The sequence below is a fragment of the Salvelinus namaycush genome, chromosome 17, assembly GCF_016432855.1.
Source record: "Salvelinus namaycush isolate Seneca chromosome 17, SaNama_1.0, whole genome shotgun sequence".
In the NCBI taxonomy this organism is placed as follows: domain Eukaryota; kingdom Metazoa; phylum Chordata; class Actinopteri; order Salmoniformes; family Salmonidae; genus Salvelinus; species Salvelinus namaycush.
Window position 1 is genome coordinate 390,338 of NC_052323.1, and position 144,179 is coordinate 534,516.

Here is a 144,179-nt window from a genome sequence, read left to right on the forward strand (position 1 = left end):
ATAAGGCTGTAACGTAACAAAATGTGGAAAAAGTCAAGGGGTCTGAATGCTTTCCGAATGCACTGTATATAATCTATTGTCATATGTAGTTTAAACAACATATCATCATCACCTCATTTAAATCCAGAAATATCAAATACCCCAATCCCTCCCTCACACCCCATTTGTTTGGCATTGTAAAGTTGTAAAAAAGCCTTTTAATATTTTTTTTACATTCATTCAAAGATGCGTTGATTGGTAAAATTCAAGTCAGAAGTATCCATCCAGCCATGACTAATATTCCCTTGTGGTATCTGCCTTTAGCCATAGTTCATAGTTCAGGCAGAAGTTAAAAGACTAGCATTATTATGTTTCTGCTGTAATCCAGTCAAAACAAGATGACTAAAATAAAAGAATGCAATAACAAACAGCACTCGAACACCAGTTTAAATTCACAGCTTCACTTTCTTTTCATACACACTTTCTCTGAAATCCTGAAGACGCACCTGAGCACAGAGTTTTTAGCATCAATGGCAACTGTTGCGAAGCGTATGCCTCTGAAACACTTTTAATGTAGATCTGATAGGCAGTTTTGGTTGAAAGAAGAAGAAAAAAAAAGAAAAGTAGCATGTAACAATTAGAAGTCGTGGGGAGTAGAGCAGAAAGTCTAAAGTCTAACCAATTTTACAAATTTGCGTGGATGTCCTCGTGTCGCAGCACTTTGTAGGTAATCCAGTAGAAAATGTTGAAGAAGAGGAAGCTCAGAGGGAAGACTGCGCGGGATATCGTGTCGATGCGCTTGGCCCGGTCCACAAAGCGCTTGCGGACCGCCTCGCCATCGTACACGGTGGACACCGGCGGGGCGAAGATTGTGGCCCCTTCCACCGCCGTTCCGTCCTTGGTCTGCAGGTAGTGACCCAGTCCGTAGCCGCGGAAGTAAAACCCACGGCTGTCTCTCACCAGTTCCTCTTCCTGGGGAATGAAGCAAAAAGAAAGCACAAATTGGCTTCTAACGGGCAACTGGCATTAACTCATATTTCTTCCCAGTGGGTAATTTTCAGATGCAGGCATTTGGGGTGTAACGTAGCAAAAGGGCAACAGGGTGAGGGCATTACTTACTCAACTTAAAATGAAAACACCAAGCATGTCTGGACTTAAAGTGCAACTGCCCCTAAAACAACTTCTCATTTAGAAAACAGCCTATGTGGCATCAATATGAGTCATAACCATGTATTCTACTGTCAAAGTTTACTATAAAGTGTAATTTTGGTCATAAAGTCAGTCTCGTCCAAAACTGAGTTTTAAGTGAAGGTTGTTTTTTTTCCAATCCTGCCAACAGCTTGGCAGCTGCATGCGACCCAATCGTAATTCCGTGGTCAATTTGCATTGACTTTGGATATCCCCGTGGGGCTTGTTAGGGACCGTTGTTAAATTACACAATGTAATTTGTAAAAAAAATATATATATATTTTAGCAGATGCTCTTATCCAGAGCGACTTACAGTTAGTGCATTTATCTTAAGATAGCTATGTGAGTCAACCACATATTACAGTCGTAGTAAGAACAGTTTTGACTGGGCTGAGCGGGAGCTGACCTCCCCTAGGGGTAGGATGGTCAACAGACAAGAGGTGGCAGACGCAAGCACCTGGGCAAGCATCATGGTCTTGTAGTGGATGCGAGCTTCGACTGGAAGTGAGTGGAGTGTGCGGAGGAGCGGGGTGGCATGAGAGAACTTGGGAAGGTTGAACACCAGGTTGGCTGCTGCGTTCTGGATAAATTCCAGGGTTTGATGGCACAAGCAGGGAGCCCAGCCAACAGAGAGCTGCAGTAGTCCAGAACGGGAGATGACAAGTGCCTGAATTAGGAGGTGTGCCGCTTCTTGTGTGAGGAAACGTTGTACTCCAGGGATATTGTAGATCATGAACCTGAGTTGTCCACCGTGATGGAGAGGTCTTGGAGTGGGCAGGCCTTACCCGGAAGGAAGTGCAGCTTTGTCTTGTTGAGGGTTAAGCTACTTGGGACAATATGTTAAAATTGGCTCCACATTTCAATGACTTAAAAACCTCAAACCAACTATAAATAGTAGAAATTAATATACAAATATTGAAAGCGTTTAATGAGAAAACTAAAAGGTGTACAACATGAAAATATTGTCTAATTTACATTGTGTAATTTATTGACGGTTCCTAACTAGCCCCGGAGATAGGCTATCCAAAGTCTAACCAATTTTGCCAGCCGGCTGAAGCAAATTGGCAAAATAATTTGTCTAACTCTTCCCACCTGCGAACACACAAAAGAGACATCCGCATCAAACCACACCCTGAAACCAACACCTGTTTCAATTCAATCATGGCCACTAGCGTTTCTTAATGAACCAAATCTAAAACGAAGCCAAATCCCGAAGTGCAGTCAGGCTTTAAGGGGAGAGTTATTTCCAGTATACTATGTTGTAATTTGCCTCGTGGCATGGATGATTTGTGAGAGATGGTGTTTATTCAATCCAGCGGTCTAAGTTCAAGTTTGTTCAGTCATCTGCCTTTCCGGAGTCTCTACACAGAGGGAGGGCAGCTGGAGAGGAACAGTACCATTAACGTGAAAAAAAAATGTACCTCCATTTTGTCTTTGTAGGCTAAGGACACAGACTTTTTTTTATCTAAACTTCTGAAATAATAGACTTATCAAGGTGCCGGATTGAAAAGTCAGGGTCCCGATAAAAACTCACAATGGGCATTATCAATGATGGATGGCGGGGCACTCTTTCCATGCAGAGTGAGATGCCATATTCCCCATCTTTGTGGAGAATATCAACGGACATGTAGCTTAATGTTGACAGTCCTCTCACACCTTTAGAGATGCGCTTTGGCAGGGGAAGGTGGGATGTGGGATCTAAATTTTGTTATTAGTAGTCAGTGTTAAAGCAGTGAGTGAATTGACCCTCCCGGGTGTCTCTCTCCCTGACCCTTGGCAGGTCTTTTTGTAGTGATACAGCCTGAATTGAAAATGGATTAAATATGGCTTTTTTTTTGTCACTGGCCTATACACAATACCCCATAATATCAAAATGGAATGATGTTTTTCGAAATGTTTGCAAATGAATTCCCAATTAAGAGCTGAAGAGTCTTTAGTCAAAAAGTATTCAACTGACTTGTTATGGCACGCCTACATGAGTAAACATTTGCTTAACAAGTCACATAATAAGTTGCATGGACTCACTATATGTGAAATAATAGTATTTAACATTATTTTTAATGACTACCTCACAAACAATTGTCTATAAGGTCCCTCAGGCGAGCAGTGTATTTCAAACAGAGATTCAACCACAAAGACCAGGGAGGTTTTCCAATGCATCACAAAGAAGGGCACCTATTAGTAGATGGATTAAAAAATAAAATAAACAGACATTGAATATCCCTTTTGATCATGGTGAAGTTATTAATTACACTTTTGATGGTTTATCAATAAACCCAGTAAAATTCAGTACAACACATTACTGAATAAAACTCTCCATATTTTCATGCACAGTGGTGGCTGCATCATTTCATGGGTATGCTTGTAATCGTTAAGGACTGGGTAGTTTTTCAGGGTAAAAAAGAAATGGAGTGGAGCGAAGGACAGGGAAAATCCTAGAGGAAAACCTGGTTCAGTCTGCTTTCCACCAGACACTGGGAGATTAATTCACCTATCAGCAGGACAAGAACATAAAACACAAGGCCAAATCTACACTGGAGTTGCTTACCAAGAAGAAAGTGAATGTTCCTGACTGTCCGAGTTACAGTTTTGACTTAAATCTACTTGGAAATCAATGGCAAGACCTGAAAATGGTTGTCTAGCAATGATCAACAACCATTTTTTCAGAGCTTGAATAATTTTGAAAAGAGTAATGGGCAAATGAAAGCTCCTAGAGACTTACCCAGAAAGACTCACAGCTGTAATCGCTGCCAAAGGTGCTTCTACAAAGTATTGACTCAGGGGTATGAATACTTATGGAAATGAGCTATTTCAGTATTTTATTTTCAAATTCAAATTTTCAATTTGCTAAAATTAGTTTTCACTATGTCATTGGGTGAGAAAAAATACCTATTTAATCAATTTTGAATTCAGGCTGTAACACGACAATATGTGGAATATGTCAAGTGGTATGGATACTTTCTGAAGGAGGTATATTTTTAACTCAACAAAAAATACCTCCAAGTACTAAGCGATCAGTACATGCCAACACCCTCAGAGCAGAGGATGTCCTGAAAAAGAGGAGTCTGTGCTTTCTTGAGAAGACAGGGAAGGTGACCCCCCCCCCCCCCCCCCCCCCCCCCGCCCGACGAGTACACACCTGGAGCCGATGACACAGAATTACATCAGACTTTAATTTAACGTTTAAAATTAGGATGGCGTGAAGGGCAGGAGCAGACCAGGGGGGAGGAGAGTGAGAAAGGTCAAAAGGGGCTTGTTTCAGTGCAAGACTTGCACTTGGTGGGGCAAGGGCAGAACATATTCGCTTTGGGGATCAGATGTGGTGGAGGACATTCGGTTTTGGGGGTCAACAGATTCAGTTTGAGTGGACAGAGGTGATGGAACATTCACTTTGGTGTCAGAGGTGATACAGTGGGTCAGTTTACCCTGGCACAGGCCCTGCAGTGCTGATTCAGGTTTCCGTGGTAGCTGGTGCTGATAGTGTTGTTGCCAGGCAGGTCGTTCACTTTCCTCTCTGACTCTACACTCGGCGGTTGATTGGCCAAGGCCATGGCCTCCGCAGGGAAAGGAGCAATACATAGATTGGAAAAATGTCATTTGATACCATGCTATTCTCTCTTTTAATACCAATCAGAAATTAGCTGCACATTGGATTGTGTACCTTTTTTCTCAGCGTTTGTCTATAATACAAGGGTCCTGAAAGAATGATGTGCTCAGGTGCTGCAAAACTTAATTCCTAAGAAATGCTAATCTGCTTGTTGCTGAGTGCAGGAAATGCTATCTGCTTCATTCCAAATTCAGCAAAAGTACAGTACTTTCTTTGAGCCAAAAATAGACAAAAGATGTGGACATACAGTAGAAGTCAAATGTTTGGACACACCTACTCATTCAAGGTTTTGTCTTTATTTTTACTATTTTCTACATTGCAGAATAATAGTGAAGACATCAAAACGATGAAATAACACACATGGAATCATGTAGTAACCCAAAAAGTGTTAAACAAATCAAAATATATTTTATATTCGAGATTCTTCAAAGTAGCCATCCTTTGCCTTGATAACAGCTTTGCACACTCTTGGCATTCTCTCAACCAGCCTCACGAGGAATGCTTTTCCAACAGTCTTGAAGGAGTTCCCACATATGCTGAGCACTTGTTAGCTGCTTTTTCTTCACTCTGCGGTCCAACTCATCCCATGCCATCTCAATTGAGTTGAGGTCGGGTGATTGTGGAGGCCAGGTCATCTGATGCAGCATTCCATAACTATCCTTGGTGAAATAGCCCTTACACAGCCTGGAGGTGTGTTTTGGGTCACTGTCCTGTTGAAAATTAAATGATAGTCCCACTAAGCGCAAACCAGATGTGATGGCGTATCACTGCAGAATGCTGTGGTAGGCATGCTGGTTAAGTGTGTCTTGAATTGTAAATAAATCACTGACAGTGTCACCAGCAAAGCACACCCACACCATCACACCTCCTCCTCCGTGATTCACGGTGGGAACCACACATGCGGAGATCATTTGTTGACCTACTCTGCGTCTCACAAAGACACAGAGGTTGGAACCAAAAATCTCAAATTTGGACTCATCAAACCAAAGGACAAATTTCACCCAGTCTAATGTCCATTGCTTGTGTTTCTTGGCCCAAGCAAGTCTCTTCTTATTATTGGTGTCCTTTAGTAGTGGTGTCTTTGCAGCAATTCAACTATGAAGGCCTGATTCACCCAGTCTCCTCTGAACAGTTGATGTTGAGATGTGTCTGTTACTTGAACTCTGTGAAGCATTTATTTTGGCTGCACTCTTCGGTGCAGTTAAATCTAATGAACTTATCCTCTGCAGCAGACGTAACTCTGGGTCTTCCTATCCTGTGGCGGTCCTCATGAGAACCAGTTTCATCATAGCGCTTGATGGTTTTTGCGACCGCACTTGAAGAAACTTCCAAAGTTCTTGAAATGTTCCGCATTGACTGACCTTCTGTCTTAAAGTAACGATGGACTGTGTTTCTCTTTGCTTATTTGAGCTGTTCTTGCCATAATAGGGATTTGGTCTTTTACCAAATAGAGCTATCTTCTGTATACCACCCCTACCCTGTCACAACACAATTGACTGGCTCAAACGCATTAAGACGGAAAGAAATTCCACAAATTAACTTTTAACAAGGCACAACTGTTAATGTGAAATGCATTCTAGCTGACTACCTCATGAAGCTGGTTGAGAGAATGCCAATAATGTGCAAAGCTGTCATCAAGGCAAAGGGTGTCAACTTTGAAGAATCTCAAATATAAAACATACAACACGTTTTTGGATATACATGATTCCATATGTGTTATTTCATAGTTTTGATGTCTTCACTATTATTCTACAATGTAGAAAATAGTCAAAATAAAGAAAAACCCTTGAATGAGTAGGTGTGTCCAAACGTTTGACTGCTACTGTATAATATATCAAACATGGTGGTGCGGAACTAAATGTAAAACAAGCTATGCAGTTTAACCTTTAAATCAGAGAAGCACGCAAGGAAAACGTTAAAAGTACGATTCATCATCCACGGCTTTAACCAAGGGAATTACTGTAGCTCAGGAGGCTGAGGAAAATATCCTCGGGGAACTAAAGTAAGTTGGCTTTGCAAACACCGCAACTCATTTTCTTATACAGTAGATATAAAGTAGTTTTATTTCCATCATGACGTAAGCTGTAGTGTATACAGTACACGTACATGGGAGTTTGGGTGTCAGGGTCTGACTGCCCTCTGTTGTTTTTCAACGCCAAGCTGAAGACCATGGAGGTACACTAGGTACTGATTAACCCTGGTCAGTCAGTGATGGTAGCTAGGTGTGCTCCATCAGCCCAAGGCCACGCTTCAATACCACCCTAGATGGATAATTCAGAAGCCAAATATCTTGACGGGAGTAATTGCCCTACTGATGTGGAGTTACTTCTTGCTCTCATGGAAAATCATTTCCACTCCTTTTATTGTATTCGAGTCCAGTAGACAGTCCACTAAATCTGTGAGATTTGTCTGCCCTTAGACAGTGGGAGCTTTAATAGTCTAGGAAAACAGCCCACCTATTTTGGACCACCGTTTAATGCGTTTTTTCAGACTCTGTTGTCTCTGCCCTTGAGAGTCAATTTTCTGTTTCGCTAAAGGGTCTCCCATCTGGTAATTTGTGCTCAGTAGCATTACCGCTCTCCATTCTCTACAAGTGGCTACATGGTGGATTGGTTAGTTTGGCTGGATAGTAGTACTTCAGATCAGCAATATTTTACTCCTCCTAAGCTCTTGTTCAGCCATAAAACCCCCTATTTTACTCTCCCAGAGTTCCAGTGATGCGAGGCTGGAGGACAGGTTTAGCCTGTGTTACAGACCAGGTTAATGGTGTGACGAGGGGAGCAGGGAGCACATGGACATCTGTGCAGGTCAGTCCTCACCGTGGAAATGAGCTGAGCCTGAAACGAGCTGCATCTTCCTCATGTAAAGTGACGGCCAGCTGTAGTGTGCTGCTGTTGTCAGTCTCTGAATATACAGCGGCGCACAATAACAAGGTCTGTAAGTCAGTGTGGTAGAAAGTGACAGGTGTGTTTGTCCAGTGTGTGTCGGGCGATTTACACTCACTATTCTTTGCCGCCGCCGCTTCTTCCTCAGCCTGATAAACTCCTTGTGTTGCCGCGAGACAAAGTTGACTGCCGCATACTCGAGCAGCGCAGCGAACACAAACAGCAGGCACACGGCCATCCAGATGTCAATGGCCTTCACGTAGGACACCTGGCGGGGAGGGGCACACAAGGTCACCGGGTCATCAATAGCGAATCAATGGAGGCGTTGGTGGGCATAATTAGGGGGAAATGGCATACTGACACTGCCCTAAACATGCAGACTACATTTTAGTCATTTAGCAGACGCTCTCATCCAGAGAGACTTATAATAGTGAGTGCATACATTTTTTAAATAGTTTTTTCATACTGGTCCCCTGTGGGAATCGATCTCACAACCCTGGAGCTGCTCTACCAACTGAGCAACACAGGACTAGTGAGACTAATGAGCCTTGTCTTCAGAATGGCCCAAAATGTAAACGGGAGTCAATAAGATGCAGGCAGATGCATCAGATTCACATAGACTCATACATCAGCCAGGGAATGTCAACTCTGCTCTGTTCGTGAACACGTCAAGGTCAAAACATGTCAAACTCAAGTTTGAAATTCCAGTTAAGTTCACTCCATAGTAATATTTTGCCAGCTACCTGTCTAGACATGGCCTAACTACTGTATCTATATTGGCTATTCCAGTCTAACAAACCTAGAGGCCTAGCATGTGAGGCAGCAGCTACTTATCCAGTTAAGGTACATGCACATGTGCGTCATGCCAAGCATTGCAGATGCTAGAAGTAATTGGTTATGAACTGGACCATTACATTGCATTCCGTTGATCTGGCAGGTGACAATAACCAGGTGCCAGCCCATTAAAGTGACATCTGAAATAGCCAATCAGCATTGGGAGAGGAGTCATATGATTAAATTGAAACAATTTGAAACATTCTGATACATATCCACCAATGCTAACAGTTCCTACAAGCTTTGCGTTGACAGTCACGCTTCATGTGAATAGTGTTTCCACGCCTTGCAAAATTAGCACTTACTAGACTCGCTATCCATCATCCTGCTTACTTGCCTTACTTTTTAACACTACATACCTGGTGTTGGTAGAGCGTTATCTATGCTCACCTTGGGTAGAGAGGCCCGAGACCCAGAGCTCTGGGTGGTCATGGTGAGCACGGTGGTGATGCCCAGGCCCACTCTAGCCGGGGCAGCATCCATGTTGATCCAGAAGGAGACCCAGGACAGGATGACGATGAGCAGGCTAGGGATGTACATCTGGATCAGGTAGTAGCCCATCTGTCTCTCCAGGTGGAACTTAACCTCGATGCAGGTGAATTTACCTGCCACCATAACCGATAGAATTGGCAAATACTTATGTCAGTCTTTTGGCAACTTCTGTAGAATTTACGTGTTTTTTGTGTGTAGGTTGGAAAAGTTGCCACTGGTCCATGGAGTTCAGATCATATGTTGAGAAGGAGTTGCTGCTACTCCATTGAGCACTTAATTTGCTTTTTCTCATGTACATTTATCAATGATTCTGCAGCATCTAGCACTTTTAATCATTCTGCAGAAAGCACCAGCTTTCTCATCAAGTTATGCTCTGAACTCTTTTCTTAAACATGGATTCAATCCCCAAACCCCAAAGCTCCATACTGTCATTTATGTTCCATTCAGAAAAACAATGTGCTCTTCCACTGAAGTTCCACCAAGGTCCCACCTGTGTTGTAGTGCTTGGTACAGTAGCCCAGATCCTGCTCATCTTTCAGCACGAACTGAGGGAGTGTCAGATCATCAGCCACCTGCACCGGGTTCTCTGCCAACCACTCGAAGATCAGATCATTCATGGTATACCCAACTACAGAGAGAGAAAGAGATAAGATTAGGGTGGGAGAGACACAGGAGGGAGGGTGAAAGAGAAAGAGAGAGCGAGAGAGTGGGGGAGAGAAGATGAGAAACTGAGAGAGAGGTCCAAAGGGAAAGATATGGAGAGAGGGATAGAGTTGAGAAAGGGAGAGACGGGGAGTGCTGGAGAGAGAAAGACAGGTGTAAAGGAAGAGAGGGTGAGAGATGGCGAGGGAGAGAGTGAGTGATGGGGAGTAAACAGGGTGACTTCCCTCAGTCCAGCTGCCATTCCCATCTCCCTCCCCGCCTGTTTGTCATGATAAAGGTCATAAGCCAAAGTGGCAGACCAGTGGCTTGAAGATCAAACATGAAGGGTGAATGTGAGGTGCATGCCTCAACAACAGCGGGAGCTGATGGCTTAATTAATGGATGCAGGGTTGCCCTTGCATTCACTTACACGTGTTTGCGCCACCAAAGACCCGCAAAGCCTGTCAGCTGTGTAAGGACACATACATCACAGTAGACCAAGCAGCCATACGTGACTACTGAAGACTAGACTGTAATTGCTTTGAGTACCAGTCAAAAAGTTTTAACACACCTCATTCCGTTTTTCTTGAGTTTTCTATTTTCTACATAGTAGAATAATAGTGAAGACATCAAAACTATAAAACAATGCATATGGAATCATGTAGAAACCAAAAAAGTGTTAAACAAATCATAATATATTTTATTTTTGAGAGTCTTCTGGAATGGATTTCAATGAACAGGTGTGCCTTGTTAAAAGTTAATTTTAATGTGTTTGAACCAATCAGTTGTGTCGTGACAAGGTAGGGGTGGTATACAGAACATAGCCCTATTTGGTAAAAGACCAAGTCCATATTATGGCAAGAACAGCTCAAATAAGTAAAGAGAAACGACAGTCCATCATTACTTTAAGACATGAAGGTCAGTCAAGTTTCTTCAAGTGCAGTCGCAAAAACCATCAAACACTATGATGAAACGGAATGTCATGAGGACCGCCACAGGAAAGGTTGACCCAGATTTACCTCTGCTGCAGAAAATAAGTTCATTAGAGTTACCAACCTCAGAAATTGCAGCCCACATAAATGTTTCACAGAGTTCAAGTGACTGACACATCTCAACATCAACTGTTCAGAGGAGAAAAAAAAGGGGGAGAAAAAAACCCACTACTAAATGAAACCAATAAGAACAATAGCCTTTTTAAAAATATTTTATTTTGTATTATTTTTTAATTTTTTGAACCCTAAAGGTGACTACTTTGAAGAATCTAAAATGTAAAATATACACTTTTTTGGTTACTACATGATTCCAAATGTGTTATTTCATAGTTTTGATGTCTTCGGAGGACAAATATATTTAGTTTTTTTTACAGCTTTTGTGCTACATATGCATACATTTTACATACACATTTTACACCAACATTTAAGTCTGATGAGTGCAAATTTGAGATTTTTGGTTCCAACCGCCGTGTCTTTGTGAGATGCAGAGTAGATGAACGGATGATCTCTGCATGTCTGCAGGAGGTGTGATGGTGTGGTTGTGCTTTGCTGGTGACACTGTCTGTGATTTATTTAGAATTCAAGGCACCCTTAACCAGCATGGCTACCACAGCATTCTGCAGTGATACGCCATCACATCTGGTTTGCGCTTAGTGGGACTATCATTTAATTTTCAACAGGACAGTGACCTAACGCACCTCCAGGCTGTGTAAGGGCTATTTGACCAAGACGGAGAGTGATGGAGTGCTGCATCAGATGACCTGGCCTCCATAATCACCTGACCTCAACCCAATTGAGATGGTTTGGGATGAGTTGGACCACAGAGGGAAGGAAAGCAGCCAAGCAGTGCTCAGCATATGTGGGAACTCCTTCAAAACAGTTGGAAAAACATTCCAGGTGAAGCTGATTGAGAGTATGCTAAGAGTGTGCAAAGCTGTCATCAAGGCAAAAGGTGACTACTTTGAAGAATCTAAAATGTAAAATATACACTTTTTGGTTACTACATGATTCCAAATGTGTTATTTCATAGTTTTGATGTCTTCACTATTATTCTACAATGTAGAAAATAGTAAAAATAAAGAAAAACCCTTGAATGAGTAGGTGTGTCTAAACTTTTGACTGGTACTGTATGTAAGGCCTGTCATGCCAAATAGTGTCCCCCTGTGTCACGCCCTGACCATAGAGAGCCTTTTTATTCTCTATTTTGGTTAGGTCGGAGTGTGACTAGGGTGAGTAATCTAGGTTGTTTTATTTCTATGTTGGCCTGGTACTGTTTAGCGTTGTCTCTGATTGGGAATCATATTTAGGCAGCCATTTCCCCACTGGTTTTTGTGGGATCTTGTTTATGTGTAGTTGCCTGTGAGCACTCCATAGCTTAACGTATTGTTTTTGCTTTTTTAAATATTTTGTTTTTGTTTTGTGCGTTTCACGTCAATAAATATGTGGAACCCATATCACGCTGCGCCTGGGTCCGAATGTTATTTTGACGATCGTGACACCCTGCCAAAAAGTGTCCCCCCCTCTGCGTCACAATGGGATTCGATGAGTTCTAGCTTCTGTTGCTAGGGCTATTCCTAGAATTCGCAAAATTCTGACCGGATTAAATAATGAACCAAAGCGTCCCTTGCTATGCTGGTTGCTTGGCTCTATTTTACCTCGTAGCGGTCACTAAGGACTAGAGGTTGACCGATTTAATCGGAATGGCCGATTAATTAGGGCCGATTTCAAGTTTTCATAACAATCGGAAATCGGTAATTTTGGATGCCGATTTGGCCGTTTTTTTTTTTACACCTTTATTTAACTAGGCAAGTCAGTTAAGAACACATTCTGATTTTCAATGACGGCCTAGGAACGGTGGGTTAACTGCCTTGTTCAGGGGCAGAACGACAGATTTTTACCTTGTCAGCTCAGGGATTCAATCTTGCAACCTTACGGTTAACTAGTCCAACGCTCTAACCACCTGCCTCACGAGGAGCCCGCCTGTTTCGCAAATGCAGTAAGAAGCCAAGGTACGTTGCTAGCTAGCATTAAACTTATCTTATAAAAATCAATCAATCATAATCACTAGTTATAACTACACATGGTTGATGATATTACTAGTTTATCTAGCGTGTCCTGCGTTGCATATAATCAATGCAGTGCTCATTCGCGAAAAAGGACTGTCGTTGATCCAACGTGTACCTAACCATAAACATCAATGCCTTTCTTAAAATCAATACACAGAAGTATATATTTTTAAACCTGCATATTTAGCTAAAAGAAATCCAGGTTAGCAGGCAATATTAACCAGGTGAAATTGTGTCACTTCTCTTGCGTTCATTGCACGCAGAGTCAGGGTATATGCAACAGTTTGGGCCGCCTGGCTCATTGCGAACTAATTTGCCAGAATTTTACGTAATTATGACATAACATTGAAGGTTGTGCAATGTAACAGGAATATTTAGACTGATGAATGCCACCCATTAGATAAAATACGTAACGGTTCCGTATTTCACTGAAATAATAACTGTTTTGTTTTCGAGATGATAGTTTCCGGAATTGACCATATTAATGACCTAAGGCTCGTATTTCTGTGTGTTATTATGTTATAACTAAGTCTATAATTTGATAGAGCAGTCTGACTGAGCGATGGTGGGCACCAGCAGGCTCGTAAGCATTCATTCAAACAGCACTTTCATGCGTTTTGCCAGCAGCTCTGCTGTTTATGAATTCAAGCCTATCAACTCCCGAGATTAGGCTGGTGTAACCGATGTGAAATGCCTAGCTAGTTAGCGGGGTGCGCGCTAATAGCGTTTCAAATGTCACTCGCTCTGAGACTTGGAGTAGTTGTTCCCCTTGCTCTGCATGGGTAACGCTGCTTCGAGGGTGGCTGTTGTCGATGTGTTCCTGGTTCGAGCCCAGGTAGCGGCGAGGAGAGGGATGGAAGCTATACTGTTCCACTGGCAATACTAAAGTGCCTATAAGAACATCCAATAGTCAAAGGTATATGAAATACAAATCGTATAGAGAGAAATAGTCCTATAATTCCTATAATAACTACAACCTAAAACTTCTTACCTGGGAATATTGAAGACTCATGTTAAAAGAACCACCAGCTTTCATATTTTCTCATGTTCTGAGCAAGGAACTTAAACGTTAGCTTTCTTACATGGCACATATTGCACTTTTACTTTCTTCTCCAACACTTTGTTTTTGCATTATTTAAACCAAATTGAACATGTTTCATTATTTATTTGAGGCTAAATTGATTTTATTGATGTATTATATTAAGTTAAAATAAGTGTTCATTCAGTATTGTTGTAATTGTCATTATTACAAATAAAATAAAATAAATCGTCCGATTAATCGGTATCGTCTTTTTTTGGTCGTCCAATAATCGGTATCGGTATCTGCGTTGAAAAATCAAAATCGGTCGACCGCTACTAAGGACGGATGACGCAGCCAGTTCTAGTTCTATTTCACCTCATAAGCGCTCGCTCAGTCCATGCAAAATTATTAACGTTACCTCAGAATTGCTCTCCAAGAACAGTGTTTTTGACGGTGACAACCTGCTGACTACCTGCTGCATTAAAGGACCGAAAAGACTGGAAAGAGGACACTCTTTCTTTACCATATATGTCTTATATAAGAAAATATTGTTAAATAGGAAGAAATAATTTAATCTGTTTTTATATTGATTTTACATTGACATTGCTAGCAAGTTATTTACCTCAGCCTGCCTAGTCAGCTAGCTAGCCAGACAGTTTTATTTAGCTAACGTTATCTAGCTAGCTAACTGTAGTTGTAGCTTTCTGTTTGTATGTAGCTTGCACTTTAATGGCATCCCTCAGAGATTTTCTTTTATCTTTCCAACCAGGAAAAGTCCTATGAATTCACCACTGATCTCAACAAGAGGCGCAACACTCGTATGGGGGCAGAGAAATTCACAATTCAGTGTAACGTTAAGCAGTTAATTGCTATTAGATAACTGGAAGGATTTATGTACAACCAACCATTTATAACCCTTTCCCATCTATCTAGTTGGTCATCTACATGTCGCTAATAATACATTTAGTTGTATGTCTGTCATATTGAGGTACCTAGCTATAAGTTAACCCTGGTCAATCAAATGGATAGGTGTAAGCAATTATGGTAACTCAAACTACCCTTAACTAGGTGTCTTCACTAGACAGAGAGAGACCCATACAGAGAGAGAGGAAGAGAGTGAAAGACAGAGAGAGATGGAGAGACAGAGAAACAGCAGTGCAAATTTACTTAGACTTTAGTATTTCATCAACTCGACAATCGACTGTCCGAGCCACCCAGGAAGTATCCCATCCACCAGAGCCAGTGAGTTCGGATCAGTCTGATTCTCTGTGCTCTGAGTCGTAAGGCGACCAACTTGAGGTAGGCTATACTTTCAAAAACGGTTGAAAAGTTAATATCTCCCCTTTTGCACTGCACTGCGCTAATCCATCACATTTTCTCACTTGTGGCTTGTGTCGGACTGGAGGAACAGGGGCAGGTAAGTCCAGTCACTGGACTAGAAGACACTAGTGAGGTTCTCATCACTAGTGTCTAACAGGGGCAGGTAAGGCCAGCTGCTCTCTGTGGCCAGATGGAGGACCTTCGGGGGGGTCATTCTTCCGTCGTACTCCTGGTTAGACAATTTTAGAATTGATCACGCTCAAGCTCTTTTGCAGGTGCAACGTCCAGAAGTAGGAGACCTCTGCATCGCAGTGCTAGCTGTGCCACCAAAGATTCTGGGTTCGAGCCAAGGCTCTGTCGCAGCCAGCCGCGACTGGGAGGTCCATGGGGCGACGCACAATTGGGCCAGCGTCGTCCAGGTTAGGGAGGGTTTGGTCGACAGGGATATCCTTGTCTCATCGCGCACTAGCGACTCCTGTGGCGGGCCGGGTGCTGTGCACGCTGACCAAGTCGCCAGGTGTACGGTGTTTCCTCCGACACATTGGTGCGGCTGGCTTCCGGGTTGGATGTGCATTGTGTCAAGAAGCAGTGCGGCTAGGTTGGGTTTTGTTTCGGAGGACGCATGGCTCTTGACCTTCGCCTCTCCCGAGTCCGTACGGGAGTTGCAGTGATGAGACAAGACTACCAATTGGATACCACGAAATTGGTGGAAAAAAACATTGCCATGCTGTCAGCAGTACCAACACTGGCCCAGGGGTTTGTCCAGATAGTCAATCTCAAGGCTAACCACTGGATCACGGTAAGTAACCTCCGCTGCCAGGTAGGTACTGTTAAGGTGTATGACTCCAATGGTCATGACACTACCCACCTCATCTTTTCCAGGGACTTCTGTGACTGTGGAGTGGCCGGCAGTCCAGCAGCAGAAAGGGGGCACATATTGTGGGCTGTTTGCTATTGCAAACAGTCTTACTCTCTGCAGAGATGAGGAACGTTCCATGGCACGATACCATCAGAAATCCATGAGAAATCATATATTCTCTTGTTTTCAGGCAGGGCGCCTGGAACCATTTCCCAGTCCCGATTCCAGTCCCCATCCTGGGTCCAGGACTCCCAAGGTGTCCACGCCCTACACAACAGAGGTCAGCGTCCACTGCTTCTGCTGGAAATACGTGAGAGAAGGTAAGGAGGTGGCGCGGTGTAGGAAGCATTGTCATGTGGCTTGTTTGTTTCATGTCGTCAATGTGCGTGAATTTGTCTGTCCATCGACATCATCCATCATGTTTCGTCTCATGTTTCCCCCACCCTTGTTTTCACTGCTTGGCTGGTTCCCCACCTCAAGACAGTTGGTATTTTATTACATTACATCTTGTTGTAAATTGTATGTTATTGTAAGTAACCTTAATCATGTTGTAATATTGTTTTTAATTAGTAGAAAGATATGTTTTCTTGCAGACATTGGCTGTGAAGATGGTAAGTTGGTTGGTACTGTAAGTATATAGCACATATACAGTTGAAGTCGGAAGTTGACATACACCTTAGCCAAATACATTTAAACTCAGTTTTTCACAATTCCTGATTTAATCCTAGTAAAAATGTTACTTTACTTTAAGAATGTGAAATGTGAGAATAATAGTAGAGAGAATGCTTTATTTCATCTTTTATTTCTTTCATCACATTCCCAGTGGGTCAGAAGTTTACATACACTCAATTAGTATTTGGTAGCATTGCCTTTAAATTGTTTAACTTGGGTCAAAAGTTTTGGCTATTTTAGCCAGTAAAGGCTACTATTCTTGGGTAGCGGAATTACTTTTGCTTCACTCCAGGCCTGAAGGCACATACTTTCTAGTAGGCTTAGATTGAAGATATGGCTTATAGGAGTGGCAATATCATCTGCTATTATCCTCAGTTGTTATTGTTGATAGACAACAATATTTTTTTCACTTCTTCCACACCAGTGGTGGAAAAAGTACTAAACTTGAGTAAAAGTCACGCAGTAAAACCCTACTTGAGAAAAATTCTAAAAGTATTTGGTTTAAAATATACTTAAGTATCAAAAGTAAATGTAATTGCTAAAACATACTTACGTATCATAAGTAAAAGTAAAATCATAAATCATTTCAAATTCCTTATATTAAGCAAACCAGATGACACCATTTTCTTTTTTTTCTCTTTTTTTCGGAAAGCAATGGGCATACTCCAACATTCAGATATAATTTACAAAAAAAGCATGCGTGTTTAGTGAGTCCGCCATATCAGTGGCGATAGGGATGACCAGGGATGTTCGGTTGATAAGCCCGTGAATTTCACTATTTTCTTGTACTTTTGGGTGTGAAGGAAAATGTATGGAGTAAAAAGTACAATCTAGTCTTCAGGAATGTAGTGAAGTAAATGTAAAATTTGTCAAAAATATAAATAGAAAGTAAAGTACAGATAACCCCCAAAAACTACTTAAATAGTACTTTAAAGTATTTTTTACTTAAGTACTTTACACCACTGTTCCACATTCACTTTACGGAATTCAAAATTACAATGCTTGTCTTTCATATTTTGATCAGTTATATTTGGATGTGCAGTGTCAGCGTTTGTTTGTCACGACTTCCGCCGAAGTTGACTCCCCTACCTGTTCGGGCGGTGCTCGGCGGTCGTCGTCACCGTCCTACTAGCCGCCACCGATCCCTTTTTCGTTTGTCTGTTTGTTTTGTCTTATTAGTTGCACCTGTTGTTTTTGTTTCGTAATGAGCTTCCCTATAATTAGGAGTTTGACCCGCCCTTGTTTTGTGCGGGATTGTTTTTTGTTACGTGTGTGTATTTTGGGTTGTTGGCAAGTGTTTCTCTGCGCCCTGGATGTTCGGGCTTATTCAGTTTTGGTTAAGAGTAAAAAAGGAATATTTTTCCCAAGCGGCTCTCTCTCTCTGCGTCTGGTTCTTTCGCCCACCTAGTCCCGCGTGACAGAATCCCGCACCACTGAAAATGGAATCAGCAGGAGCAGCCGCGTCTCCTCTCCCATCGATGGAGGAAAGGGTCCTCCATCACACCAGTGTTCTCCACAGAATTGGGTCAGCTATGGACCAAATGATGGAGAGGATGGATCGATGGGAGAGGAGTGGCCTTCCCACCTCATCTCCAGCACCCCCTCCTCCAACACCTCCTGTTCCTGTTACAGCATCCGGCTCCGGGGATCTTCGGCTGGCGCTCCCACGGGAGTATGATGGAACGGCGGCCGGGTGTCAGGGGTTTCTTCTCCAGCTGGAGCTTTACCTGGCGACCGTTCGTCCTACTCCCTCCGGAGAGGAGAGCGTGAGCGCCCTCGTCTCCTGTTTGACTGGACGAGCTCTCGAATGGGCCAACGCAGTGTGGAATGGCCCAGACTCGGCGAGGGATCATTACCCTGAGTTCACCCGCCGATTCCGAGCTGTGTTTGACCACCCACCAGAGGGTCGTGCGGCGGGTGAACGGCTGTTCCACCTGCGTCAGGAGACGAGGAGCGTACAGGACTTTGCCCTGGAGTTCAGGACCTTGGCTGCAGGAGCAGGGTGGAACGACAGGGCCTTAATAGACCATTTCCGATGTAGCCTTAGGGAGGACGTCCGCAGGGAGCTAGCGTGTCGGGACACCACACTCACGCTGGACGAACTTATTGACATGGCCATCCGTCTCGACAACCTGCTGGCTGCCCGCGGACGTTCGGAACAGGTCCTGTCGTTTCCACCTCCCAGCCCTCCTGCTCCTATCCCTATGGAGTTAGGGGGGGCAGCGTCAAGGGGGACCGGAGGAGGAGTGTCCTCCTGCACCAGTTGTGGTCGGCGAGGGCACACGGCCGACCGGTGCTGGAGGAACTCTTCTGGGAGTCGGGAGGGCAGGCGGAACACTACTCGATCACCCCAGGTGAGTCAGCACCAGACTTACCCAGAGCTTCCTGTCAGTCATATGTATGTGTTAACCTATTTCCCCGGGTTTTCTCCCTCTCTACAGCATAAGGCGCTAGTCGATTCAGGCGCAGCTGGGAATTTCATTGATCGGGGGCTCGCATTAAGGCTAGGGATTCCCCTTGTGTCGTTAGACCTACCTTTCCCCGTGCACTCCTTAGATAGCCGACCATTAGGGTCAGGAATGGTCAGGGAGGCCACGGTACCACTGGACATGGTAACGCAGGGTAGTCATAAGGAGCAGATTAGTCTGTTCCTTATCGAATCACCTGCGTTTCCAGTGGTGTTGGGAATTCCCTGGCTAGCTCAGCACAACCCGGTGATTTCCTGGCAACAGGGGGCTCTTAAGGGGTGGTCAGAGGAGTGTTCAGGCAGGTGTATAGGAGTTGCCGTTGGTGCGACTACGGTGGAGAGTCCAGACCAGGTTTCCACCGTGCGCATTCCCTCTGAATATGCCGATTTGGCTATCGCCTTCAGTAAAAAGAAGGCGACCCAATTACCACCCCATCGACGAGGGGACTGCGCGATAAACCTCCTGGAGAACGCTGCACTTCCTAGGAGTCACGTGTATCCTTTGTCCCAGGAGGAGACAGCGGCTATGGAGACATATGTTACTGAATCACTGGGACAGGGATACATTCGGCCCTCCGCATCACCTGTCTCCTCGAGCTTCTTTTTTGTGAAGAAGAAGGATGGCGGTTTACGCCCGTGCATTGATTATCGAGGTCTAAATTCCATCACAGTGGGGTTTAGTTACCCACTACCTCTCATCGCTACGGCGGTGGAATCATTTCACGGGGCACGCTTCTTCACAAAATTGGACCTGAGGAGTGCGTATAATCTGGTGCGTATCCGGGGAGGAGATGAGTGGAAAACCGCATTTAGTACTACATCTGGCCATTATGAGTACCGCGTCATGCCATATGGGTTGAAAAATGCTCCAGCTGTCTTTCAATCCTTCGTAGATGAGATTCTCCGAGACCTGCTCGGGCAGGGAGTGGTAGTGTACATTGATGACATCTTGATCTACTCTGCCACACGCGCGGCGCATGTGTCTCTGGTGCGTAAGGTACTTGGGCGACTGCTGGAGCATGACCTGTATTGCAAGGCGGAGAAATGTGAGTTCTTCAAACAGGCCGTTTCCTTCCTGGGTTATCGTATTTCCACCTACGGGGTGGTGATGGAGGATGACCGCGTTACAGCCGTGCGTAATTGGCCGACTCCGACCACGGTGAAAGAGGTGCAGCGGTTTTTAGGGTTTGCCAATTACTACCGGAGGTTTATCCGGGGTTTTGGTCAGGTGGCTGCTCCCATTACCTCACTGCTGAAGGGAGGACCGGTGCGCTTGCGTTGGTCAGCAGAGGCGGACAGAGCTTTCAGTCGTCTGAAGGAGCTGTTTACCAATGCGCCTGTGTTGGCGCATCCGGACCCCTCTTTAGCGTTCATAGTGGAGGTGGACGCGTCCGAGGCGGGGGTCGGGGCCGTGCTGTCCCAGCGCTCGGGCGTACCACCCAAGCTCCGCCCTTGTGCCTTCTTTTCGAGGAAGCTCGGTCCGGCGGAGCGAAACTATGATGTGGGGGACCGGGAGTTGTTAGCTGTAGTCAAGGCTCTGAAGGTGTGGAGACATTGGCTTGAGGGGGCGAAACACCCTTTTCTCATCTGGACTGACCATCGTAATCTCGAGTACATCCGGGAAGCGAGGAGACTAAATCCGCGTCAGGCTAGATGGGCCATGTTTTTCACCCGGTTTCAGTTCACCATCTCGTACCGACCAGGCTCCCAAAACACCAAGGCCGACGCGCTGTCCCGTCTCTATGATACCGAGGAGCGGTCCGTTGAGCCAACTCCCATCGTTCCACCTTCATGTCTCGTGGCACCGGTGGTATGGGAGGTGGACGCGGAGATAGAGAGAGCCTCACGGTTAGAGCAGACCCCTCCTAACTGTCCAGCGGGGGTTCAGTACGTGCCGGGAGGGGTCCGGGATAAGCTAATCCGTTGGGCTCATACTCTCCCCTCCTCGGGTCATCCTGGCATCGAGAGGACAGTGCGGAGTCTTAGAGGGAGATACTGGTGGCCCACGTTGGCTAAGGACGTGAGATTTTATGTCTCCTCCTGCTCGGTGTGCGCTCAGAGCAAGGCTCCTCGGCACTTGCCTAGAGGGAAGTTACAGCCCTTCCCCGTTCCACAACGGCCGTGGACACACTTATCGGTGGACTTTCTTACCGATCTTCCCCCGTCCCAGGGAAGTACTACGATTTTGGTCGTTGTGGATCGGTTTTCTAAGTCCTGCCGTCTCATCCCGTTGCCCGGTCTCCCTACGGCCCTGCAGACTGCGGAGGCCTTGTTTACCCATGTCTTCCGGCACTATGGGGTGCCTGAGGACATCGTTTCTGATCGGGGCCCCCAATTCACGTCCAGAGTTTGGAGGGCGTTTATGGAAAGACTGGGGGTCTCGGTCAGCTTGACCTCGGGTTTTCACCCCGAGAGTAATGGGCAGGTGGAGCGCGTAAACCAGGATGTGGGCAGGTTTCTGCGGTCATATTGCCGGGACCGGCCTGGTGAGTGGGCGAGGTATGTTCCTTGGGCTGAGCTCGCTCAGAACTCCCTCCGCCACTCCTCAACGAACATGTCCCCGTTTGAGTGTGTGTTAGGTTACCCGCCGGTCCTGGCCCCATGGCACCAGAGTCAGACCGAGGCTCCTGCGGTAGAGGAATGGGTACAGCGCTCCAAGGACACCTGGAAAGCCGTCCAGGAATCGCTAAAGTTAGCAGGACAACGGCAGAAGAGGAGCGCTGACCAGCACCACAGTGAGGCCCCCGTGTTCACACCGGGGGACAGGGTCTGGCTCTCGACCCGAAACCTGCCTCTCCGCCTGCCCTGTCGGAAGCTAGGGCCGCAGTGTGTGGGGCCGTTTAAAGTCCTGAGGAGAATAAACGAGGTGTGATATAGGTTACAACTCCCTAGGTATTACCGAATTAACCCCTCGTTTCATGTGTCTCTCCTCAGGCCGGTGGTGGCTGGTCCCCTGCAAGAAGGTGAGGTGCCTGAGGTCCCTCCACCCCCTCTGGAGATCGAGGGGTCCCCGGCGTACACAGTACGTGCCATTCTGGACTCGAGACGCCGGGTGAGGGGCCTACAGTACCTCGTGGACTGGGAGGGGTACGGTCCGGAGGAGAGATGCTGGGTTCCGGTGGGGGACATTTTCGATCCTTCACTACTGAGAGACTTCCACCGCCTCCACCCGGATCGCCCGGCACCTCGCCCTCCGGGTCGTCCTCGAGGCCGGTGGCGGCGCGCTGCGGGAGCCGCGCGTCAGGAGGGGGGTACTGTCACGACTTCCGCCGAAGTTGACTCCCCTGCCTGTTCGGGCGGTGCTCGTCGGCCGTCGTCACCGTCCTACTAGCCGCCACCAATCCCTTTTTCGTTTGTCTGTTTGTTTTGTCTTATTAGTTGCACCTGTTGTTTTTGTTTCGTAATGAGCTTCCCTATAATTAGGAGTTTGACCCGCCCTTGTTTTGTGCGGGATTGTTTTTTGTTACGTGTGTGTATTTTGGGTTGTTGGCAAGTGTTTCTCTGCGCCCTGGATGTTCGGGCTTATTCAGTTAAGAGTAAAAAAGGAATATTTTTCCCAAGCGGCTCTCTCTCTCTGCGTCTGGTTCTTTCGCCCACCTAGTCCCGCGTGACATTGTTACTGGCATTTAATGCCTAAATTTGCTAATCTTGCCAATGAAAATAATCATTGAAGTAAATTGGCAATATCAGTGGGTTTTGTGATGAGTGAGCCATCTGATTCAATGAATGCCCGAAATTTCATTTAAGGTGCTCCAAAGCATTTTACTGTCATTCTTTATGTCATTTATCTTTGTTTCATAGTACACTGCTCAAAAAAATAAAGGGAACACTTAAACAACACAATGTAACTCCAAGTCAATCACACTTCTGTGAAATCAAACTGTCCACTTAGGAAGCAACACTGATTGACAATAAATTTCACATGCTGTTGTGGAAATGGAATAGACAAAAGGTGGAAATTATAGGCAATTAGCAAGACACCCCCAATAAAGGAGTGGTTCTGCAGGTGGTGACCACAGACCACTTCTCAGTTCCTATGCTTCCTGGCTGATGTTTTGGTCACTTTTGAATGCTGGCGGTGCTTTCACTCTAGTGGTAACATGAGACGGAGTCTACAACCCACACAAGTGGCTCGGGTAGTGCAGCTCATCCAGGATGGCACATCAATGCGAGCTGTGGCAAGAAGGTTTGCTGTGTCTGTCAGCGTAGTGTCCAGAGCATGGAGGCGCTACCAGGAGACAGGCCAGTACATCAGGAGACAGGCCAGTACATAGCCACTTCCAAGGCAGTTATAGTCTATGAACTAATCACTGATCATAATCTTGATGTGATTGGCTTGACTGAAACATGGCTTAAGCCTGATGAATTTACTGTGTTAAATGAGGCTTCGCCTCCTGGTTACACTAGTGACCATATCCACCGCACATCCAGCAAAGGCGGAGGTGTTGCTAACATCTACGATAGCAAATTTCAATTTACAAAAAAAAAACGTTTTCGTCTTTTGAGCTTCTAGTCATGAAATCTATGCAGCCTACTCAATCACTTTTTACAGCTACTGTTTACAGGCCTCCTGGGCCATATACAGCGTTCCTCACTGAGTTCCCTGAATTCCTATCGGACCTTGTAGTCATAGCAGATAATAGTCACATTTTTGGTGACTTTAATATTCACATGAAAAGTCCACAGACCCACTCCAAAAGGCTTTCGGAGCCATCATTGACTCAGTGGGTTTTGTCTAACATGTCTCCGGACCTACTCACTGCCACAGTCATACTCTGGATCTAGTTTTGTCCCATGGAATAAATGTTGTGGTTCTTAATGTTTTCCCTCATAATCCTGGACCACCATTTTACTATGTTTGCAATCGCAACAAATCATCTGCTCAGACCCCAACCAAGGATAATCAAAAGTCATGCTATAAATTCTCAGACAACCCAAAGATTCCTTGATGCCCTTCCAGACTCCCTCTGCCTACCCAAGGGTGTCAGAGGACAAAAATCAGCTAACCACCTAACTGAGGAACTTAATTTAACCTTGCGCAATACCCTAGATGCAGTCGCACCCCTAAAAACTAAAAACATTTGTCATAAGAAACTAGCTCCCTGGTATACAGAAAATACCCGAGCTCTGAAGCAATCTTCCAGAAAATTGGAACGGAAATGGCGCCACACCAAACTCGAAGTCTTCCGAGTAGCTTGGAAAGACAGTACCGTGCAGGATCGAAGAGCACTCACTGCTGCTCGATCATCCCATTTTTCCAACTTAATTGAGGAAAATAAGAACAATCCAAAATGTATTTTTGATACTGTCGCAAAGCTAACTAAAAAGCAGCATTCCCCAAGACAGGATGGCTTTCACTTCAGCAGTAATAAATTCATGAACTTCTTTGAGGAAAAGATCATGATCATTAGAAAGCAAATTACAGACACCTCTTTAAATCTGCGTATTCCTCCAAAGCTCAGTTGTCCTGAGTCTGCACAACTCTGCCAGGACCTAGGATCAAGGGAGACACTCAAGTGTTTTAGTACTATATCTCTTGACACAATAAATGAAAATAATCATGGCCTCTAAACCTTCAAGCTGCATACTGGACCCTATTCCAACTAAACTACTGAAAGAGCTGCTTCCTGTGCTTGGCCCTCCTATGTTGAACATAATAAACGGCTCTCTATCCACCGGATGTGTACCAAACTCACTAAAAGTGGCAGTAATAAAGCATCTCTTGAAAAAGCCAAACCTTGACCCAGAAAATATAAAAATCTATCGACCTATATCGAATCTCCCATTCCTCTCAAAAATGTTTGATAAAGCAACTCACTGCCTTCCTGAAGACAAACAATGTATACGAAATGCTTCAGTCTGGTTTTAGAGCCCATCATAGCACTGAGACTGCACTTGTGAAGGTGGTAAATTACCTTTTAATGGTTTCAGACCGAGGCTCTGCATTTGTCCTCGTGCTCCTAGACCTTAGTGCTGCTTTGATACCATCGATCACCACATTCTTTTGGAGAGATTGGAAGCCCAAATTGGTCTACACAGAGAAGTTCTGGACTGGTTTAGATCTTATCTGTCGGAAAGATATCAGTTTGTCTCTGTGGATGGTTTGTTCTCTGACAAATCAACTGTAAATTTCGTTGTTCCTCAAGGTTCCGTTTTAGGACCACTATTGTTTTCACTATATATTTTACCTGTTGGGGATGTCATTCGAAAACATAATGTTAACTTTCACTGCTATGCGAATGACACACAGCTGTACATTTCAATGAAACATGGTGAAGCCCCAAATTGCCCTCACTGGAAGCCTGTGTTTCAGACAAGAAGGAAGTGGATGGCTTCAAATGTTCTACTTTTAAACTCGGACAAAACAGAGATGCTTGTTTTAGGGCCCAAGAAACAAAAAGATCTTCTGTTGAATCTGACAATTAATCTTGATGGTTGTACAGTCGTCTCAAAAAAAACTGTGGAAGGACCTCGGCATTACTCTGGACCCTGATCTCTCTTTTGACGAACATATCAAGGCTGTTTCAAGGACAACTTTTTTCCATCTACGTACCATTGCAAAAATCTGAAATGTTCTGTCCAAAAATGATGCAGCAAAATTAATCCATGCTTTTGTCTACTACTGCAATGCTCTACTTTCCGGCTACCCGGGTAAAGCACTAAATATACTTCAGTTAGTGCTAAATACGGCTGCTAGTATCCTGACTAGAAACAAAAAATGTGATCATATTACTCCAGTGCTAGCCCCTCTACACTGGCTTCCTGTTAAGGCAAGGGCTGATTTCAAGGTTTTACTGCTAACCTACAAAGCATTACATGGGCTTGCTCCTGCCTATCTTTCCGATTAGGTCCTGCCGTACATACCTACACGTACGCTACGGTCACAAGTCGCAGGCCTCCTTATTGTCCCTAGAATTTCTAAGCAAACAGCTGGAGGCAGGGCTTTCTCCTATAGAGCTTCATTTTTATGGAATGGTCTGCCTACCCATGTGAGAGACGTAGACTCGGTCTCAACCTTTAAGTCTCTATTGAAGATTAATCTCTTCGGTAGGTCCTTTGATTGAGTGTAGTCTGGTCCAGAAGTGTGAAGGTGAACGGAAAGGCACTGAAGCAACGAACCGCCCTTGCTGTCTTTGCCTGGCCGGTTCCCCTCTCTCCACTGGGATTCTCTGCCTCTAACCCTATTACAGGGGCTGAGTCACTGGCTTACTGGTGCTCTTCCATGCCGTCCCTAGGAGGGGTGCGTCACTTGAGTGGGTTGAGTCACTGATGTGGTCTTCCTGTCTGGGTTGGCGCCCCCCCTTTGGGTTGTGCCGTGGCGGAGATCTTTGTGGGCTATACTCGGCCTTGTCTCAGGATGGTAAGTTGGTAGTTGAAGATATCCCTCTAGTGGTGTGAGGGCTGTGCTTTGGCAATGTGGGTGGGGTTATATCCTGCCTGTTTGGCCCTGTCCGGGGGTGTCATCGGATGGGGCCACAGTGTCTCCTGACCCCTCCTGTCTCAGCCTCCAGTATTTATGCTGCAGTAGTTTAGGTGTCGGTGGGCTAGGGTCAGTCTGTTATATCTGGAGTATTTCTCCTGTCTTATCCAGTGTCCTGTGTGAATTTAAGTATGTTCTATCTAATTCTCTCTTTCTTTCTTTCTCTCTCTCGGAGGACCTGCCTCAGGACTACCTGGCATGATGACTCCTTGCTGTCCCCAGTCCACCTGGCCGTGCTGCTGCTCCAGTTTCAACTGTTCTGCCTGCGGCTATGGAACCCTGACCTGTTCACCGGACGTGCTACCTGTCCCAGACCTGCTGTTTTCAACTCTCTAGAGACAGCAGGAGCGGTAGAGATACTCTCAATGATCGGCTATGAAAAGCCAACTGACATTTACTCCTGAGGTGCTGACCTGTTGCACCCTCGACAACTACTGTGATTATTATTATTTGACCATGCTGATCATTTATGAACATTTGAACATCTTGGCCATGTTCTGTTATAATCTCCACCCGGCACAGCCAGAAGAGGACTGGCCACCCCTCATAGCCTGGTTCCTCTCTAGGTTTCTTCCTAGGTTTTGGCCTTTCTAGGGAGTTTTTCCGAACCACCTTGCTTCTACACCTGCATTGCTTGCTGTTTGGGGTTTTAGGCTGGGTTTCTGTACATCACTTTGAGATATCAGGCACATGATTACTGCATACAATAGCTGTATGATCAGCAGAGGCATGTAGGGCAGTTAGAGGGACATATATTAGGTTACTTACATGGTAGCATCCAAAGCCACTTGGATAATGTACATTTGCTGAAGAATTATGGCAACTCAGCGACACAATGGTACGGATTAATTGATCTGGGCATGGGTCATTGATAAGTCATTATCTCAACACTGCCTTGTAAGGCTGTGAAAGGATCCAGGAACCCAAATTATTTTCATGGATCCCCTCCTCATTATAAAACAAGATTTGTTTCCAGAAGGTATCAACATTTCCAATAAATGTTACACCCACAGAGATGCAATGGTCTCGTAGCCAGTTATGGAGGGCTACAAGTCTGCTGAAACGATCAATGCCACGATTCACGGGGGGGGGTGGGGGGGGGGGGCATAAGGCCAGATATTATTGGCCATTTGTTGGTGTCAAGCAGAGACCCAATCAGTTCTTTGAAATCCATCTTCAGCTGTTCTGAGCTGCCCTTCATAATGTCATTGAATCCCACAATTTCCTGATGCAGGTTTAAAATGTTTGATGTCCTGTACTCGTGCTCCTGGATAGCACAAAGTATTTTCTCCAGGGACTGAGACATTTCGCACCATTGAACTGTCCAATACAACGGCCGGAGAAGGGGATGGATAAATCTGCTCAATCCTACCCCTCACACAATTTGTTGAACCTTTCACGGGCCCACGATCTCTCTCTGCTCTGATAAACATGATTCTGCAACTCTCATCTCTCCAGCGTTGCACTTCATCATTTATTTCCTTATAGAATTGCGTGAATGGTTCTGAAGGAACTGCAGCACCCCGTGATAAATTGAAATAAATTAGCTAAAGTTATAGAATTACTGCCGTCTGTTCAGAAATAAATTAAATCATTCAGAATAGCCTACTACACCATGAGAAGGCCTATAATTTAGCCACAGACGATCAATAGCTACTTTTAAAAAATTGCCAGTTGGGAACGCACTGCAAATCTGTCAGTGAAAAAACAGTGCAGACAAAGCATGTCTTTAGCAACATTTAAAAAACATTTGAGGGAAAACACAGGTTGGAAAGCAAATGTATCCTGCTGAAAAATACTTTATTCTGTAGGCTACCAACATATTTGATGAACTTCCAATATTGTTTTACAAAGTTAAGCAAGAGAGAGAGAGAGGCTTATGGCGCGAGCGTGTCGGCAGTCACCAGCAAGTGAGCTGCTAATCATTGGGGGAGTCAGTGAAACTGGAAAGCATTTTTAGGACTATCATTTTCTCTTCACATTGTAGACTACAATATGTGTCTACACACACCTAAGACTAGTCTATTGATGGATTCAAGAAAAGGTCGTTTTTATTGATCTCAGATTCTCAGTTTGTCAGTGTCAAAGTAGCCTGCCATTTCGATCATTTGTGCAGTATTAAAAAAAGATCCTGCTAAAGTCTCTAGTCGTCTAAAATGACGTAGAATTGCATGAAATGTGCTTATAAAAGGCCACATTTTTCCGGACCATAGGCTACTAAACATGTTCCTCATGTGTCCAACTTCTGTAAGTGCCTCTACTCTACTGCTCTATGTCACTACACAAACGCAATGATACGCATGCAATGCTTTATAATAAATGTGTTTTTTTGTACCTCAAAACTCCCGAGGTGACCCCCCTCTCAATCTCACTTTTTGTTCCGGCACATCCCGATTTACAAATAAAGACCGCTAGATAGCTAACAAAATGGCTACACGGAGTTGACCTTTTGTATTCTATTCTTATTTTTGCACTGTTTCTATGCACACTCACAGGGCCCTACACACTACGCACACTGATACTCCAACACACATACAAACACTCACTCCATCATTTGCTCACATACACATAATATGCACATACATTTATGCTGACTCTACACACACCCACTCACATACAATCATCAAATAAGCTGCTGCTTCTCTGTTTATCATATATCCTGATGCCTAGTCACCTTACCCTTATACATATCTACCTTTATCGATCCAGTGTCCATGCACATTGTAAATATGGTACTGGAACTGACCCTGTATATAGTATGCTTACTTACTTTATTATGTTTTTCTTATTTACTATTTTTATATCTTGTGTGTTTTTGTTCTACCTTATTATTTTTAATAAAACATTGTTATTGATTACTGCATTGTTGGGGTTAGAGCTAGCAAGAAAGGCATTGCACTGTACTTGTGCATGTGACATTAAAACTTGAAACTGAAACATTAAAGAGAAACTACACCCAAAAACTGTAATTTTTCCAAGACCTAAATAATGGTCTCCTGATGTGGTTTAAACATTGTTGTGGACTTGTTGTTTTTCTATTTAAAAAAATGGAGGAAATGGGATTTGGGAAAAAACAAAACAGAATCAGGCAAAATAATTAAACAGATTTTATAAGGCCCTACATATGCGCATACACAAATATGCATACACATAATATGCATGCGTACATGCGCACACACACACACCTCAACCCTGTCTATCCTCCCACACCTTTTGAAGGCTCTATTTCCCCTCACAGGGGTCTGATTACCGGACCATTAAAAATGCATTAATGCTTTGGAATAATACTACTGATGTCTGTCTGGGCCCTTGGGGCCCATGTAACAAAGACAGAAATTATTCAAGATATTATCCCCTGATCCTTACCAGCAGCCTGAAAACAACATTACCACTAAAATACAATTATCTTGCTCCAGAAGATTTCAGAGTCATTCACATATCCTTCCCTAACAAGCAAGTAGAATATTAATGTCTTCACAAAAGTGACAAAATGTTATCTTTTCCTTCCCAGTTACACACTAATAGGAGTCAAACATCAAATTAATTTATTCAAAGTGTGTGGTCAAACTGTAATTTATGAGATGCACTGTCTGGATTTATTTGACGAGATGACCTAGCTGAGTATACCAACGTTTTTATGGGTCTTGTCCCTGTAAAAAAAACACATTTAGATGGAGGTCTGAATTGGTCAAGCTTCAGATTTACTGTCTAACTCTGTCCTGTGGATTTACACTTTATACATCTACTTACTGACTTAAGGATACCAAATTGGGTCACAAGAACACATGATGGTTTTAAAGATTGTTTGAAGTAGGATCTTGCTACAGTACATACTATTTATACATACTAGAGCTCAAGGCATCAAGATTAAGGCTGTCAAAGAGCATTGGTCTGGACTTACATTCTCAGAATTATCAGACCCCGAAGATATCCCTCTCTCTTTTCCCTCCTTGCTCTCGCCCTCAATGTGCAGCGTTGGCAGTTGGCATAGCGTGTGATAGTTAAACCTGCCTGTTATACCTGTTAAACCTGACATGTCCTTTTCATGTCCTCCCCAGGCAGCCAAGGTGATCACACCCTGGGCAGTGTACTAACACTTGTCAAAACAGAGCTGGTTGTCCCCTTCAGAGACACGCAGAGGAGGGCTTCCTTTAATCAAAAATGATTAGGACTCCTGTAATGGCCCTGTCAGGTAATAAACTTGCTGGCTGGCATGCTTTCCAATGTTGGCCAAGATTTCTCTCCTCACCTGCTCTCCACACTTTAGGAGGGTAGGTTTAATTGCAAACAAGAAATATATTTATCAATCTTTTACCATATTTGGCATTGAAATATGGGTATACCACACAACTTGACATATCATTCATTTCAAATGCCTGCTGCTGGATCTCCCAGCAAGAAATCGGTTGTCTTCCGAGCCAGGTTTGCTCCCATTTGGTTCTCCTCTTGCTAGTTATTTTGTCTGGCCTGGCAGAGGTGGAATTAAGCCATCTCCGGGCGCCAGGGTGGGTCATATAATAAAAGGGGACACAAAATGAAAGTTTCATTATTGATATTCTCGAAATTGGATTTGTGGATGCTATCAGCGCTTGGGGCAAGGGGTAGCAAATATACTTTTTTTCACGTTTACATTTTATTTAGGTAACAAGGAATGACATGCTATGCACAGACTTTATAGACTAGACTTTGTTCTGTTGATATTTCTCATGAATAGATTCCTACATTTGATACACAGCACAGGAATTGCATTACCCTTACACAACATCACTGACAAAGCTAGCCAGTCATTTTATATTGCTGGGTCGCTAAATCACACAAGTCGGTGTCAGAAAGTCTGTCTTTCATTTTATGTATGCACAAGTAACCGTCATCTGAGGATGTTTGATAAAAGCAGCAACTCAACACCTAGCCTGTCACATTCAGGCATTGAATTTAATCTCAATCATATGTGGTGATATTACAAAAGTATGTGGACACCCCTTCAAATGAGTGGATTCGGCTATTTCAGCCACACCCGTTGCTGACAGGTGTATAAAATCGAGCACACAGCCATGCAATCTCTAAAGACAAACATTGGCAGTAGAATGGCCCGTATTGAAAAGCTTAGTGACTTTCAATGTTGCACCGTCATAGAATTCCACCTTTCCAACAAGTCAGTTTGTCAAATTTCTGCCCTGCTAGAGCTGCCCTAGTCAACTGTAAGTACTGTTATTGTGAAGTGGAAACGTCTAGGAGCAACCACGGCTCAGCCGCACCGTGGTAGGCCACACAAGCTCACAGAATGGGACTGCCGAAGCGCGTAGTGCATAAAAATCGTCCGTCCTCGGTTGCAACACTCACTGCCGAGTTCCAAACTGCCTCTGCAAGCAACATCAACACAATAACTCTTAGTTGGGAGCGTCATGAAATAGGTTTCCATGGCCGAGCAGCCGCACACAAGTCTAAGATCACCATGCGCAATGCCAGGCGTCGGCTGGAGTGGTGTAAAGCTCGCCGCCATTGGACTCTGAAGCAGTGGAAATGCGTTCTCTGGAGTGATGAATCACGCTTCACTATTTGTCAATCCGACGAATGAATCTGGGTTTGGCGGATGCCAAGAGAACACTACCTGCCCCAATGCATAATGCCAACTGTAAAGTTTGGTGAAGGAGGAATAATTTGCTGAGGCTGTTTTTCATGGTTCGGGCCAGGCCCCTTAATTCCAGTGAAGGGAAATCTTAATGCTACAGCATAAAATTACATTCAAGACAATTATGTGCAGTTTGGGGAAGGCCCTTTCCTGTTCCAGCATGATAATGCCCCCGTGCACAAAGCGAAGGGCCATACAGAAATGGTTTGTGGAGATCAGTGCGGAAGAACTTCACTGGCCGGAACAAATCCATGTCCTCAACCCCATCGAACGCCTTTGGGATGAGTTGGAATGCCGACTACGAGCCAGGCCTAATCGCCCAACATCAGTGCCCGACCTCACTAATACTCTTGTGGCTGAATGGAAGCAAGTCCCCGTGGGAAATGTTCCAACATCTAGTGGAAAGTCTTCCCAGAAGAGTGTTAAGGCTGTTATAGCATGATGTCCATGATTTTGGAATGAGATGTTCGATGAGCAGGTGTCTTACATCATTTTGGTAATGCATTGTATCTCTTAAGAAATTTCAAAACTTTAAACAAAACGCTCCATTCATAAACTAAAAGCCAGTGTGAAAATGGCTGGGGAGAGAATTAAAATGAAAATTAGGAAGAAGGAGACTCACAGCTTTCAAGCTGCATGGTACAGGTCTGAATATCCATGGGGAAATTCTTCAAGTCCATAGGGCAGGACAGGATGAGAGTCAGCCTGAGATAGAAAGAGAGAGAGAAAAGAGAGAAGGGCAGCTTTAGGTGAAGGTAAAGGGCAAAGGAGAGCGTGAAAGAAGAGAATTACAACATACAGGGAGAAATTAAGACAAAGAGGCAAAGGAATACAGGTAGAATCAGAAATTCCCCAGGGCAGCTTTCTAGGCCCCTTACTTTTTTCAATCTTTACTAATGACATGCCATTGGCCTTAAGTAAAGCCAGTTTGGCTATGTATGTGGATGACTCAACACTCTACATGTCAGCTACTACAGCGAGTGAAATCACTGCAACACTTAACAAAGAGCTGCATTTAGTTTCAGAATGGGTGGCAAGGAATACATTTGTCCTAAATATTTCAAAAACTAAGAGCATTTTATTTGGGACAAATCATTCACTAAACCCTAAACCTCAACTGAATCATGTAATAAATAATGTGGAAATTTAGCAAGTGACTGCCATGGCAGCAGCTAATGGGGATCCTCAATAAATACAAATACAGATGCAAAGGGACTTTGAAGGTCAGAAATGTGATTGAAAACGTACCTAATGCTATGTCGGTACCAATATTTATGGCCTACCCCCTAGATAAACTCTACTGTAACGTAAACTCACCCCATTCCGTACAAATGTGCGCAACTGCAACATTCAAACGAGGCTACAAAGAAAACTAATGGGACTGTAGCGACTGTGTTGACTTCAAAATCGGGGGTGTGAACTAGGTTTCTATTCAAGCGTTGATCGACATGGTAATGGCTCTATAGTATTGGAGAAAAGTTGAAAAAACGGACCCTCCGTTACATCTAGACGTGTCATGTCGTAACGTACAGCACGCATAAAGCAACTATTTCTGTCTTACAATCTCTCTCCACCAGGTGTAGCACTTCTCTCATCCTTTAAAAACAAGAAATGGACAGTGACGGGGGTAAGGGGGGATAGAGCCACCAGCTCTATGCTCTGTGATTAGAACTCGCAGGAGCCTCCATTGCTATTGTGCTGCGATAACGTGCAATACTAGGCCCAAAAATACAATGATGAATGAGCCTTCGAAGCTTCTCTGTGTGTGTAATGTATCCTTAGCTCAGAGAGGTAGCTACGAAAATGTATTTGGACTAGTGTGTGGTGACTGTTAGCAGATAAATCTGCCATTGTAATCAATACGGCATGCTTAACTGCATATTTTTCAATTCCCTTCATGGGGTCATGAATGTTGATGGAAGAGAGATATATCAACTCACAGCAGTGTATGGTTCGAGGGGCTAATATATTGGTATCAAAGTTATCGTAATGAATAAATCACTAGCGCCCTCTTTGGCCATAGGCAGAATTTAATTGAATAACTCACTACCTTCCCCTTCGGCCATAGGCAGAATTGTCTTGAATAACTCAATAGCTCCCTCTGTGGTCACAGACCGAAATGTCTCTGCTCACCTGATGCTATATAGTACGCTCCCATCTTGGAATATCCGCAGCAGTTTGTTGTCAGTGGTGACCTCATGAAAGTTAGCTCCCTTCTCGTTAGCGAAGAACAGGTCAGGCTTCCAGATGGAGTCCAACATGGAGGGATCCAGGTCCAAGGAGTTGTCCGGGTACTCCTGGTAAGCCAATCGGGGATCGTTCCATTTTTGCCGTAGGAACACATTGAGCCTGTAGTCCTGTGGATTGACCAAGAAATTGACTCATTGGCTCTTTCTCAATTAATCTTTTCTCGATTCTTCGCATCGCATCCTCTTTCCTCGCCTCCTCCTCAAAACGCATAGGAGAAGATGTCAGAGGGGATGGACTTTGGGCCTTCTCCTTGAATGCCGTTGAGAAGGAGGCGAGGTGATGGGATGTGAGGAATTGCGGAAGATACATCGAGGTTGAGCCATGATACTGTTGCCAGGTTTCAATTATTTAATTAGCATGTTCTGATCATGATCGTCTGTCTCTGATGTAATGTGGGAAGTCTGGTTAAATTAATAACCTTTACTGTTGTTAATTACACACAAGCCAATGCGACAAAGGGAAGCTTATTTTCAATTAGTTATTTGGAAAGTAGGGTGTCACGTTCCTGACCTTGTTTTCCTTTTGTATAGTTGTGTTTAGTGGGTCAGGACGTGAGCTGGGTGGGCAGTCTGTGTTTGTTCTATGTTAAGTGTCAGGTTTAATTGACCTTGTATGGCTCTCAATCAGAGGCAGGTGTTTTACGTTTTCCTCTGATTGAGAACCATATATAGGGAGGTTGTTTCACATTGTTTGTTGTGGGTGGATGTCTTCCGTGTCTGTATGTATGTTCGTACCACACGGGACTGTATCGTTTGTTCGTAGTCTGTACCTGTTCGTGCGTTCTTCGTTATATGTAAGTTCTCATAGTTCAGGTCTGTCTACGTTCGTTTGTTATTTTGTTTATTATCAAGTGTTATTCTGTGTTTCGTCGTTTGTTTAAATAAATCATTATGTATTCACAACCCGCTGCATTTTGGTCTGATCCCTACTCCTCCTCTTCAGACGAAGAGGAGGAGAGAAATCGTTACATAGGGTGTATTTATACTTTGAAAGTAATGTGTATCTTGATCAGACTGATTTGAATTATTTATTTTTAGTATTTCATTTAAGGGTAGATTATCTTTAATATTGCCTGCATCACTTCCAATCCCTCATATATTATTTGCAAATATATATATATATATAAACATACATATACATATACATATACATACCTACACGTACATACACATATACATACATGTAAATAAATATCTTTAAAAAATATATATTTCCTTTATTACCCTCCAACCCTAACACCCCTCCCCCAATTGGAGCAAACCAATGAACAACAACGCTTAGGCCTGTATTTCCAGCTTATTCATACTATATACATTTTATGGACACAGTCTATTTTACAATAGTTCTATTTTGTTTGTCTTTACTCCTGTCCTTCCTCTACCCTCAACCTCTCCCATCTCTTTCTGATGTCCATCCTGTTTGATTTCTATTTGCCATATCTTTCAAACTGTGCTCTTTCAAGAAAGGTCTTAACCTATATACACTACAGTTCAAAAGTTTGGGGTCACTTAGAAATGTCCTTGTTTTTAAAAGAAAAGCAACTTTTTTGTCCATTCAAATAATATCAAATTGATCAGACATAGTTTAAGTTTAAGTTCCTCGGCTTACACATCACGGACAAACTGAAATGGTTCACCCACACAGACAGCGTGGTGAAGAAGACTGAAGAAATTTGGCTTGTCACCAAAAACACCCATACACTTTTACAGATGCACAATCGAAAGCATCCTGTCGGGCTGTATCACCGCCTGGTACGGCAACTGCTCCGCACACAACCGCAAGGCTCTCCAGAGGGTAGTGAGGTCTGCACAACGCATCACCGGGGGCAAACTACCTGCCCTCCAGGACACCTACACCACCCGATGTCACAGAAAGGCCAAAAAGATCATCAAGGACAAAAACCACCCGAGCCACTGCCTGTTCACCCCGCTATCATTCAGAAGGTGAGGTCAGTACAGGTGCATCAAAGCAGGGACCGAGAGACTGAAAAACAGCTTCTATCTCAACGCCATCAGACTGTTAATCACTAACATTGAGTGGCTGCTGCCAACAAACTGACTCAAATCTCTAGCCACTTTAATAATTCAAAATTGGATGTAATAAATGTATCACTAGTCACTTTAAACAATGACACTTTATATAATGTTTACATACCCTACATTACTCATCTCATATGTATATACTGTACTCTATACCATCTACTGCATCTTGCCCTTGCCATTCGGCCATCGCTCATCCATATATTTACATGTACATATTCTTATTCATTCCTTTACACTTGTGTGTATAAGGTAGTTGTTGTGAAATTGTTGGATTACTTGTTAGATATTACTGCATGGTCAGAACTAGAAGCACAAGCATTTCACTACGCTCGCATTAACTTCTTGTGAATAGGGGGCGCTGTTTTCACTTTGGGAAAAAATCGTGCCCAATTTAAACGGCCTCGTACTCTATTCTAGATCGTACAATATGCATATTATTATTACTATTGAATAGAAAACACTCTCAAGTTTCTAAAACTGTTTGAATTATATCTGTGAGTAAAACAGAACTCATTTCGCAGCAAACTTCCAGACAGGAAGTGAAAAATCTGAAAACGATGCTCTGTTCCAGGGCCTGCCTATTCAATTGCTTAATATTTATGGATTTGCATGCACTGCATACGCCTTCCACTAGATGTCAACAGGCAGTGGAAGGTGGAATGGGGTGTCTAGCTTGATCTGAGGTCGAACAAGAGCTCTTGGAATGACGTGACCAGAATTTCCTTTCTCTACCTAGGCGCGGGAAGGATATCAGCATTGGCTTCTGAAAAGCGTTCGGTATACACGGTGGATGTCTCCGGCTCTAATTTTATTTGATAGATGTGATAAAAACATCATAAAGTAGTTTTTTTCAACCGAGTTGTATCAGTTTATTCAACGTTTTTCCTTTCTTTGCGTCAGGAGAAGATGGGCATGTTCACGCCACATGGCTAGCTAAGGTTGCTAATTCGACAGGAGAGAAGGACATTCTTAAACCAAACAACGATTTATTCTGGACAAAGGACAAGATTCTGATGGAAGCTCAGCAAAAGTAGGAACAATTTATGATGTTATTTCGTATTTCTGTGGAAAATGTTGAGTCCTATTTTCCTCCTTCCTTTTTGCGGGCGCTGTCTCGCTATAACGTAAGCTGTTTGTTATGGTAAAGTTATTTTTAAAAATCTAACACGGCGGTTGCATTAAGAACTAGTGTATCTTTCATTTGCTGTCCAACATGTATTTTTTAGTAAAGTTTATGATGAGTTCTTTGGTCAGATTAGGTGAGTGTCCAAAATATCTCAGGACAATCTGGTGAATCGATGCTACATATTCACAATGTATAACCACGGTTTGCAGCTCAAATTATGCACATTTTCGAACAAAACATATGTGTATTGTATAACCTGATGTTATAGGACTGTCATCTGATGAAGTTGGTCAAGGTTAGTGATTCATTTTATATCTTTTGCTGGTTTTTGCGATCGCTACCTTTTGCTGCTGATAAATGCATTTGTGTGTTTGGCTATTGTGGTAAGCTAATATAATGCTATATTGTGTTTTCGCTGTAAAACACTTAAAAAATCTGAAATATTGGCTGGATTCACAAGATGTTTATCTTTCATTTGCTGTACACCATGTATTTTTCATAAATGTTTTATGATGAGTATTTAAGTATTTCACGTTGCTCTCTGTAATTATTCTGGCTGCTTTGGTGATATTTTTGATGGTAGCTGCAATGTAAAACTATGATTTATACCTCAAATATGCACATTTTCGAACAAAACATACATTTATTGTATAACATGTTATAAGACTGTCATCTGATGAAGTTGTTTCTTGGTTAGTGACTAATTATATCTCTATTTGGTCGGTTTTGTGATAGCTACCTATGCGGTAGAAAAATGGTGAAAATATGCGGTTGAGTCTTTTGCTATTGTGGTTAGCTAATAGAAATACATATTGTGTTTTCGCTGTAAAACATTTTAAAAATCGGAAATGATGGCTGGATTCACAAGATGTTTATCTTTCATTTGCTGTATTGGACTTGTGATTTCATGAAAATTATATTATATGATATTTTAACATCTGCTAACCATGTTTATGTGACCAATAACATTTGATTTGAAATACAGTGTAGACATTGTTAATGTTGTAAATGACTATTGTAGCTGGAAACAGCTGATTGTTTATGGAATATCTACATAGGCGTACAGAGGCCCATTATCAGCAACCATCACTCCTGTGTTCCGATGACACGTTGTGTTAGCTAATCCAAGTTGATCATTTAAAAGGCTAATTGATCATTAGAAAACACTTTTGCAATTATGTTAGCACAGCTGAAAACTGTTGTACTGATTAAAGAAGCATTAAAACTGGCCATTAGACTAGTTGAGTATCTGGAGCATCAGCATTTTGTGGGTTCGATTACAGGCTCAAAATGGCCAGAAACAAAGACCTTGTTTCTGAAACTCGTCAGTCTATTCTTGTTCTGAGAAATGAAGGCTATTCCATGCGAGATATTGCCAAGAAACTGAAGATCTCGTACAACGCTGTGTACTACTCCCTTCACAGAACAGAGCAAACTGGCTCTAACCAGAATAGAAAGAGGAGTGGGAGGCCTTGGTGCACAACTGAGCAAGAGGACAAGTACATTAGAGTGTCTATACTGCCCGCGTTGCATCACGTCCAATGGCAGCATCCAAACTCAAGAATCGCCGAGGTTCAATTCTTGAGGGCTGATGCGCGTGTTCATTCTACCTTGCAAATGAAAATAATGAGCGAAAAAATGTAGATTTCAATAGGTTTTTGGTGTAGCAGGTAAAACGTCACATTGACACAATGCTGGTGGCAACGTGTGTACTGTAGCAGACTTGTTAGCATGGGATGTTAATTACTTAATTAACTCAGGAACCACACCTGTGTGGAAGCACCTGCTTTCAATAGACGTTGTACCCCTCATTTACTCAAGTGTTTCCTTTCTTTTGGCCGTTATCTGTAGTGCAGGCTGAGGTACCAGATTCTGGCTTAATCCAAGTATTGTTCAGTGCCTGTTGAAATGACAAAAATCAGCTTTGTGGGAAGCAAAATGAACAGCTACTTTGAAATTGGGTCGACAAACACTGCATGTCCTAATTTAGTTACGGTAGTTATTCAAGTAAATCATTCTAGTAAATGCTCATGGTATTGAGAGACTCTGTGGCTGTGTTCTTCCCTGGCAGTTTTCAACTGTCTGTCTCCGTTCCAATGAGGTATCACAAATAAACTAAGGACAGCACAACAAACACTGGGCCACAGCATCCAGTGACATCATTAGTGTCCTCTCTGTCCACGCTGAACTAACCTGGGGTCAAGCCCTCAGGGCCCAATATCCTTTAACAGCTCACTGCTACGACCTGCTGACCAAGCACTTTCCCCCAATTTTTCATTTTAATTGCAGAGTGGACTGTTCATTATCAGAACATCACTGACCCACTGTTCTCTGAAGATTGCTCTGATAGGCTCGAGGAAATAAAGGGAGAGAGGTGAGGGAATTGTTCCAATACTGATTAGGCCAAAGGGTAGGAATGAACAGGTATTATATTAACTGGAGGAGAACTTTCAGATTTCTCTTTTGTAAATTCTGGGATTTAGCTAGTGTAAACCTGCTCAAATATGATCCTTATCAAGGTAATTCATGATTATACTGAACAATGAGACTGCCTAAGGGTTATCATGATTCCTGGATAATTATGGTATTTTGTATAATGTGCATATTCATTTAAACATATCATTTCACCTTTCTTATTATAGGTTTGTCTCTGAGATGAATCTCTTTTGCAAGAGAGACCTGTTCAAGACGGCAGTAGTCGGGCAACATATTCAATTATTCGCTTGAAAATGTATGGATTCTAATTCCAGGACGTTAATTGACTATGGAAATTCAATTAACATCAGACGTGTTTTCTCACCATAGTCGTTTCTGTGATGGACCCAAAGCTGTTGATGAAGATATTGCAGGTGACATTCACAGGCGGACCTGAAAAAGAACCAGAATAAAATCCATCACTCCGTATACGGAATAATCCTTTCACTGTTTGACCTGCTGTAAAAAGGTTTCATAAAGATCATTGAAAAATATTTGAATGACACTGGTTATTGTATGTGCAAGAAGTGGAGAGTGTCTTCTTGTCACCTCTATGATGTTGAGCAAGTATGAAATATGTATGACACTAGTGTAGATGGGTTATGGTGGGGAACGACTGCTGTAGTAGTGTGTACTGATTCCAGTGGCTCTCTAGTACGGAATACTGTGTCTCTCCTGTCGCTTTACAAGTTGAAATACTAGGCATGAATCACTTTGTTTAACTTTTCAACAGAGAACTAGGCTAACAAAAAATGCATCACATTGGTATATGGAATTTTAAGTTAGGCAACCACATGGAATGTGCAGTTCCAAGCTTCCAATCCATTTCTATCTTACTTTTTTTTTACCGGTGGCTGTCTGCTTGCATTAGTTTCATGAAGTTTCAGTATTTTTTTATGGGAGCTGTGGCCTACTTCTGAACATACTTTTTGACGTACCTTTGAAGTTGGGTCTGATGCGGGCGTCATAGCCAGACCTTTTCCCCATGAGCTTGTCCAGGAAGTCAGATGGCGACTGCGAGGAGGGGACTGTCCTACTGGGGGACTTTATCTCCTCCTTACAGGAGCCCAGTCTGAAGAAAAAACAAAACAAAGACAAAGAAAGAGAGGAGAGGAGAGGGAGGAAGACGCAATAGAAACTTTAACCGGTATCAGTGGAATACATAGGGAGAGAACAACAAGGATTTAAACGACTTTTGCACAGCCACCCCCCCCGAAAACCCATCTAATTTCACATGATGCTCGGGACATATTGTGTTTAATAGAACCTACCCACTGGGAACACACTGGTTGTTTCAATGTCATTTGTCAACATATTGTGACATAGAATCAACATGGAAAATACATTGGATTTGAAAAAATAAATCAACCAGTACTGTTGTCATCTCATTTCAACCAGCGTTTCAAACATTGAAATTAGGGTAATACTTTAACTTAAATACATGGACTTATCTTGACTAACAGGATGTTACATCAATCTATACTGAAGTAAAATATAAACGCAACATGCAAAAATGTCTACGAATTTCACTGATTTACAGTTCATATCAGTCAATTAAAATACATTTATTCGCCCCGAATCTAAAGATTTCACGTCTGAGAATACAGATATGCATCTGTTGGTCACAGACACCTTAAAAGAAATGGATCTCAGGATCTCGTCACGGCCACCGATAGAATGCAATTGTGTTCGATGTCCGTAGCTTATGCCTGCCCATACCATAACCCCACCGCCACCATGGGGCACTCGGTTCACAACATTGACATCAGCAAACCGCATGCCCACACAACCCCATGCACGTTGTCTGCGTTTGTGAGGCCGGTTGGACGTTTTGCCAAGTTCTTAAAATGACGTTGGATGCGTTTTGGTAGAGAAATTCAACATTCAATTCTCTGGCAACAGCTCTGGTAGACATTCCTGCAGTCAGCATGCCAATTGCACGCTCCCTTTAAAACTTGCCACATTTGTGGCATTGTTTTGTGTGACAGAATTGCACATTTTAGAATGGCTTTTTATTGTCCCCAGCACAATGTGCAACTGTGTAATGATCACGCTGTTTAATCAGCTTCTTGATATGCCACCTGTCAGGTGGATGGATTATCTTGGCAAAGGAGAAATGCTCAAAGTTTGTGCCAAAACTTTTGAGAAATAATGTTTTTGTTGCTTATGGAAAGTTTTGTGGATCTTTTATTTCAGCTCATGAAACATGGGACCAACACTTTAAATATTTTTGTCCAGTAAAATTTCAACATAATTAATCAGAACTATGTATGCGCTGAAATTGTGTTAAATTACACACGTAAATATATTTTTTTGCATCCTATATACAATTAGGAGGGTTGAAATTACGTTCGATGTGGCTGCAGTGGAGCGGGTCTTTAGCTTAAATTTCCTTGGTGACCAAATCACTAAGGACATAAAATGGTCCACTAACACACGCATGTTGAAAAGGTTTGGCATTGGCCCTCAAATTCTTAAAAAGTTCTATAGCTGCACCATTGAGAGCATCTTGACTGGCTGCATCACTGCTTGGTGTGGTAACTGCATCGCCATCGATCGCATGGCGCTGCTGCTACTATGTTTATCATATATCCTGATGCCTATTCACCTTACCCCTACACTGTACATATCTACCTCTATCACTCCAGTATCCCTGCACGTTGTAAATATGGTTTTGGAACTGACCCTGTATTAAATAGCTTCTTACTTTCGCGTGTTCTTCTTATTTTTTATTTATTGTGTGTTTTTGTTCTATCTTTTGTTTTTTTTGTGCTATATTGATATTGATTACTGCATTGTTGAGTTTGGAGCTTGCAAGAAAGGCATTTCACTGTACTTGTGCACGTTACATTTAAACTTGAAACTTGATAGGGTCAAAAGCTTCAAGTTCCTCTGCGTGCACATCACGAGGACCTGAAATGGTCTCGCCACACCAACCTCTACAACCTCAGGCAGCTGAAGAAATGTAGCACCCTCGCAAACTTCTACACACGCACCACTGAGAGCATTCTGTCAGGCTGCGTCACCGCCTGGTACGGCAACTGCTCCTGCCCTGCCCTCAACCGCATGGCTCTCCAGAGGGTGGTGCCCAACACATTACTGGGGGCCGCTGCCTGCAGCAACCAGTGTCAACGGCAGGACAAGAAGATCATTAAAGTCCTCAGCCACCCAAGCCATGGGCTGTTCACTCGGCTACCGTCCGACAGACGGAGACAGTACAGGTGCTAAGACCGAGAGACTAAAAAACAACTTCTATTACCAGGCCATCAGACATTTGAAGAGCCATCATTAGCAGTCTACCAGGTGATGCACACAGTCTACCAGGTGATGCACACTCACTCACACAAAACACACACACAAGCTATCACACACACAGTACATACACACACACTCACATACACACTCACACACACAGTAAACACTGCTGTCCCATGCTATAGAGACAATGAATCACTGGTCACTGTGGTTCACTGTTTATACACACTGCATATGCATTTCTACACTGGATTCTTGACATAGCTCACTCTAATAAATCTACTGCTGTACCTTTAATTCTGAGCTGATCTTGTATAAATTGTGTATAGGTTGGCAGATTCATCCCGCCATTCTTGATTTCTTGTATTCCTTTTTTTCTTTCATTTTTTTGGATGGACATTTTGCTGCATTGTTAGGAGCTAGTAACACAGAGGTCACAGCTGAAAACGGTTGAATACTACTACTCTAACCTTTTTTACACAATAGCGGTGCGTGGGTAAAATCACTGGGGAAGCCAAGCCAGAGAAAAGCAATATTACAACCTACAGTATTTGTTGTGATAATTGCATAGTTTGCTCCATGACCTGTTAGTTCATATGCCTTGACCATGATAAATAATGTAGGCCTAAGGCCGAGACAGTAAGACACAGTGGCAGAATAAATTCAACCACATCTTTGTTTCATCACAAAACCAGAGATCAACCTCTGTCCAGTAAAGCCCCCAAAGCATATTGCATGTAACAACGGAGAGTTTAAAACCACGGAGTTACCGCAAGTCACAAAGAAATCAGGAGCTACCCGCCACAGGAGTCAAAAGTATTGACACACCTACTCATTGAAGGGTTTCTCATTATTTTTACTATTTTCTACATTGTAGAATAATAGTGAAGACATCAAAACTATGAAAAAAAACGATCAAAACTATGAAATAACACATATGGAATCATGTAGTAACCAAAAAAGTGTTAAACAAATCAAAATATATTTTAGATTTTAGATTCGTCAAAGTAGCCACTCTTTGCCTTGATGACAGCTTTGCATACTCTTGGCATTCTCTCAACCAGCTTCATGAGGTAGTCACCTGGAATGCATTTCAATTGTGACAAGCTAGTGAGTGTATACAGAAGATAGCCCTATTTGGTAAAAGACCAAGTCTATATTATGGCAAGAACAGCTCAAATAAGCAAAGAGAAACACAGCCCATCATTACTTTAAGACCAGAAGGTCAGTCAATACAGAACATTTCAGAACTTTGAAAGTTTCTTCAAGTGCAGTCGCAAAAACCATCAAGCGCTATGATGAAACTGGCTCTCATGAGGACCGCCACAGGATAGGAAGACCCAGAGTTACCTCTGCTGCAGAGGATAAGTTCATTAGAGTTAACTGCACCTCAGATTGCAGCCCAAATAAATGCCTCACAGAGTTCAAGTAACAGACACATTTCAACATCAACTGTTCAGAGGAGACTGGGTGAATCAGGCCTTCATGGTCAAATTGCTGCAAAGAAACCACTACTAAAGGACACCAATAAGAAGAAGAGACTTGCTTGGGCCAATAAACACGAGCAATGGACAATAGACCGGTGGAAATCTGTCCTTTGGTCTGATGAACCAAATTTGAGATTTTTGGTTCCAACCGCTGTCTTTGTGAGACGCAGAGTAGGTGAACAGATGATCTTTGAATGTGTGGTACCCACCATGAAGCATGGAGGAGGAGGTGTGATGGTGTGCTTTGTGATTGGGGTGCTTTGCTGGTGACGCTGTTGGTGATTAATTTTGAATTCAAGGCACACTTAACATGGCTACCATAGCATTCTGCAGGGATACCCCATCCCATCTGTTTTGCTCTTAGTGGGACTATCATTTGTTTTTCAACAAGAAAATGACCCCGCACACCTCCAGTCTGTGTAAGGGCTATTTGACCAAGAAGGAGAGTGATGGAGTGCTGCATCAAATGACCTGGCCTCCACAATCACCCAAACTCAACCCAATTGAGATGGTTTGGGATGAGTTGGACCGCAGAGTGAAGGAAAGTGCTCAACATATGTGGGAACTCCTTCAAGACTATTGGAAAAGCAATCTTCATGAAGCTGGTTGAGAGAATGCCAAGAGTGTGCAAAGCTGTCATCAATGCAAAGGGTGGCTACTTCAAAGAATCTTAAATATAAAATAGATTTGTTTAACACTTTTTTTGGATACTACATGATTCCATATGTGTTATTTCATAGTTTTGATGTCTTCACTATTATTCTACAATGTAAAAAATAAAGAAAATGCTTTGAATCAGTAGGTGTGTCCAAACATTTGACCGGTACTGTATCGTGTATGAGAAAACATAATGACACCCAACATGCATTTGCCAGCTACGCCAGCAAATACCTCGAAAAGCCACAACACTGACTTAATTAAATACTTGATAAGCGCCCAAACCTGATGAAACCGAATAGCAAACCTACATAGATATGATTATGGTATTTTTTGACTTGATTGGGATGCTCTGGTTTTTCTGATGACTAAATAGAAAAAATAAATAAAGTGTTTTAAAAAGCCTTGAGTAGTATTACACATCACATTTGTAATACATTTGCTCGGCGGACAAACCCTTCTTAATACAAGCAGATCGGTCCGGGATTAGAAAAGTCGATGATTAATATTTTGAAGCATAAATAGTTAACAATTGCGCAGGAGTTTGCATGAATTTCTGGGTGACTGTGACGGGCGGGAAGGTGACTGACGATGACCTTAGAAAATCTAACATAAATTCTTCAGAGGGTGTACGTTTTGTGACTCCTCTGTCAGTTAAGCCTCAAAAGGGTTCACTGGAGTCGGATAAACTTTTATTAAAGTTCTCACACAAAGACAGAGTGAGCTGAGCACATTAGCCAACATACTTTCCTCCCATATATCAGCGAGTCAATATTCTGGAGCCAAATCCATTAGACAAGAACTTACATTTGAGAGAATGTTTGAGTGAATTTCAGCCTAGAATCATGGAGCAGTCTTTGGGTGGCTCGTTCCGTGCCTGTTGATGCTAATAGGCACTGAGGACACAGCTGAGTTCCTCATCTGATTATAAAAAAAAGCTGTTACTTAAGAAGCCATTTTTTCTTAAATGTATATTTTTACAGGACTGAGAATATCTTTACTTGGGCCGTTCAACCCACCCGTAGCATACCGACTGCTACTATAGTAAGCTATCCTTCAAGTACATTTAAAAAACAATTTGGATCCTTCCCAACATTATATCGGCTTCATTCCGTCCACAACAGTTCAGCAGTTCCTAGGTCCTGTTTGTAATGGTCTGCAGCCCCCTCTGCTGTAATGATGACCATCGTTTAATCTTTACCCATGTGCACTTGAAAAGGCTGTGGGACTCCTATGCATCCTCTCAGGCTTACATCACTTCTCCATCAACCCTCATGCATTTCTAATAGAATTCTTGCCTACATTGGCCTGCGCCGGCAAAGGTAGAAAAAAGTACTCCTGTTAAGCCTGTTAAACCTGCCAACTACAACAATTAAGCAGACAAAGTAACAACACTAACACTGAGGTCTGACAACTGAGTTTTTCTTCAGACAATTGACAATATCCTAATATGAACACTGTATTACCTGACGTTGAATGTAAACTGTGCCACTTCTATCTGACATTATAGGTTGATGCACCCGTCAAAGCTGCATTGCTTGTATCTTTATGTCAGTGGTGATGGATCTTGACAGAGCAGCAGGAGTCTGTCAGTAGCAGGACACTGTTAGAAAAAACCAATAGCCTCTTCCTAATCATTCAGATGCACGTTTGGGACATTTAATGAGCCTGATCTTTTCAGGCCCCCCCCCCCCCCCGTACCTCTTGTCTGAATTCTGCATCCACATCGGAGCGTCGCCAAGAATACCTAACAAATCTCTCTCTTTCTCTCTCTCCCTAATCTCTCTCTTTCCCTCTCCCCCTTCCTCCTCCCTCACAGAACAAGGGCACATATTTTCTGTGTATCAGACTCCTATAATGCGGTTAGTTTATTATTGAGTTTCAGACAAAGAAGAAATGTTGAAGTCAGTATTTCTGCCACAGTTCAAATGCAATTGGGAATGTCATAAAACTGTGGGATTGGGTCAACCTTGAACATTGCTGAACAGCTGTTCAGAATGCATTTTGGTGGGGAAAATAACCCCGTAAAACAGAGTTGTCACTGGATTTTGCATGCAGAATTAAATCGTTTTAGTTTCTAATTTGTGCTTCTTTCCATGAGCAATTACCGAGACAGATGAACGCACAGCGAGAATTAGGCATTTCGTGCCATGCGACTAATGATTATTAATGTGGAAAAGTGCATTCAACTCCCTATCTTGAATCTCAGTTTTTGTTTAGCCTCAAAGACGGAATTGCATAGTAATAATTCAGAAGGAGTGCTATATTTCGTTACTAGCAGAAAACCACAGGACCAATATTTCACATTTCAATAATGGAGGTGAGGGTGTATGGCAGTTGCTCATCCTGTGTTGATATTGTGTCGAAACAATGTCATGTGCTGACAGTCTGTGGTTTGAGAAGGAAGCAGTGTCGACTTCTGTCAGCCCTGTCAGGAGGAGTGCGTGCACGGTCAGCACAGCAACAGCATTTGACAGTCCTGTAACTATTGGAAACGTCTTTGGAGGTCTCTCTTTCCTGTTAGTCAAGTCATCACTTCTTTGACACACAAATATTAATCCGTTTCTTATGTCATTAGAAAAATCTTTCTGCTTACAATATAAGATTTTGCTCATGTGCGTAGGAAGCAAATGTGCAACAAAGTAATGTGTTGTAGAACAAAATCACTGTCTGACTGCATTGGACGGCACATTGTCTTGCTGCTTTTTTGTTCTATGTTGCTCTGTCTGTATGCTACGTCTTGCTTGTCCTAAGTTGCTCTGTCTGTATGCTACGTCTTGCTTGTCCTATGTTGCTCTGTCTGTCTGCTACGTCTTGCTTGTCCTATGTTGCTCTGTCTGTATGCTATGTCTTGCTTGTCCTATGTTGCTCTGCGTGTGCTCACTGCTCAATGATTGTCTATATTGTAATTGTTTTTAATAACCTGCCCAGGGACTGCGGTTGAAAAATAGCCGGCTGGCTTAAACCTTTTACTGAAACGTTGATTAATGTGCACTGTCCCTGTAAAAAATAAAATCAACTCAACTCAACTCAACTCAAATGTATATCAACTTGAGAAAGGGGGAAGGGTGTCCGGGTCCGTGCCAACTCTTCTCTCCACTCTCCCTCCATAGGCATCATTGGACCCCTAGGAGTTTAATACTCATACTTCTTTACTCCCTCTTTCCTCACATTAAAGCTATAGCCGACACCATTAGCTTGACAGTCTTAAATAATACATCCTTGCCTCTGGACCAACCTTAATGCAAGTCTCAAACCATTTTACTCAAGCACTGTTGAAATAATTTTGCCTGACGACAGGCAGTCTTTTGTGCTAACAGAGCTGGCTATTATTTTGTATACTCCTTGATTGGCAGTGCCTCTGCATACAATTCACTGCACTAGATTAGTTTCAATTAAACCCAGCCCTTATTCAGTGCCTGAGTTGCAAACATATGCTGCTAATTGCTTTTCATTAGCGAGCCCAGTGATCAAAAAGCATATCAATTTGGAATAGTGGCCCCGACACTCCTTGGATTCGGCACGCATCACGGGAAGTCAGTCATTTAGACAGCAATGCAGTGGAACCCCAGGTTTTTAGTGTCATTAGCATAATGGGAGATTGAACAAAACAGGTCTCTCCACCTGTTGGAATAGGCCTTAGTAATTTCCCCTAGCCGTGAAATCATCCTTTATGTCCACTCTAGCTTTAGATTTTGCTCTCAGACAAAGGCCACATTCATGGCAATTTTGTATGCACGCTTGACTGTAAGTCGCTTTGGATAAAATTATCTGCTAAATGGCATGTAATATTTATTATTATTATCAACCAGGCCAGATTGCGTTAGTACATCTGTCCATATACCAGCGCGTTTCACAAGCAAAACATACAATTTGGTTACATCGCAATTTGGTTCCATCGCAGAGTACACAGATGCAATGCACAACTGACTGCTCATCTGATACAATCACTCAAAATGTCGACAATGTGCATTATTTCTACGATAAAAGCAAATAGAACCTTGTCATAGACAGACCTTTAACAAGCCCTATTTCATGTTACGTCTCCACTGACCTATTCATGTAATAAATCAACAGGTCGTCTTTTGTCAATTGACCTATGTGGACCTTCTCTTTCCATGGCACTGTATGTATGTCGTGGCCTGGAGTGGAAGCCCTTTGCTATTGATCAATAGCCTTATTGGATCATGGGATTTGGAACACATTGCAATATACCCCTGCACATTCATTTTCAGTGATGTGACCCACCGCCACTCCACTATAGTGATGGCTATGCCTATGCCTATGGCGACACAAGACACAGACAGCGATGGAGCTCTATACAGTAGCAGGCTTCACCAATTCCCCGTCCTAGTCCACCCCCACAAGAACAAAGTGATCGCATCAAATACTGGACAAAATGCTCTACCCGAGGAATTGTCAAAAATGTGCATGGGTCAGATGTAAAGGGCAGATCTATCTTTTGTGAGCATGAGGCGATACCACACACCACAGCATAGTGGAAAGTCCAGATAGAAATACAGTGCAAGGGGAAGGGATTGCTGCCACTATCTCACTTTCCAATCAAGGTGCATGAATCGAGGCGCAAACTGAAGTAGAGGCCAGAAATACAGGAATATCCCTGGGAGGAAAAAATGTTTTTTGTTGAGTCGTGACTGAGTTGTGAAAGAGAAGTTAAGTCATAAATGGTGAGAGGGGAGTTACTGATTAGATTTACAGAGGGGGGAAAAAATCACTGCTGGGATGTGCCTGTCAAAAATGCATAACTTTAGGTAATTTAAATGTGTTCTAAATGTTTTTTTCACTGCTGGGCTGTTAATGTAAAAAATGTCAACTTCAGGTCATTTAAAGTTCTTCAAAATTGTGCAGACATTTCAGCTTCAGCTGTTGTGTAATCAATAGGGTCGGCTTGGTCGGGTTGTGTTTCGGAGGACGCACGGCTCTCTACCTTCGCCTCTCCTGAGTCCGTGCGGAAGTTGCAGCGATGAGACGAGACTGTAACTATCTGGGTGAACAGACTGCAGGAGGAAGAGTGGATCCAAGCCTGAAAGATGGAGGACTGAACACAGCTATGTAGACCACCTCAAGATAAAAACATAATATTCAATATCGGTAAGTTAGACTAAAGATTAGCACTACACAATCTGGTGGGTAATAACAGGGGAAGGGGAACCTATTTCAAAATGAAACGTGACTCTTCTACAGGCACAGACAATTTAATATTTTCACCACCGGTAATGGTAAAGGTCGAAACCGATCTGTTAAAATCAATAAATGACAAACTGGGTATACTTGAACTAGTCAGTAAGGATATAAAAGAGTTGAAGGCAAGCCTCGAGATGAGCGACATTGAAGAAAGACACAAACAAGCTAAAAGGGACAGTCAATGAGATTGAAACCGAAGTTAATGAACTTAAAAGGAAAACATCGTTCTGAGAGAAGCCTTACATGACATACAGACTAGATCCATGAGAGAGAATCTGGTACTTACAGGTATAAAGAGAAAGAAGGGGAAGTTCCTAAATCTGTAGTTAGAGAGTTCCTCCTTTACAGCGCTTCAGATCCCACGCGAAGCTATCGACAAAATCCAACTTGAACGTGTACACCACTTCGGACAGAGAGGGCAGAGGTATGAACGCCCAATCGTTGCCAAATTTGCTTTCTTTAAAGATAAAGTAATGGTTAAAGGTCTGGGTAAAAGACTTGCTGGCACAAAAATATGAATGAATGACCAGTTCCCAAAGGAAATTGCAGAACGGCGCAAAGTTCTGTATCCAATTTTCAAGGAAAATAGATCGAAAGGGAAACGCGTAGCTCTCGTGGTCGATAAACTGTATATTGATAACCAGTTGTTCAGAGACACAAATACTACTCCATGGCTATTCTAAAAATTACAAAGTTCTCATAGAGGAGGCAAATAATGAAACACACAATTCTAGCACTGTTATGGATTGTAATAACACAACAACAAAAAATATAGCTTTTCTATCTATCTTCAAATATAACTAATTAGAACCCTGTGAGCAGGGGATGTGAGAGAGCTTTCAATGTTGTGCAGATGAGGGATATACATTGTATAATGAATTATATACTTATTTATTTATTGTCCTATCATAGTGGAACAGCGTTTTAAAATAAATTATACATCTAATTTATTTATTTATGGTCCTATATTGATGGAACGGTCCACAACCCTATGCCCTAGACATTCACCTGAACGACCTAGATACTAAGGAGAAGTCCCTATCTGTTTTATGGGCCTGCTGTAAGCGGCCTGTACGCAGCCAAAATGTGGTCAGAGACCTTCTAGAGCAACACCGCCCACTCAAGATTCTGAGCCTGCTTGGCAGGGTTGGTCCTGCAAAGCCAAAGCCCCCTGATGGGAAATTCTCAAAGCTCCTAATGAGAACCTTGACGACCTTGTACCTAGCCGGTGGGGATTCCGGTGGGGTGCCTCCACCCAGGCAGTGGCAGTGCTGGCAACACTAGCTGCAGTAACCCATGGGGAGGGGGTCACACTCGGACAGTCAGAGAGGGGGCATATTATTGTGGCCCTGGTGGCACAAAATCAAAGGTCTGACTGCATGGAGATGGTTGGGAATATGGTCACTATGAGGGACCACGCTGTTGGTGTTTCAGGGGAAGGGGATATATCATATATGCATATATATGCATAAATTGCCTACATTACTACAAATATTAAAAGCGAATTATGGAAAATAAGATAAACAGGATTTTAAAAATGTATATTTATATTTATTTATATTTATAACTCGGGATGAGGAGGGGTTTTAGTGGGTGGAATAGTGAGGACCAATTGGGGGTTTACTTAGTAGATATGCAAATATCATGGTATAGCTTTATAGACACTCAATCATCATGTTACTTTTTAATGGTTCGTTTACAAACATATATTTTGATAAATAGAATTGAAACTTGTGTCTCATTATCGTAAGTGGTGAAATAAGTATAGCCAGTTATAATTGTAATGGCTTAACAGATAATAAGAAAAGACGATCAGTATTTACCTGGCTAAAAGAGAAGGAATATAATATCTATTGATTACAGGAAACTCATTCAACAATTTTAGATGAAGTTTTGAGGAAAAAGGACTGGGGGGGCGAAATATATTTCTCCCAAGAGCAAAGAAATTCAAAAGGGGTGATGATATTAATTAATAGTCATTTTGATCCAAATATGCAAATTGTCCAAAACAGATCATGAAGGTAGACGGATTATTTTAAATATGTTTTTGGACAATAAACAGATATGACTTATTAACCTATATGGTCCAAATAATGATGATCCAAATATATTTCAGAATTTATCAACTCTACAAGCAACATTAGACTCTATTATTATGGTGGGAGATTTTATTACAGTTTTTAATACCTCTATGGACCGTAAAGGAAATCACACTACAAACTATCACCCTCAGGCACGTAAGGAAATCATGAATGTCATGGATATATTGGAATTAGTGGATATATGGAGGCTAAAATACCCTGATCTAGTGAGATATACATGGCGGAGGCTTAATCAAGCTAGTCATCTTGATTACTTTCTTATGTCATTTTATCTGGCACCAAACGTTTAAAAAGTGTTGATAGGGGACAGAATGCGGTCGGATCATCACATAATTGGCATATATATTACTCTTACAGAATTTCCACATGGGCGAAGATATTGGAAATGTAATCAAAGCCTACTGGATGATAACTTGTTTATAACTAGGACAGAATAATTTATAACTGACATTTTCCGACATAACATAGGTACAGCAGAACCCTTTATTGTATGGGACACTTTTAAATGTGCCTTTAGAGGCCATGCAATTCAGTACCTATCTATAAAACAAAAGCAATTCAGAGCAAAAGAGTCCATATTAACAAAGGAAATTGAAGGACTAACAGTACAGTTAGATAGCAATAAAAACTGTACCGTAGAGGCACATAATAAGTTAGAGGAAAAACAAAAAGAAATAGAGGAAGTTATTCAAGAAAGATCCAGTGTAATATATTATAAAAATAAAGCGAACTGGATGGGATATTGGGAAATTGCACCAATCTTCAATACATTGTTACAAATGATGGAGTCATGCATGATTCACCAAATTATATTTTGAAAGAGGAAGTAAAGTACTTTAAGAATATGTTTTCGTTTCAGTCTCCTCCATCTCCACTAACCGAAGCTAATTGTTTGGATTTTTTCCTAATAGTAATGTAAAATTAACATCTGTACAGAAAGACTCATGTGAAGGCCAAATTCCATAGGAGGATCTTCTTGATGCAGTTAAAGGGGGGGAAAACTCCAGGGCTGGATGGCATACCAGTGGAAGTATACCAAACTTTTTTTTGATATACTCAGTGTACCATTATTAGCATGTTTTAACCACTCCTATATAAACGGTAGATTATCGGACATGCAACAAGGTCTGATCTCATTATTACTGAAACAGGATCCAAGTGGTATATATAAAGATCCAGTCCATTTAAAACATTTGAGGCACTTCAGTGTTGTGATGCAAATATTCTAGCTAAATGCTTGGCGCATAGAATTTAAAAGGTATTGTCAGATATTACTCAACCGAATCAGACAGGTTTTTTACATGGATGATACATTGGAGATAATTTAAGACAAGTACTGGAAACGATAGAATACTATGAAACATCGGGGAAACCAGGCCTGGTTTTCATAGCTGATTTTGAAAAGGCTTTTGATAAAGTACAACTAGAGTTTCTATATAAATACCTAGAATATTTCAATTTTGAAGAATCTCTTATAAAATGGGTTAAAGTTATGTATAGTAACCCTAGGTTTAAAATAGTAAATAATGGCTACATCTCAGAATGTTTTAAACTGTCAAGAGGAGTAAAACAAGGTTGTCCACTATTGGCATATCTATTTATTATTGCCATCAAAATGTTAGCTGTTAAAATTAGATCCAACAATAATATTAAGGGATTAGAAATCCGTGGTTTAAAAACAAAGGTGTCATTGTATGCTGATGATTCATGTTTTCTTTTAAAACCACAATTAGAATCCCTCCACAGCCTCATAGAGGATCTAGATACTTTTGCTAACCTCTCTGGATTAAAACCAAATGATGATAAGTGTTCTATAGTACGTACTGGATCACAAAAAAATTCAACTTTTACATTACCATGTAGTTTACCAATAAAATGCTCTGACGGGGATGTGGACATACTCGGTTAACAAATCCCGAAAGAAAGAAATGATTCCACTCCAATAAATGTTTATAGAAAGTTAGCAAAAATAGATAAGATCTTGCTACCATAGAAAGGAAAATACCTTTCTATTTGTGGAAAAATCACCCTGATTAACTCTTTAGTCATATCACAGTTTGCCTATTTGCTTATGGTTTTACCTACACCTAGTGACCTGATTTTTAAATTATATGAACAAAAAATATTCCACTTTATTTGGGATGGCCAACCAGACAAAATTAAGCATTAGACCTCTCACTAAAGGCATCAGTCATACAGAAGTTATACTTAAATCCTAAATGGTTCTCTTGTAAATGAGTAAAAATGTCTCTTAACTTTGTCTCTTAAAATGTCAAATAACTTTCGGTTATTTGAAAACAAAATAATCTCCAAAATATCGTTAGAAAGTTGGTTGCAATTTCTTTTTAATCCACCTGAAAAGACAGAACAAATAATAAAACAAATATTGTGGTTAAACTCAAATATACTAATTGATTTAAAAAATATATATTTTTTGATAAAATGTTTTTTTTTAAAGGTATAATTTTGAAAATTATATCATAAATAGGACTGGTGGAGTTATGTCACACATACAGCTAACACAGACATATGGAAATGTCTACTCTACCCAAAATTACAAACAACTAATTGCAGCATTACAACAAAAATGGAAGAGGCAAGAAGAAGGGGGGGGGGGGGGGGGGTAATGAACGTGTCTGTCGGCCCTGCATTAAAGACCATAAATGGTTAAATAAAATTTTGATTAATAAAAACATATACCAATTTCATTTAAGGACCAAAAATTTGACAGCTGTGCCATATAAATTGCAAAATAGTTGGGAAGAGATTTTCGATGTACCGATTCCATGGCACATGGTTTATGAACTGACACGGAAAACAACGCCGGATTCAAAACGTTGAATTTTTCTATTTTAAATATTATGCAAAATTCTCAACCAGTAGAATGTTTGGGTATATATGGGTGATACAATCTTCACAGCTCTGAAGATTTTGCTGCGAGGAGGCAAAGTCATTAGATCATTTATTTTGGTACTGTCCATACGTAGCTCGTTTTTGGTCACAGGTCCAGGAATGGCTGTAAAATTGCAACATTTACCTGGAACTAACGCTGCAGATAGCAATACTGGGTGATTTGAAAAATATAAAATATATTGTGTCTGTAAAATGTGTATAATATGTATAAACTAAAGGTAGAAGCCTAAGTGTTGTTGTTTATTAGTTTACTCCAATTGGGGGAGGGGTGGTAGGGCTTGCACCAATAATAAAGGTATATTCCCCCCCAAAAAAGTGTGTATATGTTTGTACAGTGTCTTGTGAAAGTACAGTGGCTCCTCCTTTAAAAGTTGCGTACACCCATTCTGTGGCACGTCATTTAATTCTCATCCATTTCTTCTGTTACTGCAAGTTATTGCTAGGGAGGCATCTTTGCTAGGAGGGCATCTTTGAGAAGCATTTGATAGTATTCCGTATTGCCATTACCAGAGAGTTTAAAACCTATTTTGTAATAACCTAGTATATGGGATTGATTTTAAGAAACAATATTATGGTGTTTCCATTCAGAGAAAAATTGTCCGTTTGTAAATTCAGACCGTTTCGCTCTCGGAGTGCACACTGGACGTTCGGGCCGAGGAGTAGGGTTGTTTCGAGGGTTCTGGCCTTACAACGGCAGTCAAGCACCCAAGCTAACGTTGGCTAGCTACTTCCAGACACAAATGAGACCACTGATAGTTTTACTCGCCCTAGCAGAGCTGGTAAGGCAGTTTTCGTGTTAACCAGAGCCTTGGTGACCGTAAATGTGCTGCTGGAAACAATTTAATGACACTTTTTTCCCGATGTTTACTGACACCGGCCATATTCAACGTGTGTTGAGCACTCGTAAAGTAATTATTCTGCGTTCTGGTACACTCAGACGAGAGTGCACTCAAATCTGTGTAGATAGTAGGCTGGAGACATGACATTTTTAACGGTATTTTTTGATAAAAACTAGTTCATTGCATCCACCGTGGAGTCCAGTTTAATAATTTGACCACATTTCCCAGCTGCTTGCCGTCGTTTTGAAGTAATCGCAAAAAAACAGGCCTTATTTTAGTGCATTTTTCACCCTGCCAGTTCCTATTAGTTCTATTCACCACTGTAGCACCAACTTGCCTTCCGAACGTTCTATTCCCAGCTTATTGTTCAATGTCACAATGCCTGCTTCGCTATTGTTGGCAATGATACCTGTTCACATTGTTTTATAGTTAAAATGTAAACAACAAAATGTAAACAACAATAATAATATTGGAACTCTGCGGTCTTCCCCTTGTTTCCTATGGGGGAAATATAAGCATGTCTGTCTATTTCGCCAAATATCTCGCAATGTGTATATTTAGATTTTTTTCAAGTCGGGTTTAACCGGTGTGAAATGGCTAGCTAGTTAGCAGGGTGCATGCTAATAGTGTTTCAATCAGCGACGCCACCCGCTCTGAGACCTTGAAGAAGTTGTTCCCCTTGCTCTGCGGCTTTTGTGGAGCGATGGGTAACAATGCTTCGAGGGTGGCTGTTGTCTATGCGTGCAGAGGGTCCCTGGTTCGAGCCCAGGTAGGGGCGAGGAGAGGGACGGAAGCAAAACTGTTACACGGACACCAATTTTAATCAGGAGAATCTCCTCTTTGTAATTATGTAAGTCAGGGCAGCGAGCTTGTTCGTCATCGATCGCTAGACCAGAAATAGACAGAAGTTTTTATTTTTCCCCTACTGTTTCATTACGCAGACATAAGCACAGTTGACACCATCGAGGTGCGGATGTTTACTTTCTACACAAGTCGTTTTTTTCCAGTTTCGTCCGACAAACAGATTGTAGTGGTAAAATAAAAAGTGATACATTTTTTATGAAATTCTAAGCATCACTCCAGTCAAAACAGGCTCTGCGAACGTTTGATTCCATTAATTTGCTATGGGCTCGCGCCGCCAGTGTTCCAGTTTAGCCAACGTTCTTAAGCCGTTTTTCAGGCTTGGGTGAATTTTGACTCGTTCTATTGTCCAGCCTATAGATAGCCAGAGCGAATTTACGAAAGCACCCGAATGTCCATTGAGAAAGCACAACGACTATACCATTTAGCTAAGCTAAGAATGACGAGAATAATCAAGTCAATAAACGTTGGGTAGTTAGATAGCCTATAGTTAATATACTGGCAAGTTTGATGTGCAACTACTAACGTTAGGTAGCTAGCTAACATACCGGTACATACTGCCGTAATGATATGCTATGTGGTTCGTAAGGACAGCGTAGCTAACAAATTGTCAGCCAACATAACGTGTAGGTAACTTATTTGAAAAGTCATTACTTTAGTACATTGAGTAGCAAGCTACCCCTTGGTCATTAGGGCAAATCTGGTCTGTGATGGGGGGGGGGGGGGATTCACACCTAGTTCAGCTATTAGACTATTCTTTAGTAAAAGTTGAATAGTTTATTGTTCAGCTATTAGCCCTCCTCCCCAACTTGCAACAAATTGCTATTCCCATTTCATTCCTTTCCCACTTCCACGCGTGATCATTCTGCTCCTGAGTGGCTCACTTGTTGGCGTGCTGGCAGGATGTTGCCGCATCTTCGGTTGTGTGTCAAGAATTCTGCATATAGTAAGTAGCACGTTTGTATGAAGGTGTGGTTATTCACAGGCAAATTGTTATATGTCTTGGAGGTACATTTGTGTCTTTTTGTTGAGAGCAAAACCTTTTTTATTTTCAATCAAAAATAATTGTTCTGAAAGCCATTTTTTTCTGACACAAAGGAAGTCAAAGCGGACACCTACAAAGATGGCATCTCAGGTAAGCAGCACTGGGCTGTATTGCTGCTTTAGTTATTGTTTTCATATCTATAAAAAATAAGCTGTTTTCTTTACATTCAGAGAGCAAGCTGACCAATGGGGCGAAAATGGAGATATTGCCAGATGTTCACTGTCCGAGGAACAGGCCGTGGAAGCTTTATTGCTGGCAAAAGTGACCAAAACCAGAGGTAATTAAACTGTTCTGTGTTCTTTTTCTCCATCTCTGCCTGTCTCACATGCATTAATTAAAAAACCCTTAAGAGGTCAGCTGCTAATTTTCAGAATTACACCACATGAACACAGCCATTTTCACTGGACTATCTGTTGCTGCCAAGTTATGATTTCCCTGGGGGTTAGCCTTGCAATAACCAAGTGGTGAGACACATAGCCCTCTATATTTAAATGTTTCAGGTACACTCCGATAGGTGTCTGCGTCACATACAGTATCTACTTTTTACATTATCTTCTATTGTTTGTCCTCATGTGTCTGTTTTTCAGCATAAAGTACTCTGTAGCCACTTAGTGTGGACACCGTGTGAGACCACACACACACAACAACAGTCTCTCTTCTACACTTCATCCCTCTCCCCCTTCTCCCTAAATCCTCTAGGTTATATCAGCTGTTTTGGTGAACCTCTCCCGCATCTGAACTGGCTGACACAGAGGGCACAACATGATCATAGGTGAGATGGCACTTGGTCGGGTCAACAGGAAGTATTATTAAAGAGATGTTTTACATTGAAGAATAAATTAGAATTAAAAAACAAGGCTTAATCATGCTCTCTCTCTATCCATCTGTCACTCGTCTGCAGGTATGTTTTGATGTGACAGAGGAAGACAGTCCCGTCATTGCCACCTCACCCGATCTTAAGATAACTTTCGGGCCAACTGGGGGCCAATGGCTGGTTAGGAGACACCGCAATTGTGATGAACTGAGAGAATATTAGGGTAACACTGTAATTCATGAATCAAATGCTGTCTGCCACTTTTCTTACCACTTTCCCTTTCTGTCTTCTACACCTCTCTCCCCACCTCGTCTTTCTTCCTCGTTTTATAATGCACACAATATGTGCATTGAAGTACAGATTGAACTTGAATTCATAATATTACAATTATCATAATTATAATGCATTTATGTATTTATTACAACTGAATATTTAACTTCTTTCAATAAAGCGTTTCACATTCTCCACTGGTTGAAATTAAGTATCTCATTGAAATACTATCCTGTGTCCTCAGATTAATGCAGATGAAGGGAGTTAGATATGCATAGTTTTTTTCTGTATACAGTTGAAGTCGGAAGTTTGCAGACACCTTAGCCAAATACATTTAAACTCAGTTTTTCACAATTCCATTTAATCCTAGTAAAAATTCCCTTTCTTAGGTCAGTTAGGATCACCACTTTATTTTAAGAATGTGAAATGTCAGAATTATAGTAGAGAGAATGATTTATTTCAGCTTTTATTTCTTTCATCACATTCCCAGTGGGTCACTCAATTAGTATTTGGTAGCATTGCCTTTAAATTGTTTAACTTGGGTCAAACGTTTCGGGTAGCCTTCCACAAGCTTCCCACAATAAGTTGGGTGAATTTTGGCCCATTCCTCCTGACAGTGCTGGTGTAAATGAGTCAGGTTTGTAGGCCTCCTTGCTCGCACACGCTTTTTCAGTTCTGCCCACACATTTTCTATGGGAATGAGGTCAGGGCTTTGTGATGGCCACTCCAATACCTTGACTTTGTTGTCCTTAAGCCATTTTGCCACAACTTTGGAAGTATGCTTGAGGTCATTGTCCATTTGGAAGACCCAGTTGCGACTAAGCTTTAAGTTCCTGACTGATGTCTTGAGATGTTGCTTCAATATATCCACATAATTTTCCTACCTCATGATGCCATCTATTTTGTGAAGTGTACCAGTCCCTCCTGCAGCAAAGCACCCCCACAACATGATGCTGCCACCTCCGTGCTTCACGGTTAGGATGGTGTTCTTCGGCTTGCAAGCATCCCCCTTTTTCCTCCAAACATAACAATGGACAAACAGTTCTATTTTTGTTTCATCAGACCAGAGGACATTTCTCCAAAAAGTACGATCTTTGTCCCCATGTGCAGTTGCAAACTGTAGTCTGGCTTTTTTATGGCAGTTTTGGAGCAGTGGCTTCTTCCTTGCTGAGCGGCCTTTCAGGTTATGTCGATATAGGACTTGTTTTAATGTGGATATAGATACTTTTGTACCTGTTTCCTCCAGCATCTTCACAAGGTCCTTTGCTGTTGTTCTGGAATTGATTTGCACTTCTTGCACCAAAGTACGTACATCTCTAGGAGACAGAACGCGTCTCCTTCCTGAGCGGTATGACGGCTGCGTGGTCCCATGGTGTTTATACTTGCGTACTGTTGTTTGTACAGATGAACGTGGTACCTTCAGGCGTTTGGAAATTGCTCCTAAGGATGAACCAGGCTTGTGGAGGTCTACAGGTCTTAGCTGATTTATTTTGATTTTCCAATGATGTCAAGCAAAGAGACACTGAGTTTGAAGGTAGGCCTTGAAACACATCCACAGGTACACCTCCAATTGACTCAAATGATGTCAATTGGCCTATCAGAAGCTTCTAAAGCCATGACATCATTTTTCGGAATTTTCCAAGCTGTTTAAAGGCACAGTCAACTTAGTGTATGTTAACTTCTGACCCACTGGTATTGTGATACAGTGAATTATAAGTGAAATAATCTGTCTGTAAACAATTGTTGGAAAAATTACTTTCCCAACCCTGACTTGCCAAAACTATAGTTTGTTAGCAAGAAATTTGTGGAGTGGTTGAAAACAAGTTTTAATGACTCCACCCTAAGTGTATGTAAACTTCCGACTTCAACTGTATATGAATTCCAAATCAATCATGTTTCTAGTCTATTGTATAGTTACAATGTGTAATCATTGATGTCCCAGGAGCAGGAGTGGTAAACACTGTTGAAGTGTACAATTGTAATACATACATGCAGACACAGCATCAATCAAATAATGGAGTTTGATATGACTGAAAAATGATGTCTCAGACATTCATACCTGAACCGCACCTTTATTTGCCAAGGAAAAGTACATGATCAGTGAAAATATTTAATGTACAGGCTACAATGTGGGAATCTCATGCGTGGTAATAACTACAGTACATGTGTACGTAGGACTTGCATCCTTGGCACAATAAAGTTATTATATTCTACTCTATCTATTTGCTTCATTAATGCCATTCAGACTTGAAGTTGATACAAAAACTATGATAGCTGAGGTTCAAAGATTGGTATGAATATTAGTTCAGAACCTAACGTTTTAGGGTCCATACACAGATCGGCCACATACTGTAGCTAGCTACACATCCATAGGCATACAGTTACTTTTATCCTCCACTACACAGTAAGCTAGCTATATTACTTCAGCTGAATTGCAAGGCAAGCTTACACAATTGTACATTAAATTTGCAGTAAATGCTTTAGCTAGCTAGATTCTTTACATCCACTGTTTCACTAGAAGACAGCCTGGTTTGTTGGTTCTCAGGAGTCCCTAAAACATTAAACAACACGACTTACAAATTCATTCTCCTAACACTAGCTAGCTGGCTAATGTCAGCTAGTCAGATGACTTGCTAAATAGCGATTTTCGTAAAGTAACTTTATGACAAAAAAATATGCACAAACGTTTGTCTCTACATTAACTAACATATTCCTCTCAATTGTACATGTTTTGCTTGACTCGTTATGACATTATAACAACTTACCTCTGGTTCCACCGTAATGTTTACTCAGCCATTTTGTTGAAGAACGCCACAAGGTGGCTCGCGTCAAAATTTTGTCACTGGAACCACTCGATATGATTGGTCATATAAAAACCTTGGGACCCAAATGCATAATGAGTGCTCTAACTCCCCCTTGTGGTGGTCTGGAGCAATGAAGCCGTGACGCTGGGTACCTCTAAGTCCCACGGTGAAAGCTCGCAACTTTAAAGGAGGAACAACTGTATTCACCCCCCTTGGCATTTTCCTATTTTCCTATTTTGTTGCCCTACAACCTGGAATTAAAATAGATTTTGGGGGGGTTGTATCATTTGATTTACACAACATGCCTACCACTTTGAAGATGCAAAATATTTTTTATTGTGAAACAAACAAGAAATAAGAGAAAAAAACTGAAAACTTGCATACCCATTCAACCCCCCCCCCCCCCCCCCCCCCACCACCACCTCCTTTTTCAGTAATTACAGCTCCCAAGCCCCTTGGGATATGTCTCTATAAGCTTGGCACATCTAGCGAATGGGATTTTTGCTCATTCTTCAAGGTAAAATTCCAGCTCCTTCAAGTTGGATGGCTTCCTGCTGGTGTACAGCAATCTTTAAGTCATACCACAGATCTCAATTGGATTGGGGTCTGGGCTTTGAATACGCCATTCCAAGACATTTAAATGTTTCCCCTTAAACCACTCGAGTGTTGCTTTAGCAGTATGTTTGGGGTCATTGTCCTGCTGGAAGGTGAACCTCCGTCCCAGTCTCAAATCTCTGGAAGACTGAAACAGGTTTCCCTCAAGAATTTCCCTGTATTTAGCGCCATTCATCATTCCTTCAATTCTGACCAGTTTCCCAGTCCCTGCCGATGAAAAACATCCCCACAGCATGATGCTGCCACCACCATGCTTCACTGTGGACATGGGGTTCTGTGGGGATGTGAGAGGTGTTGGGTTTGCACCAGACATAACGTTTTCCTTGATGGCCGAAAAGCTACATTTTAGCCTCATCTGACCAGAGTACCTTCTTCCATATGTTTGGAGAGTCTCCCACATGCCTTTTGGCAAACACCAAATGTGTTTGCTTATTTTTTTCTTAAGCAATGGCTTTTTTCTGGTCACTCTTCCGTAAAGCCCAGCTCTGTGGAGTGTACGGCTTAAAGTGGTCCTATGGACAGATACTCTAATCTCCACTGTGGAGCTTTGCAGCTCCTTCAGGGTTATCTTTGGTCTCTTTGTTGCCTCTCTGATTAATGCGCTCCTTGCCTGGTCTGTGAGTTTTGGTGGGCGGCCAACTCTTGGCAGGTTTGTTGTGGCAGGTTTGTTGTGGTGCCATATTCTTTAAATTTTTGAATAATGGATTTATTGGTGCTCCGTGGGATGTTCAAAGTTTCGGATATGTTTTTAACCCAACCCTGATCTGTACACAGGCGCGAGCTGCCCAGTGACACGAGCCTACCAGACGAGCTAAATTACTTCTATGCTGGCTTCGAGGCAAGTAACACTGAAAAACTGCATGAGATCACCAGCTGTTCTGGGCGGCTGTGTGATCACGCTCTCTGTAGCCGATGTGAGTAAGACCTATAAACAAGTCATTATTCATAAGGTAGCAGGGCCAGACGGATTACCAGGACGTGTATTCAGATCATGCGCTGACCAACTGGCAAGTGTCTTCACTGACATTTTCAACCTGGTCCTGACTGAGTCTGTAATATCAACATGTTTCAAGCAGACCACCATAGTCCCTGTGCCCAAGAACACTAAGGTAACCTGCCTAAATTACTACCGACCCGTAGCACTCATGTCTGTAGCCATGAAGTGCTTTGAAACGCTGGTCATGGCTCACATCAACACCACAAAATCCTAGACCCACTCCAATTTGCATACTGCCCCAACAGATCCAAAGATGATGCAATCTCTATTGCACTACACACTGCCCTTTCCCACCTGGACAAAAGGAGCACCTATGTGAGAATGATATTCATTGACTACCGCTCAGCATTCAACACCATAGTGCCCTCAAAGCTCATCACTAAGCTAAGGACCCTGGTACTACACACCTCCCTCTGCAACTGGATACTGGACTTCCTGACGGGCCGGCCCCAGGTGGTAAGGGTAGGTAACAACACGTCCGCCACGCTGTTCCTCAACATGGGGGCCCCTCAGGAGTGCGTGCTCAATCCCCTCCTGTAGTCCCTGTTCACTCATGACTGCATGGTCAGGCACAACTTCAACACCATCATTAAGTTTCCCGACAACGATGAGACAGCCTATAGGAAGGAGGTCAGAGACCTGGCCATGTGGTGCCAGGATAACAACCTCTCCCCCAACGTGATCAAGACAAAGGAGATGATTGTGGACTACAGGAAAAGGAGGACTGAACACGTCCCCATTCTCATCCACAGGCTGTAGTGTAGCAGGTTGAGAGCTTCAAGTTCCTTGGTGTCCACATCACCAACAACCTATCATGGTCCAAACACACCAAGACAGTCGTGAAGAGGGCACGACAAAGCAAATTTCCCCCCAGGGGACTGAAAAGATTTGGCACGGGGCCTCAGATCCTCCAAAAGTTCAACAGTCGCACCATTGAGAGCATCCTGATTGATTGCATCACTGCCGGGCATGGCAACTGCTCAGCTTCTGACCGCAAGGCACTACAGAGGGTAGTGACTACGGCCCAGTATATCACTGGAGCCAAGCTTCCTGTCATCCAGGACCTCTATACCAGGCAGTGTCAGAGGAAGGCCCTAAAAATTGTCAAAGACTCTTGCCACCCTAGTCATAGACTGTTCTCTCTGCTACCGCACGGCATGCGGTACCGGAGCGCCAAGTCTAGGTCCAAAAGGCTTCTTAACAGCTTCTACCCCCAAGCCATAAGACTCCTGAACAGCTAATCAAATGGCTACCCAGACTATTTGCGTTGCCCTCCCCCCTAATTTTACTCTGCTGCTACTCTCTCTTAATTATCTATCTATCACTTTAACTCTACCTACTTGTACACTACTGTTCAGAAGTTTGGGGTCACTTAGAACTGTCCTTGTTTTTGAAAGAGAAGCAAAAAAAAATTGTCCATTAAAATAACATAAAATAGATCAGAAATATAGTGTAGATGTTGTTAATGTTGTAAATGACTATTGGAGCTGGAAACGGCTGATTTTGAATGGAATATCTACATAGGCGTACAGAGGACCATTATCAGCAACCATCACTCCTGTGTTCCAATGGCACGTTGTGCTAGCTAATCCAAGTTGATCATTTTAAAAGGCTAATTGCTCATTAGAAAACCCTTTTGCAATTATGTTAGCACAGCTGAAAACTGTTGTTTTGATTAAAGAAGCAATAAAACTGGCCTTCTTTAGACTAGTTGAGTATCTGGAGCATCAGCATTTATGGGTTCGATTACAGGCTCAAAGTGGCCAGAAACAAATAACTTTTTTCAGAAAGCTGGTGACGTTCATAGCAGGAGCTATCAATAGCACTGCTAAAATAGAGTCTAAAACAGAGAGGATTAAGCTAATAGTGAAAGCTGCTGGGAGACATCTGAGTATGACAGGGTTGACATGGGAAGAGGTTCCAGATTACCTCAATCAGCCGAGGGTGGAGTCATGTATTACAGGATCGTAGTTATGGTGGTAGTACTACAATGGAATGCTCGAAGCCTGTTGGCTAATGGGCAGGAGTTCAAGTAGTTCATTGTAGATATGCCAGCTAAGCCTGATAGGATTTGTGTGCAGAAAACATGGCTCAAACCGATTTTGGAGTTTATCATACAGGGATATGTGGTGGTTCGTAGGGACAGAGATGTAGGGGGAGGGGGGTGTGCCACCTTCATAAAGCAAAGACTTCCCTACAGGATGCTAGGCAAAGGTATTGAACAGGAATATGTGGTGGTGGAGGTGTGGTTGAGAGGATGTGTGATAGTGGTAGTGAAGTACTATAATAGATTGAAATGGCAAAGTGATGGAAAATCTGATAGAAATTAAAGATCTGGTGTGCCTGAATGATGGCCGAGGGACCAGGATTGATGTAGCCACAGGGAAAGAGTCTGCCTTGGACCTCACTCTGGTATCTAGTGCGATGGCAGGAATCTGTGAGTGGTAGGTATGGGAGGAGTCGACAGTAGGGAGTGATCATTACCACATAGTATGCACAGTAGGCCGAAAGGAGGAGGAGGTGTCAGTGGATGAGGTAGGAAGGTGGGTGTTGGGAAGGGCAAAGTGGGATCAGTTTCAGGAGCTGAGTGAGCAGGTGATGGCTCGGGTGGATATGAGAGGGGATGTGGATAGTATGAATAACTGGGTGAGAACAGCATTGGTGGGGGCATAACTTCCAACATCTGATTCAATATAAGCAGGCCCAGGCCCTGGTGAGGAGAACTATCCGTCAGGCAAAGAGGTCATATTGGCGTTGGTTCTGTGACACCATTGGAAGGGCGATATCTGTGAGAGAAGTGTGGGGGATGATTAAGAGGATGAGTAGGGTCAGAAGGTAGTGGGATGATCCAGTGTTGACGAGTGGGAAGGATGTGGCAGTAACAGGTGAGGAGAAGGCAGAGATGATGGCTAAAGAGTTTGTCCAAGTACATAGCTCTGAAAATTTGTCAGAGGAGGGGCAAAGGGGGAGAGAGAGAACGAGAGAGGAGCATCCTGGAGTGCTGGATAGGAGGGAGGATGTAAATGATGCGTTGAATGCACCATGGCAGAAGTGAAAATGGCAATCGGTAAGGCTGGGTTAACTTCACCTGGGAAAGATGAGGTGTGCTATGTTATGTTGGCCCATCTTAGTGATGAGGCACTGGGTAAGGTATTGGTGTTGTACAACAGAATGTGAGAGAAGGGGAAACTACCAGGCAGTTGGAAGAAGGCATTAGTGGTACCAATCCGTAAACCAGGTGATAAGGGAATTATATGCTTATGGGTAATGACTAAAATATTCCACCCTGAAACCATATAATTGTATGAAATGTATCAGAATCATAAAACTTTAATCTGATGATGTATGTAGTTTTAGTTAGAATTAGAACAAGGACCTTTTGTTCCTTTTTAGTATGTAAGCATGAAACATGTTGCAGATTAAAGAAACAATGTATCTGTGTCGTGGAAAAACACAGACTGTCTGAGCAAGGCGTAGCTTAAGATTTGAACTTGTTTTTGTGTGTGTTATAAAGACTATGTTTGTATAATGGACTTTAGAACATTCTCGTGATTAAACTGTACTAAACTTTGCATAAAGCTGAGTCTTTGCCTAATTATTATTATACCCATGGTTTTACAAACCTCGGGGATTGGTCAAAGCTATTGATTGATAGTTATTATCATTGGGATTGAAAATTCTCGTGACACCAGGGAATGACCCAAAGAGGCCAACAAGATATTGGCCAATAACTTTATGGAACGTATGATTACGAAGAGGCTAACTTACTACCTGGAGAGCAGGGGGCTAGTATAGCTACAACAGAGTGGGTTCAGGAAGGGTCGGGGAGCTATGGACTCAGAGGTTAGGAAGGCTCAGGTGAACAAGGAAACTGTTGTAGTTGTCTTTTTTGATGTAGAGAAGGCATATGATATGATGTGGAAGGAGGTGTTGTTAATCAATCTTGATATTATGGGGGTATGAGGAAGAACGTACAACTGGATAAAGGATTTCCTATTTGGAAGGTCTATGGAAGGCCTATGGAAGGTCCAGGTGAGGGTGGTTAAATCTCTATCAGGCAGCTACCTGGTGGATAACGGTACACCACAAGGGAGCGTGATTAGTCCTCTGTTGTTCTCAGTCATGATCAATGATGTTTACTCTCAGGTAAAGACAGATTTTGGGAGCTCGTTATTTGCAGATGATGGGGCCTTATGGAAGAGGGGAAGAAATGTGCCATACATAGTAAGGAAGGTACAGGAAGCAATTGATGAGTTAGAGCGGTGGGCATTAATGTGGGGATTCAAGTTCTCTGTCGAGAAAACTCAGACAGTGTTCTTTACCAGGAGGAAGGTGGGAGATGAGGTGTGCTTGAGGTTATATGGAAGAAAATTGGAGAGGGCGGGGGCCTTCAGGTTTCTTGACACTAGATTGACCAGGGCAGAACACAACGAGAGAGTGGTGGGAAAGTGTTAGAAGGTGCTAAATGTGATGCGCTGTCTGACGGGGAAGGAGTGGGAGGCGTTCCTCATTGAGGACCATGTATGTTGCATTAATCCGATATGTAACAGACTATGGCAGTATAGCGTATGTTTCGGCAGCCCGGACATCATTGGACAGGCTAGATGTCATACAGGGGCAAGGACTCAGAATATGTAGTGGGACATTTCGGACATCCCCAGTGGCTGCACTACAGGTGGAGATGGAGGATATACCATTGCAGATTAAGAGACAGCAGCTGGCAATTCATTATTGGGTCAACCTACAGGGACATGGGGTGTCTCATCCTGTGAAAGGGATTTTACAGGCATGCTGGGAACATGAGCAAAGACAGAACACAAGCTTTGGGTGGGTAATTATTTTTTGTTTTGTTTCGTATTTTATGAAACATTTTTGTTAATTATTATTATGTATTTTATTTTTAAACCTTTATTTAACTAGGCAAGTCAGTTCTTATTTACAATGACTGCCTGCACCAGCCAAACCCGGACGACACTGGGTCAATTGTGCGCCGCACTATGGGACTCCCAATCACAGCCGGTTGTGATACAGCCTGGATTCGAACCAGGGTGTCTGTAGTGACACCTCTAGCCCTGAGATGCAGTGCCTTAGACCGCTGCACCACTCAGGAGCCCAGGTGAAGGAGATAGGACTGTATGGAAGGGAGTTTAGTCGAACGGTAGCTATTCCTGTAAACACACCATGGCTACTCCCACCTCCAGTAGTTAATCTAGAAGTGTTGGAGAGACTACAGAAAGATAGGGAGGGTGATCCATCTGATTTGTTTGAGATATGTCTGGATACTGTGTATCAGACTTGAAATGTGATAGGAAAGCATCCAACAGGAAAGTGTGTTATTGCCAGGAAACAGAGACTGTGGAGCATGTATTGCTACAGTGTGGGCAGTATCAGAGGAAAAGAGAGAGGCTGAGATCTAGTATGAGGGAGAAGGGGTTACAGGACATTTATTGAAAGAGTATATTGAGTAGAACGTCATTAGATATAGTCTCAAACATTTTGTTTTCTTTTTGAAGAGCAACGGGGCTGGGAGGTAGGATTTAGTTTATCCCTGTCTCTGGCCCACACTCCAGTACAGCAGGTGGCGGTAATGCACCATAACATTGGATGCCAACCCCACCAAAGAAGAAGACTTCATTTCAAGTTGGATGCTCCCTACATTCCAGTTAGCGTTGTGAAGCATAAACGAAATAAACATGGAATACGTCGATACAGGACCTGTTTACCCTGTTCAACTCAGCTAACTCCAACCTCAATCTCCACATCTGTTTTTTCTACAACTCATCCAAGCTTCCCCGGATCTGCACTCCATATCTCCCTGTGTAACAATACATATTTTGGTTCATTCATCCATGTTTCCCCTTCTGAGTCTCCTCTTGGGTTCCCCTGTGTCGCTCCGTTTAACATGTGGCACTATTCGTACTAACAGAATCGGTTTCCCCAAAACCAAGCTAAACAACATGACAAAGACAGCGGAGAGGGGGACCATATGTTGGATCAGGACTAACAAGCTGCTTTTCGTGAAATTGAAGGACACTAGGGAAGTAACCATGCTCACCACACAGCATAAGGCATTCAATAACAACCATGTCTCAAGGAGGGTGAAAAAGGAAGAATGTTTCTGTGAAGGACTACAATGCCAGCATGGGGGGTGTCGACCTATCTGATGCTCTGATAGGCTACTACCAGGTCCTCCAATACTTTTTTTACCACTTTGTGGACATTGCTATAGTAAATGCTTTCATTCTCTACAAGCAGATGGCCAAAGCAAAAGGTCAAACCCCTCTCTCCCAGTTCGCCTTCCGAGAGCAGATGGTGTTTGAAATGGCTGAATTGGAGGCCCAAAGCAACTTCACAACCACAAGACCCCCCCACTCAAGGTAAGCACCACTATCCAACACACAAGTTAACTCTACCTACATGTACATATTACCTCAATTACCTCGACTAACCGGTGCCCCCCGCACATTGACTCTGTACCGGTACTCCCTATATATAGCCTCGCTATTGTTATTTTACTGCTGCTTTTTAATTATTTTTTTTATTTTTTACTTGTCTATTTTTTACTTCACTTAACTGCATTGTTGGTTAAGGGCTTGTAAGTAGCATTTCACTGTAAGGTTGTTGTATTCGGCTCATGTGACAAGTAAAATTTGATTTGATGCCATAAGACAAAAGGAAGAACTGCAAGCATTGCACAAAACACAGAGGGGGGAAAAAAGGGGGAAATACCAGATCTTCTGTCCAAAATGCCAGTTCGCTTTTTGTTTCCTGGCAGAGAGGGACTGCTTCAAAGACTATCACGACATGCACAAGCTACGGTGAAAGTGAAATCTGATCATCTACACCTGGGACGTGAAACGAACATGAATGCCATTTGTAAATAGTTTAGCTTATTTATATTTTTGCACCTTTTTAGTGAAGGACATGTGTGTAACCAAGTTTGTTTATTTTTTCATGTATATCTGTTGCTTTTATATTGTTTTTTGTAAACAGTTCATTTATATGTGGAACCAATACATTGGATATGCCTAGGCTAAGTGTTCAGGCACTTTGGAGAGGTTGGAAAAACACTTGGATTATCCCCTGTATGTCCCCTGACACCACCACAATGTTGGAGAGAGGTTGGTGTTGTAGAAATGTCATTTTTATAGTGAACAATACCTTTTAGGCACATCCAGTATGCAAAAACAGTGCAATTGCCACATTTGAACACTTTGGAGAGGTTGAAAGGACACTTGAATAATTCACTTATAGCTTGTCAATGAAAGATGACTTTTAAAATAAAAAAAAGAACAAAAAAATGGTTTTTGTGTATGCTTGATCTTGTGTATTCTGAACTATAACTCATATATTCTGATCATTTCCTCAATCTCCCAGATGTCGTCTTTCCAAATATACCAAGTTTTGGCATGTAAGAATCATGTAATTACACATGAATAGCAGTTACTTTTGGCTATGTCTATTTAGGCGGAAATCTACATTTTGCCATTACATTTAAGAGGTTAGATAAGTATTCAACCCCCTGAGTCAAGACAAGCTAGAATCACCTTTGGCTGCGATTACAGCTGTGAGTCTTCCTGGGTAAGTCTCTAAGACATTTGTACATCTGGATTGTACAATATTTGCCCATTATTCTTTAAATTATTCAAGCTCTGTCAAGTTGGTTGTTGGTCATTGCTAGACAGCTATGTTTTATATCTTGTAAAAGATTTTCAAGACGATTTGTCTTAAACGGAAATCACTCAATGTTTACAACTGGATTGAACTCTACCCTGTGGATCACGACAGCGGGGTTTGAAGGCTTCAAGCAGGGTTGCGTCCCAAATGGCACCCTATTCCCGACAACCGACAGTGCACTACTTTTAAAGTGCACTATATAGGCAATAGGGTGCCATTCAGAACGCACTCCTGATATACAGTCAGCTCTGCTCAGCCCTCAGTTTTCAGATATCTCCTGTCTCGCCTGTCTTCCTGTCCTCTCCGTATTCAACACACCTTCCCACATGTCTCAGAGATCTGATATCAGCACGTTTTGCCTTCTGTCAGTCTCGCTGAAGCACTGCTAGCACGGATCTCTGATCGAGAGGGATTTTGCTGGCTGTGAAAGATAGCTTTGATGTGTCTGTTTAGGGCCGGATATACGTCAGGAGCACAATGATAGGTCAGCCCTATACACACATTAACTGCCTTGCTCAAGGGCAGAACGGCAGATTTTTTCCCCACCTTGCCAACTCTTTGAAACGGCGACCTTTCAGTTACTGGAACAATGCTAGGCTACCTGCCGCCCCCTAGACTACCTGCCGCTTGTATAGTCGTAGCCAAAAGTTTTGAGAATGACACAAATATTAATTTCCACAAAGTTTGCTGCTTCAGTGTCTTTAGATATTTTTGTCAGATGTTACTATGGAATACTGAAGTATAATTACAAGCATTTCATAAGTGTCAAAGGCTCTTACTGACAATTACATGAAGTTGATGCAAAGAGTCAATATTTGCAGTGTTGACCCTTCTTTTTCAAGACCTCTGCAATCCACCCTGCATGCTGTCAATTAACTTCTGGGCCAAATCCTGACTGATGGCAGACCATTCTTGCATAATCAATGCTTGGAGTTTGTCAGAATTTGTGGGGTTTTTGTTTGTAGAGGTTGAGGATACAAGGATTGACCACAAGTTCTCAATGCGATTAAGGTCTGGGCAGTTTCCTGGCCATGGACCCAAAATATTCATGCTTTGTTCGCCGAGCCACTTAGTTATCACTTTTGCCTTATGGCAAGGTGCTCCATCATGCTGGAAAAGGCATTGTTCGTCACCAAGCTGTTCCTGGATGGTTGGGAGAAGTTGCTCTCGGAGGATGTGTTGGTACCATTCTTTATTCATGGCTGTGTTCTTAGGCAAAATTGTGAGTGAGCCCACTCCCTTGGCTGAGGATCAACCCCACACATGAATGGTCTCAGGATGCTTTACTGTTGGCATGACACAGGACTGATGGTAGCGCTCACCTTGTCTTCTCCGGACAAGCTTTTTTCCGGATGCCATCAGAGAAAAGTCCTCAGCTGTCCAAATCCTGTACCTTTTGCAGAATATCAGTCTGTCCCTGATGTTTTTCCTGGAGAGAAGTGGCTTCTTTGCTGCCCTTCTTGACGCCAGGCCATCCTCCAAAAGTCTTCGCGTCACTGTGCGTGCAGATGCACTCACACCTGCCTGCTGCCATTCCTGAGCAAGCTGGTGGTGCCCCAATCCCGCAGCTGAATCAACTTTAGGAGACGGTCCTGGCGCTTGCTGGACTTTTTGGGCGCCCTGAAGCCTTCTTCACAACAATTGAACCGCTCTCCTTGAAGTTCTTGATGATCCGATAAATGGTTGATTTAGGTGCAATCAATATCCTTGCCTGTGAAGCCCTTTTTGTGCAAAGCAATGATGACGGCACGTGTTTCCTTGCAGGTAACCATGGCTGGCAGAGGAAGAACAATGATTCCAAGCACCCTCCTTTTGAAGCTTCTAGTCTGTTATTCGAACTCAATCAGCATGACAGAGTGATCTCCAGCCTTGTCCTCGTCAACACTCACACCTGTGTTAATGAGAGAATCACTGACATGATGTCAGCTGGTCCTTTTGTGTCAGGGCTGAAATGCAGTGGAAATGTTTTTTGGGATTCAGTTCATTTGCATGGCAAAGAGGGACTTTGCAATTAATTGCAATTCATCTGATCACTCTTCATAACATTCTGGACTATATGAAAATTGCCATCATACAAACTGAGGCAGCAGACTTTGTGAAAATTAATATTTGTGTCATTCTCAAAACTTTTGGCCACGGCTGTATACTCCATCTGGTGTTTACCATCTGCATTAGAACACTACGAGAATATCTACTCTGTTGTTCTATTTTCTCATCCATAGTGCATTAGATCGGATCTGATAATTGATTAAGCAAGTAGGCGACATCTTTTGTTGTTAGACTAACATGCTTCTTGTGTGTGTTTTCTCTTTATACTGTAACGAAAGTCATCGGGAGAAGGAGAGGAGGACCAAAGTGCAGCGTGGTACGTATCCATAATACTTTCAATCAAAAATGAATACACAAACAAAAATAACAAAACGACCAACGAACAGTTCTGACAGGTGCAACAAACACTAACCAGAAAATAACCACCCACAAACACAAGTGGGAAAACAGGCTACCTAAGTATGGCTCTCAATCAGAGACAACGATAGACAGCTGCCTCTGATTGAGAACCATACTAGGCCAAACACATAGAAACAGAAAACCTAGACCTACAACATAGAATACCCACCCACATCACACCCTGACCAAACTAAAAATAGAAACATACAAAGCAATCTACGGTCAGGGCGTGACACATAAGCAATATTTACAGCAGATGTTTGGGTTGATGTGGTCCTTTACGCCCGTGTTTTCACTAACCTTGCGGTAAGCAAAGCGGGTGTGATCAAACGGTGTCCGTATAATCTCACTGATCAAAGAAGCAGTGTGTTTCATGTTCGTAATCTATTCAAGGTAATGAAATGCAGCAATTAGAGAGGAGTAAGATTGGATTTTTGATGCAAGCTAACTGGATTGGTAAGTGGGTGAGATAATGAAGTTACTGTGTGTGTGTCAGCACAGATTCTCTCCCAGTGTGCACCTTCCCACCACTGACAAGACGCCACCTTGGTTTCAAATCCCCATTGGGAACTCTCACCTGCCCGGAAATCCCACACAATCCCACGGGAGGAGTCTACTGAATAATCAAAACCTGCAGTTTGCATTCCAAATGGCACCATTTCCCCTACATAGTGCACCACTTTTATAAATGTAGAGAACACGGAATAGGGTGCCATTTCGTACGCAAATGCACCATATATGAGTGAGATGATAAATGTCTTCCACTTACCACCTGAGCCAGTATGAATATGAATGGGGGGTGTCAGCTCTGATCAGTCCCATTGGTCATCACTTGGCCTGATATCTGAGGCGCACTAGCGGTGAACTAGCTGGCGTTAACCCTGGCTCCTCTGTTTGGTCATTACACGGCTGAGTCACAGGGTTGTTACAGTAGCTTAGCCCTCCTCGGATGCTTTCTCGGGCGGAACTCTGGTGCCTCCCCCAACCTCTATGCCCCAGGGACTGAAGCCCATTTACTGTCAACCCAGACTGCGGCGAACCAACGTCCAAGCAGGGGTGGGTGAGTCAACTGGCGCTTGACCCCAATTACGGACCAAGGTGCCTTAAACCAATGTGGACACAGCTCTACTGGGTCTGCCGCTCTGGATAACAGAGGCTCAACAGGTTCCGCATACACGGTAACCCAGACAGACACACAGACAGAGACATGCTGATGCATAGACCGAGAGCGAGTAGAGACACACACACACACTGGCTGCACTGGGTATGACCCACATTTTGGTCAAGAGAGTGAGAGAGGGAAAGGAACACCAAAGGCATGGCCGCTGGTTTCTCTGTTTCAACAGGATGACCAGAGCCAGACAGACAGTGGTGGAAAGAGGCATGGCAAAGCTGGACTTGAGCCTGCCAGAGATTGTGTGTGTGTGTACACGTGGTAACTATACCTGTGAGTACGAGACGTCCTCACAAGAATAGTAAACCAACTAAAATTAGTGAGGACATTTTGTCTGTTCTCACTTGTAAAAATACTATTTTAGGCTTAGGGGTTAGAATTAGGGTTAGTGGTTAGGGTTAGGGGTTAGGGAAAATAGGATTTTGAATGGGAATCAATTGTTGGTCCCCAAAAAGTCACAAATACAGTATATTAATACATATCTATGTGTGTGCGTTGCTCGTTTTCTATATCACCTATGCATTTAATGTAGCATTTGACTGTACAAACCCTGGCAGGAGTTTTTCCTCTTCTGAGACCGGACAGATGCACAGTAACAGATAACACAGACTGGATGTGAATGCTCGCCATTGTACGTCTTAACAAAACCTGAGACTCTACTGCTCCAATGGAGAGAGGGAGAGTTTGTACCACACACACGGGAGGCCATACTGTTCCCTCGAAAGAAAATGTATCTCAATCCCTGTATTAGCACCTTTGAAAATCTGCAAATGATGATGCGCACTATATGTCTAATTAGCCACTGTTAGCCTCAGAGATTATTTTATTTGTATTGATGCTATCAGAAGTATATGTTTTCAGACCCTCATAGCCATTGTCAAAAACTCCCTAACATTTAAGATTTTTGATCTGTGAAATTACCAAGCTGCTTTTTCAGGAAGAATCTTGCATTACTAACAACAACTCTTCATTAGTCAACAGTCAGTTCTAATGAGAACAACATTTGAGTCTAAAGCCAGACATGTGTTGTTTAAATCAGCAAAAGTAACCCACAAATTCCTCAACACTATGGAAGTTTAGCCAATCTAAAATGATCCACACATGAGCTTTTGCCATAAATATGTTTTTTAAATATGGAACACAACAGCACCTAAAGTAAATTAGTTCAGCTAGGTCACATTCAGTAAGCACGTACAGGTAGAAAAGTCTTCAAATTGAAACCAAAATGAGCTTTCAGATGGATGCTATCTCTATGTTTTCTACCATTTCATACCTACTGAACTCTTCCCAGCTCTGCTCCACTATCTGTGCCAGCCTTCTGAGATCCCTTTCAGCCTGATAGAGGAGACATATGGAGCCGAGCGAGCGAGCGAGCACGCACGCAAACACACGCACACACATCAGTCAACAGCTTCCTGCAACCCGGTGACTAATTGAAATCCCCGCCAATGCAACATCCAGAAAACACTAGGAAGCCTAGGAGCCCCGTCTGAGGAAAAATGTATATTGTCTTTGTTTTTTTTTCTATATTTTTATTTTGCCAGTTGTTGATAAAGCAGGGAGGGGTGATGGAATACATTTACAAAGGACATGGCTAGAAATGGAACCATTGTGTCCTATTGATATTATTGGGTTTGCGTTTTCTCTCATGTTGTCCCAATGGTTCCTGATTCTCTATGCTATATTATGTGTTGATGCCTGATTCACACAAAAGGGCCAAACTGAGCTGTACTGAGCTGGCCTGGTTACGGGTCCACCATAGTTGCTGGAACCATGCAGGGAAGGACTACATAAACAAATATCCGAGCCGGTACGGTGTGGGTTGGCCCTATAGTGTGGATCAGCCAACCGAGGAGAAAGACTGGCTCCACTCCTGAACAGTTTAATCCTCACTCACTGGCTGGTGAAACTCCAGCAGAGAGCCCGTGCCCACTAGTATAGTTGTCCAGAGGACATGTCCTCTTTTGTGTGGAGTGCGTTCTGTTTGTAAACTGGCACCACCTCTCACACCACACACACACACACACACACACACACACACACACACACACACACACACACACACACACACACACACACACACACACACACACACACACACACACACACACACACACACACACACGCGCGCACACACACGCACACACACACACTGCCACATTGCCATGTCACAGTCCACTTGATTCCTCTTTTGCTCTGGGCATGGTACATGCTGAGTACAAAGAGATATGGACACGCTTTTCTATTTTTGCCATTTAAAGTACAGGACAATGGCATATAACTAATCCCATTGTGAGTGTGTGCATGCGTGTATGTTTTCCTCATGACCTGAAGACAATCATTTTTTTTTTTAAATAACTGTGTGTAGATAGAGCATTTCGCTACACTCACCTTGACAACTGCTAACCATGTAGGTGACCAATACAATTTGATTTGATTTAAATATTTAAATTGTTATAGTAAAAAAGTTCCCACCACACAGTGCCATCAGTTTATATTTACGACCGGTTTACCCAACAACCAAATGATACGCCCCCTTATTGAAAGGTAAACGACCCTCCAGCCAATAGGCAGTTAGTGCCACTCGTCAGTCAGCGATTTGGCCACATCCCCACAGCATAACGATGTGCTGGGCATCTAACGGGGGTCATACAGATGAATGGGGGGAGCCTCAGACAGTGGTCAAGCATCAAAGTGAAATTGAAAACAAGGGCTGTGTCCCAAATGGCACCTTATTCCCTATATAGTGCAATACCAAAGCCCTATGGGACACTATAGGCCCTGGTCAAAAGTAGTGCACTATATAGGGAATATTGTGCCATTTTGGATGCAACCAAGGACAAACAGCGGGGCCCAATCTGCGCCCGATAAAAGAGAGACTGCACCGGGGAGGAGGCTGTGGGCCCACTCTGCTGTGCTCAGATAAACATGAAGACAGCATGGCCATGCATGCCTAATACAGTAAGGTATCACGGTGCCAAGCAGGAGAGGAGACTGGGGAGGTTTTCTAAGGGAAGGGTGTGCAGGGTCGTGTTCATTAGGCACCAAACGGAAAAAAGTTGAATGAATACAACCTTACTGTGAAATGCTTACTTACAACAATGCAGAGTAAGGAAATAATTGCTAAATAAACTAAAGTAAAAAATGTGATGGTTCAAAGTGCATGTACTTGTTTGTGAGTTTTTTTGGACACATGCTCAATGCTTAAACCCACAAATACTGAATTCCCATTCAGATTTCATAATGATAGATTATTTGTCCAGTGTGTCAGCACTGTGTTTGTATGTATGCTGTATATGTTGGTTCAAATGTCCGAATCAGTATATATTTTTTAAGGAATGGGGAACTCCCATTTTTTCGCTGACACAGTATATAAAAAAATATATAAAAGTGTATTGGACAGGATTGTGAAATATAGTGAAAAATAAAAAAGAGAGAGAGAACGCTAAATTAAATGAATCGGATTCGACGTCCGGTGTAGTAGCTGGCTTCAGTAGCGAGGTCAGTGCACAAATCAGCCTTTGCTACTTGACGGTGGCACGGTTGTGATTCAGTGCTATTGGATTTAATGTGCTCTAGCAGTAGCAGCCTGGATGGAGTCGAGGGTTGTGGAGATTTGCCCTGAAACCAGTGCTGCTAACTTGTGCGGCGAGGAATTACACAGGCTTCCGTATGCAACAGCTCACTCTCATGTCATGCTGCTCGAGAGGAACGGGGCCCACCGTACCATTGTGTTATCTGATGAGCTGAGTGACAGAGTGCGAGTGACAGAGTGAGTGAGATTCTCTTCCTCCTCCTCCTCTGGCTGTACAAGTTTGAAGTGCATAATATGGCCATCTAGTCAAGACAGTTCTCTCGTCTATTTTGACAGACCAACACAAGGTTAAACTGACTTCATGACTTCAGTTCAATTTCTATAGCTGTCAACTCAGTTCCTTCCCTCTCAGTGTTTCAGCTTAACTGAAGATTTCTCCTTCTCTTCTCCTCTCCTGGGAAGGATTCTACCGGCACTCACACACTTCCATACTAACAGACCTCGGCCAACTTGCATCTTTCAAAATCACATTCTGTAACCCCACCATAGCAAATCAGGCTCACACTTAGCATACACACATTGCACAAAAGAATGTGGAATTGTATTTTTCTTGATGTCGTAACTCATTACACAGTAGCCTAAATAAATTACTGCAATGGCTAAAATGTCATGGAACGAAACACAAGTCTGCTAATTTGTAAGAATTTGGTCCGTTTAGCCTAGTTCTATATCATTTAATAATTTGCTTTTGCACTTTACCTGCCATTCCCATATACAGTGGAGGAAATTATATGCTGGTATAAAGGATGTCATGCTTAGTGTGTACTGCTTCTTCATTATTCGGCTCAAACCTAGGATCGAACCCAGGGCCTAGCTAGCACATGTGACCGCCCTCCTGAAGCGTCTTACCAGTCGGTGCCATGCGAAAAGCTAGCCATTCTTTGGCACAAGTGGGGACACTTCAGGCTGAAGGGTAAGTTTCACACATTCCCATGTGCTACACTGGCTTCAATAGTAACAAGGGTTCGATCCTAGGTGTCCTAGGTGTGAGGCGAATCATGAGGAAGCAGTACACACTAAGCAAGCAGTGTGACATCCTTTACACCAGTATGTCATTTCCTCCACTGTATATCCACATGTCGTCCCCCAACGAATGATGCAGCACCCCCCTTGGGCCAATCAGTGTCATTTTGTAAATGGCGATCTCTATATAGCAAGACGCATGATTCACCTAAGTTTAGTCAAAATCAGGCCAGTGGTGTCTGAGATATCGCGTGGGTTAGCTAGAATCATATCCCTGAGCATGTGTGCCAAATTTCATCAAACAGATCAAGAGAAATAAATATGTGTCTGTTATAGCGTCACCATGTGGTCAATATTAATGTTATATGTTGTCTTGACAAGGTTTGCAACATGTGTACCAAATTTTGTGAAAATACAAATATCCTTGACTGAGTTATGTGCCAGAACACGCCCATGTGAATTTGTATTGGTCAATAGCGACCACGTTTGTTTTAGGTACTAGTCTGGAAAGTATTGCTTTGAGAGACTTTTGTCCATAGATGTCACATATCAAGTTTAGTGCAGATTGGTCATACGGTGCCAGAGGTGTAGCATTTTATTTGCACAATTCCACTAGAGGAACTGGTTGTGTTTTTAAGACAGCGACCGATGACACACTTCGACAGTGACATTGTTGTTATCCACTGTGACTGGCATTTTTAAGTATGGAGGAGAGAGATGTGCTGGAGTTAGCCGGGCTATTTTGTCCTATTCTTTTCATTTTTGTTCCTGAGCAGCAATGGGGACTGAATGAAAGGAGACAGCTGAAAAGAGAGATGGATAAAATACACAACATAAGTTATCATGCGAGGAAAGGATCGATTCAGCCGGTTGAAAGACCAGTTTACGCATAGAAAGAAATGCTCCAGAAAGGTACAGTATGTTTATTTGTTTAGCTAGCTGTTGTGTATCGGTCTTTGTGAATTGTTCAAAACTTATTTGGAATGAGGACAACTGTTACAGTTGCTTGCAATGAGTCCTGCAAAGGTGTGCTTTAGGACCATGCAGACGCCTCCGAGCGGTCGGGTAGGCTGTTTGGAGTGTTTATCCAACTGGATAAAAAATAAATTATAATAGAACCCCCCCCACTTCTAAAACCAAAGTTGCGCCTCTGAGTAATCAACTATATTATCTCCACAGATGCTATGGTGAATTGATGTGTGTCCCATTAACAAATAAACCATGTTTAATAACATATTTTCTTTCTTTGTGATTTTCTCCCTCTTCTCACAGACACCCAACACCCTTTGGGTAACAAAGTGCCTGGACCATCAACAGAACTACTAACATGACAGACCAAGCCTGGTCCCTGAGCTCAGTGGTTATCGCCCTTTTTTGGTTACTATAACCCCTATCATATGATTTTACCCTTGGGGATTATTAAAGTAGTAATATACTGTCTTATGTTAATTTTACCATTAGACATGCTGTATGTTCTTACAAGTTCAGTGTTTTGCCCCCTGTGAATAGCATACTACACAAGTGTATCTTCTACGTTTGACCAATGTTTGATTGTTGTTTAAGAAAACTATTCAAATCAATCTTTTTTTCCAAATGTAAAATCAACACAAGTAAGCATGTTGAAGTTTTTCGCAAAGAAATCGGCGAAATGTACATTAGTTTCATTGTTTAACAGTAGGCTAAATTCAACAAACAGTAATTGGAAGCCACATTCACAATGCTTTTGGTGTAGTACAAATGTAATATATATATTTTTATATATATAAGAACTTCAGCCAGTTTAGTCTAGTGACATGTCTGCTGTTGCTGTCTGACATCCTTTTATGGCTTGGATAAACTGTCCAAATACAGCTATGAAGCTATGGTTAACAAGGCGGTCTGGGCCATCTCAGCCGCCCTGGCTGTCCTGTCTGCTGCACTGGCTGCTGCCTCATCTCAAAGCAGATGATTGAAGTGCTGATCCTGCTGTTGACGCTGGGCCTCAAGTATCTCCTGGTATCTCATTAAATTCAGGCATTCGTTGGTTGTGCTTGCAGTGTTTTCTCGACCCTGAGAATATATAGAGGCAGAGGTAATGACACGTACAAACCTGAAGGCAGTCAGTATGAGTGCATTTTTATTCTCCATGTATTGTCCCATCAAATGTATTAAATCTTATCCAGTAACGGCCAGTGTGGGGCCATTCAGATCTACCAACCAGATATACCAATGATGCAAATAATAAAGGGCTTGGGTCAGAATAGGATTAATTGAATGAGTGGAAAAGTTTTATTTACACACAGGAAACTGTTGAGCGTGAACCTCAGCAGCATTGCAGTTCTTGACACACTCAAACAAGTGCACCTGGCACCTACTACCATACCCAGTTCAAAGGCACTTAAATATTTTGTCTTGTCCATTCACCCTCTGAATGGCACACATACACAATCCATGTCTCAACTGTCTCAAAGCTTAAAAATCCTTCTTTCACCTGTCTCTTCCCCTTCGTCTACACTGATTGAAGTGGATTGAACAAGTGCCATCAATAAGTGATCATAGCTTTCACCTGGTTAGTCTGTCATGTCATGTTCCTATGTTCTGTACACTCAGCGTAAATTCCTACATCCACACTGTCTCCTTGAATAATGTTTAGGAACATAACCCATTCATGAAAAAAGCTCTCTGTGGATGAGATTGCCCACCGCGGTTGAAGACAGCTTAATTGTGTCATTAGGGCTAAACAAGTTAACATCACAATCAATTGACATTGAACTGTTTACCAACTGAGAATGGACTCTTGGCGTCTGGGGCTTCAAGGCTCAGGGGTTGCAGGAACATTGATTGTGTCAATGGACCCTGGGTGTCTGGGGGTGCAGGGCTCTGTGGTTGTGGCTTCACTATTTGAGCATGCAGCTTCCTCTGAGTCTGTAGGTTCAGGAATGTCCTCTGAAAAGTATAAGTATGCTTGTTTGTATAATGTAAAGTCAGATACTCCGGCTTATGTCAAACATGTAGCTAAGTCCACGGCGTTGGCCTTCCATGGATGTTTACATGACAAGTTGTTGACCCTGGTTAATGTCTTGCGCAGTGCTCACACTCATACGCTACAGCTAGCTACGCTCAAGACATTGGTAGCTAGCTACATAGTAATTTGGCTTAAAACGATGTATTACCGTCCTGATCATTGCTGCTCTGCATCATCATGGCTTCAAATATCACTGTCTGATCAATTTTTGTTGTGGTCTTTTATCTTTTGTATTCTTGTTTGAGTTTCTTAATACTTTCCCGGCACTGTTTTACTGACCGATGGATTCCCATCTTGGCTAACTCATCCAATATTTTTGTGAAGCCCTGTTCAGTCCTGGTGGAAGAATCCAGTTGCCTCTGGATGCTGGAGTCTGCCCAGATGCTCAACAGACCAATTTGCTCCTTCCATTATAAATGTTTAGCTTTCGAGTTTTTCATTTGTGTAGCTGTACCAAAGATTTTTTATAATTGTTTCATCTGTGGTTGTACCATTCACAGTCAGATTTAACTTGCCTTATAAAAATGGCACCAGTGACTTGTGCATGAGTATTAACAACATACGCAACACTGTGACATCATTGCGTGAGACCAATCATTAAATATGGCCATTTGTAACCCCATCCACTGGCCTACTTGGTTCAAGGTCAGTACCAAATATCAAACAAGGCTGAATATCCCACTTGGTTCCAGGAATCAATGAGCCATGGGGCCATGAGCATATGGAAATAAAATAGGAATCGTGATATTCACGGCACTCCATGGCACTGCAGTGGAAACGTACTGTAAGTGTTTTTCACAAAATTCTAAATGGCAGAAAATCCTTCCTTATGGGTCCCTGAGGCAAATTTGTTCCTTGTGAGGAGAAGGAGTTATGTACCAAATTTCATGACTTTAGGTCAAACGGGGTTAGGGGCATGACCTTTCAAAGTTAGCATTTTCAATCGCTTTTTATAGTGCCACCATCTGACCAATCAGTGTAATTTTGTAAATGCCAGATCTCTATGGCATACCCATTATTCACTCAAGTTTTGTCACATTTGGTCCAGTGCTGTCAGATATTGGGTGTGGGAACGTGCGAAAGGACAGAGACCGATCCACAGTCTCCGCCCCAACTTCATCGTGGGGGACAATTATGGAGTAATTACATGCATAAGAGCTACTTAATGTATAGTGGATCCCAAATTGGTAATCCATTGACAAAGCTGAGGTCGAGAGATCCTCAGGATAATGGATCTACCTGCAATCTCTTTCATTCTTTCTCTTTCCCCCTTTCTCTCTCTCCCTCTTTCCACCTTTTCCCCATCTGCCTCTCTCCTTCCCTACCCCTCGCCCTCTCGTTCCTCTGGTAGACTATCTATCAGGCTCTATGGCATGTGCTTAATAACATGAAAGGCTTTGTAATGGCCCCACTACATGTCCGTAATTGCAGTGAACGTAACTTGCAGCAATGAACTCAGCAGCCATTGGCTAGAGTGCTACTGAGCCAATAAAAGGCTATATCCATCCTTGGGAGGGAGAGAGCACATATTCTATGGATTCCCTCAGGTAGCCTATACACTGGCCATTGTGTTCCTAATGAGACACTCTGGAATGGTATGGGCTAATATGAGATGGTTGTAATGACTGCTATGTTAGTATAAGGAAAGGCTGTGACTGTCTGTGTGTTGATTCTGTGTCGTAATGATAGAAGGTTGTGTCATACGACAGGGTTTAGGAATCACTAATCATTTTACATACACTACCATTCAAAAGTTTGGGGACACTTAGAATTGTCCTTGTTTTTGAAAGAAAAGCAAAAAAATGTGTCCATTTAAAATAACATCAAATTGATCAGAAATACAGTGTAGACATTGTTAATGTTGTAAATGACTGTTGTAGCTGGAAAGGGAATATTTTTTATGGAATATCTACATAGGCATGCAGAGGCCCATTATCAGCAACCATCACTCCTGTGTTCCAATGGCACGTTGTGTTAGCTAATCCAAGTTGATCATTTTAAAAGGCTAATTGATCATTAGAAAACCCTTTTGCAATTATGTTAGCACAGCTGAAAACTGTTGTTCTGATTAAAGAAGCAATAAAACTGGTCTTCTTTAGACTAGTTGAGTATCTGGAGCATCAGCAGTTGTGGGTTGGATTACAGGCTCAAAATGGCCAGAAACAAATAACTTTATTCTGAAACTCGTCAGTCTATTCTTGTTCTGAGAAATGAAGGCTATTCCATGCGAGAAATAGCCAAGAAACTGAAGATCTCGTACAACGCTGTGTACTACCTTCACAGAACAGCGCAAACTTGCTCTAACCAGAATAGAAAGACGAGTGGGAGGCCCCGGTGCACAACTGAGCAAGAGGACAAGTACAATAGTGTGTCTAGTTTGAGAAACAGATGCCTCATCAGTCCTCAACTGGCAGCTTCATTAAATAGGACCTGCAAAACACCAGTCTTAACGTCAACAGTGAAGAGGCGACTCCGGGAGGCTGACCTTCGAGGCAGAGTTGCAAAGAAAAAGCCATATCTCAGATTTGCCAATAATTTAAAAAAGAAGATTAAGATGGGCAAAAGAACACAGACACTGGACAGAGGAAGATTGAAAACAAGTGCTAAGGACAGACAAATCTAAGTTTGAGGTGTTTGGATCACAAAGAAGAACATTCGTGAGATGCAGAACAAATGAAACGATGCTGGAGGAGTGCTTGACACCATCTGTCTGGGGGTGCTTTGGTGGTGCTAAAGTGGGAGATTTGTACAGGGTGAAAGGGATCGTGAAGAAGGAAGGTTATCCCTCCATTTTGCAACGCCATGTCATACCCTGTGGATGGTGCTTAATTGGAGCCAATTTCCTCCTACAACAGGACAACAACCCAAACCACAACTCCAAACTATGCAACAACTATTTAGGGAAGAAGCAGTCAGCTGGTATTCTGTCTATAATGGAGTGGCCAGCACAGTCACCGGATCTCAACACTATTGAGCTGTTGTGGGAGCAGCTTGACCGTACGTTACGTAAGAAGTGCCCATCAAGCCAATACAACTTGTGGGAGGTGCTTCAGGAAGCATGGGGTGAAATCTCTTGAGATTACTTTAAAAAAAATGACAACTAGAATGGCAAAAGTCTGCAAGGCTGTAATTGCTGCAAATGGAGGATTCTTTGACAAAAGCAAAGTTTGAAAGACACAATTAGTATTTCAAATCAAAATCATTATTTATAACCTTGTCAATGTCTTGACTATATTTCCTATTCATTTTGCAACTCATGTCATGTATGTTTCATGGAAAACAAGGACATTTCTAAGTGACCCCAAACTTTTGAACAGTGGTGTATCTGTTAATGTAAAGTGCCCTAATGAACACAACCCAGGTGTGCAGATATGTGAAGCGGCATGTGGTCGTCAAAGATAGAGCGTCTGGAAACACTGTCAGCATTCAAATGAGTGTGTCTTGTGACTGCAATAAGACTGTCTCACCTCGTTATCACATACCTCTCTCACACTGCGTAAGAATACAAGTCGTGATTTCGCTTACTGTAGCATTAACATCGAGCAGCGTGTCTTTTTTCTATTCCTTTCTCGATACTCTCTGTTAATCCTGGACTCTGCATATCCGTGCAGCAGCTGGTTAGACGCGGGCCTTGGTAGCGCCACATTTTGTCGAGGCATGTAGTGGTAAAATGTCCTAAATGAGGCAGCAGCCCACCTCTCTGTAAGGATGCGTCCCAAAGGGTAACCCATTCCCTACATAGCACACTACTTTTGACCAGAGCCATATGGGTGGTAAGTAGTGGAATAGGGTTGATGTAGCCTTAATCATTAGGGCGACTGTCAGGAAAGAAAGATTAACGGTTTACACTGGGCTCCCATCATCTGCATCAGTTGCACTTCGTGATGGGTGCTTTATTCAGTGGCTCTGGGTTTGGCTCAAGGTTTGGGGCCTGACAGTGGAGCAATGGCACATTGTTAACTTTGCCACACAAGCCCAGGCAAGCAGAGGGCAAGGGTTACTACAAGATAAAAATCCATAGTGTCAATTCTCTCTCAAGGAAAAAGTTGGGTGAAAAAAAACAACTGTTACTGTCCATGTGAGGTGATGTGCTTGACAAGAAGATATTACCGAATTGGCCCCTTTACCTGTGTTGCAAATGGAAACTGAATACTAATTTTCACTTAATTGATTGTCTGGGCCTGCTTCAACAGAGGGCACTTAGAATTAGCTAAATTATAGCAGGTCAGAATAGTCTTCTTTGCGAACACATGATTTTTGCTTATTCCAGACACCGACAAAATGATATTCAGTGTGGATCCCAGGCTACTGTACCTCTCAGCCCCACATGCTCTCGCAGTCAGATCTCAGTGATCTGTTTTTGCTAATCCTTCAGTCGTGGACAAAAGGAGGTTGTTATGCACAGTCCATCTCATGGTAAGGACGTGGAAAAGGTCAGACGAGGTGCCGGGTGAAATGGGCTGAGAACCATCCGTCTCCTGTCTCCCAGCCCGAGGTGTCAGCCTCTGCCACGAACACGTTGGCTCTCTCTGGAGAGACCATTAGTAAGTTGTCACCTCTCAGGGCCATATATCCACACTCCAATCTAATGCTCACTGAAGCACAAGACGGTTTTGTGTCTGTGTTCTAGTAGACATTTTTTGGCTTCCATGACCATGTTTTGCTTTTTTTTAATGTTTATTTAACTAGGTAAGTCCCATTTGAGATAGGAATCTATTTTTTTTCAAGTGAGCCCTGGCAAAGAGGAAGCTGCAATGTACGATTGAATGTATGCCGTGGGTTTGTGGGCTCATTCAGCCTGTTTGCCTAAAGCCGCCCATGCGACGAAACAAATATTAGAGGGAAAATTTGGTTTGTTCTGTCTGGCTGGACAGTGAGCTATTGAGCTTAAGTAAGCTGCTGGTAAACACTTTCAGACAACTGTGCGCAGGGCATAAATGGTAAAATGGTAACAGTCTATCCGAAGGAATATTTGTATTTTTATGTCTGAGTGTTTGTATTTTGAAGCTGTTATCGAGTACCCGCCTGCCTGTTCATGGATGAAATGTGTGAAGAATGCGTTATGTATCCATTTAACATTTAACTAAAAATGATAGATACTGACGAATGACTGTCCGAGATCTCTGTTGTTCGTCAACGAATGTTGAGCCCCATACACAAACATTGGCTCAATATGGTTTCAACAGAGGTGAAATGTGTGTGGCTGGGCCCATATTCAAAGTTTTTGGTGATTTTCTAACAAGAATTATATTCATTTATTTTGTCTCCACCATATTTTTCAGTCACTTGGTATCCATTGTCGTTTCCTACTCCTTATCTTGTTTGAGTCAATCCTCGTAGCACACTCCTTCGAGGCAGAGACGACAGACAGATGAGAACAGCCCCTTTTCACCACCCACCATCCAACTTGGCCCTCATTTTCTAACCATTAACTCACATCACATCTGTCCTTTCTCTCTTCCCGCGGCAGGTAGCCTAGCGGTTAGAGCAGCGTTTCCCTAACTTGGTCCTCGGGACCCCATGGGGTGCACGTTTGAGTTTTTTTGCCCTAGCACTACACGGCTGACTCAAATAATCAACTAATCATCGAGCTTTGATTATTTGAATGGGCTGTGTAGGACTAGGGCAAAAACCTAAACGTACACACCTTGGGGTCCCCAGGACCGAGTTTGGGAAACACTGGGTCAGAGTGTTGCGCCAGTAATCGGAACCTGAAAATTACAATCTCCGAGCCGACTAGGGGAAAAAATCTGTCGATCTGCCCTTGAGCAAGGCACTTAACCCTAATTGCTCCAGGATTTCCGTGAATAATGGCTTATCCCTGGCCGTGATCCCCCGCTCAGAGGATGTTTCAGGGGAGTGGGAGATGCAAAAAAAAGAATTTCCATTTCACATCACACACTTGTACAGGTTGTACACTTGTACATGTGTGAAACAGGAAACCTATATGCACCCCCTATTTTACTATGTGACATTCCTCCTTTTACCCAAAACATCTCCTCATTACTCTATTCTCACATGCTTTTGGAAAGGAAGTGAAAAACTAAAAAAAATGGCTGAGTCAATAAGATTTCTGATCTTAATGCTCCTCAGATTCAAAGAATCTAATACCAATGTTTCGGTCTCAATAAACCTAAAGGTTCAAATCTGTCCCCTCGTACACATAGGCCCTGATTCAGATTTAGGAAATGATGCCTTTCTTACACACTCCTTTTCATATGCATTTCTCAGTAGTTGGTATTCAGACTTACCTTATCAAGGTGCGTAACGGGTTTTTGCAGGCCTGGTTCACTTGTGCATGCGGAAATAAATGTAATTCAACTGTTGAAAATCCACTTGCGGCCAACAGATTTTCTCATGGGATTTTCATTCAATACGATTTTCAGTATATTTATCTTATCTTATTAAGCACTCCCTTTAGATACAGCGTACCTTGTTTTAATTAGAATTTGGTCAACAGACTAGAATGCATAGAGAGAATAGGTTCAGAAAATAGGGATCAATGAAAGAAAGCCATTTAAATATATGCATATTCATCTCCGTTTCAACAACAACTGGTAGAAGACTGATCTTGTAGATTATTTAGGCACATTTTAGGGTTAGGAAAGTATGTATGAATACATTTTTTTTTAAGTTTCGAGAGACTTCACGCACAAAATATATTGATGAATAAAAAATACTGTGGTGTGATTTAATTCTGAAAATAGCCACATGGTTCTTTAACCTGTGGTAGTGTTGGACGATTAGCGTACAGTTGAAGTCATAAGTTTACATACACTTAGGTTGGAGTCATTAAAACTCGTTTTTCAACCACTCCACAGATTTCTTGCTAACAAACTATAGTTTTGGCAAGTCGGTGAGGACATCTACTTTGTGCATGACACAAGTCATTTTTCCAACAATTGTTTACAGACAGATTATTTCACTTATAAATCACTGAATCACAATTCAAGTGGGTCAGAAGTTTACATAGATTAAGTTGACTGTGCCTTTTAAACAGCTTTGAAAATTCCAGAGGTGTACCTGTGGATGTATTTCAAGGCCTAGCTTCAAACCCAGTGCCTCTTTGCTTGACATCATGGGAAAATCAAAAGATATCAGCCAAGACCTCAGAAAAAAAATTGTAGACCTCCACAAGTCTGGTTCATCCTTGGGAGCATTTTCCAAATGCCTGAAGGTACCATGTTCATCTGTACAAACAATAGTACGCAAGTATAAACATCATGGGACCACGCAGCTGCCATACTGCTCAGGAAAGAGACGCGTTCTTTCTCATAGAGATGAACGTACTTTGGTGCGAAAAGTGCAAATCAATCCCAGAACAACAGTAAAGGACCTTGTGAAGATGTTGGCGGAAACAGGTACAAACGTATCTATATCCACAGTAAAACGAGTCCTATATTGACAGAACCTGAAAGGCCGCTCAGCAAGGATGAAGCCACTGCTCCAAAACTGCCATACAACAGCCAGACTACGGTTTGCAACTGCACATGGGGACAATGATCGTACTTTTTGGAGAAATGTCCTCTGGGCTGATGAAACAAAATAGAACTGTTTAGCCATAATGACCATCGTTATGTTTGGAGGAAAGAGGGGGAGGCTTGCAAGCCGAAGAACACCATCCCAACCGTGAAGCACTGGGGTGGCAGCATCATGTTGTGGGGGTGCTTTGCTGCAGGAGGGACTGGTGTACTTAACAAAATAGATAGCAACATGAGGAAGGAAAATTATGTGGATATATTAAAGCAACATCTCAAGACATCAGTCAGGAAGTTAAAGCTTGGTCACAAATGGGTCTTCCAAATGGACAATGACCCCAAGCATACTTCCGAAGTTGTGGCAAAATGGCTTAAGGACAACAAAGTCAAGGTATTGGAGTGGACATCACAAAGCCCTGACCTCAATCCTATAGAAAATGTGTTGGCAGAACAGAAAAAGTGTGTGTGAGCAAGGAGGCCTACTAACCTGACTCAGTTACACCAGCTCTGTCAGGAGGAATGGGCCAAAATTCATCCAACTTATTGTGGGAAGCTTGTGGAATGTTACCCGAAACGTTTGACCCAAATTAAACAATTTAAATGCAATGCTACCAAATACTAATTGAGTGTATGTAAACTTCTGACCCACTGGGAATGTGATGAAAGAAATAAAAGCTGAAATAAATCATTCTCTCTACTGTTATTCTGACATTTCACATTCTTAAAATAAAATGGCGATCCTAAACAACCTAAGACAGAGAATTTTTACTAGGATTAAATGTCAGGAATTGTGAAAAACTAAGTTTAAATGTATTTGGTTAAGGTGTATGTAAACTTCTGACTTCAACTGTACGTAGAATTATAATAGGGAGAATGGTGTACAATCCACTGCCTGCACTAACCATGGAACTGTGTGATGACACAGCCAAGCATTTCACCATGTGTCGGGTTTAAACTGTTATGACTTGGTCTGTGCTCGCTCCATAACAATTTAATTAGTCTCTTTTTTTTTAATGAATGTCAACTGTTACTAATGATCCGTGATGGCATTTATGGAGGAAGCAAATTAATTTAAATTATTCAATGTAAATAAATGGGAAAATAATGTAGGCTATACCAACTGAAGGGAACTAACAGTAAATTGGCAGTTCAATATGTGTTGTAATTAGGCCTATTGACGGTCAATACTCATAGTGATTCATATTTAACATGATAGAAACAGTAAACAGAAAGTCGGGGTAGCCTATAATTAAGGCATTCAAGTGCCCATCCTTGCAAGTTAAAAGGTCGTACAATTTTGCATAATGGCACAGCATTTCATAAACTTTACTGTGGGAAAGTTGATATGTTGATATGCTTCAATGTTCTGCAATATGACTGGTTTCACAATTGTCTCCAGCGATTATAAGGTCAATTATAGCCTATCTAAAACAACTGTAATTTATATTTACAATTCATTAACTTCTCATTTACCTGGCTCTTATCAATAGCTCTTATCAAGTTGTAAATTACAGTGCATGGACAATGGTGTTATTTCTATCAAAAAATCAAGTACACGCATTTTCCACTTGGAACCAGTAGGTTTAATAGACCTTATTCATGGTGTCCTCTCGTATAAAGTTTGTGAAATTATTAGGTAATTAAGTCAAGGTCAGAAGAAGGCGTATGTGTCGACACACCTCCGATACATCTTAATTTATTCAATCTCCACCCAAAAACGAATAGCAGGTCAGAATATGCATGGAGAGAAAAGCGCATAAAAAAGGTAATTACGTTCCATTTAAGTGCACTTAGCTCCGGTTGGAATTGGGGCCTTAATTATTAATAAACAAGAGATTTGTCTCTTCATGTATACTGAACAAAAATATAAACGCAGCACGTAAAGTGTTAGTCCTATGTTTCATGAGCTGTTAAAAGATCCCAGCAAATGCTCCATACACACAAAAAGCTTATTTCTCTAAAATCTTGTGCACTAATTTGTTTACATCCCTGTTAGTGAGCATTTCTCCTCTGCCAAGATAATCCATTCACCTGACAGGTGTGGCATATCAAGAAGCTGATTAAACAGCATGATCATTAAACAGGAGCACCTTGGGCAGGGGACAATGAAAGGCCATTCTAAAACGTGCGGTTTTGTCACACAACAATGCCACAGATGTCTCAAGTTGAGGGAGCATGCAATTGGGATGCTGACTGGAGGAATGTCCACCAGAGCTGTTGCCAGATAAACATTTTATTATTTCTCTACCATAAGCCGCCTCCAACGTAATTTTTGAGAATTTGGGAGTACATTCAACCGGCCTAACAACTGCAGACCACTTGTAACCATGACAGCCCAGGAAGTCCACATCCAGCTTCTTCACCTGCGGGATCGTCTGAGACCAGCCACCCTGACAGCTGATGAAACTGAGGAGTATTTCTGTGGGGAAAAATGTATTCTGATTGGCGGGGCCTGGTTCCCCAGTAGGTGAGCATGTGCCCTCCCAGGCCCAACCATGGCTGCGCCCCTTTCCCAGTCATGTGAAATCCATAGATTAGGGCCTAATGAATGTATTTAAATGTACTGAATTCGTTGTATGAACTGTAACTCAGTAAAATTGTTGAATGTTAAGTTTATATATTTTCAGTATATACAGTGCTTTCGGAAAGTATTCAGACCCCTTGACTTTATCCACATTTTGTTACGTTACAGCCTTAATTTAAAATGGATTAAATAAAAAAGATCCTCGGCAATCTACACACAATACCCCATATTGACAAAGTGAAAACAGGTTTTTAGAAATTTGTGCAAGTTCATAAAATGTAAAAAACCGAAATACCTTATTCATAGAAGTATTCAGACCCTTTGCTACGAGACTCGAACTTGAGCTCAGGTGCATCCTGTTTCCATTAATCATCCTTGAGATGTTTCTACAACTTGATTGGAGTCCACATGTGGTAAATTCAATTAATTGGACATGATTTGGAAAGGCACACACCTGTCTATATAAGGTCCCACAGTTGACAGTGCATGTCAGAGCAAGCCAAGAGGTCGAAGGAATTGTCCGTAGAGCTCTGAGACAGGATTGTGTCGAAGCACAGATCTGGGGAGGGATACCAAAACATTTCTGCAGCATTGAAGGTCCCGAAGAACACAGTGGCCTCTATCATTCTTAAATGTAAGAAGTTTGGTACCACCAAGACTCTTCCTAGAGCTGGCCGCCCGGCCAAACTGAGCAATCGGGGGAGAAGGGCCTTGGTTGTGGAGGTGACCAAGAACCCGATGGTCACTCTGACAGAGCTCCAGTTCTTCTGTGGAGACGGTTGTCCTTCTGGAAGGTTCTCCCATCTCTGCAGCACTCCCCCAATCAGGCCTTTATGGTAGAGTGGTCAGACGGAAGCCACTCTTCAGTTAAAGGCACATGGCAGCACGCTTGGAGTTAGCCAAAAGGCACCTAAAGACTCTCAGACCATGAGAAACAAGATTCTCTGGTCTGATAAAACCACACTTTGGCCTGAATGCCATCATCACATCTGGAGGAAACCTGGCACCATCCCTACTGTGAAGCATGGTGGTGGCAGCATAATGCTGTGGGGATGTTTTCCAGCTGCAGGGACTGGGAGACTAGCTAGGATCGAGGATATGATGGGTGGAGCAAAGTACAGAGAGATCCTTGATCTCTGAAACAAAATGTCAAGAGGTCTGAATACTTTCCAAAGGCACTGCATGTGGCTTCAACACAGCGCTCCCATCAATCATCTAGTGTATATGTAAATCATTGGCTGGGCCACCACAGCTTCAATGCAACTTGGCGTAGATTTTATAAGTGTCTGGAACTCTATTTGAGGGAGTCAACACCATTCTCCCACAATAAATTGTTTTGTTGATGGTGGTTGGACACCCCCTTTATCAGGCCACTCCAGAATCTCCGATAACTGTTCAATTGGGTTGAGATCTGGTGACTGAGGTGGCATATGGTTTACCTAATTTTCAGGCTAATCAAACCATTGTAACCATGCCTCCTGTGGATGGAGGCATTGTCATCCTATGGGGGCATAGGCCATTTTTATACATGACCCAAAGCATGATGGGATGTTAATTGCTTAATTAACCTTTCGGTTACAAATCCAATGCTCTAACCACAAGGCTACCTGCCGCCCCGGCAATACACTTTGTATCCCGCATTTACTCAAGTGTTTCCATTATTTTGGCAGTTACCTGTACCTTCTGTTTTAAAACTACCCGTATCTCTTCTGCCCATTAAGGGAAGACTGGGAGGGCCTAGAATAGGAGCAACGTATCTGAACTGGAATTTTTACCCTCATGGTTTACATGATCATTATAAATCGATTGTTAGTGGTCAACTTCTTCTCTCTATATTTCTGCCTCAGTGGTCAAGATGTCCCTTTTTGAAGGATGGTGTTTTTAAACAAAGGCTGTAGGGATCAAATATTAGATATTAGAATGTGTTTGCCAAGGTCCAACGATACAAAAGTCAGGTTAGTCTCAAGATCTATATTAACAATATATCCAAACTTCACCTTTTATTAATTTTCTTTCTCATGGCAAAATGTAAGCTCAATAACTGATGTCGTAATACAATCTTGCTAAGCGAATGTAAAACGTAGAAAAAAGAAAAATAATTGCTTCAAATGCACTCTGCTGAAAATGCACTTTGCTGCAAATAACAGTGAAAGGTAATCCACAAGCAATGAAATGGTCTTTCTTACCTGATAAAGCCGCCATGGAAAAAGCTAAAAGACAAGACATATAGAATCCTTATGAGCTTTGGGAGCATTCTCTGGCTCAGTCTCTCTATCCCTCCCGTTGGTATCTGAACTGGAACCAGGACTCCCCTAATGAGCAAACAAAGATCTCTGGGCTCTCTCAGATGTCCCTTTGTGCGATATCTGAAGTGATCCACCCACTTGACCACACTCAACCGAATCCCTCACTTATTTACATAATTATGACCACTGACTCATTTTCATAAGAAAACACTGCCATCTCGAAGTCTACTATCCAATGACCATCCAGTTGAATCATCTATTTGCCCCGGATTTGCATGTTAAGTACATATTTAATAAAGTATGTCCTCGCGAGTGTTCCTTGTTGTCGGTCACTGGGGCATGTGATGAGATGAGTCAGTTCAGAGGGGACGACAGACACCGGGATATTGTAGTCTGAGTGGGACAGAGGCTAATTTCAGACCTGCAGGCCTGGCTCCACAGCGGTAATTGATGGGGAGGGTCATGTTCACGTATGTTTTAGACACGTTTTGGGCATGCATGTTTTAAAATGATTAGGGAGAGGTTGTCCCTCTCCCTATTTCAGTATGTTGATATCCATTTGGTGCATAATGAAGACAAACCAGCTCAGCTCTGACTCAGTCTGGCTCCCTTCGCTGACCAAATAGCACTGGGAGCAGGATCTGTGCAGTTTTACGGCTTCTAAATGCTGGTATAGGTGCCAGTGTCTGTCTTTGTCCACACGTTGGGTTGCAGTGTAGTAAACACACACACACACACACACACACACACACACACACACACACACACACACACACACACACACACACACACACACACACACACACACACACACACACACACACACACACACACACACACACACACTACATCTACTGTGAGTCTCCTACAATGACTGATCACAAAGCGTGTAATTTACTGTGCCCTGCTTGATGTCCTGGCTTGTCAGTCCCTAAGAAACCAACCATGTTACCCAGCCACAGAAGCCACAGGTCCCCCCTTCCTCCTTCCCCCATCCCCACAGGGGACTGGACGCATTACAGTCTCTGCCAATTTCCCTCTCTCTCTCTTATTTCCCGCAATATTTTGCTTTCCCCCATCCCCCACACCGGCTGTCCCCTCCCTTTAGTCTACCTCTCTGTCCTACTCTCTCTCTCCCTCCTCTCTTTCACTGCCCTCCTTGGCTTACTTCTACACCTCTTTCCCCCCCCCCCCATCTTTCCATGCCTGGTTGGTGGGCTTCTGGGATGATTTCTCTGAGGAGGTGCTGTCAGTTCACCAGTTCACCTGCTCGCCAAGGCTAAAGGGCTGCTCTCTCAAGACCCGAGGTTCACCGAGTGTCAAGGCTGGCGGTGGGATTATGCAGATCTTAATTCCATCCCTTTCCCACACCTGGGGTTGACAGGGCATGAAATAGGGAAAGCGTTCACTGCAAAAGTTTCTGCTACGCAAGGAGAGATGCAGCAGGCGGGGAAGGGGGATAGGGGAAGGAGAGAGAGACAGAGACGTGGAAGGGGGGTGAGCGACTGAGGGAGAGAGTTAAAGAGAGGGAGAGAGCAATAAAGAGAGGAAGATAGTGAGCGAAAGAGAAAGCAAAAGAGAGAAAAATACAGAAGGCACCGAGATGATGGAGCAAGAGAGGAAGAGCAAAAGAGAGTGGCTCGTCTCTTCCGTCTAAACAGAACAGAGACAGCAGCATGCCACTGTTTTCCTATGATAATTAATCAAGCTTCGCACACTTGCCAGGCTGGCACACTCATTTCATTTCGCCATTTCAGAAATCTCCTCAGGACTCTTTTTCCCGAATAAGGCATTTGTTATAAAAAAAAAAAAATGGTTCAGGTTACCAGGTTATGGTGACTGTTATATAATGGTTACAATATACATGTATCCACACTCCCTCCTTGACATGTAAAAAATATATATAACAGAAGTTCAGCTGGATGCTCTACAGGTAGTTTAGGTCATAACAGGTTCTATCTTATCTTATCTGTTTAGTTGTGGGTGAAATATAGATGTCCATTGTATTGTGTAAATACAAGGGTAACATGCCTGGTAGAATCACTTGTTACTTGCACTTAAGGAGACAATGCTGTGAATATTCCATTGTTTGTGTGTCTCTTTTGTTGCTAGTTATTGTTGCAGTAATTTTTACCCTCATGGTTTACATGATCATTATAAATCGATTGTTAGTGGTCAACTTCTTCTCTCTATATTTCTGCCTCAGCGGTCAAGATGTCCCTTTTTGAAGGATGGTGTTTTTAAACAAAGGCTGTAGGGATCAAATATTAGATATTAGAATGTGTTTGCCAAGGTCCAACGATACAAAAGTCAGGTTAGTCTCAAGATCTATATTAACAATATATCCAAACTTCACCTTTTATTAATTTTCTTTCTCACGGCAAAATGTAAGCTCAATAACTGATGTCGTAATACAATCTTGCTAAGCGAATGTAAAACGTAGAAAAAAGAAAAATAATTGCTTCAAATGCACTCTGCTGAAAATGCACTTTGCTGCAAATAACAGTGAAAGGTAATCCACAAGCAATGAAATGGTCTTTCTTACCTGATAAAGCCGCCATGGAAAAAGCTAAAAGACAAGACATATAGAATCCTTATGAGCTTTGGGAGCATTCTCTGGCTCAGTCTCTCTATCCCTCCCGTTGGAATAACTTGCAAAAAAATTATCTGAGCAACTACCAAATCCACTGAGCGGTTTTTGAGACTAGGCAAAAGGAAGGCATCGTCTCTGCAAGTCTGACAAGAGCTTAGCTTTGGGAAAATAAACTTATCCCACTAAGTACAGAGGGCTGTACAAATCCCAAATCCACAATAGGCTCTTCTTTTTCACTTGTCAGAGCTGGACTGGAGTCACTGGACAGTGCCAGAGGGGGTATGAGTGTGTGTGTCAGTGTGTTTTGGCGGGAGTGTGTGCTATTCTCCTTCTTTCTCCCTCCTTTTTTATGGCCAGCTGCTTGCTCCAGGAATCATAATGGGGAGGATTTAAAGGGACAGTAGCCCCTTTTCTGATCCCTGACAGAAAGATTGAAATGATCTCTGTGTTGGAGACGGGAGGTGAATGGGAGCTAAGGGGGATGGGGTGAGCTCACACAGGTTGGTCATTTGAGAGGAGGTGTGGAAGAGGGAAAGGTTCTGTTGTTTCTCTCCCTTTTTATTAAAATGAAAATATCAGGAGGGAGGAGACTGGCAGAACAAAGAGAGAGAGAGAGGGAGAGAGAGACGAAGAGTCAGACAGACAGAAAGAGGGAGAGGGAGAGAGAAAGAGTGTCTGCGAGAAAGAGTGACAGAGGAATAGAGAGGTACACAGAGAGAGGGGGGCGGGAGAGAGAGAGAGAATTAGAGAGACTGAATGCCCCACTGGGCACAAACTGGTTGAATCAATGTTGTTTCAGCGTAATTTGACAACGTATTGTGACATGGAAAATACATTACATTTGAAAAAAAGTAATCAATGTAAACTATTGTTTTGAGAACGAAATTCCAACCACTGGATTGTCATCATGGTAACCAATGTTCAACATGGATAAACAGTGTATAAAATATGTTGAATTTATACCTTTGAAACAACAGCAGATCTTCCATGTTATATCCTCTATCAGGAAAAGAAAACTATAGTCTGAGCAGCACCTCCTACTGGAGAGTTGATCTATCTACAGCTATGCATTTGGTCTCCCATCCAGGGCTTTATCCAAACCCAAGCCCTTGGCTTTGTCACTCACTAGTACCAATGTGCTATGGTGAGAATCATTATTGAAAGCTGTTTTAATAACTATAGATTCACTATTGCTATCGAAGTCATTACAAAGTGTAGTTACACTACGTTTTAACAGAGCAAATGAAATATAACCATACTTTCTTTATATGTAATATATCCTCAAATACACTATTTAGGCCTACAGTATATAGCAGTTGCGAAGTCATCAACAGCTGTTGTTTCAGTTCAACCCAGGGTTCAACAAAAAATAGACAATACATACAGTACTTTGAAAGTATCCACACCCCTTGACTTGTTCCACATTTTGTTGTGTTACAGCCTGCATTTAAAATGGCTTAAATGTAGTTTTTCTTTTGTGTCACTGGCCTACACACAATACCCCATAATGTCAAAGTGGAATTTAGTTCTTAGAAAGTTTTACAAATTTAATAAAAAATGAAAAGCTGAAATGTCTTAAGTCAATAAGTATTCAACCCCTTTGTTATGGCAAGCCTAAATAAGTAACAATTTGCTTAACTAGTTGCATAATAAGTTCCATGGACTCAATCTGTGTGAAAGAATACTCTAGACTGTATATACAAACGTATGTGGACACACCTTCAAATTAGTGGATTCAGCTATTTCAGCCACACCCGTTGCTGACAGGTATAAAATCAAGCACACAGCCATGAAATCTCCAAAGACAAACATTGGCAGCAGAATGGCCTTACTGAAAAGCTCAGTGACTTTCAACGTGGCACCGTCAAAGGATGCCATCTTTCCAACAAGTCAGTTCATCAAATTTCTGCTCAGCTGCCCCGGACAACTGTAAATGCTGTTATTGTGAAGTGGAATCCTCTAGGAGCACAACGGCTTAGCCATGAAGTGACAGGCCACACAAGCTCACAGAACGGGATCACCGAGTGCTGAAGTGCATAGTGCTTAAAAAGCGTCTGTCCTCAGTTGCAATACTCATTACCGAGTTCCAAACTGCCTCTAGATGAAACATCATCAAGAGAACTGTCCGTCAAGAGCTTCATGAGCTTCATGGCCGAGCAGCTGCGCACAAGCCAAAGATCACCCTGAAAAATGCCACGCGTCAGCTGGGGTGGTGGAAATTCGTTCTCTGCAGTGAAGAAACACGTTTCCACATCTGGCAGTCCAACGGACGAATCTGGGTTTGGCGGATGCCAGGAAAAACGCTACCTGCCCAAATGCAAACTGCCAACTGTGAAGTTTGGTGGAGGAGGAATAATGGTCTGGGGCTGTTTTTCATGGTTCGGGCTAAGCCCCTTAGTTTCATTGAAGGGAAATCTTAATGCTACAGCCTACAATGACAGTCTAGATGATTCTGTGCTTCCAAATTTGTGGCAACAGTTTGGGGAAGGCCCTTTCCTGTTTCAGCATGACCATGCCCATGTGCACAAAGCAAGGTTCATGCAGAAAATGTTTGTCAAGATCGGTGTGGAAGAACTTGACTGGCCTGCACAGAGCCCTGACTTCAACCCATCGAACACCTTTGAGGTGAATTGGAACGCCGACTACCAACCAGGCCTAATCACTCAACATCAATGCCCGACCTCACTATTGCACTTGTGGCTGAATGGAAGCAAGCCCCAGCAGATATTTTCCAACATCTAGTGGAAAGCCTTCCCAGAAGTGGAGGATGTTATAGCAGCAAAGGGGGGACCAACTCCATATTAATGCCCATGATTTTGGAATGAGATGTTCAACGAGCAGGCATCCACATACATTTGGTCATGTAGTGTGGCAAAGCAATTAACTTTTTGTCCTGAATACAAATTGTTATGTTTGGGGCAAATTCAATTCAACACATTACTGAGTATCACTCTCCATATCTGCAAGCATAGTGGTAGCTGCATCGTGTTATGGGTATGCTTGTAATCGTTAAGGACTCTGAAGGTTTTCAGGATAAAAATTAAACGTTATGGCACATGAAAAATCCTAGAGGAAAACCTGGTACAGTCTGCTTTCACCAGAGACTGGGAGATGAATTCACCTTCCAGCAGGACAATAACCTAAAACAATGGCAAATCTACACTGGAGTTACTTACCAAGAAGACAGTGAATGTTGCTGAGTGGTCAAGTTACAGTTTTGACTTAAATCTACTTGAAAATGTTATGGCAAGACTTGAAAATGGTTGTGTAGCAATGATCAACAACCAATTTGACAGAGCTCCAAAAACAAATTAAAGAATAATTGGCAAATGTTGCACGATCCAGGTGTGGAAAGCTCCTAGAGACTTACTCAGAAAGACTCACAGCTGTAATCACTGCCAAAGGTGCTTATACAAAGTATTGACTCAGGGATGTGAATACTTATGTGAATTAGATATTTCTGATTTTCATTTTCAGTACATTTGCAAACATTTCAATTTTTTTTTTTCACAAAGTCATTATGAAATGAGTCTTTATATAGTGTGTAGATGGGTGACAAAAAACATTGAATCCATCTTGAATTCAAGCTGTAACAAATCAAAATGTGAAATAAGTCAAGGGGTATGAATAATTTCTAAAGGCCATGTATAGCCTAGGGTATCAAGCTTTGGTTGATTTTAAAAAGTAATCTTAAAGTGAATTATTAATATGCCTCCATCTCCACCAAAAAGTTGTTAGATCAAAAGAAAGTCAAACTGTTTAAAGTGCATTTAATGTTGGATTTGCTTTGATATAGTGCTATTCTTTGACCATCTTTAGTTGAGAGACCAATGTAGACGCAGGGCGTTAGGAAGCAGGTACAGTTGGAGAATGTATTGTAAATGAACACATAATGATACAAAAACAAGAGAAGTGTCTGGACATGAGAACATAAACAGAGACAATAACGCCCGATGGGAAATGACAACGGAGTGATATATATATATATATATATATATATATATATATATATATATATATATATATATATATATATATATATATAGTGGGACTAATCAGGGAAGCGATAAGGTCCAGGTGTGCTTCATAATGAGGTGCAGGTGTGCGTAATGAAGGGTTGCCATGTGTGCGTAGTGATGGGTTGCCAGGACCAGTGGTTAGTAGACATGTGACATCGAGCGCCAGACAGGGGGAGTAGACGTGGTGGTATCCCCCCCGACGCACGGCTCTAGCCGCTACACGACGCTGACCAAGAGGACGGTGGAGGTGGAATTCTCGGATGATCTAGAATGTCGTCCACCGGAACCCAACACCACTCTTCTGGACCCTAAACCCTCCCAGTCCACCAGGTACTGAAGCTGACCTCCAAGACGTCTGGAGTACAGAAGGGATCTGACATCATAGACAGGACTCCCTCAATGTTCAGAGGAGGCGGAGGGGTGTCGTGGTGGGCGGCTTCAGCCAGGCGACCAGGAACCACCGGCCTGAGGAGAGAAACATGAAAAGAAGATGAATTAGTGGTAAATAGTGGGAAGCTGTAAGCTATAAGCCACCTTGTTGATCCTCCGGAGGACCTTGAATAGCCCCACAAACTGGGGGCTCAGCTTCTTGCAGGGCAGGTGTAGTGGGAGGTTCCTGGTGGAGAGGCAGACACGATCACCAGGATGGAACATGGGCACCTCGCTGTGGTGGCGATCCGCCTGCTCCTTCTGGCAACGGGCGGCACTCTGGAGCCTCACATAAGCATCACTCCAAACTTCCTCTGCACGCCGGAACCATTCGTCCATTGCAGGGACTTCGGTCTGGCTCGGAGTGCAGAGAGCCAGGGCTGGCTAATAACACAGGACACAAGAGTAAGCCCGGTGGAGGAGTGACGTAGTGAATTCTGGCCGTATTCCGCCCAGGGAACTCCCCTTGCCAGGTCCTGGCAGTGACTCCTCAGGAACCTCCCCAGCTCCTGGTTCATCCTCTCCACCTGCCCATTGGACTGAGGCCGGTACCCGGAAGTGAGGCTGACCATGACCCCCAGGTTCTCCATGAAAGCCCTCCATACCCGTGACGTAATTTGGGGGCCACGGTCGGAGACAAAATCCTCTGGAAGGCCGTAGTGCCAGAAAGACCTGCTGGAATAGTGCCTCAGTGTCCACAACCACCAGAATGGTCAGAGGGGAGATCGGTAACAAAGTCAATGAACAGATAAGACCAGGGACGCTGAGGCACGGGAAGGGGAAGGAGCTTCTCTGCTGGAGCGTGCCAGGGGTATTGTGTTTGATCACATACTGAACATGAGTTGATATTGTGAGCCACGTCCTGCACCAAGGTGGTCCACCAGTTTCTCAGAAATGGAGTGAATAGTTCGAGTGATACTTGGGCGTCCAGTGGTGTGTGATGTGTGCGCCCAGGTCAACAACCTATCCCTTACCTCCGAGGGGACGCAGATGCGTTCAGGAGGGCAGGTAGAGGGTGCGGATTCCCTCTCCAGAGCCTGGTGGATGTCCAAGTCCACGTCCCAAAACACAGGGCCAATGACATGGGAGGGATATGCTAGAGGCTGGTGGGTGCTACCATGACTCTCAACAGACGTGGAACCACAAGGTGAGGGAAAGCAGGTCCTCCGGCATCCTGGTGCCCAGGTGATGATTCTTATCCTTGACCAGGAGATGGTGGGGTTACGACGTTGAAGTCACGGGAGGCCAAGGTTGACTTTGTGTGTGGGTGCAGTGATGATGAGGAAGGGAAGGCTTTCCTGGTGCATAGGTCTCACAGTGAGGTCGAGTGGTGCTGTGATGTGTGCGACAGTCCCGGATCCCAGTGGTCGACCATCCAATACTTGAACCGGAAATGGAGAGAGGAGCGGATTTTCAGTGAGGAGGCAAGGGCCGGGTCAATGAAATTCCCTGTGGCATAGGAGTCCTCTTGAAAACCATGTGTATGTGACACATGCTAACCATGTGTATGTGACAAATACAATTTGATTTGATTTGAACAGTAGATACAACATATGCGGGACAGCGAGCTAGTGATATGGATACTAGAAAGGAGATGGATGATCAAGGGACTGTCCGTCTGCCCTTCTGGACACCGGGTTGGGACATATCGGACACTGCTGAAGCTGGTGCCCCTCCTGTCCGCAATAGGGACAGAGCCCCAGATGTCTCCGACGGTGTCGCTCAGCCACATGGAGCCCCTGAACCATGAGTTCAGGCTCTGACTCAGACTGGTCAACACAGGAGGGAGAGTGGTGATGGTGGTATCGACACTCCCGCCGAAGGTTATCCAGAAATATGGCCATCATGATATGTGCGTCCAAGGAGAGGGTGTCATCTTGGCACGCCAACCCTGTCTGGATATCCTCGCGCAACCCTCTTCGGAATAGGGTGCTGAGTGCCGGCTCATTCCATCTGCTGGATGCTGCCACTGTCCTGAAGGTAAGGGCGTACAGAGACAAGAACGCCTGACTGGAAATGACAGAGGGCTGTATATAGGGGGAGTAATCAGGGAAGTGATAAGGTCCAGGTGTGGCTAATAATGAGGCACAGGTGTGCGTAGACCGGTGGTTAGTAGACAGGTGACGTAGAGCACCGGAGCGGGAGTAGACGTGACATAGACAACAAATCTATTATTAATTTGTAGACAAACTGGTATCCATGAGTTCATCTGACTCTGGGGAATATACTGAACAAAATATAAATGCAACATGTAAAGTGTTGGTCCCATGTTTCATGAGCTAAAATAAAAGACCACCGAAATATTCCATATGCACAAAAAGTGTATTTCTCTACCATAAGCTGCCTCCAACATCGTTTTAGAGGAGTTGGCAGTACGTCCAACCAAATGTAAGTTTCTGCACAAACTATCAGAAACCGTCTCAGGGAAGCTCATCTGCTTGCTCATCGTCCTAACCAGGGCCTTGACCTGACTGCAGTTTATCTTCGTAACCAACTTTAGTGAGAAAATGCTCACCTTCAGTAGCCACTGGCATGCTGGTGCCAAGCTACAGACAACGAACACAATTGCATTTTATCGATGGCAATTTGAATGCAGAAAGACCACAAAATACTGAGGCCCATTGTCGTCCCATTCATCCGCCGCCATCACCTCATGTTTCAGCATGATAATGCATGTCGCAGGGATCTGTACACAATTCCTGGAAGCTGAAAATGTCCCAATTCTTCCATGGCCTGCATACTCAACCAGACATGTCACCCATTGTGCATGTTTGGGATGCTCTGGATTGACGTGTACGACAGGGTGTCCCAGTTCCCGCCAATATCCAGTAACTTCTCACAGACATTGAAGAGGAGTGGGACAACATTCCACAGTCCACAATCAACAGCCTGATCAACTCTATGCAAAGGAGATGTGTTATGAGTTACTATGAACTGTAACTCAATCAAATATTTGAAATAGTTGCATGTTGGGTTTATATGTTTGTTCGGTGTAGATAAAGCGCCTCATTGCCAAAATCCTGAAGTGTCCTTTTAAAATGAGTAACACATCCATGGCCACATTTTGAGGCTACTGTAACTATAAATGTCTTCTTATGTAATCATAGGAAGCGTGCATGTTGCAGGTCTTTGGCGATCTTCACAATTGCTATAATAATTTGCACAGAATCTCAAACAGCCATGATTCCTTGCACTATGTACTTTTAATGTAATCTCAGCCGCAATCCAGGTAATTTGGCTGTACTATTAGATGATGCACAGCGATAACACATTAGGTTGTTGTATAAATACAAAATATCTAACACTGTTTTCCCATTTGAACTTTGTTGTGCTTTTAAATGGTTGAAAGTGCAATGATAGGATGTCAACTAAACCAAAAAACAGACATCGTTCAGATGGTTGAATGCATCGTGATAAGACATTGGGATCTCAACAAACTTCTGGCTTTTTGAGTGGGTGAATTGACATTTAACAACCGACAAGCACATATCTGTCACATATGACAGAGTTGGAAAGCATAGAAACGGCAAGGGGTGTATAAAATGAGACACCAAAGTAGGGGGTCCTGGGGGTGAAATCTATTTCATGCTCAATACCTCCGACTGGGGATATAGCCTTTCAAAGAACACCAAAGCGCTTTGTCATTTGTAAGGCATTTCCTGTACATTCTCGTATATCCACTTTAGTTTATCTTTTGATGCCACTACTGGCTCCTCAATGACCAATCTGAATAGGGACTCCTCGCAAGGCACTATTTTCTGAAGAGGAGGAACACAAAGTGAGGAGTGATAAAGGAATCCATGAATGGGTTTGTAAATTGGGAGATCAAAGGGTAGGAGCGCGACCTTACAAATCACTCACGGGGCCTGACCATCATATTGCCTCTGTTCAAGTCATTCATCTTCCGAGCGGATTCCGCCATGTGCCCCTGACGCCTCCTAAAGAGATACATGTCTTGCTAATGTTTTTAATCTACTCGTGGGGAGAAAACGCCTGATTAAACTTTCTCACAAGCTTTTGCATAATCTTTCTCTTTCTCTTTGTTTTTCTTTCTTTCTCTCTCTCCTTCTCTTCCTCAGGTTCTCCTTTTCACTTTGAAATGAAAAGCTGTTCTTATTTTATCGTTCAGCAGACATAGTAGAAGACAGAAAAGAGTTGGAATATTGTGACTGTAAATATGGCTTATGAGTTGCTACACCTGCCACTGTTGAGTCCCCTGGAAACTGGGGATGGTGGCTACATGAGTTTTGACACATCCACTGACCCACCTCTCTCACCCCTCCAATCATGCCTTGTAGCCAACAGCTCCATGGTAACAACCTGCAATGGAGGGAAGGAGTGATGGAGGATGGATGGAATCCCGTGTTAAGGGAAGTGGAGCTGTGTCGAGACCAGAGTCGTGGAATGGGGTGATAAGAGATGCTGGTGGAGGATAGGAAACAAGGGAAGAGAAAAGGAGGAGGACGGGGGGTGGAAGCACTGATGATGGAGGTGGATCAGGTTGAGATGATGCCATGGAATGGGCTCAGAGGAGGTGATGGTGGAATCACAATCAAGGGGAGGGGGAGAATATGAAAATAGTGAAGGGGAAATAAGGAGGACGGGGAGGGAAATAAGGATGGTGTTTGTTGGCAGCAGCACTTGTGCTGACAGCATCATTTTCCCTGAGCGTGGAGCTGCACACCTAGGCTTGCTTGGCTGCTACGTCCACCCAAACAGGAGTGCTGACATCTGGGGCCAGGGATACATCTATCACCCACCTAGAGACACAAGGTGATGTGGAGAGCGCAGCGCCGTCCAAATATAGGCGAAAATTAATGCCGCGTGACATCCCTGCCCCATTAGCTTGGGGAGGGCTCGCTCGGCCACAAATCAAGTTGTGAATTTGGAGCTCGGGAGCTGTCACTGTCACTTCTGCTGTGTACCTTTTAGTTTTTGTGTGTGCGTTCTCTGGTGGGTCTACACGTAAGCAGGGGTGAGCATTTTTCCTGCTCATAACACTGACATCAATATTTTAAATAAGTAGTCCACAAAATATGTCGATACCCATTAAAAACAGGGCTGTATTGATGAGGCAACAAATGGAAGAAAACATACTGAGACAGGGAGGAACTACCTGACCTTCTCCAATAAGAAATGCTTGTTTTTGTTTTCTCTTGCAAAACATTTGAGGGAATGCCAAGAGTGTGCAAAGCTGTCATCAAGGCAAAGGGTGGCTACTTTGAACAATCTCAAATATAAAATATATTTTGATTTGTTTTAAACTTTTTGGGTTACTAGATGATTCCATATGTGTTACTTCATAGCTTTGAGATCTTCACTTTCTTGGCAATTTCTCGCATGGAATAGCCTTCATTTCTCATAACAAGAATAGAATGACGAGTTTCAGAAGAAAGTTATTTGTTTCTGGCCGTTTGAGCCTGTAATCGAACCCACAAATGCTGATGCTCCAGATACTCAAATATTCTAAATAAGGCCAGTTTTATTGCTTCTTTAATCAGATAACAGTTTTCAGCTGTGCTAACATCATTGCAAAGGGGTTTGATAATGATCAATTAGCTTTTTAAAATTATAAACTTGGATTAACTAACACAACGTGCCATTGGAACACAGGAGTGATGATTGCTGATAATGGGCCTCTGTACGCCTATGTAGATATTCCATTAAAAATCTGCCGTTTTCAGCTACAATAGTCATTTACAACATTAACAATGTTTATGATCAATTTGATGTTATTTTAATAGACGAAAAATGTGCTTTTCTTTCAAAAACAAGGACATTTCTAAGTGACCCCAAACATTTGAACGGTAGTGTATATACACACACAAAGTATGTGGACACACCTTCAAATGAACGGATTTGGCTATACACCTTTTGCTGTCAAACACACAGCCATGCAATCTCCATTTATAAATACATCTTCTTAACAAGTCACAAAATAAGATGCAGGCTTATTTTGTGCAAAAATAGTGTTTAACATGATTTTCTAATGACTACCTCACCTCTGTACCCCACACAATGAGGAATGAATAAAAATTTAAAAAACAGATTCATCCACAAAGACCAGGGAGGTTTTCGCATGCTTCGCAAAGAAGGGTACATATTGGTAGGTTATGCATATCATTTTATTTTTATTTAACTAGGAAAGTCAGTTAATCCCACCACAGTGTCCGATTTCAAATAGGCTTTACGACGAAAGCACCACAAACGATTATGTTAGGTCAGCGCCAAGTTACAGAAAAAGACAGCCATTTTTCCAGCCAAAGAGAGGAGTCATAAAAAGCAGAAATAGAGATAAAATGAATCACTAACCTTTGATGATCTTCAACAGATGACACTCATAGGACTTCATGTTACACAATACATGTATGTTTTGTTCGATAAAGTTCATATTTATATCCAAAAATCTCTGTATACATTGGCGCGTTATGTTCAGTAGTTCCAAAAACATCAGGTGATTTTGCAGAGAGCCACATCAATGTACAGAAATACGCATCATAAATGTTGATGAAAATACAAGTGTTATACATGGAACGTTAGATAAACCTCTCCTTAATGCAACCGCTGTGTCAGATTTCAAAAAAGCTTTACCAAAAAAGCACACCATGCAATAATCTGAGTACAGCGCTCAGAGACCAAAACAAGCCAAACAGATATCCGCCATGTTGTGTAGTCAACAGAAGTCAGCATTATAAAAATAGCATTATAATAAATTCACTTACCTTTGATGATCTTCATCAGAATGCACTCCCAGGAATCCCAGTTCCACAATAATTGTTTGATTTGTTTGATAAAGTTCATAATTTATGTCCAAATACCTCCTTTTTGTTCGCGCCTTGAGTTCACAAATCCAAATTCATGACGTGCGAGCAGACGAACAGACGAAAAGTCCAAAAGTTCCGTTACAGTCCGTAGAAACATGTCAAACGATGTATAGAATCAATCATTAGGATGTTTTTATCATAAATCTTCAATAATGTTCCAACCAGAGAATTCCTTTGTCTGTAGAAATGCAATTGAACTCAAGCTAACTCTCACGTGAAAGCGCATGGTCAGCTCGTGGCTCTCTGCCAGACCTCTGACTCAATCCCCTCTCATTCGCCTCCACTTCACAGTAGAAGCATCAAACAAGGTTCTAAAGACTGTTGACATCTAGTGGAAGCCTTAGGAAGTGCAATATGACCAAATATGACCCACTGTATCTTCGATAGGCAATGAGTTGAAAACCTACAAACCTCAGATTTACCACTTCCTGGTTGGATTTTTTCTCAGGTTTTTGCCTGCCATATGAGTTCTGTTATACTCACAGACATCATTCAAACAGTTTTAGAAACTTCAGAGTGTTTTCCATCCAAATATACTAATGATATGCATATCTTAGCTTCTGAGTAGCAGGCAGTTTACTCTGGGCACCTCTGGGCACCTTATTCATCCAAGCTACTCAATACTGCCCCCAGCCATAAGAAGTTAAGAACAAATTCTTATTTTTAATGACAGCCTAGGAACAGTGGGATAACTGCCTTGTTCAGGGGCAGAACAACTGATTTGTACTTTGTCAGCTCGGGGATTAGATCTTGCAACCTTTCGCTAGTCCAACACTCTAACCACAAGGCTACGCTGCCTCTGCCATTGGTACCGTTGGAAAGAAAACACATTGAAGTTTGTAGAAATGTAAAAATAATGTCGGATAATATAACACAATAGATATGGTAGGAGAAAATCCAAAGAAAAACCAACCAGAATTAACCTGTCTGACTCTGGCGTTCCGCTAGCGGAACTCCTCCCACATTCCACTGAAAAGGCAGAGCGCGAAATTCAAAATATATTTTTTTGAAATATTTAACTTTCACACATTAACAAGTCCAATACAGCAAATGAAAGGTACACATCTTGTGAATCCAGCCAACATGTCCGATTTTTAAAATGTTTTACAGCGAAAACAGCACGTATATTTATGTTAGCTCACCACCAAATACAAAAAAGGACAGACATTTTTCACAGCACAGGTAGCATGCACAAAGCCAACCTAACTAACCAAGAACCAACTAAACTAACCAACAAACAACTTCATCAGATGACAGTCTTATAACATGTTATTCAATAAATCTATGTTTTGTTCGAAAAATGTGCATATTTCAGGTATAAATCATAGTTTACATTGCAGCTACAATCAGAAATTGCACCGAAAGCAGACAGAATAATTACAGACACCAACGCCAAATACCTAAATACTCATCATAAAACATTTCTGAAAAATACATAGTGTACAGCAAATGAAAGACAGGCATCTTGTGATTCCAGCCAATATTTCCGATTTATTAAGTGTTTTACAGCGAAAACACAATATAGCGTTATATTAGCTTACCACAATAGCCAGAAACACAAGCCATTCCCCAGCAGTAAAAGTTAGCGATCGTGACAAACCAGTAAAAGATATATAATTTTTGACTAACCTTGATATTCTTCATCATATGACAGTCCTATAACATCAGGTTATCCTTTTCTCAATAGGGGGTGCTGTTTTCACTTTGTAAAAATTCGTTCCCAAATTAAACTGCCTCGTACTCAATTCTTGCTCGTACAATATGCATATTATTATTACTATTGGATAGAAAACACTCTCTAGTTTCTAAAACCGTTTGAATTATATATGTGAGTAAAACAGAACTCAAGTTGGAGCAAACTTCCTGTCAGGAAGTGAGAAATCTGAAATCAGGCAATCTGTTCCAGGGTCAGTTTATTAATTTGCATGTATTGTATTGGTCAACATGCACTGCATACGCCTTCCCCTAGATGTCAGCAAGCAGTGAGAATTGGAATGGAGTTGCTAGGCAGATCTGATGCCATATAAATGGTCTTGGAACGTGGGGTGCACTCTTTTCAACGTTCGTCATGGCGCAAGACAGACATCAGGATGGCATTCTGAAAAGCTCTCGTTATAGGCCTTAGATATATCCGGCTCTGATTTTATTCGATATAGGTGTTAAAGACATCATAATGTAGTTATTTTAAACCGAGTTATATCAGTTTATATCAGTATATTGCGATTTTCGGATATTTCTTTGTGCTGCGTTATAGTGAGTTGGGCACGTCTGGGCCACATAGCTAATGTTTGCTGCTAATTCCTAAGTTGAAGACGGCAATCTACAACCGAGCAACGATGATTCTGGACAAAGGACAACTTGCCCAAGATTCTGATGGAAGCTCATCAAAAAGTAAGAACTATTTATGAAGTTAATTCGTTGTTCTGTTGAAAAATGTTGACCTACTATTCCGCCATTAATTTCGGTGCGGTCTTGCTTTAACGCACGCTGTATGTCGTAGTAACGTTAATTTTAAAAATCTAACACAGCGGTTGCATTAAGAACTAATGTATCTTTCATTTGCTGTCCAACCTGTATTTTTTAGTCAAGTTTATGATTAGTTATTGATTAGATTAGGTGCCTCTCCCAAGATTTCTCCCGACATTTTGTTTGCAGCTTGGCTACTATTCTCATTGTATAACCACGATTTGTGCCGCTAAATATGCACATTTTCGAACAAACTCTATATGTATTGTGTAATATGATGTTATAGGACTGTCATCTGAAGAAGTTTGAGAAGGTTAGTGAAAAAATGAATATCTTTTGCTGGTTTATTCGTTATCGCTATTGTTGGCTTGAATCAATGCTGTTGTGTGGTTGGCTATTGTAGTAAGCTAATATAATGCTATATTGTGTTTTCGCTGTAAAACACTTAAAAAATCTGAAATATTGTCTGGATTCACAAGATCTTTGTCTTTCATTTGCTGTACACTGTGTATTTTTCATAAATGTTTTATGATGAGTATTTAGGTAATTCACGTTGCTCTCTGTAGTTATTCTAGTTGCTTTGGTGAGAGTTGTGATGGTGGCTGCAATGTAAAACTATGATTTATACCTGAAGTATGCACATTTTTCGAACAAAACATATGCTATACAATAAATATGTTATCAGACTGTCATCTGATGAAGTTGTTTCTTGGTTAGTGACTATTTATATCTTTATTTGGCCGAATTTGTGATAGCTACCTATGCAGTAAAAAAATGGTGGAGAAAAAAAAGTTGTGTCTTTTGCTATCGTGGTTAGCTAATAGAAATACATATTGTGTCTTCCCTGTAAAACATTTTAAAAATCAGAAATGATGGCTGGATTCACAAGATGTGTATCTTTCATCTGGTGTCTTGGACTTGTGATTTCATGATATTTAGATGCTAGTATTTACTTGTGGCGCTATGCTAGGCTATGCTAGTCAGCTTTTTTACTGATGAGTGTGCTCCCGGATCCGGGATTGTGACCAAGTAGAAGTTATACATACACTTATGTTTTGTTCGAAAATGTGCATATTTAGAGCTGAAATCAATGGTTATACTTGTGCTAACTTAGCTACTTTTTCCCACAACGTCCGGATTTTTTTCTGACACACATATTCTGACCAAATAGCTATTCATAAACATAACTAAAAAATACATGTTGTATAGGAAATGATAGATCCATTAGTTCTTAATGAAATCGCCGTGTTAGAATTCTAAAAATAACTTCATTACGACATACAGCTTCGGTATAGCTAGAGTACCCAAAAACTGGGCGCCGACGACTAGTTCACATGTACGACACATATATGAAATAGCATCATAAAATGTTTCCTACTTTTGCTGATCTTCCATCAGAATGTTGTACAAGGCATCCTTTGTCAAGAACAATCGTTGTTTGGATTTAGAACGGCCTCTTTCCCTCTCGATTTAGCAAGCACACTAGCCAAGTGGCACGAATCTCTCCATGTCAACAAACGGAAGAGAACGGAACACGGCAAAACTCCCGAAAAAATGTCAATAATCTGATTAAACTATATTGAAAAAACATACTTTACGATGATATGGTCACATGTATCAAATAAAATCAAAGCCGGAGATATTAGTCGTCCATAACGGCAGCTTATCAGAAGGCAAATCCAGGTTCCTTCTCGCGCCTTCCTGAAAACAGGAAATGGGTGACACGTCATTCCAAGAGCTGTTATTCCACTTCAGACCAAGATAAACACCCCATTTCTTCTCTCACCGCCTCTTGACATCCAGGGGAAGGTGTATGACGTGCAGGTATACTAATACGTATCATGCCCATTTATAGGCAGGACCCAGAAGAGAGCATCGATTTCAGATTTTCCACTTCCTGGTCAGGAAGTTTGTGCCAAATGAGTTCTGTTTTACTCACAGATATAATTCAAACGGTTTTAGAAACTAGAGAGTGTTTTCTATCCAATAGTAATAATAATATGCATATTGTACGAGCAAGAATTGAGTACGAGGCCGTTTAAATTGGGCACGTTTTTCCCCCAAAGTGACAACAGCGCCCTCTGTCCTCAACAGGTTAAAAAAAATTGAGAGACCGTCCTCTTAGAAATTCAAGAGAAAGGTCATATTGAAAATTAGCTCCCTGTAACGGCAGCCTTCCCTCTCTTCACGAGAAGAGAGGGTGTAACAGGGATCGGACCAAGACGCAGCGTAGTTGGTGCTCAACATATGTAATAATGATAAACAGTGAACACTTAACAATTACAAAATAACAAAATGTGGCAAACCGATACAGTCCTAGCTGGTGCAGAGAAAACACAGAGACAGGAAACAAACACCCACAAACCAAACGTGAAACCCAGGCTGCCTAAGTATGATTCTCAATCAGGGACAACGATTGACAGCTGCCTCTGATTGAGAATCATACCAGGCCGAACACAAAACCCCAACATAGAAAAACACACATAGACAACCCACCCCAACTCACGCCCTGACCAACTAAATAAATACAAAACAAGGGAAATAAGGTCAGGAACGTGACAGTACCCCCCCCCCCCTCAAGGTGCGGACTCCGGACGCACCACCTAAAACTCTAGGGGAGGGTCTGGGTGGGCGTCTGTCCGCGGTGGCGGTTCTGGCTCGGGACGTGGACCTCAGTTCACCATTGTTTTTGTCCTCTTCTTTAACCGCTCCCGTGGCCTCTTATGAGCGGCGATCCTCGCCGCCGACCTTGGCCTAGGAACCCTCACAAAGGGCCCCATCAGACTGAGGAGACAGCTTAGGACAGAGAGGTAGCTCAGTACAGAGAGGTAGCTCAGGACAGAGAGGTAGCTCAGGACAGCGAGGTAGCTCAGGACGAATGGCAGCTCCGGACTGAATGGCAGCTCCGGACTGAATGGCAGCTCCGGACTGAATGGCAGCTCCGGACTGAGTGGCAGCTCCGGACTGAGTGGCAGCTCCGGACTGAGTGGCAGCTCATGACTGGAGGGCAGCTCATGACTGGAGGGCAGCTCATGACTGGAGGGCAGCTCATGACTGGAGGGCAGCTCATGACTGGAAGGCAGCTCATGACTGGAAGGCAGCTCATGACTGGAGGGCAGCTCATGACTGGAAGGCAGCTCATGACTGGAGGGCAGCTCATGACTGGAGGGCAGCTCATGACTGGCGGGCGGCTCTGGCAGCTCCTGACTGACTGGCGGCTCTGGCAGCTCCTGACTGGCTGGCGGCTCTGGCAGCTCCTGCCTGGCTGGCGGCTCTGGCAGCTCCTGCCTGGCTGGCGGCTCTGGCAGCTCCTGACTGGCTGGCGGCTCTGGCAGCTCCTGACTGGCTGGCGGCTCTGGCAGCTCCTGACTGGCTGGCGGCTCTGGCAGCTCCTGACTGACGGACGGCTCTAATGGCTCGGGACAGACGGGCGGCTCTGACGGCTCGGGACAGACGGGCGGCTCAGACGGCGCTGGGCAGACGGATGGCTCAGATGGCGCTGGGCAGGCAGGCAGCTCAGACGGCGCTGGCCAGGCAGGCAGCTCAGACGGCGCTGGGCAGGCAGGCAGCTCAGACCTGCTGAGGCGCACAGTAGGCCTGGTGCGTGGTGCCGGTGGTGGTACCGGACTGGAGACACGCACCTCAAGGCTAGTGCGGGGAGCAGGAACAGGGCACACTGGACTCGCGAGGCACACTATAGGCCTGGTGTGTGGTACCGGAACTGGTGGTACCGGACTGGTGACACGCACCTCAGGGCTAGTGCGAGGAGCAGGAACAGTGCGTACAGGGCTCTGGAGACACACAGGAGGCTTGGTGCGTGGTGCCGGAACTGGAGGTACCGGGCTGGAGACACGCACCACAGGGAGAGCGCGTGGAGGAGGAACAGAGTTCTGGAGACGCACAGGAAGCCTGGTGCGTGGTGTAGGCACTGGTGTTACTGGGCTGGAGCGAGGAGGTGGCGCCGGATATACCGGACCGTGAAGGCGTACAGGAGCTCTTAAGCACCGAGCCTGCCCAACCTTACCTGGTTTAATGCTCCCCGTAGCCAGGCCAGTGCGGCGAGGTAGAATAGCCCGCACTGGGCTGTGCTGGCGAACCGGGGACACCATGCGTAAGGCTGGTGCCATGTACACCGGCCCGAGGAGACATACTGGAGACCAGATATGTTGAGCTGGCTTCATGACACCTGGCTCAATGCTCAATCTAGCCCGGCCGATACGTGGAGCTGGGATGTACCGCACCGGGCTATGCATACGTACAGGAGACACAAAACAAGGGAAATAAGGTCAGGAACGTGACACTCCCTGAATGCAATTCCTATGGCTTCCACAGGATGTCAGCAGTCTATTTTCACGGTTTCAGGCTTGTAACTTCAAAAACGAATAAGATATATTAGTTTTAGCAGAAGGACACAGTCTTGGAAATGTGTGTTTGCGCGCACTTTGAAGACATTACACACCTGCTAAAATCGGTTTCCTATTGAACATACTTCTTTCAGCAAGAAATATTGCAGTATGATTACATTTTAGGGTATCTGAGGAGTAAATAGAAACGTATTTTGACTTGTTGAAACAAAGTTTATGGGTAGATGGCGCCAACTAAACAGACTTTTTGGGATATAACTTCTTATGGCTGCAGGGGCAGTATTGAGTAGCTTGGATGAAAGGTGCCCATTTCAAATGGCCTCGTACTCAATTGTTGCTCGTACAATATGCATATTATTATTACTATTGGATAGAAAACACTCTCAAGTTTCTAAAACCGTTTAAATTATATCTGTGCAGCAAACTTCCTGTCAGAAAGTGAAAAATCTGAAATCGAGGCTCTGTTCCAGGGCCTCCCTATTAATCTGCTTGAAAACTATTAGTATACATGCACTTCATACGCCTTCCACTAGATGTCAATAGGCAGTGAGAGAAGAAATGGAGTGTATAGCTTGATCTGAGGTCAAAAGAGAGGTCTTGGAATGACATGACCCCAATTTCCTTTGTTCAGGAAGGCGCGGGTAGGACATCAGCATTGGCTTCTGAAAAGCTTTCGTTATAGACGGCTACTATCTCCGGCTTTGATTTTATTTGATAAATGTGACAATATCATCGTAAAGTTTTTTTTTTTCAATATAGTTTTATCAGATTATTGAAATTTTTTCGGGAGTTTTGGCATGTTCCGTTCTCTGCGTTTGGTGACGATGGACAGCGAGAGGGAAAAAGGACATTCTAAAACCAAACAACGATTGTTCTGGACAAAGGACCCCTTGTGCAAGATTCTGATGGAAGCTCAACAAAAGTAGGACCCATTTATGATGTTATTTCGTATTTCTGTCGAAAATGTTTAGACAGTGTTTCCGCTCTTATTTTGGGCGCTGTCTCGCTATAACGTAAGCTGCATGTCGTACTAAAGTTATTTTTAGAATTCTAACACGGCGATTGCATTAAGAACTAGTGTATCTATAATTTGCTGTACAACATGTATGCAACATGCTTATGAATAGTTATTTGGTCAGAATAGGTGAGTGTCAGAAATATATCCGGAGATTCTGGAAAATAGTTGCTACGTTTTCACAATGTATAACCACGGATTTCAGCTCTAAATATGCACATTTTCGAACAAACCATATATGTATTGTGTAATATGATGTTATAGGACTGTAACGGCAGTCTAAGTCGTCCTCCTCCTCAGACGAGGAGAGGCGAGAAGGATCTGAGGACCAATATGCAGCGTGGTAATTTTCCATTATTTAATTAACACAAAACAAGACACTATACAAAATGACAAAACAAACTAACCGTCACAGTCCTAGCTGGTGCAGACAAAACACAAAGACAGGAAACAACCACCCACAATCCCCAACACAAAACAAGCCACCTATATATGATTCTCAATCAGGGACAACGATTGACAGGTGTCTCTGATTGAGAACCATATTAGGCTGGACACAGAAACAGACTAACTAGACACACAACATAGAATTCCCACCCAGCTCACGTCCTGACCAACACTAAACAAGCAAAACACATAAGAACTCTGGTCAGGACGTTACAAGGACTGTCATCTGATGAAGTTTATGAAGGTTAGTGAAATAATTAATATCTTTTGCTGGTTTTGTCGCTATCGCTACTGTTGCCTTGAATCAATGCTGTTGTGTGGTTGGCTATTGTAGTAAGCTAATATAATGCTATATTGTGTTTTCGCTGTAAAACACTTAAAAAATCTGAAATATTGTCTGGATTCACAAGATGTTTGTCTTTCATTTGCTGTACACCATGTATTTTTCATAAATGTTTTATGATGAGTATTTATGTATTTCACGTTGGTCTCTGTAATTACTCTGGCTGCTTCGGTGCTATTTGTGATGGTAGCTGCAATGTAAAACTATGATTTATACCTCAAATATGCAAATTTTTCGAACAAAACATAGATTTATTGTATAACATGTTATAAGACTGTCATCTGATGAAGTTGTTTCTTGGTTAGTTTGGTTGGTTCTTGGTTAGTTTGGTTGGTTTTGTGCAAGCTACCTGTGCTGTGAAAGAAATGTCTGTGCTTTTTTGTATTTGGTGGTGAGCTAACATAAATATACGTGGTGTTTTCGCTGTAAAACATATAAAAAATCGGACATGTTGACTGGATTCACAAGATGTTTATCTTTCATTTGCTGTATTGGACTTGTTAATGTGTGAAAGTTAAATATTTCTAAAAAATATCTTTTGAATTTCGCGCCCTGCACTTGGACTGGCTGTTGTCATATTGTGCCCGACTTAGGGCTTGCAGCCATAAGAAGATAAAGAAGGATTTTATCTAACAACGCTACATGTTATAGCTGGGACCCATTGGTTGACAAATCAGAGGAAGATTTTCAAAAAGTAAGTGAATATTTAATTGTTATTTGTGAATGTATGAAAACTGTGCCGGTGGAAAAATGTTTTGATGTGGGGCGCCGTCCTCAAACAATCGCATGGCATGTTTTCGCTGTAATAGCTACTGTAAATCGGACAGTGCAGTTAGATTAACTTCTACTTCATCACAATCCCGAATCCGGGAGCACCCCCATCAGTAAAAAAGCTGACTAGCATAGCCTAGCATAGCGTCACAAGTAAATACTAGCATCTAAATATCATTAAATCACAAGTCCAAGACACCAGATGAAAGATACACATCTTGTGAATCCAGCCATCATTTCTGATTTTTAAAATGTTTTACAGGGAAGACACAATATGTAAATCTATTAGCTAACCACGATAGCAAAAGACACAACTTTTTTTTCTCCACCATTTTTTCCCTGCATAGGTAGCTATCACAAATTCGACCAAATAAAGATATAAATAGCCACTAACCAAGAAACAACTTCATCAGATGACAGTCTGATAACATATTTATTGTATAGCATATGTTTTGTTAGAAAAATGTGCATATTTCAGGTATAAATCATAGTTTACATTGCAGCTACAGTCAGAAATTGCACCGAAAGCAGACAGAAAAATTACAGACACCAACGCCAAATAACTAAATACTCATCATAAAACATTTCTGAAAAATACATAGTGTACAGCAATTGAAAGACAGGCATCTTGTGATTCCAGACAATATTTCCGATTTATCAAGTGTTTTACAGCGAAAACACAATATAGCGTTATATTAGCGTAGCCACAATAGCCAGAAACACTTGGGCGCCAACGACCAGTTCACATGCACGACAGATATTAGAAATAGCATCATAAAATGTTTCTTACTTTTGGTGATCTTCCGTCAGAATGTTGGACAAGGTGTCCTTTGTCCAGAACAGTCGTTGTTTGGATCTGGAACGGCAAATTTCCCTCTTGATTTAGCATGGGCACTTGCCAAGTGGCACGGATCTCTCCAACGTCAACAAAGTCAGAGAACGGAACACGGCAAAACTCCCGAAAAATTTTCAATAATCTGATTAAACTATATTGAAAAAACATACTTTACGATGATATGGTCACATGTATCAAATAAAATGTAAACCGGAGATGTTAGTCGTCCATAACGACAGCTAAACAGAAGGCAAATCCATGTCCCCTTTCGCGCGCTCCAGAAACAGGAAATGGACGGTCACGTCATACAAAGAGCTTTAATTCCACCTCAGACCAAGATAAACACGAAATTTCTTCTCTCACCGCCTCTTGACAACCAGGGGAAGGTGTATGAAGTGTACGTAGACTCTTACGTATCATGCCCATGTATAGGCAGGAAGTTGAACAGAGCATCGATTTCTGACATTCCACTTCCTGGTCAGGAAATGTGCTGCAGAATGAGTTCTGTTTCACTCAGAGAAATAATTCAAACGGTTTTAGAAACTAGAGAGTGTTTTCTATCCAATAGTAATAATAATATGCATATTTTACGAGCAAGAATTGAGTACGAGGCCGTTTGAAATGGGCACGATTTAACCTTTTGTCAATAGGGGGAGCTGTTAGCACTATTTTTTTCTTGACGTTTCCAAATTAAACTGCCTCGTACTCAATTCTTGCTCGTACAATATGCATAGTATTATTATTATTGGATAGAAAACACTCTCTAGTTTCTAAAACCGTTTGAATTATGTCTCTGAGTGAAACAGAACTCATTCTGCAGCACTTTTCCTGCCAGGGAGTGAGATTTCAGAAATCTCGGCCTCTGTTCCCAGGTCAGTTTATAAGTCCCTGTGAACGCTGTGGGGCTACAAACACTGCCTACGCCTTCCTCTAGATGTCAGTAAGTGGTGACAATTTGAATGGAGTCGATTGCGCAATCTGGGACCTTATATTAGAGCCTGGGGCGGAAGTGCCTTTCTTTTCAGCCGTGCGCTCGACGCAGAGTGGACGTCGGACTGGCCTCCTTCCAAGCTTTGGTTTAGCCACTTCTATATCCCCGGTCATGTTTTTATTCGTTATAGGTGTTAAAGACATCATAAGGTAGTTAATTTAAACCGATTTATAGCAATTTATATCCGTTTATTGCGATTTTCTTGCATTTCTTTGTGACGCACTTTCAAGAGTTGGACACTTTTCCGGTCCATGCCGAACGTTAGTGGCCATTTCGACAGGACAAGAGGACATCTTTCGACCAAAAGACGATTAGACCGGGGAAAGGACACCTTGCCCAAGATTCTGATGGAAGCTCAGCTAATAGTAAGAACTATTTATGCTGATAAATCGTTGTTCTGTTGAAAAATGTTAAACGCATAAGCCGCCATTAAATTTTGGGTAGCTTCGCTTTAGCGCACCCTGTATTGCGCAGTAAGGATAATTTAAAAAATGTAATTCAGCGATTGCATTAAGAACTAATTTGTCTTTCAATTGCTGTCCAACTTGTATTTTTTTAGTCAAGTTTATGAATAGTTTTCGATAAAAATAGGTGTCTTTCCAAGATGGCGCCGGGCAGATTGCTTGAGTAGTTGGACAGTATTTCCATTGTGTAAGCACGATTTGTGCCGCTAAATATGCACATTTTCGATCAAACTCTATATGGATTGTGTAATATGATGTTACAGGACTGTCATCTGAAGAATTCTGAGAAGGTTAGTGAAAAAATTCATATATTTTGGTGGTGATAACGTTATCGCTATTTTTGCCTTGAATCAATGCTGGGGTATTGATTGCACTTGTGGTATGCTAATATAACGATTTATTGTGTTTTCGCTGTAAAACACTTAGAAAATCTGAAATATTGTCTGGATTCGCAAGATCTATTGCTGTACGCTGTGTATTTTTAAGAAATGTTTTATGATGAGTAATTAGGTAATACACGTTGCTCTCTGTAGTTATTCTAGTCGAGTTGTGATGGTGGCTGCAATGGTAAACTATGATTTATACCTGAAATATGCACATTTTTCTAACAAAACCTATGCTATACAATAAATATGTTATCAGACTGTCGTCTGATGAGGTTGTTTCTTGGTTAGTGGCTATTTATATCTTTATTTGGTCGAATTTGTGATAGCTAGTGATGGAGTCAAAAACTGGTGGAGTAAAAAAAAAAGTGTCTTTTGCTAACGTGGTTAGCTAATAGATTTACATATTGTGTCTTCCCTGTAAAACATTTTAAAAATCAGAAATGATGGCTTGATTACCAAGATGTGTATCTTTCATCTGGTGTCTTGGACTTGTGATTTAATGATATTTAGATGCTACTATTTACTTGTGACGCTATGCTAGCTATGCTAGTCAGCTTTTTTACTGGTGGGGGTGGTGGGGGGTGCTCCCGGACCCGGGTTTCTGAGGAAGTAGAAGTTAACTGGCTACTCAATACTGCCCCTTGCAGCCATAAGAAGTTAATGAGCATCAGTTACTGCTGGAATGGCTACCAATGGCAGGAATATATTCATAAAGTATAAATAGGCTCTCAGAAAAAGACAACTAATTATTAGTAAATAGTTTAAGGACCTACACTCAGTGGACCGAATACCAGGTCGGACTCCCCTTTGCCTCCAGAACAGCCTGAATACTTCTGGGCGTGGATACGTTGCTCAATTGGTATCAAGGTACCTAACGTGTGCCAGGAAAACATTACACTACCGCCATCAGCCTGTACCATTGACACCAGGCAGGATGGGGCCATGGACTCATGCTGCTTATGCCAAATCCTGACTCTGCCATCAGCATGACACAACAGGAACCAGGATTCGTCCGACCAGGCAATGTTTTTCCACTCCTCAATTGTCCAGGGTTGGTGATTGCGTGCCCACTGGAGCTGATTGTTCTTGTTTTTAGCTGATAGGAGTGGAACCTGGTGTGGTCGTCTGCTGCAATAGCCCATTTGTGACAAGGACCGACAAGCTGTGTTCCCAGAATGCAGTTCTGCACACCACTTTTGTACTGCACCATTACTTGCCTCTTTGTGAGCCGCCTGTAAGCTCTGTCGTTTAGGTGCGTTAGAATCCAAGATAAAGTGGCCATAAAGCAGGCTTAGGTGTACCTTCCAAGGTGTTGACCCTTCACTTCCCTCTGAAATTGGTACACACACACATCCCTGAAACACACAATCGCCCAAGTCTAAAGCCCCCAAGGAGAGATTGACCTGTGGCTGTAATGCTCCGTGTTTGTAGCTAACCTCTCTTCCACTGATCCTCCATAGCAGAACAGCAGACTTAACGCCACACATGCTGGTTCAGAGGAATACTAAAAGGTTTTGTGCAGCGATCCATGTTCTTCATGGCCTAAAGAGGCTATTATCTTCACACTACTTAACAAACCGACATGAAGGCGAGGTCAAAGTATCATTTTATTTGGTGGTTGCCTTGGCAGTGTGGATGTACTGTAAGAGCAAGGCTGTTCTCTACAATGCATGCAGTGTATCCTCTGCTCCTCTTTTTGATCATACAAAAGATATATGGGTTTCATGAAAGAAGTGGGCTCTTTCTTTACAGGGTTTGTCTTGTAGAAATGAATCCGGTTAAATCTTTCAATGGTCCCTCCACTTGGATCAGGAGCAACATATGTTAAGGTCAAAAACAGAGGTTAGACAACAAAGTTGTTCCAAATCAAAAAGGTGGATGGTGAGACATAAAATCAATGGCAGGTTTAAGATAATGAAGGTGAGGGCGTGAAGTTAGATTCACAAAGTATCTCTTTATTCTAAGGTGAACGATAGAGTAATGAACGTATGATCTAAATCACAACATTAAAGGATATATTTTTTTATTTCCAATTGTTGGCCTAAAGAAATACACAATCTACTTAGGACATGGTATGAAGAAACCATAAACAAAACCAATTCTATGAGAGTTATTTAAAAGGTATGCAGATAAGCCTATTCAAAGAGATGATCCCATATGCAATGAAGAACGTGCCTGCTCATATTTAAGCACCTCATACATAAAGATTGCACTCCTCCCTTTAAGTCGAATCCTCATGACCTTTCTCCATTTGCCTGTTCACATTTTGATCTCCAAAAGTCTGGCTTTAGGCAAACTTTCGAAAGCACAATATGCTTTCTAGTGAGAAGGTTTATATCATATGATTACATGTGTGTGAAGCGCCAGAAAGGAATTTTCCCAAAAGTAGGAGATGTTGTATCGCTTGCTCTTACTCCGTGTTGACGACAAGGCTTGATTCAATGGGACAGACTCTAGCATGAGATAGCAGGCCTAAAGCATTCTTTCAATATCCAAGGCAGCCAATGTAGACCGCCAGTCCACATGAATGTCAACAGGCACTGACTAAATGAAAGGGTTGACATATAGTAAATGACTACCCATCACCAGAGGTGATTAAGGCAACCAGCTCTCGCAGTCTCACGTCAGACGTTCATCCATGTTTCTCAAATGTCAAATGTTTAAGGTTAAGTTTAGGCATTAACTATTTAATTTAGACATTAACTCCGAAATCTTAAGGTTAGGCATTAAATCCGAATGGTTAAGGTACGGGTTAAAGTATGGGATAGGCGATGGATGGACGTCAAATACTTACTTGTATCCCAGGTGACCTGGCTGTATTAAGGAGAGTTAATTGAGAGTTAAGGGGGAATTCCCCCCAAGAAGTTTAAATGTAATGATTTGTTATTTACCTTTTTAAAATGTCATCTGATTTGTCTACCATGTGTCTAACCAAGAGGCTTAGTCAAAATCTGAGCCAGGGTGCTAGGAAAAGCAATCCTATGTCATCTTCAGCTGTAGGTGCTGTGGTAAGTTATCATTTTCTATTGTTCTCCAAAAAAGGGAAGACATACAATTCTCTCACTTCCCAATGTGTTTCTAAGCAGTCAGAAGTATTCTGTCTGAAAGTATGTGGGTAACAAAGATGCCCAAAAAGATTTGGGTGAGAAGGCGCTAAGGCCAAAAATAGTATGTTTTGAGGATTTGATATCTTGCCCCCTGGCCCTGAGTCATCTAAAAAAAAAATGCAAATTGCACCCACAACTTTCAAAGCAGTTTTTATATATTTCCCACAGCATGGGTCTCCGCTCATACAGGAGTAATAAAGGCCTAGTTCACAAATTTTCAGGATTATTATAATTTTTTATTATTTAGTATTGTTATTCTTTGATTTATTACTTCCCACAGCTATGGACCATGATATTTATAAACATACCAGTTTTCCCTGCCGGGTGGTGTTCCAAGTCTGAATCAGTCCCTGATTAAAGAAGAATGAAAATCAGCAGGACTTTTTTGATGTCCAACTTTGAGGAAAGGGGACATATGATGACCCAGGCTGTAGGTAATGACTTGTCCTCCAGACATACAGCACGAATTTAAAGGATGTAATAATATTAATAATAATTTGGTGGGTACTTATGTTTGTCCTATTTCATTACGATACACGTGTGAATTGGAAATGAGTTTTTTTGCATATCCCAACTCTCTCTGAGACACCCTCGGAGAGTGTGGCAGAAGGATTTAAAGGATGTAGGAATTTGGTTTCAGAAGTGGGACAGAATGTGCTGTAATATCAGAGTCCTTTTCGATATACTGTTACTCAAGGTTTTACAGCCTATCCGTTATATCATCAATGCCAATGTTAGGGTTCGTTTCTTACGTCCTTCTTTGTCAATCATTGGTGAAATTAGCATTATGACAATATCTTTAATTAAATCATTCAAAAACCTTTATTAATGCAATTGCAGACAGAAGTTGACAAACAGGAACATAGCACGCATGTTTCTGAGTAAGTTCTGCCTCAAACAAAAGGTCTCCAGTGGTTTTATTAAACCCTAAGTCGCGCCCTAGTGACGTCACTGCCTATATCATCATCCTCTACTCCTGGGACCAAAACCATGCCTACAAAGCTGTATAAACAGGGCCTTTATTGTTAGCTAAACACTTAGCAGTAAATGCCCCCTTCCCCCAAAGTTGACCCATTGTGGAATGTTTACCTAGTCTTATCTCCTTCACTCCCCTGCAGAGTTCTGTCTAAGGGCCTCTTTATAATGAGGCAGAGAGAGAACTAAAATACAAATGTAGAACAATACTAAACTTCTACAATGAATATATCTATTGTTAATCAGTAGTCTAAAACCCTGTAACTGTAAGGAGGGAGGGGTCTTTTAACCCCTCCCCTTCTATTAATAAAACATAAGCATAATACATTATTCTAATACACCAAACATTTGGGTACAACCCTTTTTATGACCCCTAGGTGAACCCGACACCAACATTGCCAACAGCTTCTGATTTATGTGAAAGTGGTCAGAACTCGGAAGTAATGATATGGCAACACATGAATGCACCTATATCAAGAGGATTACAGAAAAAAAATGGATATCTGCCTTCGAATTCACCCAGGCCGGCTTCAAGTCGAGCTCTCGGATCACTTCAGACATTAATGCAGTTGACGGTGCCGCTTTGTAGCCTGATTGACACATCATTACAAAGGAATCTCTGTGAACTCAGTGGGAGATGGCGATCTCCACAAGAACAACATCAACCCCACTTAGATTAGACATGAAATATGCCAGGAGGAAGAAGTGGATAACAGTCATGGATAATTATACAATGTCATATACTGTACATGCACTGTGGTTTTGCTGGCCTCATTTTCTTGAACCACATCATCCCTTTCTTTGACCTCTCTTGGATAGGGCAGGCGGACTTGGATGGTGTCAAACAGCTGTGGTGTGGTGAGACTTAAGGAGAGAGCAGCGTCTTGTATCGAGGGCAGTGAGTGTAAGCATAAATAGCCAGAGCGGCTAAATGAGAGGAAAGGGTCAGACCATTGTTATGGCTACGCAGGTTGGCGTAGTATTGCGATGCCTGATGCCTTCCTGCCTGCTTATAGGGCATCGGTACAGTTCCTTTCTACGTATGGTTTCCTTTCATTTCACATACATATGGTATGTCCTTACATGGACAGTTTGGCTGCATATATTTATTGGGTGAGGATCCCAAGATACCTCCCTTGAATTGGTCGTCCCTCATCTCAAAACAAAGTTATACCTCTGCTTTACATTATGAATGCTTTGTTTCTTCCCCGCAAACAAAACTGGTTACAATGACGTTACTGGGTCTTGGGGGCTGTGATGTCTGAGGTTTGTCTCATGTGGAGAAAAGTTGCAGCTTCACGTGATGACAAAAAATATTTATTTAATCGATATACAGTAAGGTCCTTTTGCTATACATCGACACTTTGCCGCCTCACAGAGACAGCCAGACCAACTGCTCTCCCTACTTTCAGATAAGCACCACAGATCCAAAGAGGAACCGTGGCTGGCCTTTCAATCGGAAACGTCTATTCGCCACCTTTTCAAACTTTCTCTCTGGCTTATTTCCAGCTGCTTAGCTAGACTGCCTCTGTCTCTGACTCAGATAACGCTCCTTTTCAGCCACATTCCGGACCTCGTCTGCCTCTTCCTAAATCATTTGCCTTTCTGCGGTCTCGGCCACTACCTTTGTTTGGAAGTTAAAGAAGTGGAGGAACGATTGTGTGGCACAGAGAGATAACCTGGGGCTCTTGTTCAGGTGTCCTTGTGTAACATCTTCAGTGGCTCAGGGCTCGTGCCTCCCAATGCCTCAGTCCATTAGCTGACTTCAGAGAAGCCACTGTTCAAGCCTGGTCAAGCTGCCTTACACTGTCTGTGTTTTTAATTACACACACATGCTTAAACAGTACATGTGCATGCACACACGCGCGAGTGTACGCATATGCACATGCACGCAAATATGCACAGACACACGCACACCTTCCATTCTCCATATATCAAAAATACTGATTTGTGCGTCGAGCACACTGGTCCATTAATCTTAAGTCATTACGTGACAAGACATGTCAGGCATGTTAGCTTTGTTGCAGTGGATTTTAATTGTAAAGCCTTTTTATGACATGGCAAACGGTTGTACGGAGCAATGAAATACCGATCTAATTGTGTTGGCTTGAGTGTGTACAATTTTATGAGACTGAAACATATTGTGGAAGTAAATCAAATGAAGTGCTGACTAACCCTCGATTGAATATTCTACCCTGCTCCTTGTCCTCTTTCTACCTGACGCAAAATGTAAATTGTTTCCCTTTCAGACCTCTCAATCAAAATAAAATGCTTTTATTTTTTGAATAGCTCACAAAGCCAAAGGACTATCTCGCCATAAATTGTAGAAGTGGCCGTTTTGAGCAGCATCGGCACGAGTCAGATTCATAACAATGGGATGTGAAGGAGTGTTCAACGCCTGTCCTATTTTCCTCAGCTACTCCTGGAACGCTTCTAAGGCTGGAGATGGGAAGACGATGAAAAGGCAGCATTACAATGTCCTGTAGCCCCTATGTAGCTGCAGCGCTGAATACATAATGTGGAAAAATGAATGCAACACAGGCATTGAAGTATTCAAGTTTGGTTAGCGAACAGCAGTGTGGCTGCTGAAGAGTTCATTAAGAATGTGCTCTCCCAAAAGCGTTTTTCCTTTCTGCATACCAAACTTGGTCATTGGAGTATTGCATGAATTCCCCTCCGCTGCTGTTTTTATGTTTGCTTGTCTCTTGCCTGGTGTTGTCACACGTGGAATTTGTCATTTCTCCTTCATTTTTTATTGGATTCTGTCATAATGTGCATACCAAAACATGATATTTTCCCATGTGGAAAGCAGAAATACATTACGTGAACATTTTTAAAAAAGACTTTAACTTCATTAGAAAGAAAAGGCACATACTGTACATGTGATGCCCTCAAGATGTCTAAGAATTTAAGTATCAAAGCGCACAGTATTTCAAAGGTTAAAAAAAAGGTCTCCATGTCAAGTCATGTGACTGTTTGAATTACTTTTAGTGTTTACCTTTATGTTGTTATATATCAGTTGTGTAGTCTGGGGCCTGGGCTGATGGAGTAGCTGTCTCGACCAGGGACTAGTCTGTCATGTTAGGACATGAGTGATACTCCCTCTTCACCATGTAAACCTCTCTCAGGTAAGCCCTCTGCTAGGCTAGCAGATTTCTATCTGAGAAAATGCAAATGAAAATGGTTTAACCTTGTCTACTCTGCGGGAAGTGTCTTATGAACTGGTATGAGACAAACCACACAGTGGCGGTCGGTGCCGTTTCAAGATGAGGGTAGATGATTTTTTTATGAACATGGCCTTGTTTCTATTACAGCATATTGGATGACTGTCATTCATATGCCATTCACCCAGCTCAATGGAACATCGATAGGTTTAGTCTACTACATGATACTAAAATATTCCCTGTACCCATCATGAGGTTGCTGCAATACAACCTATGAATGAAGTTTACAACATAAGTCGAAAGAATTTTGAGTAATCAAGGTGACAGACAGTGACACAATCAATCCTACGTTGCACAGTCTTGCCTGCATCTAGCTGATCTACTGCGTAATCATTAGTCCAACAGTTGCAAACAAGAGTTTCTATTAGACAAATTCAGGTATGTTTATCGCCTTTTCTTTCAGTTTGTTTCCGATTCAACCGAATCGGTGCAATGAATACACCCCTGTTCACATGCAAACACAGTTCACTTTCATAGCAACCCCTTCCACCAAATTGTTGTATATATAATTCCTTCTCGCATCTATCTACGTGCTCTCCTCCTCTCACCTTTTCGCTTCCCTTGTGGACTTTTCGCTTCCCTTGTGGACCCTTGTGGACAGTGCACAACACACAGCTGTCTGTGACCAGGCGGAAACATTTTTCCAAGCCAAACCCTCATATCATGACCGCTAACCGCTACACACAGCATACATCGTTATAACATCATAGACAACATAGCTACTAGAACTAACGTGTTAGTAAACCCGCTATAATCATGCAGTACAGTCAGTAACAAGCAGTTTAGCAGTTACAACGGTGGGCCCCGGTGGCAATACATTTATAAAACCAAAAGCTTACCTTGAATTGGAAGAGTTCCAGTGTTGGTAGTAAGTAAGTGAAAGTGAAAAAGATATACTACGAAATAAATATAAAAAAATATAGCTCTCTCCTGCTCCTCCTTAATTTCGGAAGAAATGTACTTATTCAAAACTGTTCAACTGTTCAATTGTCTTTCTCTCTCTTTAAGTCAACTACTCACCACATTTTATGCACTGCAGTGCTAGCTAGCGGTAGCTTATGCTTTCAGTACCAGATTCATTCTCTGATCCTTTGATTGGGTGGAAAACATGTCGGTTCATGCTGCAAGAGCTCTGAACGTCCTCCCGAAGATGTCATAATTACTGTGTTAGTCTATTGCAGGGGGTGAGAGCCATGAACCTCCTAGGTTTTGTATTGAAGTCAATGTCCCCAGTGGAGGACAGATGCTAGCTCAGGCTACACCATGGTGCTACCCTATTTAGTATAGTTTTATCTAAAAATGATAACTTTTTAATGTTTCACTATTTTTATTTTTAGGAAATTCACTGGTTCTCCCCTTCCTCCTCTGAGGAGCCTCCACTGAAACCACAGATCAACAGGGCATTTAAAATACATGCATCTGTGAAGTTATTAGAAATTCATATGTATTCATGGTGGAATTGTCTGCTTTACAGATTCACCATAGTTCAAATTGAAAGCATTTGGATATGGAATTAATGGAATGACTTTAATAGAAAATAAACTGGCGTCACTAAGCCACAACATGAATCAGGTCTGAAATTAGTGGTGGAGAAATTGGCTCCAATTACCATTGTGTTTATTGACCCCCCCCCCCCCCCTCCCCCTCCCGGTTGGTCAGAATCCTATTCGCTAGCACGAGTTAATTTGTTTTTCTCTGATTGTTATTGATGGCCAGAGCTGCAGAGCTGCTGTGGAATGGAAATGTTTTTCCTAGCCAGAGTTAATAGGTCTAAGTGGGAATTGACTTTCGCTACACAACACTAACCAGACACAAAGCTTTGCTCATCCGTTACAACTATGTGTCAGGAAGATGAGAGGGGGTTGCTGAGTCCAACATGGAAAGGGATTTTTTTTTTTTTTATCCAGGTGAATATTTATTTGTAAAGGGTTGTGTGCTGTACACAAATAAAAGATAGCACTGAAAACAAAGTGATGTTGGGGAATTAAGTCTGTTGACTGGCTGGAGGCCAGAACTAGAGACAAAACAGGTAAAACAAATAATCCAGTAGGTTTATGTCAATAATTATGAAATACATTTGTCTAATAAAAATACACATTTTGTCTAATAACCTCAAACTATCTGCGAAGATGACGTTCGTCTGTCAAGGCAAGGTGCCTACCCAGAAAACCACAATTGGTTCTGTGAAAGTTCCTAGAACATTTATTAGGTTGCGGAAAATGTACTCGTAATACAAAACCTATCCAGCCAGTCGTGCTGATGATTATACAACGTTTGTATAAAACATTTGCCTGATGTTGCAAGAACACATTTTCTCTGTTGTTTAAAAGGTTCCCAGAATGTTTTGTTAGGTTGTGGAAACAGTCTGGTGGGAACATTGTGGGGACATCACAAAATATATGTTCTCAAAACACAAAAAACTGTCCAGTTGTGCAGATTAATATACAAAACTTAAACCCTTATGTTACAAGAATGTTCCCGAACCACATTTTGTATCTTCTTCCTAACACATTTCTTTAGGTTGTGGGAACAATGTGGGGATATGACATAAGACAGGTTCCCAAAACACTAAAACTGTCCAGTTGAGCTGACTTTCAGATAATGTTTGTCTTTGATGCAAGAATGTTGACAGAACAGCTTTTCTGAGTTCTTTAAAGGCTCCCATAACATTTAATTAGGATGTGGAAACAGTGTGGGCACATTACAAAATATGCTCCGTTGTGATGACATTCATACAATGTTTAAGCTAGGGTGCACAGGACATTCCCTTAACGTAGTAAGAATGGTGTCACGTTCCTGACCTGTTTTCTGTTGTTTTGTATGTGTGTGATGGTCAGGGCGTGAGTTTTGGGTGGGCAGTCTATGTTTTCCGTTTCTATGTTGGTTTTGGGTTGCCTGGTATGGCTCTTGATTAGAGGCAGGTGTTTTGCGTTTTCCTCTAATTGAGAGTCATATTAAGGTAGGTTGGTCTCACTGTTTGTTTGTGGGTGATTGTCGCTGTGTCTGTGTTTGTTGCACCACACGGTACTGTCTCGTCTCGTTCTTTCGGTCGTTCCTGTTCATGTGTTCCTCGTTTCATGTAAGTTCGTAGTATAGGTCTGTCTTCATCGTTTATTATTTTGTAGGTATTCTAGTTTTGTTTGTTAGAGTGTTTTCGTGTTTTTCCCGTCTTGTTTAATAAAGTCAGTATGTATTCACAACCCGCTGCGCCTTGGTCTACTCACTCACCGAAAGAGAGCCGTTACAGAATCACCCACCAAACCCAGATCAAGCAGCGGGTTAACGGACAGCAACGACAGCAGCAGTGGGAAAAGGAGGATTGGACATGGGAAGAGATCCTGGACGGTAAAGGACCCTGGGCACAGCCAGTGGAGTGTCGCCGCCCCAAAGCGGAGCTGGAGGCAGCGAAAGCGGAGAGGCGACGTTATGAGGAGGCAGCACGGAAGCAAGGCTGGAAGCCCGCAAGTACTACCCTAAAATTTCTTGGGGGGGGGGCTAAGAGGTAGTGGGCCGAGGGCAGGTAGGAGACCTGCGCCCACTTCCCAGGCTAACCGTGGAGAGCGGGAGTACGGGCAGACGCCGTGTTACGCAGTAGAGCGCACGGTGTCTCCTGTACGGGTGCATAGCCCAGTGCGGGTTATTCCACCTCCCCGCACTGGTAGGGCTAGATTGGGCATTGAGCCAAATGTCATGAAGCCGGCCCTACATATCTGGCCACCAGTACGTCTCCTTGGGCCGGCTTACATGGCACCAGCCTTACGCATGGTGTCCCCGGTTCGCCAACACAGCCCAGTGCGGGTTATTCCACCTCCCCGCACTGGACGGGCTACGGGGAGCATGCAACCAGGTAAGGTTGGGCAGGCTCAGTGCTCAAGGGAGCCAGTACGCCTACACGGTCCGGTATTTCCGGCGCTACCTCCTCGCCCCAGCCCAGTACCACCAGTGCCTACACCACGCAACCGGCTTCCAGTGCGTTTTAAGAGCCCTGTTCCTCCTCCACGCACTCTCCCTATGGTGCGTGTCTCCAGCCCAGTGCCTCCAGTTCCGGCACCACGCACTAAGCCATCTGTGCGTCTCCAGAGCCCTGTACGCACTGTTCCTTCTCCCCGCACTCGCCCTGAGGTGCGTGCCCTCAGCCCGGTACCTCCAGTTCCGGTACCACGCACCAGGCCTATAGTGCGCTTAGAGAGGTCAGTGTGCCCTGTCCCTGCTCCCCGCACTAGCCTTGAGGTGCGTGCCGTCATCCCGGTACCTCCAGTTCCGGCACCACGCACCAGGCCTACGGTGCGCCTCAGCAGGGCAGAGTCGGCCGTCTGCCCAACGCCTTCTGCACTGCCTGTCTGCCCAGCTCCGTCTGAGCCATCCGTCTGCCCAACGCCGTCTGAGCCATCCGTCTGCCCAACGCCGTCTGAGCCATCCGTCTGCCCAGCGCCGTCTGAGCCATCCGTCTGCCAAGCGCCATCTGAGCCATCCGTCTGCCACGAGCCATTAGAGCCGCCCGTCTGTCCCGAGCCGTTAGAGCCGTCCGTCAGTCAGGAGCTGCCAGAGCCGCCAGCCAGTCAGGAGCTGCCAGAGACGCCAGCCAGTCAGGAGCTGCCAGAGACGCCAGCCAGTCAGGAGCTGCCAGAGACGCCAGCCAGTCAGGAGCTGCCAGAGACGCCAGCCAGTCAGGAGCTGCCAGAGACGCCAGCCAGTCAGGAGCTGTCAGAGCTGCCCTACAGTCATGAGCTGCCTTACAGTCATGAGCTGCCTTACAGTCATGAGCTGCCCTACAGTCATGAGCTGCCCTACAGTCATGAGCTGCCTTACAGTCATGAGCTGCCTTACAGTCATGAGCTGCCCTACAGTCATGAGCTGCCCTACAGTCATGAGCTGCCCTACAGTCATGAGCTGCCCTACAGTCATGAGCTGCCCTACAGTCAGGAGCTGCCCTACAGTCAGGAGCTGCCCTACAGTCAGGAGCTGCCCTACAGTCAGGAGCTGCCCTACAGTCATGAGCTGCCCTACAGTCATGAGCTGCCCTACAGTCATGAGCTGCCCTACAGTCATGAGCTGCCTTACAGTCATGAGCTGCCTTACAGTCATGAGCTGCCCTACAGTCATGAGCTGCCCTACAGTCATGAGCTGCCCTACAGTCATGAGCTGCCCTACAGTCATGAGCTGCCCTACAGTCATGAGCTGCCCTACAGTCAGGAGCTGCCACTCAGTCAGGAGCTGCCACTCAGTCAGGAGCTGCCACCCAGTCCGGAGCTGCCGGAGCCCCTCAGCCCGGACCTGCCGGAGCCCCTCAGCCAGGACCTGCCGGAGTCCCTCAGCCCGGACCTGCCGGAGTCCCTCAGCCCGGACCTGCCGGAGTCCCTCAGCCCGGACCTGCCGGAGTCCCTCAGCCCGGACCTGCCGGAGTCCCTCAGCCAGGACCTGCCGGAGTCCCTCAGCCAGGACCTGCCGGAGTCCCTCAGCCAGGACCTGCCGGAGTCCCTCAGCCAGGACCTGCCGGAGTCCCTCAGCCAGGACCTGCCGGAGTCCCTCAGCCAGGACCTGCCGCCCCTTATCCCGGTGCTGCCCCTTATCCCGGTGCTGCCCCTTATCCCGGTGCTGCCCCTTATCCCGGTGCTGCCCCTTATCCCGGTGCTGCCCCTTATCCCGGTGCTGGCCCTTATCCCGGTGCTGCCCCTTCATTTAGGTGGTTTTAGTTGGAGGGTGGTCATTGGGAGGGGGATACAGAAGCGGGGAGTGACTATGGTGGTGTGGGGACAGCGTCCGGAGCCTGAGCCACCACCGTGGTCAGATGCCCACCCAGACCCTCCCCTGGACTTTGTGCTGGTGCGCCCGGCGTTCGCACCTTGAGGGGGGGGTTCTGTCACGTTCCTGACCTGTTTTCTGTTGTTTTGTATGTGTGTGATGGTCAGGGCGTGAGTTTTGGGTGGGCAGTCTATGTTTTCCGTTTCTATGTTGGTTTTGGGTTGCCTGGTATGGCTCTTGATTAGAGGCAGGTGTTTTGCGTTTTCCTCTAATTGAGAGTCATATTAAGGTAGGTTGGTCTCACTGTTTGTTTGTGGGTGATTGTCGCTGTGTCTGTGTTTGTTGCACCACACGGTACTGTCTCGTCTCGTTCTTTCGGTCGTTCCTGTTCATGTGTTCCTCGTTTCATGTAAGTTCGTAGTATAGGTCTGTCTTCATCGTTTATTATTTTGTAGGTATTCTAGTTTTGTTTGTTAGAGTGTTTTCGTGTTTTTCCCGTCTTGTTTAATAAAGTCAGTATGTATTCACAACCCGCTGCGCCTTGGTCTACTCACTCACCGAAAGAGAGCCGTTACAAATGGTGACAGAACACCGTGTCTAAGTTATTTAACGGAATCCAGAACATTTAATTAAGTTATGGGAGTTGTCTGGGAAGTTGCAAAAATATTCTTATGATATTCACGAAGGTTGCACAGAACATTCCCACATTGTTGCACAATGTTCCGTAATTTCCAAATAAGTATTTTAGGCTTCACATAATATTCCATACAGTATACATTTTACATTGTATTTTATGTCCTCAGAAAATGTCAAGTTCATTTAGAAAATGTTATACTAAAGTTTTACCTCAACATTCTCAGTATACACATTTCCAGCTCCTTAAAGCATAAGAAAGCAGATTGGAATACATCTTCATTCTTTTTCTCTCCAGATTTAATAGCATTTTTTCCCCATATGACATTTGAACAACATTTAATCATACAAACACAACCATATTTTTTACATTCTTTTAATGTTCTTGGGGTGTTATCATGCTAATGTTAGCTAAAACCCTAACTAGAACAATGGGAATCTTAGCTAATATTCTGCGAATGTTCACGGTTAGCTCTGTAGTTTTTGTTATTGAGAATGCTGTGTGTCCTCATTGACCATCACTGGTCTTCCTGTTAATGAATGTTTAATTATGCGCAGCAGAACCAGATTTAGAATCCCAAAGCAAGAGCTGTGAGATGCTTCTCCTGGTCATTAGCGTGGCATGATCGCTTAGCGCCCCTGCATTCACTCACGCTTCGACAAAAAAAACAGTGTAGTGCACGAGGGCCCCCGCTGACCCAGGGGACTGGGTGATTCCGCTCTCCGAAGCCGACGTGAGTAAGGTTTTTAATCAGATCAACACTCGTAAATCCGCAGTATGAAAATTGGTATTCCAGAGAGCGGTATTCCAGAGAGCGTTATTAGAGCATGCGCAGAACAGCTGGCAGGCATATCCACAGTTATTTGCAACCTCTCTTTGTCCCAGTCTGCAATCCCCAAGTCTCAAGCTGACCACCATCATATCTGTCCTCAAGAACTCTAAGGCTACATGCCACAATGACTACCACCCTGTAGATCTCACATCTGTAATCATGAAGGCTAGTTATGGCACACATCTACTCAATCATCCCAGACACCCTAGACCCACTCCAATTTGCATACCGCCCCAACAGATCCATAGACGATACAATCTCAATTGCACTCCACACTGCCCTCACCCACCTAGATAAGAGGAATACCTATGTGAGAATGCTATTCATTGACTGCAACTCAGCGTTCAATACCATGGTCCCCTCCAAGCTCGCCACAAAGCTTGGGACCATAGAACTGAACCCCTCCCTCTGCAACTGGATCCTGGACTTCCTGATGGTCTGACCCTAGGTGGTGAGGGTAGGCAATATTACCTCTGCCACGCTGACCCTCAACACGGGGGATAAGTTTCTTCCTGTACTCATTTTTCACCCATGACTGCGTGGCCACGCACAACTCCAACTCCATCATCAACACACAAAGACACAGCGGTTGGAACCAAATATCTCAAATTTGGCCTCATCAGACCAAAGGACAGATTTCCACCGGTCTAATGTCCATTAGACCGGTGGACAGGGTCCCTTTTTCAGGACCCTGTCTTTCAAAGATAATTTGTTAAAATCCAAATAACTTCACAGATCTTCATTGTAAAGGGTTTAAACACTGTTTCCCATGCTTGTTTAATGAACCAGAAACAATTAATGAACATGCACCTGTGGAACGGTCGTTAAGACACTAACAGCTAACAGACGGTAGGCAATGAAGTTCACAGTTGTGAAAACTTAGGACACGAAAGAGGCCTTTCTACTGACTGAAAAACATCAAAAGAAAGATGCCCAGGGTCCCTGCTCATCTGCGTGAACATGCCTTAAGCATACTGCAAGGAGGCATGAGGACTGCAGCTGTGGCCAGGGCAATAAATTGCAATGTCCACACTGTAAGACGCCTAAGACAGTGCTACAGGGAGACAGGACGGACAGCTGATCGTCCTCGCAGTGGCAGACCACGTGTAACAACACCTGAACAGGATCAGTACATCCGAACATCACACCTGCGGAACAGGTACAGGACGGCAACAACAACTGCCCGAGTTACACCAGGAACGCACAATCCCTCCATCAGTGCTCAGACTGTCCGCAATAGGCTGAGAGAGGCTGGACTGAGGTCTTGTAGGCCTGTTGTAAGGCAGGTCCTCACCAGACATCACTGGCAACAACGTCGCCTATGAGCACAAACCCACCGTCGCTGGACCAGACAGGACTGGCAAAAAGTGCTCTTTACTGATGAGTCGCGGTTTTGTCTCACCAGGGGTGATGGTCGGATTCGTATTAATCGTCAAAGGAATGAGCGTTACACCGAGGCCTGTAATCTGGTGCAGTCCGTGAGGAGGAGATGGACTGCAGTACTTAAAACCTCTAACGCCTCACAAACCCGGATCCGGGATCCCCCCCATCAAAAAAGCTGACTAGCATAGCCTAGCCTAAAGCCACAGGGATATCATATAATAAAATGTTCATGAAATCACAAGTCCAAGACACCAAATGAAAGATACACATCTTGTGAATCCAGCCATCATTTCTGATTTTTAAAATGTTTTACAGGGAAGACACAATATGTAAATCTATTAGCTAACCACGTTAGCAAAAGACACCACTTTTCTTACTCCACCATTTTTTTACTCCATCAGTAGCTATCACAAATTCGACCAAATAAAGATATAAATAGCCACTAACCAAGAAACAACTTCATCAGATGACAGTCTGATAACATATTTATTGTATAGCATATGTTTTGTTAGAAAAATGTGCATATTTCAGGTATAAATCATAGTTTACCATTGCAGCCACCATCACAACTCTCACCAAAGCGACTAGAATAACTACAGAGACCATCGTGTATTACCTAATTACTCATCATAAAACATTTCTTAAAAATACACAGCGTACAGCAGATGAAAGACACAGATCTTGTGAATCCAGCCAATATTTCAGATTTTACAGCGAAAACACAATATAGCGTTATATTAGCTTACCACAATAGCAAACATCACAACAGCATTGATTCAAGGCAAAAATAGCGATAACGTATAAACCACCAAAATATATTAATTTTTTCACTAACCTTCTCAGAATTCTTCTGTTGACAGTCCTATAACATCATATTACACAATGCATATAGAGTTTGTTCGAAAATGTGCATATTTAGCGCCACAAATCGTGGTTATACAATGAGAAAAGTAGCAAAGCTGCCCAGAAAATGTCAGGAGAAATCTTTGAAGAGGCACCTATTCTAATCAGTAACTATTCCAAAACTTGACTAAAAAATACAGGTTGGACAGCAATTGAAAGACAAATTAGTTCTTAATGCAATCGCTGGGTTACATTTTTAAAATTAACGTTACTTCAAAATACAGCGTGCGATAAAGCGAGGCTGCACTGCAATTAATGGCGGCTTATGCATTTGACATTTTTCAACAGAACAACGAATTATCAGCATAAATAGTTCTTACTTTTTGATGAACTCTCATCAGAATCTTGGGAAAGGTGTCCTTTGTCCAAAAGAATCGTTGCTAGGTTGTAGAATGTAGTCTTCAACGTTGCAATTAGCAGTAAACATTAGCCATGTGAGCCAGAGATACCCAACTCCCTAGAACGCCACACAAATAAATACCCGAAAATCGCAATATACTGACATAAACTGATATAATTCGGTTTAAAATAACAAGATTATGATGTCTTTAAAGCCTATATCGAATAAAAACACAGCCGGAAATGTCTAAGATCTATAACCGATGGTTCTAGTACAATATGCCAAGTGCGTCAGAGCGAAGAGGGAAAAGACCAGACACGTCTTTGCCAAGTGATTTATAACCTTTGAGATCTACGTAGAGACTCCATTTCAAGTCTCCCTATTCGCTAACATCCAGGGGAAGGCGTATGCAGTGCATCTCAACCAATAGAAGACAGGCAGATTTATACACAGGTCTCAGAGCAGCTTGGAAAATTTGGCATTCTCACATACACATAGGAAAATTGCTCTAAGTCCAGTTCTGTTTCACTCACAGATATAATTCAAACGGTTTTAGAAACTAGAGAGTGTTTTCTATCCAATAGTAATAATAATATGCATATTGTACGAGCAAGAATTGAGTACGAGGCAGTTTAATTTGGGAACGTCATTATTACAAAGTGCTAACAGCTCCCCCTATTGACAAGAAGTTAATGCAGCTGGTGGCCACACCAGATACTGACTGTTACTTTTGATTTTGTCAGGGACACGTTATTCCATTTCTGTTAATCACATGTCTTTGGAACTTTTTCAGTTTACGTCTCAGTTGTTGAATCTTGTTATGTTCATACAAGTATTTACACATGTTAAGTTTGCTGAAAATAAATGCAGTTGACAGTGAGAGGATGTTTATTTTTTTGCTTAGTTTACATGATTCCACATGTGCTATTACATAGTTTTGATGTCTTCACTATTATTCTAGAATTTAGAAAATAGCAACCATAAAGAAAAACCCTTGAAGAAGTAGGTGCTTTTGCACCTGCAGAAATAGCAACTTTTGACTGGTACTGTAGGTTCATTACTTCACGCTCTGGCTGGGTAATTCATTAAACCCTCCCCAGAGCACCCAACTCTTGCCATGCAGGGTTTTTTGGCAGAGCTGCTCTAGCTGAAAAGGAATCCGCCCCTCCTGACACTCCTTTGAAACTCGGCTGGTGAAGGGGCAAGGGGAATAATTTGTTTTTCTAAGGGTTCATTGGAGATCGGGGAGTCAAACAGTGAACTGCTAATTGCAACGCTAGCTGCCTTCATACATCACTGCGGATAATGTCACTAATTCAACAGTATGTTGACTATTTGTTTGGCTTGAATGATCCCCAGATGTAATGGCGAACTGGAGAGGTTGGGTGGAATGAGAGCAGAGGGGGTGGGTCGAATGAGCAGAGGATTCTCATTAAATGGCTCGATTCAGGGAATGGCATGTGTCTCTGACTGAACCAGTCCAGTAATTAAATACATTACCGATGGAGACTTGACTGTCACGCTCGTTGAAAGATGGATTGGACCAAGGTGCAGCGTGGTAGGCGTACATTTTACATTTATTTTAAATGACACCAAAAAACAGCAAAAGACAAAACGAACGTAAAGCTACATGCAGTGCAGAAAGCAACTACACGCAAACAAGATCCCACAATCTAAGGTGGGAAAAAGGGCTGCCTAAGTATGATCCCCAATCAGAGACAACGATAAACAGCTGCCTCTGATTGGGAACCATACTAGGCCAACAAAGAAATAGAAACATAGATTTGCCCACCCAAGTCACACCTTGACCTAACCAAATAGAGAATAAAAAAAGGCTCTCTAAGGTGAGGGCGTGACATTGACATATGTCCCAAATGGCACCCTTTTCCCTACATAATGCACTGCATTTGACCAGAGCCCAATGGGTCCTGGTCAAAACTACTGCACTACAGTATATAGGAAATAGAGTGTCATTTGTGACACACTTTGGATATCTAAACATACAATATGCTTGTTTACCCTGTCTTGGAATATTTCTGTTTCAAAGGAGAGAGACTTTTGGATTTCTTCAAAGAATCATACTTTAATATCGATTAATTAATGCAATAATGGAGCTGGTCAACGACCCCCCGTAAGTGATCACCGAGAGCCCAACGAGCAGAACTGAGCCACAGCATTTTATAGCAAAGTATATCCTCCTGAATGTTCATGACAAACAACAGATGTGTCGAATTATACAAAGGTACATTGTGCTATCAAGCAACAGACAGCAAGGTTTACATTGCGCCAGGTTTCTGTCTCTAAGTCATTTACTGCTTGTTTATACAGAAATACTAATGCAACACGGGACACTAGGTCCTTCCCTCAAATGATAAAGTCCAGTATTCATCTGCGATATCAGAGATAGAAACTGGAGGGAGGGTTTGCCTGGCACAAGCCGACAGACCAACATTTCACACAGACACTAATCATGGAATGGGATGTAGTCTTTAGGTTTTAACACCAAGGCATCGTAATTTAACTGTCAGCGTTAAGCCTCAGAGTCTCCTCAGAAGAACAGACAGAGTGTGAATGTACTAATACAAGAATACATTCTAATATAAAGTAATGTGAATAATATAATGTTGTAAATTCCACCGCAACCCCTTGACTGATTGTCAGGATATACAGCAGTAATGCACCGGTGATAATTGCACAACTAACCGACAGCAAATATGAGATGCCGCATTGTTAGTCATCGGGAGCACAATATTATGCACTCTACATTCGGAATATTTTCACTTAATTTTCTTCTATTTTCAATGCATACATCCGTTGTCCATCCATGCAATGTGAGACAGCGTAGTAGTCCTTGGGGAAACGTATTTCTTGTCCCACAGAAATGAACTATGATGCATACACATCTCAAGTCGGTGCCTGAGCATTTAGGTCACAGACGCATCTTCGGTTGTCAGATTTGGTGGCCTGCAGCAGCACACTCCTCTATTGTGGGATACAACACCCACTCCGGAGGGACCACAAAACATGGAAAATGCTTGTTGTGCTACAGTACACACGCACACGCACACGCACACACACACACACACACACACACACACACACACACACACACACACACACACACTTTCATGACAAACAGATTCAAACAGCTCTTAGTGACACATTTGCCTTGTGACATCAACATATTTTCTAATGAACAATGACGGCCTCCTGCCTATACAGTAGATTGTTTTTCTTTGCTTCACCACCATCCCCCCTCATTATAATTGTTGTTCTCATATCAAAACAAATTCATACCTCAAACTATCCACTGTGTTTTGATCACATCGCCCCCCTGCGACTGCTGTCTAAAGGCAAAATGATTAAAATACCAAATACCCTAAACAACCAGCAATCTATATTTTTTACTTAATGATATGGTTGCCGAGGCTTGGGAGAGATAGACTTAAAAAATCCATCTTTAGTTTTCATCTCGTTGCTCGCCTTGAGATGGGTGACTCAGAGATAGGTAGACCTAACTCTCTTCCCTCCCTCCTCCCTCCTTCCCTCTCCTAGAACTTCAAAAGGCCTTGGAGAAAAGTCTGTGTGTAAAAGTACAAGCAGGGGTCTGTCTCTCTGCTTAGGGCAGCCTTTGAGCCTCACTTCATACCCCTGCCGAGAGCCTATAGGGAATTTCTTATATTTTTCAGTGAGCTGGAATTAAGAGTCATCTCTGAGGATCCATGTTGGGTCTCTCAGGGAAAGGGAGAGGGAGAATGGATACACAACATAGCATGGAGCCTCGCTAGGGCCTCGCTCCTGGCCACCCCACCGAGATGAACTGATAAGGCTACTGTTAGAGTACACTGAAATAAAGAAAAACAAGAGAAAGAGAGACTTCAAAAGTTCATTCTTTTATCTCTCTGATGTCGGGGGAAATAATTAAATAAAGACAAAAACACTTTGTAAAGGTCTCTATTCCCCCAGCTCTGTCAGTAATCTAGCATGCCTTCTACTCATGGCGTTTCTGATGGAATATAGCAAGCAGCGGCCATCTTTAATGAATTCTAGCCTGATTCATATCTCTACAATGGAAGGCAGATAAACAGGCTAGGTGGATCCCGAACAATGCTATTGCTCGGTATTTCGTCCTTGTGTCTATCCACTCTTTGAGAAACAGGGTGTCACACACTGAAATGGTAATGCAAGAATATTTTTTATCAGATCTATGCCTTGTCCAGGATACTCTGCATGGCATCATTTATGGTGCCCATTGACTTGCCTATAGCCCCTAGAGTCCCCATAACGAATACAAACTGCAGCGCACAGTTGAATAAAACAGTAGCAATTTAGACACAAATCCAATAAGTGGGAACAAATTGAGCTTTTGTACGAGGCCAGGCGAGTGTATCTAATCCCCTTAATGAGACAAAAATATCCACATACTTTTCATTTCTGCAAACTGTCTGGAGAAATGTAGGCCACCCAAATGGCTCTGTGTCCTAATCAGATTGCAAATGTTTTTGAATGTGTGTCTGTTGTCGAAAGCTGCTTTGTGTGTGGGAACTGGGGGCGAGATGATACTGGTAGTCTTGATTTCGGACACAGGATGTATTCCAAATGGCACCCCTATTCCCTATGTAGTTAAATGCACAACAACTGGAATTAAATAAGAAAGACAAGGATTGTCTGCAGTTATTACCTTTGTCTAATTCTGTCTTGAGCAAAATAGTATGCATTCATTTGGCTCTCTTTTTGGGCGAATTTAGCTAATTAAAGGAGCGATCTGGGATCACCCACATATCATTAATTTAAAAGGCAAATTGATGTACCAATGCCAGATTGCCCCTTTAAGGAAATAATAACTAACTTAATGTGGTTGTCTTCTTTGATTGTTTGATCACCGCCACAATGAGCATATCGTTATTTTTCAATTTCTGTAATTTTGTGGGAAATAGAAATTCATTTGAAGGGCAATGATAACAATCTAACCAAATCAAACAGTGTAGAACAGCTGTGCCTACCCACGTCAGCAACAGAAAATGTAGAAATGTGAATTATAGAAGATATGATTCTCTCAGTGACTGTCTGCAAGGCAAGGTTGGCGAATAATTTGTTTTTGTGTGTGGTCTGTTCACATTACTTCGAAACACATTGAGACTAACGGCATGATTGCAAAGCCCACCAGGAGCCATGATAATGGGCCTCTTGTCTCGTGAAATTGCATCAATAAATATGGTTAATAGGAAAACGAGGCAAGGCCAAGTTAAAGAACCTCCATAACTAAAGGATGTATAACAACAGAGGTGTTCAAGACGTCTAATCACTAAGGAGTTTAAAATAATACAGCAGATTCATGGGCGTTGTCTGTCACCGTGTTTCTCGCTAAATGGCCCTGTGCACACTCAGCTTGTACAACACTTTGACACAGCTATTTTGATACAACTGAGAGTTTCTGAACAAAAATGTTTACACAATATTTTGAGACACCGTTGTAACACAGAAATGTCCGTTGTAACCCAACCGTTGTGTCAAATGTGTTGTACCTCAGTTGTTCAACTTGAGTGTGTACAGGGCCCTAGTTATTGTGTAACAGAGAGGGAAGAAATTGATAAATTGGAACAATAACCTGGCAAACACCGGTGATGTCTCTCCCGGCGCCCGTTTCAACCACCCAACTATTCTCTACCCTCTTGTCTCTATGGCAACCGTCCGCTTTTAAAGGCCCCCCAAACCCTCCACTGAATTTGTAAATGGCACTTACATGGCCGCCTGTACAAATGTGTCTAACCGAGTAGCAGCAGAATTTGTGAAGTTGGACCAAATCTCCAAAGAAATCAAATTTGATCAAAAAATTATCATTGTCTGATGCACTGAACCGGCCTCCATTAATTATTCATGTTAACCTCTAAGTAATACACGTTGAGTCACAAACACAGGAGATTTAAACCTCTGCATCTCTAAAGGCTATTTTTCCCTATGTCTTGTACTACTTTGATGATCGATCCTTGACAAATCAAAATTTCTCACTCTTATCCATAATAATCTCATCATTTAGACTAGCCTACCCTCACAGCCTACCCGCCCGCATCTGCGAGCTGTTGGCTAGAGCGC

The 144,179-nt window shown here is 42.7% G+C and overlaps 1 protein-coding gene across 1 annotated transcript; it reads right to left on the reverse strand.

Moving 5' to 3' along the window:
* Positions 1-663: 663 nt before the first annotated feature.
* Positions 664-95,007, reverse strand: LOC120061858 (glycine receptor subunit alpha-4-like). The gene is made up of 9 exons (XM_039011640.1): positions 94,940-95,007; positions 40,965-41,098; positions 40,352-40,419; positions 34,267-34,490; positions 32,756-32,838; positions 9,476-9,613; positions 8,884-9,098; positions 7,778-7,927; positions 664-951 (listed from the first exon to the last, which is right to left on the reverse strand). Exons 1-9 carry the CDS (start codon positions 95,005-95,007, stop codon positions 664-666), a joined length of 1,368 nt encoding a protein of 455 aa, XP_038867568.1.
* Positions 95,008-144,179: the final 49,172 nt, after the last annotated feature.

Excerpts from the sequence above, each read along its gene's own strand:
- LOC120061858 (XM_039011640.1), bottom strand. The coding sequence starts at position 95,007 with ATGCTCCCAAAGCTCATAAGGATTCTATATGTCTTGTCTTTTAGCTTT. Across the intron at positions 41,099-94,939 it reads TTCCATGGCGGCTTTATCAG|ACTGGGCTCCTGTAAGGAGG; the intron begins GTAAGAAAGACC and ends TTTTTTCTTCAG. Across the intron at positions 34,491-40,351 it reads CCATCACAGAAACGACTATG|GACTACAGGCTCAATGTGTT; the intron begins GTGAGAAAACAC and ends GTCAATCCACAG.